We start from the raw sequence: 144,179 nt of genomic DNA on the forward strand, positions 1-144,179 counted from the left end.
TTTTGCAAGAGGTCTTTGTGTTTGGTTAAAGCCTCCATCGCTGCCTCCTACTCAGTATATAAGTGTTTTCATTTTCTCTGGAAAACTATGATCAAATGCAATCATTTTGACATAACTGACTACAACTGCTGTTCTTTCTTTTTGTTGTTGTTCTTTCTTTTAAAAAGAACATCACACCAATCAACTCTATTGAAAGCAATACATCAATTAAACAATTAAACAATTAGAACTTGTACGTAGGGCAGAGCCTCAGTCCCAGCAAAGAAGTTTTACGTATGAATGTTTTTCTTTACTTTGTTCATAAGAAACTTCAAACTTAGGGTACCAATTTCAAGGTTTTATATGAAGTTTCCAAAAATAGGAGGTTCTGGGACTCAAAAAGCTAAGGCAACTCAAATAACTTGAGAAGTGATCTGAATGGCATGTGTCTCCCAACGTTCTCCAGATGTCAGTTTTTCAATGCAGAGTCGCAGAAATGCCGCCGTCCCAGCCCTGCAGTGCCAGGCACTAAGTACAGGCGACGAGTCGATGTCAGTCAGCCCCTTGTCTTAGTTTGCTCATCTTTGTACATGTATAAACTAAAAATGGTTGGTTAAAAATAAACGTTTCAGAGAATGTTTAAATTTTTTTGAATGTCGCTTAAATGTGGCTTTCAGAGATGTCTGTGTAGTAGAGTTAAATGCTAGAACATTTTTTTCTTATGACAAGAATATATTCTCACACTTGAAGTTTATTCACAGAAATCACCAGAAAACAAATCGCTGAGACTATCTCTGCCTAGTGTTTTAAAAGATCTCAAAAAACCAAAGCCCATCATACCCCAAGGGTTTTCCTTATTTCAGGCAGAAATTACACCTGCCACCTTTTTGAGGCTTTATATAATCGGCATACCGGTATGTAGGCTCCTCATCAATATAGCAAGGAATCTCATTAAGCCCAATTTGTAGCTGTCACTTTGGAAAGAAAATCCACGGGTCTGTGCTGCATTAGGTAACCACACCAACTTAATATAACAAACCCATCCTGCCCCTTAACAGAAATGTATTAACAAATGAGTTGAGTTTTGTTGTGGGGATTGTCAGCTTTCAATTGGATGACCATGCTCAAGAATTCCAGACATTTGTCAACATAAGAAATGTTACTCTATGTGGTCTTCTGAGTTCATTGACAGAAATGTGTCACTTTAATTTTTAGTTTTCTTGAAAGCCACATCAAGAATATGGAGTTTGCTTCCCCACCACCTGTCATAATAACCTTGCTTCCTGTGTTCTGCCAAGCAGTTTTTTCTTTTCACTATGTATTTCCATTTTCATCATTGACCTATGTCTTGCACATTAAGACAAGAGGAAGGACAAAAACCACCATACACTGCCCCAGCCCTAACAGCGAGAACCTGGAACAGCAATGGTCACCTGCAGAACTACAATTGTCTAGCTGACAAGACTACGGCGCTCAGGGACTACACATGGTCACCATGCTACAGAGGAAGCTGGGCACCACCTGAGATGCTCAGAGAGGCACAACAGGAAGAGACGTCCTGGAACCCTAGTTACTGAGTGCGGGGCAATAGATTCTAACACCAAGGCTGAGGCCAAGGCTCTCAGCAACATACATGAATTAAGTGTATTATCATTTTCCTCCCACATCTACCTTCTGATATAGAGTGAAAAGGTCAGAAGGTGGACAATAAAGAAAGGAGAGCCCCTCCTCTACCTAGATCATTCATGAGTTGGCTATAAATGGAATTTCATTATTTAAATTATATTTTAAATGTAATTTAAATATAGTGGGGATGTTAACACTTTAAAGTCTATCATACATTCTTTGGGTCACATGTCCTTTGGAGAAAAATCAGAATCGGGGGCGCCGGGGTGGCTCAGTCGGTTAAGTGTCTGCCTTCATCTCAGGTCACGATCTCGGAGTCCTGGGATCGAGCCCCGCATCGTGCTCCCTGCTCAGCGGGAAGCCTGCTTCCTCTGCCTCTGCCTCTCCCCCTGGCTTGTGCTCTCTCTAATAAATAAAATCATAAAAAAAAAAGAAAAATCAGAATTGCTTTATTTTGAATTCACTTAAAGCAGGTAGTGTGCAGTAGCAAAGACAAGAAGCTTGTTTTGGAGTCAGTCCACTAATGATTGCATAGTACAAGGTACAGTCTTTGGGTCCAAATCATGGTTACTTAAGCAAGCAAAAGGCATCAAGGGAAACAAATCATTTCTTTTCTGGAGATGACCTGACCTGACTATATGGCCTCAAACCTGAATGGCATGAGACAGAACAAATGTCTGCTCTCGGTACTATTCATGGACACTTCGTAAATTCCCTAACTCAGGAAAGAGTGGCAGCTAAAACTTATACCTACCTTACCTCCCCACCCCCGGCTGTCAGTTTCCCAAAGCTAAATCTAATTTTCTGAAGTCTGCCTCCTATCCAAAATTCTCAATGAAGAGAGGCCACGTACAACTCAGAAAACATCAAAAAAGATCATTTATGTTCAGGACCTTGATTTCTGGCACATCTTCCTCGATAGCATAATCGGGTAAGCTGAGAGGAGAAAACTGCTTTGTTCCAATTCTAGGAGCTACTTGCAGTGCAACTGCATTTCCGTTTTTTGGTTGAGTGAATTAGTCCCTTTAGGTTTTCAAATGGATTTCCCTCAAAAATCCAAAGTGAGGTTATTATACCAAAATTTTCACTGAAGAGGAAAAACTATCTACATTGTCAGCATTTAAACACACATATGAGTGAAGACTGGCATTTCAAAGTAAAGGCCACAAACAGATACTTGCTGTATAAAGAGGAATGTGAAAAAGGCTAATATTTATAAAGAACTGGAGAGTGTGAAATATTTGGGAGAAAAATTCCACATGCAAGACAGACATCCAAAATGGCTCAACATAATTTATTTTTTTATGTTAAAATGTACAGAGTTCTTTTGAAAGTACTTGCTAGAAAGGGGAAAAAAAAGTGATATTACATACAAGGAGAGGAAGGGAGACCAACTGGCCCAGGAGCGCATGACATGGAGAAATACAAAGGCATCTAGGCACCCCTTCCCCGTAGCTTACAAGTCACCATGAACAAAGTACAAAGAGGTTACAAAACAGGAAAAGCAAATATAAACAGACAGGAATAGACTTAGCTTCATTTGTACATGCGGCTTTTAGAGGCATCTGGAGCTCTATTCACACACTCTAGAGATCTCTTTAAAGAGAATTTTTATCTTTCTTAAAATAGTTTTTAATATTCTACAACAAAGATAAAAAATTTTAAAGATGGAATGAAATGAAAAAGCTCTTATTTTAAAAGGCATCAAAGTCACTAACAGTGAGTTTTTAAATTTCTTTTTTAGAAGATTACCCAAGTTATCTTGCTAAAAATACATTTTTTTTTAAACAGAAGTGAAAAAATGACAGGTACCAATATTACTGTGTTGGATAATTTCTTTTATAATATAGAAAAGAACATTTTCTCTACAATAGTTCTACAGTCACAAAAAGGCTTGTGGAAAAGGGAGCTGCCCGATTGAATTTTTTTTTTTTTTAAAGAAACAAATGAAACCAAACACAACCGCAAACCAACAGAAACTGAATTCACGGCCCTCATTTCAACAGCTTCTCCTTCTGCCTTGACCCACCCTCCACCCAAGATACCTCCCTCCCGACCCACCCCATCCCCACCCCAACCAGGAAGCAATGACATAGCTGAAGATGTAGGGAGAGGGCAGCACAGTGCACTTTCTACATAGATGATTGGGAACTGGAAGAGTATATACAGAGAAACTGGGTCCTACACAGCCTTGCACATGCTCAGAATTGATAGCGGTTAAGATGTGGAATTCTGCCGTTTTTCTACCTAACACATTTAATTGAGAAAGTCAATTAAAGTGTATTAAAAAAACAACAAACCTGTGCATTTGAAAAAATTTAATGCCTAATTAGTACTTCAAAAATTTATCTATATAAAATGTACAAATAAAGGAGAGAATTTAATGCTTACAGGTATTTCTTTAAGCAGTACTTCCCCCTTTTGGATATTTGACTGCACATACCAAGTGGTATAATAGTTTCCATCTTCTAATGATGGAACATATATATAGATATATATAGATATATATATATTCTTTTTTTTTTTACCTATCCCTGGAGCAAGTAATAGGAAGAGAATGGGCGAACTGGCTGCACGAGAGAAAAGACAATGGGAGTTGGGAGCAACATAGGAACCTGCTTAAAACCCTGCTGTCCAGATTTGCCCTACTATGCTGGTGGTTGGTTTATCCCTCTTCTCTTTTAACCACTCACAGGAGAGGGGCTGGTGCACTCTGATTCACAGGGAATGAACTCAGGATCTCAAGACAAATGAAAACTAGAGGTATGTATCATTTAAGTAGCTATAAAACTCAGACCATGATCTCCCTTACGTCATCTCTTCCAACATAAAATAAACAGTGTCAAATGTTTGTCAGGTATTTTTCAAATCACTGAAATGTACAGTCATCCATCAACACTTTATGTAAGAATGTAAGAGGCTAATCACTGGGGACTGCTGTTTGAGTTTAGTCAGAGTCGAAGGCTCGAGAATCAAGACCCTTAGCATCTCAAAGTACATACTAAAAACAAGAGGCTGTGTGGAGTATGTGCATTATGGCTGATTCACCAGGTGGTAAAAAAACAAGAGGCAAAATTCCTCTTTTCTGATTGTTAATTGACCATCTCTATTCCTCCAAAGCTGGATTAGGATTGCAAACAGCTTTCCTCTGAGATTCTGCTGTTAATTGAGACTTACAGTATTTTTGTGTCTCTGAGTGCTGAGTGGGAATAGTAAACAAAAAACAAAAACAAAAAAAAAACAGAAAAAAAGAAAAAATTATATTACACTTGATTTAAAGAAAAATAAACATTTCAATGAAGTCCATCTTAAAGAAACATTCTTGGGGAAAGGTTTCAAAAGGGGTGTGTGTGTGTGTGTGTGTGTGTGTGTGTGTGTGTGTGTGTGTGTGTGTGTGTGTGTGTGTAGGGAGTGGAGGGGATTTTAAAAGGAGAAGCATTTTCCTGCCTCACTTTATTAATAATAATAATAATAATATTAACAATAATAATAAGTTTAAGGAGCTTGGGTTGTTCTCCATGTCCCCGTCCGAGTCTCCCGTAAGTGCCTCCTGCTGGAATGAAGTAGGAAATGAAAGGTTGGGTTTGGAGGAAAGGGTCTGGTTAACCCCCGAGATGTATATATAACATTTAAAAAATGACAACACTGGGAGCTGCAAACAGTGAGGGGAAACACACATCTTAAAATAAAATAAAGATAATTCACTTTTACACAAATTCTGTCCATGTGGTGTGTAAAGAAAGTAAGGCTCTTTTTAATTATGAAAAGATTTTTGTGCATGTTTCCCCTATCCCCAAATCCATTTTTAGATGAGTTCTATTGTAAAATGTTCAAGATCGTGAAGAAAACCAAAACCCAGAACAAAATGAACCCAAAAAAAGAGAAGACCAGGTTTTCTAAAAAATAAAATAAAACCAAAGAAAAATTCCTCTAAATCTACAGCAATATTTTAACTGGAAAAAGGTCCATTTTTCTCTGGTTTGTCAGTATAAAAGGTTCCTTTATTTATATATATTTAAGTTTTTAATTGCAAGTTCATCTTGCTCATCTTCTCATGTAAGGTCCATTGAGTGACTGCTTGGGCACGCCAGCAGCATTCATGTAGCTGTGATGGGAGGGGCCAGTGTACATCATGTTTCCATGAGGGTTTGGCTGCATAGGCTGCTGGGTATAGGCCTGGCTCCCCATCATCCCCATCTGCATCTGCATAGGATACTGTGCTGTCTGGTTCATGTAGGCAGGGTTACTATGGTAACTGCTGTTCATCATGGGCTGTGTCATTCGATAGCTGTTCATGGCATTCAAGGTGTTCATATTCATGGAATTGACATTATAGGCAGGGGTCGGCATCAAGTTGACCCCCATGTTCATGCCACGCTGAACAGCCAATGCGCGAGGGCCGGCCTGCATGGCAACCGCTGGTGGGCTGCGGCCGTACAGCTGCTGCTGGTGAGCAGCCGCAGAGGGCAGCGGCGCCGACTTGGAGCGGATGGAAATGTGCCCCTTGACTGGCATCTGCCCTTGCAACCTCTGCGTGTGAGGAATGCCAATGTTGGCGGCAGACATGTTGCACTGCAGCAGAGGCGACGTGAGGTTCATGGTGGTGGATGCCAGGTTCGGGGGCGGCGTCATGGTGGCTTGTGCTTGAGGGGTCCCAGCTAATGGATGAGATGGAGCTAGCTGAGCCAGTCCTGTGTTAGACAAAGAAACACTGGTTGCATAGGAAGTCACAGCAGGAGAATGGCTATAAGGCATGGCATGAGGGTCCATAATGGTGTTAGTCAGCTGCTGCAACTTGGCTAAGCTGAAGGTGGCCGACGGCTGCGAGTAGCTGCCGGCACCGAAGTCCCCTGGAATCCTCTCATAAATACTTATGTTCCCAGTGCCGCCCGATTCCGGGATCTCCATGATCATGGGCGCTGGAGTGAAACTGTTGTTCATGCTGCACTGCGACAGCGGGGGCTGCTGCTGCGGCGGCGGCGGGGGCGGGGGCGGGGGCTGCTGCGGCTGTGGCGGTGGCGGCGCGGGCGGCGGCGGCTGCTGCTGCGGCGGCGGCTGCGGCTGCTGGGGCGGCGGCGGCGGCGGCTGCGGGGCCGCTTGCGGCGGCGGCGGCGGCGGCTGTGGCTGCGGCGGCGGCGGCTGCGGGGGCGGCGGCGGTGGCTGCTGCGGCGGCGGCGGCGGCGGCGGCTGCTGTGGCTGCTGCTGTTGCTGGTTACTCGGAGGCCTCTCCACCACACAACTCTGAGGTGACTTGATGCTGCAGTTGGCCGCGGCGGCAGGCTGCACGCCGTTCTGCGGCATCATGCTGCAGCTGTTGCCCATGCTGGCCATTTGCTGAGTGACAACACAGCTGTTCTGGGTGAGGCTGCTGGAGGATGACAGGCCGCCGTAGGAGCAGCTGCTCTGCGAAGAGCTATTCCCACAGATGCTGCCGCCCATTGTAGAATCGTAACTGCTGGGGTTCTCGTAGTTCTCTGTGGTGCTCTCAATGCTGCCCAGGTCACTGAAGCCACTGTCCACCACCTGCTGAGAGTGGTCTGATACGGAAGGCACATCCATCATGGGGCTGGTCTCCATGTTCTGCATAGAGGGTGCGGACAGGGATCCTTGCTCCGGGCTGATCTGGGTGTAACCACTTTCGAGGGCAGGCACGGTGGGACTACTGACTGAACGGACCGACTGGCTGGGATGAGACTGAACAGAAGATATTGGACTATTATGTTCCGAGGCATGGCAGTCTTCAACCATTGACATCTGAGGGTCTTCATCAGCCTGGGTGTAACTCTGCAGGGTCTGACACGCTGCCAGAGTTTCTTCACAGTCCTGGTAGGCTCCCTCGTGCTCGTTACTTTCCTCTTGAGTCAAAGACTGCACTGCTTGCACGGTTTCCAGATCCAGTTCGCTATGAGGAATCTCTTCTTCCTCTTTCAGCTCAATTAATTCTTCCTTAGAGTTTGAATCTTCTTCATGATCATCCTCAGACCCTGGCATATGCTCTGATACCATGGACGTTTCATGGGAAGTCTGTTCCTCTTCAGAATCTGGTTCCGTTTCATCTTTATCCTTTATAGTCTCCCTACTGCCCTGCATATTAGTATCTAAAAAAGACTCCTGACCACCGGGCTCCTCTTTGACATCTTCTCGAACGAGCTGCTCCTCTAGCTCTTTTCTCTTGGTAGATTCCAGATGACCATCATCTTCATCATCTGCATCATGGTCTTCATTCTGGTTTGTCTCTGTAGCCACTTCCTCCTCTTCCTCTTGCTCCTGTTCTTCTAGTTCTTGTTGCTCCTCTTCTGACTGCCTCTGCTCTTCTAAGACACGGGGCTTCTCCTCCTCCTCTTCTATCTCAGGTTCTTTCGTTTCTGTCTCGGGACTGTTGCTATCCACTGGAGATGCTGCTCTAACTTCACTGCCGGTGGTGTCTTCTTCTTCTCCCTCTTCAACCTCTTCTGCTTCCACGTGCGTCTCCTCCTCTTCCTTCCTTTCTTCAGTTAAAGGCGAGTCTTCTTTTGGTTCGACAGTTTCTTCGTTCTCCTGAAGTCTGGCTTTACGGCCCACTTTAGGAATGGGGACAATGGGCTCAACAATGCATTCTTGAGTAGAAACGGGTATGATTTCCCGATTCAACTTAAATCCTGGTTTGCGACCAGGCCTCTTCTTCCAGTGGATTGGTTTGCGGCTTTTGCCTTTGGGCCATCCCTTCTTCTTTTTCATAGGTGTGGATGTATCTGGCTCAAGTTGAGAATCCTTCACATCACATTTTCTCAAGAGAGATACTGGCTTTAGGACAGGAGTGTCTATACAGGAGGGATAAAAACAAAACAAAACAACACATTAAAAAAGTTACAAGATATTCTATTTGTACCAGTGCCGTTTTCTGAGACCATATGTGCAACAGAAATAGTTTTATTAATCATCACAAACTCTTCTGATTACCTTCCCTTTCAAGTTAAGAATCTAAAGGAGAGACCTAACAATGACCTCTTCTAAAGTCACGCAGTGAGCTGGCAGAACAAGGAAAGAATCCTGGCCAACACTCTGCTGCCCCCCACTACTTAAAACCTGTTCAGGTTTATCATCACCAACCACACGGCTTTAGAAAGTTAGTCTACAGGTCAGTTTTCTCCTCTAGGAAATGGAGCTAAGCTGTGTAATGATGCAAATGCTCAGCAGTGATTACAAGTACTTCAGACAAGCGGTCTTTACCGTGTAAGTCACAAATCAGCTCATTTCTTCTTTTTTCTTTTTTTTTCCTGTTTGCAATTTATATTCTCTCTCTGGTTTTCTTGGTTTCCATAAAAATCATTACTTCAGGTAACATCATGAGTTAATTACCCCAGGCCATGACTGAGCAATCCTACATGAATAACTGCTCAATCGATGCTGTGTTTGTACGGGAAAAGCCGCAAGGCATTTAGTCCTAGACAAATACTGACCTGAAGAAAAAGTGAAAGCACCAATGACAATGATTTATTAGAAATAAATTTGACATTGGCATTATTTTCTCCCCATTACTTTTTTCTATTTTTAAAGATTGTAGTAAACTATGCATAGCAGAAAATGTACCATTTCAACCATGTTTAGGTGTCCAGTGTGGTGCAGCATTAAGTACACATTCATATTTCCCATTAATTTTTTTTTCATTTAATCCCATTAATTTTTAAAGGGAAGAACGCCAAGGCAAGAACAGGATTTTGAGGGGGAAGCTAAAAAGGTACAACTGGCAATAATAACGTGAAAATAAATAAAGAAAGGAAATGGCCACATCAGAGAAAATCTGTCCTAGTCAACAAGAATTTAAACAAGGGATATTATTTTAATCTACAAGGATCCCAGAGAGAATTCTACCGAAGGGCCAAATTTACACAATAAATCTTTGGTTTCCTAGTTATATACCTCAAAGCGTAACACAATAAAACTGCAGAAAATCATTCACAGCAAAGCACTCAAGTCATCTAGTCACTAAAGTATTTCTTATATAAAAATATCAGAATGGAGGAAATGCAAGTTTCTACTACATATGAAATTGAGCAAATTTATTTTTTAAATAAAAAGCTCAATTAATAAATAAATGCTATAATTCCACCAAGAGTGGACAACTGCATTCCCCCAATTTCACCCAGCAAAGTAAAAAAAAAAAAAAAGCTCAGTTTGACCACCGCCCCCCCCGCCCCCCTTTTAGGCAAATACTGCAGACGCAGGCAGCATAATGCACCGGCAGAAACTTTAGGGTAGGATGTAAATGACCTGGTCTGTGACCCAGCACATATAGGAGCCCCCGTTTCTTTATTTCTAAACGATAAGGCTATTTTAAAAGTAAATCACTGGATTTTGCACTATGCCATAAAATTTAACCTACCCTGAGGCACTGTTACCATTTTTATTAGAAATTTACTACTCACAGAGAAAGGCGTATTAGAGATATGATTCAGAAGGATTCCTGAACAGATGTGAAGCAAGTCCAATTTACATGCATCTGATCTTATTTAAGAACCATCCTCCTAGCATGTATCCATTTAGCAATATTTACCAAGTGCCTATTTTAGGCACTGAGCATACAACAATTAGCAAAACGGGTAGGTCCACAGAGTGTACTTTCTAGTAAAGGGTTATTACTTCAATGTCTTCCTGATGCTAAGTCCAATTCACCCATTAACTAAAGATTCCGATTATGGCTGAGAAAGGATTAGGCAAAAAAGAACAATATCCCAATAGCAAGATATTTTCTGCAGAGGCAAAAATAGGTCCCTTGAAGGGGAAACTAGAAAAAAAAAAAAACAACTTTTTAAAAGGACAGACGGTTCAATGAGAAAATAGGGACGAATATACTTGACACAAATTTTGAGAGGTTACCAAGTTGGCCGTCCTTTACTGGCTTAGTGGGGAGCGTCGCTTTTTCAGCCTCTTGATGGAAGGGTTTGCAGCTATCAATTGCAGCCTGTTTCTTTAAAAACAATAAAACTACCATAAGCAACAGTTTTCTGAAACATACCATCAGCATCATCTGACTCTTCATCATCCTCTTCATCTTTAGATTTCCTCTTGGAAGAGGATCGACACCTGAGCACATCCTGTGAGGAGAGGCGGTGGAAGTACCCTCTAGAGAATAGTTCACTTTCATCCTCTTCCTCTTCCTCTTCCTCAATCTCAAACGTAGGTTCTAATCTTGGCATTGGCCTCTCAGAGTCAGAGTCTTCAAAAGGTTCATCTAACACCTCCGTGGTCTCAGAAATAGTTTCTGTGACCACACTGCTATTGTGGTGTTTGCGCTTTCGGACTCTCCTCCTTCGGTGAAGAATCGGTTTCTATTTAAAAGAGGAAGGAAGTATTTTATTTACAGTAATGAATGCTATCACTTCTATTAATAACCTAATGAACAGTGTCTGAACCTAAAAGAATTAGCACATATAAAATGGGTACACTGTTTGCCAAGAGACATTTTGAGTATTATTTCAAAATACTACAGTAAGATACTACACATAAAGTTATCACAGAAAGATGTTGGATGATTGAATACACTTTATAAAAGGCATGCCCAAAGAGCAGATATTATAATTCCTTTATTAATACTTCAGTTACATTTAACACTCTAGGGAAATGCCTATTTCAATACTGAAATGACACAGAAGCTACTCCTTTAACATCTCTTTACCTCAAGAGAAAAAAAAACAAAACACTTTCTGTTTGTCTCATAGCTCATGATAGAGACAACAAAATGATAAAGACGATGCACCAGAAATGATCTAGTCCAATCCCCTCATTCTATAGAGGCGAGAAAGGTTACAGGGCTTGCTTAAGGTCACATACCCAGTCAGCACAGAAACGGTTGTAAAATATAGTCTCTGACTCCCAGTCAAGAAATTCTCTTAAGAACGTCAAGTATTTTGTGCATGATCTCACTGCCTATTACAATATTCTCTTGTTTACACAGGGAAATAGCATAATTTTATCTTACAAATAGGCAATATAAGCCTGGAATGGCAAAGATACATTCTTCATGATCACATAATGAATGGCAGAGTTAGCTAGTGTTGAGTTTTTCTCCACTTCAAATTTAAATTTACTAGTCCTTTCAGTTGAGAGTACAATTTTCAAACCAGGTTCAACATGTTTGGCTCTGCTCTTTGGAAAAATGGCTGACTCTACGATTGGGACATGAAATATACAAGATGAACCTAGACTATCCTGTAGTACTAGAAAGGAAGGAAGTGCTCAAAACAAAACAAAAAACCCTACACTGATGACGGTACATATTACATTAAAGGGACGTGGAGCGAAACTTAAAAACTCCTAATGGCCAAAGCTGGAACAATTTGAGCAACAAATTAAATCAAGTGGTACTGCTGGGTTGTAACTCAAAGTGTAAAGTAAATATCTGAGTCTACGCCGGTATTAATAAATGCTTGAATAAGTAAACAGATGGGCGGGAATGAATAAACCCCCAAGCAGAATTCCAAATAATTAACACAGATATTCTGCTCCTAAGGAACAGAGTATAACTCTCCATATCACTGCCGGCAGTGACTACCTTCCAAAGAGTACAGCATGGGAAAGGGGAAAAAAGGAGTGACTAATTTACAGTGGAGAAATGTGACAAACACAACCTCAAACCAGGTGATCTAGGCTGATATCAATAGTGAAAAGTCATACCGACAGTAATACTCTTGTGTTTGGTGTGTATGTGTGTGTATACATACATATTTATCAGACACCCTTTATATGATAAGAATGACACTTTACCTCTGTGGTCTTCTTCCCAAAAACATATTACCCCATCCTAATATCATGAGGGACATTTTAAAATACCTAGCCAGTACTCGTCAAACTGTCAAGGTCATCAAAAACAAGGAGTCTGAGAAACTGTCACAATCAAGAGGGGCCAAAGAGGCATGACTACTAAGTGTAATGTGGTGTGCTGGATGAGGTCCTGGAAGAGAAAAAGGACATACAGGAAAACTAAGGAGATCTAAATAAAGTATGGACTCTAGTTAATAAAATACTAGTTCACTATTTGTGACCAATGTACTATACCAACATAAGAGGTAACAAAAGGGGAAACTGCCTATAAGGAATACAGGAACTCTCTGTACTTTCTCTGCAATAATTGCATAATCTAAAACTGTTCTAAAATTAAAAACTTGGGGCGCCTGGGTGGCTCAGTCATTAAGCGTCTGCCTTCGGCTCAGGTCATGATCCCAGGGCTCTGGGACTGAGCCCCGCATCGGGCTCCCCGCTCAGTGGGAAGCCTGCTTCTCCCTCTCCCACTCCCCTTGCTTGTGTTCCTGCTCTCGCTAGCTCGCTCTCTGTCAAATAAATCTTTTAAAAATTAATTAATTAAATTAAAACCTTATTTTTTTTATATATTGCCCTGATCCCCCTCCCCCCATAAGCTTCTTTTAAGGAAAGGAACAATTTCACTGCTTTGGATGAAAGCTGTCACCCCACCACTACAGGGTGGCTCATCCAGGGGGCCGAGCTCAGTCTGGCTGGCTTGTGGCAATGCTTAAAAGTTCACTGCACAGACTGGGACAGTTCTGGTATACAGTTTGCCAGAATTCATTATCAGCATCACAACACATTTATAAACTGGCTATCATTCAAACTTTGCAAGATGACGAGACAAAGTTGAGAAAATACTTTTAAAACCAGGTTTAAGTCAAACCACTGAAAGAAAGAAGGGAGAGATGGAGATGGGAGAGCACAGGGGAAAAGGCCCACCCCCCCTCAAGACGAATGGCCTCTCTGAGCACCCCAACAAAGGGCACCGCTGTCCATCAAGCTGTCAGATACTTTTCTCCTTTTCTAACGTAAATATTTCTCATCTATACATACTTTTAAAATACTTGACAAATCCCTAAAAGTCATGATTACAACATCAAACCAGCAAGCTGAAAAAGAGTTTGTCAGCCCTTAAATAAGCTTATGACATCTATGTTCATTCCCACAAACCACAGAAGCCATATCCACATTTCAGATGTTTACTGGGAAGATCATAAGCTACAGTACACTGAGGCATAAAGTCTAAAAAAATAACACACTAACAATTTCTATATTTACTTTTTCAGAACTCTAGAACAGACAGATGTATATAATAAGCTGTAATTCGGAAAAGAACAGGCAAGTCAAAAGAAACAAGTCAAAAGAAAAGCCTTACTTTTCTCTTCAATGTGGGCTTTGTAAGAACTGGTGGGGAGCTGGACCGAGGACTTTCTGGCTCTTCTTCCTCCTCACTACTCTCACTGAAGCCTCTGAGGAGAGCCCTGTCACCATCACTATAGCGACGGGGCAGTCTATCAGTGCCTTCTGGTAATCTACACTTCAGTGCCTCGGGGCTCTTCTTCAGCTGTCCTCGCCAGAGCTCAACCCCCTCACTTAGTCTTCTTTTGGGAATGTCTGGCTTCCCATCCTGGCTTGGCTGCTCCTGAGAGGCTGCCAGCTGCTCCTCACTTTCAGTATATTGTTCTTGGGAGGTTTCTGATTTTTCCTCACATTCTCCATATTGTTCCTGAGGAGCTGATGTCTCTTCCAAGAGCAGTTTAGAATCTTTATCACCAAAACGTTCCTGGGTTTTTCGGTTCTTCCTCCCCCAGCGGCCTCTCCGGGATGGCTGGTTATTTGCAGGAAGACTATCACGGGAAAGGACTTGTTTGTGCAGACGCGTAGAACTGGCTGGTGCCCTAACTTCCGGTTTCTTTTCACTTTCTACTGAGGAGTAAGAATCTTGTTCTTTGTTCTCCCGAGATGCAGACTTTCCCACCTGATTTTGGAAAATAAAACCATGTCGATTAATTTTTCAGGCTTATTTTTATACCTATCTGACCTCTTAAACAGAGATAAGACAACAGAGCTTTAAAAAGAAAAGTATAATTTAATAGCTATCAGGAATATTTCTCATGTGTTAGGCACTGCTTTAAATGCTTAATAAGATTCATTTAATCCTTACAACAATTGTATGAAGTGTTATTATTATATCCTCATTTTAAAAAACGAGGTAACTGAGGCACAAAAAATACAAGTAACTCGCCCTAGGACACGCAAGAGCAAATGTGGAAGCTGGGATCTAAACCCAGGCAGTCTGACCCAAGAGCTAGTGCTCTTAGCCACTATGCAATCCCACCTTCAATAAACAAAGTAAACAGCATTGTTCTTATGTTAAATGATATAATTTACCAAATTTCTCAGCAATAGAATTTATAAACAGAGAGGAGATGGGCTCTGGAGCATGGGCAAGAGAAAGGGGGTGTTTGAAAAAAATGAAAGAAAATGTCTATTTAGATTTATTTTTATTCTGAGTATTTAATTTCATTTTGAAAATTAAATTACATTAAACGGGCGTGAAACTGCTTACGTTTATCAAAGGAGGACACAGATTTTTAAAGGATGAAAGCACAGTTTAAAAAAAAAGAACAGAGAAGGACAGGCATCACAACTATACAATGTTGTACAGTCCCTCATTAACCCTTTAACGGCTTAAAGACATTTGTGTACCCACTGAATTATTTAGTGCTCTATTAGAAAACATACACATTTACATTATTTCCTTAATGTTTTTATTTTAAGGAAAAGGGATCTTCATTTCATTTTTAACAATGGTCAGAAGTAAGTTAAATTCAGATTCCTCAATTACTACTACACAGCTTAAACTTTAGCTGTGTATCAGGACCCTGATAAGGAATTCTTAGTTCTAAGTAACACACTGTAACAAATTTGAAGGTCTCCTAATGATCCAAGGCTTAAAAATATACAAATAAGTAAACAAAACCCAGTCTTCCTAAAATCTCTATCACTGAAATCAACTCTGAAATTCTAATGTGAACTGTGTTGGCTTAAGATATTGTAACACGTATCACAATACTCATTAACCAAAAACAGAGCCTTCTGTCATCAAAAATAGAGACTAGTCATGCCCTTACACTCGTCTCTAATTCTCTTTCCTGGCACTGCAGATCTTCGTTTTCGCCTTCCTCAGCTTCCTCTTCTTCCTCCTCTGAGACAACAGAATTGGAGACTATGACAGGAGTCCAGCGCAAACATTCTGGATCTACATCTACAGGTCGCAAATTCAGCTGAAGCTTTGCCATGTGATCCTGGATAAGTTTTTCCCGGCGGATTATCACAAATCTGGAACCAGAGCAAAGTTTATAGCGATCAACAATGTACAAGGAGTACCTAACAATGAATATGGAGCTATAACCCCCAGAAAACCATGGAGGTGATGACTAATGCTTCAAAAACTGCCAGCTCGGAAGCATGAAATACAGAAATACGCCACCATATAAGATAGCTAAGAAATAAGAAGTTGGACAGCTACTTCACACTCAACGAGAACAATGGATGAAGGGATTTTAACCATTCACACTGTCTCACACTTCCCACCTCTGGAATTGCTGTGAGACTCTCCAGTACCCTATCTCCTATCCTCCATATTTCTAGCCCAATTCCTCCTTCTCTGTGATCTTTTCCCAACCCCTTTAGATAAGGGTGAGCTGACCTTCCTTTGACCTACATTTTACTTTGTACCACTTTATATGGAAATAAATCATGGGTATATTTTATTAGACATTATTTCTAGAGTTGTTACCTCTTGTATTAAAGGCGCTGCCAACATTAGAAAAGAAAAGCTTCAATAGCTTAGGTCCAAAAGTTAGAAGGAAAACCAGAAAAAACAGTTTAAAAAAAAAAATGTGGTCAATGGTATCAAATTATCACAGAAACGAAAATGGTGTCTCAGGATCACCAATGTACCCCTTGTATTAGTTTATGCCCTTTCATTGATAATCTGGCTGCCTCATCCAAACACTTCCACCTAACTGTCTTTGGAAAGTATACGAAGGGATGTGATACTCACTGGTCACTACGGAAGTCCAGCATTCGTAGGTGGTGGAGTGTGGAAGTAATGTCTTGAGGGCAGATTCCAGTCAACTTGCTTAACTTCTTAATGCTGATTTGCTTGTCATTTTGGTGATAAAGGCACTCCAATATTACACTTTTCCAGTAAGCCATGTAGGAAAGACGACCTAGATCGGATAATGGTTTCTCTGGAGACCCTGCTTGGCCTTCACGCTTTGATAACAAATAACCTAAAGAAACCCCCGAATCACAAATATGTCAGACAGCCTAAAATAGGCTAATTCACCAAAGTAACAATTCCCTCTTCCACAATCAATTTAAGTAATACAGGCATGAATAATGTCAAAGGTAAATTCTTTCAAGAAAAAGAACAAAACTGAAAAATTACTTCAACACAAATTTGCACAAGATTATGTAGTTTGTATATATTGAACCTTAGGTTAGTATTACTTTGTCTGTACTTACTATAAATCAACTGTTAAAATAAATCAGAGGACTTCATATTAATAGGATGCTTTAATAAGATTAAGGCAATAATGCTTTTTATTTTATGGGGGAAAACCTCCCTTGCATTTTTATTTGGACTACTAGATAGCAACAGTTATATCTGAATTGCTGAACAATACAAAAGAATGCCTTCGTTTTTACATAATCCTATCTGTTAAGATCGTGGTTCTTCTGTGAGTGAATCAGATGACAATTTCTCACTGAGCCAAAGCTCTCCTCACAATGACCTCTTACCCTTAAACTCTTAGTGAGCAAGGATGTCAGTGTGAGGGTGTCCCTGTGAGTGTATGGTGGTATCTGTCCTCCTGTCTAGAGCAGGACTCTCAAGAACAGAAAGAGAAAAGGCATAAATTCTGAGAGCATCAACAACAGAGATGGCAGAAGAAATGCAGTTTTTTGTCATCAAAGGAAACTACTAAAAAGCAGTCTGTGAATGATAATGTGGGAAAATAGATTACATTAGGAAAAGCAAATAAAAACAAATACTGTAATCATAGATTGCTGTTTGCGTATCTCAAAAGTATAACTAATTAGTATAATAAAATATTTTCCCCTAACTTTGCTACTTAATGGCATAACACATCCAAACATGAGTCCTATTTCAAAACAATATATTGATATTAAAGGAAATAATCTGAGTTGCACTCTCTACTACCAATCTAAGAAGGCCAAGAAAACGTACGAAATAATCCACTGAATCCAATGAAATATGGTCAGGAGTACAGTCTAAGGCCAACTGAAATAAGCTGAACTGGTCCATCTGAGAATTAACTTCTTAACACTGGTGACATAATCATCTGATATTTAGAAGAACTGCCTGTATCAAATAGTCCCTCAAAAATATCACTTTGTTATAATCAATACAGAATTTATTGTAAACATATATTTACTTTCTAAGCAAGACTATCAACACGTAAAACAAAATTCAAATTCTACAATGACTTTTTAGAGCTGTTTGGCTTTCAATGTTTAAATCAGATTAAATTATTTCCTATGCCATATATTTTAAGATTTTTTTAAGGTGTACTGCATATTTTAACCACTAGGTAGAGCCCGTAACTAAAAAATGATGAACGCATTTTCTGATAATTAGGTAACAAAAATAAGGTGAGTGCTGTACTTCTTTACTGTACTAACTTGCACAATGTATTGAGTATTGCTGTGAGTTAGAATTATCATGAAACTAAGTTCCACCTGTAAATTAAGAGTTGAAAATTCAAAGCATTTTCAACAGATCATACAAAGATGGTGTTCGGTATAAGCTATTTAAAAATATTTCATGTCTGATCAGAAGAAAAAAATTCACGACTTTAGGTTTTAAAGTCCCATACTGTGACGAAAGATACTAGCAACCAATAAATCATCTGCAAATCTCTAAAAAATATATGTATCAGAAGGCCCACAAGAAGAGATAATGAAAAATTATTATAATCCTTACTGAAATCGATGAGAAACCTGCCATAGCCCTTACGCTGGTATTGGGGAAGAATCATTATACAGGAAACGTTGTACTTCTGTTGGCAGTGCTTTTCCTGGTAAAGAAAGTTTTAAAACAACATGCGAGTAAGACTGAATAGTAATGCTAATTATTAAGAAACAAAGACTTAACAGTCAAAACCATAGCCCTGGTCCTTTGAGAATAGCATGCACATCAAGAAAGAAAATACCCCACTGGGAGGAGACAGGACAATGTTAACTCATTGCCATTACCCACAAAGCAACCACACCAGGAGAATATAAATGTAAAATAAAATTATGCCATCTACTACCATTTGCAACTCAAAGATAGTATGCCACTGCCTAAGATGAGCAGAGGAATCTGAGTCCCAATCAATCTGCAAAGCTATAAATGATGAGTTAGTGTGGCACTCCAGAAATGGGAAAATTCATCTACCACTTCAAAGACCTCTTATTTCCTGGTCTGGTGCTACACAGGGCAGTCCCATCTCCCCATCAGTTGTATCTAACTTCACAAAAAAAAATCTCAAAATGTTGGGGATAGACACTTTTAAAAAATCAGGCAATATATATAAAATTATACTTAACTTCTGAAATAGACAACTGACAGAAAGCTGGTACTCCCACTTAACTATTTCATACGCTTAGATTTTATCATAGGATAGCTTAAATAAAAGTACATCTTTTATGTTGTTTGACTACAAAAACACCTTCTGTTCTCCCCAAGAGAATGGAAGATTATAGGAAGAAGAGAAAATATCCGTGAATAAAAATGGCTTATTCTTATTTCTATTCTTCAAATTTAAACTAGGACAAGATTTAAAATGAGAAAGAGCTCACAGAGGTATTGACTGTGTTTATTTCACAAGTTCTAGCTATTATTACCATGGGACTAGAAGGCATTTAAAAACTTTTCCTCTTGAGTATAAACGGCAGCTCATGTTCCTAGGAGAGTACAGTCTGTTGAATGTTACTAAGCACCTTCGAGCACTTGGTACATTTCTGAATGTTCCTTCATTTTCCTTTCCAAAAAGCTAGATGGTACCCAGAAGGTGCTGCATTGTGTAGTGTCTCCCAGTGAGAACTGACAAAAATTGTTTCAGATTTCCATGTGAATTCAAACAAATTTTAAGCTGATATACTTACTTTAGAAAAGTAGCCAACAAGGTGGCAGCCCTTGACATCATTCTGTGTTAGTACATAAAAAAGAAATGGCTCCACGTCATAATAGAGTGTTTTGTGGTCAAGAAACAACTTTGCCAAGAGACACAGGTTCTGACAATAAATGGTACTCACATTCCCATCAACCTAGAGGAAAATAATAGAACAAAATGATGAGGAAAGTGGCTCTTTAGTTCTAGAATAATAATACACATCACTTACAAATACCTGTGAGTATCCACAGTCCAGCCTAAGAGAAGCTGTCAGTGATCAGAACCTGGAAGCTATCCTTCCAACAGCAGAATTAGGGTACCTGCTGTTTTAAGACAACTAAATATATAAAATACTCTACTTCAACAAAGTATGACAAGGAAATGATGACCCTTTTAAAAATTGCATTTTCTGCTTTTATAACAAGACTGGCTGCAGTAATACCTCAGATGGCAAGCTGATCTGATTCATTTTTTAAAGTAATTCAACAAAAGATCTAAAAGCAACCTCTTCTAAAATACATTTGTTAAGTAAAACAAGGTCTAACTAAAGTCTCTATGCCAGCAGCCAGAAGCAATGCAGTCTGACTGCCACAATCAGATTTACCCCCAAACAAAGCTATTTTCAGGAGTATGAACTATTGCCAGAGGCACCAAGCAGGTTCCCTAGGTGGGAACTTGGCAAATGAGATATTTCTTGGAACCGGGTTGGCCAAGACCAGGAGCACTACAGTGTATTTCTCCTGACACACCTGTGTTGTTGGAGTTGCCAGAGCTTGCTCTTTTACGCAAATGCCAATGGATGCCCACATTAAACCCTACAACATTGCTATTTAAGGACAGAAACCTCCTCAACAATTTCAGTAATTTAGTATTACTTCTTTTAAAATACACACCAATATATGCTTAAGGTGAGAAGCAGTCTGTCTGCTCTTGGGTATTCTGAAACAGTATTGTAAACCACACCCTTCCTCCTCCCCCCAAAGTGAAGAGCTCCGCTAGTGCTCCCCTAAAATGAAGGTGTAGGGAAAATCAAGAAAGTTAGAGACTGAGCAGATCCCAACAATCTGAAATTCTATCATCACAGTCATTAACAGAACTGAATACATGGCAGGTACTCAAATTAATACCTGGCGATGACACCACAAAACTGAGGCTCAAGAAGCTAGGAACCCATGACTGACAACAGAATCACAGACATAGCCTAAGTGATATCATCATGATGAAGTGAAAAAAAAAAAAAATACTTTTGTATCTTTACAAAGATTTACTACAGCTATTAAATATACCTCTACAAAATATTCCTTTAAGTAGAGCAAGAGAACATTTTTCATTTAGATACCACTTCATAGATTCTAAGATGCAATTTTATCACATCTAAACATAAACAATCAGTTGGCATTTTATAATCAGATGGAATCCTGAGTTATAGAATAATTTATTCTGATATCAAGCTGGTGTGACCCTGGTACCATTTGGGTTGGCCTAATTCTGCTTCTCATAACAGCTGAATCATCGGACTCAATCGTTGAGTACAACAGTAAAATAACATTTCAAAAAAATCCAAGTACAATTAGACACAGTATAGGCGGCACTACGTTCGAAATGATAGGAAGACAACTATAAAAATATCTACTTTACCTCAAAGACAGAAATATTATTTTTTCTGTAAATCTCATTGGCAGGAGGATGGAACCAACCACATTTCTTCATGTGCTGCTGGAGAATAGTTCTACTTTTCATATATTTTAGACAGAATTCACAAAGATACAATTTAGGCAGCCTGTAAATAATAATTAAACAAAAAAAGACAGGGCTTTATAAGACTGTAAACTTTCACAACTATCCTTTTTTGACTCTCATTACTACTCAAGTAAAAAGGTGGAGAATGTATTGTCATCCCCATTAATCATATGAAAGAGAGAAAACAAACTAAAGATAAAACTAATTTGGTTAACAGCATCCAACTAATTAACAAGGAGGGCAAGGGTGAGAAGTAAAGAGATCCAATTCAGTGATCTTCCTATTAGACTAACACTTCCCAGGCTTTTTTAAAATTTACCCACTTGGCAGACAGCGAAAATCTCATATTCTCCCCTCCTTTGATAATCTCTACTAAGTAGAAAATAAAACCTACCTTCAGAACACCCCAATAAGTGAAGAAGATTTTTGTCAAGGTATATACTGTCTTCCTTTACTTGATCATTTATCCATTTTTTCAGAACAACATGGGTTTGGACATCCACTCATATGTGGATTTTTCTTGATAAATACAGTACAGTAATATAAATGTATCTTCTTTATGATTTTCTTACTTTATCTTCTCTCTACCTTACTTTATTGTAAGAATATAATATATAGTACATGTAACACAAAATATGTTGACTGTTTATGCTATTGGTAAGGCTTTTGGTCAATAGTAGACCATAAGTTAAGTTTTGGGGGAGTCAAAAGTTATACATGGATTTCTGACTGTGTGGGGAGTTGGTGCCCCTAACTGCAGTGTAGTTCAAGGGTCAACGGTACTACTGAGTGTCAGACCTTGGGTTAGGTGCACTAGGTATAGAGTGCTGAATAAAATGGATATAAAGTGGGTATTATAAAAGCAGACTTTATATATCTTTTTAAGTATAAAACTATAATAATACATCTTTTCAAGTTAGGACATACAATATACTACCTCCTTCCTTCGACCCCTGAAATTCTGGCTTTCCCTCTGGTTAAATATCCCATTAAATTCTGCAACTTAGAAGTCTACTATTCAACAAGTGAAATAAAAGTTCAAATTATTCTTTCAGATGTTCTGTTATTAATTTATATTTATACAATAGTCAAGCTATTTTAGCAGTAATTTAATAGGACTTCTTTACAATGTCCCGTTTATGAGAAGCTAGGCAATAGTGACTGGATCAGTTCATAAAGTAACAGAAATAATATAACCTAAATTAAAAGTCAGTGGCTTTTATACCTATTTTAGTGTAATCCAGAAGACCATGTGGCTCTTCTATTATAAAATACACACCTCATTTATCCTCAGCACAGACCTCCCTGCATCCTGAACTGTGTCCAGAACTGGTCATGCCTTGGTAATCTGAGATCTGATACTATCATTAAAAGCTACATATACAAAAATACTAGATATGATGACAAAAACTATAATCCAAATTACCGCATTTTCTCTCAAATACAGAAGTATTGAAGCTGAAGGAAATTTTAATAAACCTCATTAGTTTAGTTGCTATCAGTGTGGATAGCTTTAAGATTACACTGGAATTAAAGAAAAAAGTAGATTAACACACAAAAACGTCTAATTTGTTAAAGTGTGAAGACTACACTATTTTTTCAAGTACTACTTTGGAAGCCACTTTTAAAACATAATTATATTTTATCTGAAAACATTTAACACTCAACTGAGGCCTTTGCCAAGGTGTATTCATGGAGCTCTAGTCCTGTATGCAGTAAGTGTTTCATGCTCAAGTAAGGGTGGAAAAAGGCATGTTTGTGACTTTTTTCCTTCTCCCTTGGAGATTTACAATGCGTATTCATTCTTCCTACACAACTTCACAGCTTACTTTTAAAACTGTCATTCACAGCACACTAAAAGCTTCCAGGGAACTATTCAGGTATAATATTTCTAAGTGTCTATAATATCTAATCCTGGTTTCCAAAATCTCTCATATTAGACAAACCAATACAACCTGAAATTATGGCATTAGTACAGAAGTCATTTCAAAACAAAGTACTGAGTAAAACAAATAATAACTGGCATTACAAATCGAACTCAAGAAACAGGAGCCAAGAGCACTGCAAAGAAAGGTTTCCTAGGTGACTCTTACTTCCTTTGCATGCTGCCTCAAAATTCTACTACTCAGAGAAAGAATGGCAGTAAGATAGATAGTTTTTACCACCAAAATTAAAAAATCTCAAAACGAAGTGGCCCCAATTATAAACTTCATCATCTAATGTGGGCACTAGATATACTAACAGAGTCTCAGAGCTGACCCACAACTGCCAGACTATTTTTCTGAATATGTGGATTTTGAATAATTTCTTCTGAAAAGAAAGGTAGAACCCTGGGTAATTAATGGCATCCTCCTTCTTCCAACTACCCTTACCTTTATTTACTGGTGCTAAATTCTCAATGAGCAATTTTACCTTGTTGCAACATAAAGATATAGAAGAATCTGTGAATACAGTTTTGTTTTGAGAGCTAAATATCACAACTAAATATTCCCTACAATGTGAATCTGAGCAACATAAACAAAAACCTGGGAAAAAAGGAAGGAAGAGTGACAGACCACTAAACTTTCCAGATTATGCTAAAGATAAATGCCAACATTAAAAGCATCCAATTCAACTTTTAGGTCTTGGTATAGAGACATGAAAATAAAGTACAACTTATTTTGTAAGGTCTATGAAAGAAGGTCTAATTTTTAAAGCTCTCGCAGTAAGCAAGTTGTTCAAGGAAACCTAAGAAGGAATGAAATCTATAAAAAAATTACTGCCAAGTCTTATCTGGTAAATTATAAGCTCATGCTATTTCCTTGAAAAGCAAGATGTGTGATAGTTTCTTGAGTAAAAAAAAACTTCAGCAAATCTTAGTATTTGAAAAATAACAAAGTAAAAGCAAGCATCATAATCTACTTGATTCCAATTCAGTTCTTGCTGAAAACATTTTAAAGCCTCTTACTTTATTATAACCAAGCCCACTGGGATGACACTGTTAGTCTAAAGGGAATCATCTGATAAATGATTTATGTTTTAGTACAGTTCATATGGCTGAAGTTCTTTCACTGAAAAAACACATCCTATAGAAAGAATATCAGATCATATGCAGTGAAGTATAGTTATAGAGAATATGAATATTCTTCGCCCTAAAGAATCCTGCTGGGTGCTGCTGCTTTTTGTCATTGCCTTCCTGACAGAGCAACGAGGCCTTGACTAACAAATAGATGTATGGTCGCTTTGATCAACTGCATCATGGGGTGTAGCTTCCAAACCTGAAATTGATTCTAGAGTCAGCCACTCTGCTGATACCCTAGCATGTGAAGCATGCCTAGCATGTGAAGGCAGGACTGGGCCACAACTGTATGCACTTTAGAAGCATTGCTTCCCTTACTTCTAGGATGATGCAAATATTCTTCCCAGGAACTCCTATGGTATCTTCTTGGCTTCTGAACATTGCCCAAGATAGTAGCAATTTGTGTAGTCTTTATAATAGGTCTACTTGTAGTAAAATTTTAATACAACAAAAACTCTATCAAATATTACTTAAATCAAAGATCATGGTAAAAGCCATGTGAGATCAATGTAGATAAAGATGCTATATGGAGTAGTGCAAGCTTGATGGTAAAAGGTTATGCCTATGTGGTTAAGAGAAAAGTGAGACTAAATCCTGGTCCTGCCACTTATAAATATGGTCTTGAATATGTTTGCAGGGCCCTGGTCTGGAAAATGAAGATAGATATATCTACCTCTCACAGAATTATTCCAGAGATGTTTAGTCCAGTACCAAGCTCAATGATGGTTACTAAAGCTACTATTAATTTATGATTAATACTATGAATAGTTTTATTCTTTCATTCATTTTATTTCATAAATGAAATAATGCTCAGCTTTAGTAACTGGGGCTGTAAGTAATCTATGCATCAAATCAAGTCAGGAACAGGATCAAAAGGGAGAGGAAACTTCCCAAGCTACTTAATTACAATCCTTTAGGACTTCAGTATGATCTCCTTGCAAAAAGGTTATTATGAAATAAGTTCTAAACAGCTCAGGAGTAGGATACCCCATGATCACAGTTACTCTTGCCTTCAGCCCATCTATGTCATGTTTTAGGGGATTCTCTATGAAACCTGTTTGCCATATATGAGCATCACATGGCCCTGTTGGAGAAACTTAGGTTAAAACTCTGGTTTATACTATTCAATGTCTAAGACTTAACCATAGTGCTCCACACGAAGCGTTATTGGCTTCAATGTTGTTGTTTCATTTTGTTTTGTTTTTTAGGTCAAAGATGCAAGATTACTTAATATACAATGCACACACAAATATCTGGATATTATGGGAAATAATGCACAATCCCACTTCCCAAAAGATTTTCCTTTTGGGATCTTTTTTATTTGCTCCAACTGTTCTGTTCTTGCATGCTTTGGGATTTTGAATTTTTTAAAAAGTGTTCAAAACCTTGAATATCAAGAAAATAACTTAGAAGTAATTTAGCACAGAATAATAAATAGTCATTAACAAAGTAAGGACATAGGTTTTTTTATTTGGAAAACGTAAGGTCTCTAAGCATTTTAGCCAACTCAAGTTTAATAGAACAAGCCTAATAAACTTAATTTAAAATTAGACATATGTATTTTTAAAATGTAACTAGGAGAATTATGAATAAAGAAAAAGTCATAATTACTTAAGAATCTATTAAACTATAGAGTATTTTTTGATGGAAAACTCAGGGAACACTCCACAATGGATAAAGAAATGTACTAAATGTCTAAAATTTATTTAAGAAAATATCTAAAATTTTATTCAAGAAAGTTAATAAATTTTACAGTTCCTATCCCACTGCTGCTTTCTAATGATTCTTATTTATTGGTTATTTATTTTTCTGTAGGCAATGTTTATTAAGAATAAACTGATAACCAATTCCCTCAAACCTGATAAAGAGATCAGGTTCTAGTGACAATCTTATCAGAATAAAAAACATTTTTAATGAAGCCTTTTCATATCTTAAAAGACAACAGCCTCATGGTTCCATTCTCATTCTCTTGAAAAGCAAGTGCTGAGGCTGGCTCTCTAGTACCATCTCTGAGTAAATTTCCTCTCCTCTCCTTGAGTACAAGAGTCAAGGTGCCTATGGTTTCAATCTCTCTGTACCACAATCCCTGCACCAGCTGATACGCATGCACACTGAACAAACTTTGTTGTCTAAGTCGAGCATGCTTTTTTGATTTGGACAGCTTGCAAAGAGTTCACTAAATAATAATAATTATTTCTTTAAACCTAACGAAGAAATTAATTCCTCAGCATATTTCTTCTTGATCCTATAATTCTCTGAATATCCAGAACTCTTGAGGAATTGCCTTGAGTACCTGAGTTCTGTAGTTGAGGAATTTCCTGCCCTCTTTTTTAACATATATAAATACATAATCACATATCATGTAATCTTCTTTTAACAAACTCATGTTAATTTTTGTTTTCCCATGATATAAACAGAGTGCTGCCTTACAGCTCTAACACAGTGTTTAGGGCTAACTAACCCTACAATAATTGGCTCTCAATTGCTGTTTCATGAGCTCGTGTGTTAGCTTCCTGAAATTTTGCTTTCTCTTCTTTTTTTTTCCCCCCAGTCACTGAGGTCTGTGTCCATAACATTCTCACTCCTGTTTTTTCTACTTCTGCTTATATCTGGAAACCAGTTATCAAATTATGTGGAAAGAAAAAGTAAAAACAACACTGAGTTTTAGTTTTGTTTTTTTTTTTTTTAACAAATATACTAGCTTATTCCCAGCTTCTGGAAATAAACCATGTTAAAGCACTCTGTATACTGTAAAGCACTAAATAAATGTTGTAATTACCTGTGCTAATATTTTGGACTAGCAATGTCACTAGATAGGTAAAAAGCCACATAATGAGAGTACTCTGAACATGTATTTAACTCACAGAGCACTTATTATTCCTTACAACACTCTGCTAAATGGGAAACCTGAGGCATAAGTAGTTTACAAATTAAAGAGAACATTAATGTGACTGTTATACTTTAAAGTTTAATTTTTTGACCAAAACTTATTTTTCAAGTCTTTTAAAAATTCCAACCCTAAAGGAAAAAAATACTATCTGACATTACTGAGCACTTATCTCCTAAGTGATTTACATGTTTTAAATCAATTTAATGTTCACAATAACCCCTATGAGGTGAATACTATTTTTACCCCCATTTTGCAGATGATGATACTGAGGTACAGGCTAGTTGGGTAACTTCTAAGGTTATACAGCTTACAAATGTCAGAATTGAGTCCTGAAACCAATTTGGCTTTACTAAAAATGCTGCCTCATCCCAAAAAGCTGGTGACTGATTACTTTTTATGTCTTGAAAGCCAAGCTATTTACATGTAATATTATCGCATACCATTCGTCCAATTATTCCTGGGAAAACAAACCATTCACTAAGTTTGTTAAATTATAAAAATTTAGGTAAAAGGCTACTCAGTGGAACTTTATTTATACTTCAGTAGTGTGAAGTATGAAGGCAAATTTCTCTTAAAGAAAAAATGTTTCCCTGTTGTTCTGACCATGTGTCAGGTTTCCAATTTTAAGTAACAGCTTTTGGACAGGTTACAGAAAAGAAAATCTAAAGCCAACTGGTATTAAGTGGCTGCCAAAATATGCTGCTACTATGGACATTTAAAAGCCACCAGTTTCCTCAAATGTATAAAGATGAGCGGACTAAAATGTCCCCAAGATCTAGTGTTGGGAGTTCTATGAATCTAAAATTAGAAGGTAAAGGGTTTCTCAAAACATACCTTGAGTATTCTTGAGGATATGGGGAGGAGTACCAGGTGTGAATTTCATACTTCCCAAACTCAATGACAGAGGGACAGCGGACTTGTGGATCAGGGGGACCAGTCACTCCAACTTTCTGTGCAGTCAAAAAATACATCACAAAAGTTAGCTAAATTAAATCTACTGGGATAGATATTTTAAAAAGCTGAAATTAAATGTTGTCCTCTCAGGATTCCAAAGAACAAAAAAAAGCCAGGAACAAACTAACAAGTTTTGAAATAAGCTGTATTATTTTTTGTAAACAGGGTACTCAAATGGAGAACAAAAATGCTAATAAATCTTTTAGAACCAAATGCAACTGGTGTCATTCCATTTTCCATATTTAATAAGATTGCGAATATTTTCCGCAATTAAACTCACTCCCTTAATGACTTAGTTGTTAAAGAGAAGCTGCTGGCATTTGGGGATAGAAGACAAAGAATAATTTTTAACGAGGGAGAAGGAGCTCTGAACACTTGCCATTGTCATACAGACAGTGCCTTACCAGACAACAGAAAACGACCCACTGAACATGTGAGCACATAGAAAAGAGTGACTATTTGGTTTGGGAAGGTAGGTAATATTAAAAGAATATGACAAAACAAGTACCAAAAGAGTCTTTAATTCATTTTACACTGCCCCTAAAATTCCCTTCATTAGTAGCTCTTCACAGATTTAACAACAAAAATACTTTTATACACATACTGTTATCCCTTTTATCTACTTTCTGTTCATAATGAAAACAATCTCTATGCCCCTATCTCTGCAATAACCTGAACCACATTATCTAAAAGAATAATTTGTAAAGCCTTTATGACTTCCACACCAGCAATTTAAATATAAGCCACTGCTGATGACTACAAAGATCAGGTTTTAAAACCTTAAATTCAAGAGCAATCTGATTTGTTCTATAACCAATAGAGGAATAGATTCATACATATATACATGTATATGGGTGAGTATATTATGTATATTATATATTGTATATTTATCATAGATACCCCATAAACATTCATTTAAGATTAAGCATTGGGGTGCCCAGGTGGCTCAGCTGGTTAAGTGTCCACTCTTGGTTTCGGCTCAGGTCATGATCTCGGGTTGTAGAATTGAGCCCCACCTAGGGCTCCGCGTTCAGTTCACAGTCTGCTTGTCCCACTCCCTCCCCCTCTGTATCCTCCCCCACTCTCTCTGTCTCTCTCTAAAATAAGTAAATAAATAAAATCCTAAAAAAAAAAAAGACAACAGTAACACTGACTTAAGAAAAAGAGTTAGAATTTAGCCCAAACACAGTATTAAAAACCCTTCATCAAAAGAATAACAAACATTATCCTTCAACTTTATGCTTTAAAACCAGAGAAATTTATTAGAAGTCTCTTGTTGGAGCCCACAGACAGACACACCTCCACACACCCCTACACACTTTCTAACAAAACAGAAAAGATCAGATACTTTTATTCACTGTTTTATGTAAACTCATTTAAGGAAGAGGCTCTTCACTACAACTAATAGGAGAACTCTCCCTGGCCTTTCTAACCATTTTCTTTTACAAAAAGGCCAAGGGATTTATCTCAGGTTTCATACTGGAATACAGCCAGGTGAAACCTCAACCTCTTCCTTAGACATCTCAAAACAAAAGACAAACATCTATTAGTTGGATCAATTGTGTTATGACACCAAGGAGTACTGCGGCTCTTCCAAATGCAAAAATCATTAAAAACAAACACACAGGAGGGGAAGAATGAAGGGGGGGAAATCAGAGGGGAAGACCAACCATGAGAGACTATGGACTCTGAGAAACAAACTGAGGGTTCTAGAGGAGAGGGGGTGGGGGGATGGGTAGGCCCGGTGATGGGTATTAAAGAGGGCACGTTCTGCATGGAGCACTGGGTGTTATAGGCAAACAATGAATCATGGATCACTACATTAAAAACTAATGATGTAATGTATGGTGATTAACATAACATAATAATAAAAAAAATCCACACACACAAGACAGGATTAAAATAAGATTTTTTCATTTCTCAAAACCAAAATAAAACTTGTAAAAAGGCTTTTAAAAACACTGTTCTTTAAACTACATTCCAGAATCAAGTACTCTAATTCATAAAGTAGCATCTTTTTACCTATCTTCACAGCTCAAAAAAAAAGAACAGTATAGAAAGTATCAGAATAACAAATATCAGAAAACAACTTCCTGAGCCAAGGATCAAATACAAAGCACAGAGGTTGAAAAGATGCACCTGCTGAGGCACTGCCTGTCCTTTGAGAGCTTTCCCATCAGCTGCCCGTGGCTCTTCCAGGAGGATGCCCGATGTAAAAGTGGATAGCCAGTTCCAGTATAACTGTTTGCACATCACCGCCACTCAAGAGAGTCTGTGTAAAACTAGATTCACGGCAGACCTCCCCACCGCCTTTACCTATCCTCACCTTTCTGCACTGTGAAATGGCTGGCACATGCGCTCATCCACCTCTGTCCTCCACCACCATCTCCAACTCCCTTATGAAAGCCTCAAGAGCCTGTGTACTTCCGTTTACTATGGTTTACAAGTTAACAAAGGCTCTCTGCAGTGAGGAAGCAACAGCTGCATCCAAACCACTCATTAACTCAGTCCTTGCCAAAACCAAACTGTCAAATCTGAAATGAAAGGCACCAGGGTGGCTCAGTCAGTTAAGCATCTGCTCAGGTGGCGATCTCAAGGTCCTGGGATACAGCCGCCCCCTCCCCCACTGGCAAGCTCCTTGCTCCACAGGGAGTCTGCTTCTCCCTCTCCCTCTGCAGTCCCCTCAGCCCCCTGCTTGTGCACTCAACAAGTGCGCTCTCGCTCACTCTCTGTCTCAAATAAATAAATGAAATTTTCTTCAAAAATCTGAATGACAAGGTTAGTTTTGCTAGGTTTTATTTTTAAATTTCAGCCAAAATACTCTCTCATTAAACACGCAGCTTTCTAAAGCAGCAGCTATCTAGTATAATCAAGAACACAGGGCCACCTGGGTGGCTCAGTTGTTAAGCGGCTGCCTTCAGCTTAGGTCATGATCCCAGGGTCCCCCATGTTGGGCTCCCAGCTCAGCGGGAAGCCTGCTTCTCCCTCTCCCTCTGCCCCTCTCCTTCCCCCTCCCCCTGCTTGTTTTCTCTCTCTCAAATAAATAAAATCTTGGAAAAAATGCACCAAAAAAATTTTTTAATTAGAATTCTGCCACTTTGTGCCTCCTTTTCATTTGAATATGCCAACATCTTGAAATGATGACATATATTCCAAATCAGAATGGACCTTTCAATCTAAGAAAGTAAGGGTGGGGGGCACTAAACCAAAAGGTAACTTTAAATATGCCTATTCTAGATAATAAAACTTTTATTACTAGTTTATGAGAAAAGATTATTACTCTTCTGCAAATACTCCATCTCCACCAAATGACTCGAATTCTAATTTCCAATATACAGAAGCAACTCTTGCAGTACCCTCCAAATCCAGATCTGGTACAAACATGAAAATTACAGTTGATCTACAACTGATATACAGTTCCGCTCCCTTCCTCTTGCCTTCCATCAGATAGCTCCCCCTCAACTTTCCCTTTCCATTCCCCACAGAAGAATGGCATTTTGAAGTGGGAGTGGAGGGCGGGAGTGTACCCTTATTATTAGTATGAGAGTGAAGTGTAGGGAAAGAGAGGTCTTTCTGGTATTTGAATATTTTCCTATAGAAACACTCTAATAAAAAAGGATTTGGGGCAACACGCCATAATCAGATACACTAATATTTCTTTAGCAGAGCATATGAATATTCATATTAAATGGGATAAGTAAAGAATATGTACAGTCTCATGTGAATTCATACCATGTTTTGCCAACAGTTCTGTTTAGTGAGATCTTACTGTAAAATGAGTTATATATATTTTTTTTTCATTCTCCACAGAAGATATACAGATGGCCAATAAGCACATGAAAAAAAATCACTAATCATTAGGGAAATGCAAATGCAGACCACAATGAGCTATATCACTTCACACCTATCAGGATGGATACTATCAAAAAAAAAAACAGAATAACAAGCATTGGAGAGGATGTGCAAAAACTGGAATCCTTGAGCAGTGCTGGTGAAAATATAAAACGGCGCAGGCACTGTGGAAAACAGTTTGGCAGTTCCTCAAAAAAACAGAATTTTCATATGAACCAGTAATATATAAAAGAATTGAAAGCAGAGACTCAAAACAGGTATTTGCCCACCCATTTTCATAGCAGCATTATTCACAATAGCCAGAAGGTAAAAGCAACTTAAGTGTCCATCCGATGAATGGATAAAACATTCATGGTATAGATACCAAGTGATAAATATACATATAAATTCCGGTAAGGGAATTCTGAATGAACATGGATGAACCTTAAAGAAGTTATGCTAAGTAAAGTAAGCCAGACACAAAAGGGCAAATATTTTATGATTCCACTGAGGCCTACCTATAGGAGTTAAATTCAAAGACAAAAGGTAGAATAGTGATTGCCATGGGCTAGGGGAAGGAGAAAAGGGAAATTACGGTATAATGGGTACAGAGTTTCAGTCTGGGAAGACAAATAAATTCTGGAGATGGATGGTGGTGATGGCTGCACAACAGTGTATACACATACTTCATGCCACCAGACTGTATTCTTAAAAATAGTTAAGATGGTAAACTTTATGTTATTTCTATTTTAACCACAGTAATTTTTTGTTAAGTTTTCAGTAATCTGGATCTCAGAATTGTCGATATGATTACAGACTACTTCCTGTCTCTTTCTTCCCCAATGCCTTTTTTGTTTCTCTACCCTCAGATATTTCCCTTGTTTTACCATTATATACTGATAAAGTCTAGGGTTTTATCTTCAGCCCTATTATCCTTTCTCTCCCTAAGACCTCTCTAATCAGTGACCCTACCAGTTTTTCACTCTGCGTATGCCCTCTTTTCTCCTCATCCAGCTTAGATTCCAAGGTCTTTTACTGAACCTCATCTTTGCATATATCCTTATCTTTCCTGCTTTTCTCCCGATGTAACAACAAAATCCCAACTCTGGTTAAATTCACATCTCCACATAATCCAACATCTGAATATGGTGAGAGAAAAACACAGAATCACACTGTTCTCAATTTATATTTCTTAACTAACCTCAAATGGGCCCTTTGATGCTTCTCTAACTCTATTCACTCTCCCATTTTCCTTAAAAATTACTTCATACTTTTTCCTATCTCCTCAAGCCTCCAACACCTCTTAGCACATCTTCATTTTCAATCAATGCCTTCACTTCCTACTACACTAGAAAACTAAGAAGCAGTCAAAAGAGAACTTCCACGCTTTCCAAAGCCACATCTGCATGTCTACCCTTTGCGCCCACAAAGCCCATCGTTCCTTAATACTACAGCTCAACTGTCTGTGCGTCAGTGCCTCCACTCGCATATTGGACAATTTTCCCTTCCCTCTTTTGCATCATCAGGTTTTTCTCCTCTAGATCATTTCTATCAGTATATAAACAACTGTCATTTCTTCCATATTTAAAAAAAATGGGTACATTCTTTTGCCTTCACATCTTCAACCAACCATTCTCTTTCTCTGTTCCCCTTCATTGCAAACTATATCAAAAGAGTAGCCCCATATTACTTCTATAACCAATTTCTCTTCTTCCATTCCTTTTTGAACAAGCTCCAACCGCCTTCCCCTTCCCTCATGGAAATTGCTTCTCAAGTTCACTCCCATGTTACTAAATCTGATGGTCAATTTTCAGTCCTCAATTTACTTGATGAATCCACAGAATTTTCCATTCCTTCCTTCTTGAAGTAGTTTTTTCTCACTTCGTTTGTAAGGAACCAGTATCTCCAAGATTTTCCTCTTCCACTGGCCATTCCTTCTTTCTCCAATTTCTAAAAGTTGGAGTACCTCAGGACTCTGAGCTCAGAGCTCTGCCCTTTCCTTTGGTGACCTCATCTAGTCTCCTTCCTTTTAGTACCACCAACTTACTGACAAGTTCTACATTTAAATTTTTGGCCCAGACCTACACTTTGAACTCCAGACACATATATCCCACTGTCTACTTGATATCTTCTCTCCTGAATGCCTTATAGGAATCTTAAGTTCAACGTGTTCAAAATCAAACTCCTGACTTTTTTTCCTCAAACCTGCTCCTCCATAATTTCTTATGATCCCATAACCATCAGCATATCCTAATGGTCTACCACCTTCAAAACATAATCAGAATTCCAATTCTACCTCTAACACTATGTTCCAAACCACTGTATCTCCTACTTGGATAATTCTAATAGCCTCCTAAGTTTCCTTATTTTTGTATTTCTGCCTCAATCTACATAGAAACCAGAGTAATCCTGTTCAAACTTAAAAGTCACTCTTCTACTCAAAATCCTCCAAGAGTTGGTATCTCACTCAGAGTAAAAACCATAGTCCTTATAATGACCTAGAAAACCCTATCATATCTGACCTCCCAATACCTTTCTGTTCTCTCATCACCTAATTTCTATTCTACCTTGTACTTACTCGGTTCCAACCACACTGGCCTTTTTTGTGTTTCCTTGACCATGCCAAATACAAATCCCAGTTCAGGGCCTTTGCATTTCTGCTCCCCTGTCTGGAATGTTATTCCCCCTATACTCACATGGTTCATTCTCTTACCTCCTTCAGGTTTCTGTTAAATGTCAGACAGTCCCTAACCCAACAATTTAAAACTGCACAAAGCCAACCTTTGCCTCTGAATTCTCTCTCCCTCCCTCGTTTTTTCTCCATAACACTACCACATGGTATACTATTTACTTTAACCTAGCCCCAACCCAACTGTAAGCTCCTCATGAGGATTTAAAAAAAATCTGTTTTGTTCACTGCTGTATCTCCAGCACCTGGCAGATGGTAACCTGTACTCAGTAATATTTACTGTTAAATGTTATCTATGATAACAACCTCAGCTACTACCTACATAGTTTCATCTATCACTTGTGTGCTGATAATCTGGCATATCTCCTACCTAAAATCCTCCTGATCTGCATATCCACAGAACAGTCTACAGAAGTCCCCCATTTTAGATTTCATACAAGCCCCCAATTTATGTAAGCAGTGTGTCTTCTTCTATCAAAAAAGCTCCTCTTTCCACATTTAGTATCACCCACTCAGAACAGAAGAACACGGGGAGATTTATCTGGTTCTGCCCTCTCCTCAACCCCAACTCCCAACATCCCATCTTTCCCATTCTACCCTAAATCTTTCTCAAAATCTCTGCCTACTGGATCTCCTCCACCTTCATTTGGGTCCTAGTCACTTTTCATTCTGATTACTGTAATCACTCGATTGGTAGATATCCTTGTTCATGTCTTATTCAATCCACTGCTCACTGTATCACCAAAGCTGAGCTTCTAAACACAAATACAATTATGTCACTTTTTTTAAAGTCTTCAATAGCTCCTCAAGAACTATTTAACTACTTGAAAGAACTCCTGTAACTAAAAAATAAAGTACAAACTCTTAACAGGAACCATGGGACCTGTGTGATCTGGTCCATACTTACCATTTCAATCTCATCTCTCACTTGAACTCCAGCCAAACAAATTGCACACAACTCCAAGGGTTCAATAAGCTTTCTCAAATCCAAACTGTTCTTTTTGAAATGACTTCCTCCTCTTGCCCAATAGTAAATTCTTACTCACTCCCTCAACAGCCTGCTCAAATATCACCTCTTCTATGAAGACTCCCCTAACATCCCTAGACAGATACCTTCCTGTTCATTCTCGTTTCATCTTATGTATATCTCTATGGCGGCATGATACCATGAACTAGATTAAGAGTTAAGGATCTAGAGTCGGACTGTATGGGTTCAAATATTGATTCTGATACTAACAACTATATGACTCTAGGTAAGACAATCTTTCTAAGACTTAATTTCTTCATCTGTAAAACAGGAACAAGTAACAAGGTTGTACTAAATGAAAAAAACTCATATATAATGCTATATGTAGTATCTGGCACACAGTAAAAGGATATATATTACTAACCATATAGCTTTGTTTATAAATGTCTCTTCAACTAGAGAACAGGGACACATTTTCTATTTACCTAAGAATTTCTAGCACCTAGCACCAAGATAACTAGCAGAAACTCACATTTATCTAGTGCTCATTATATGAATGATACACTAAGCACTTTGCAAATATCAACTCATTCAATCCTTTCAACAAATCTATTAAGTAAGGTCACTCAGCAGAGGTAGGATTTGGACCTGTGCAGACCTTGCTTACATAAATTGGGGGCTTGTATGAAATCCAAAATGGGGGACTTCTGTAGACTGTTCTATATATGGATATGCAGATCAGGAGGGTTTTGGGTAGGAGATATGCCGGGTTATCAGCACACAAGTGATAGATGAAACTACATAGGTAGTAGCTGAGGTTGTTATCATAGATAACATTTAACAATAAGTATTACTGAGTACAGGTTACCATCTGTTTCTAATACGTAGGCTCTTAACCACTATCTTAATAAATAATAAAATTGTGCTAAACTGTCAAAGGAATGAATTCAAAATATATTTAACTAGCCTTTAATATACTACTTGTAATTAATGGGTAAACGCTTAAGACACTAAAGCAACCTCCCACTCCCCATCTCTAATTTCACCAGTACCAAAGAGAAATCATTCCAACAACAAAAAAGCAGTCATGGGTATACCTTTAAATCCTGGCATGCCAAGACTAATGTCCTCTTGCTAGCTTTTTTTTAAAGAGAGAGAAGGCCATGTGGTATGGAAAGGGAGAGACATCTTAAACAGGCTCCACACCCAGCTCAGAGCCTGACATGGGGCTCAATCTCACAACCCTGAGATCATGACCTGAGCTAAAATCAAGAGGCAGATGCTTAACCAACTGAGCCACCCAGGTGACCCCCCCCCCCACTACGAGCCCTCCAAAATTCAGCCCTATACTAGTCAATATATTTCTTACCATTGCCCAACAAAAATTCACTCTGTTTTATCTATCAAACTAAATACAAGCAGTTCTCGCTTTATAGGGTGCCATGTTAACTCAAACTTATGAATATCTAAACTGAGATCAAATCTCAGTCACCACAGAAATGTATAAAGAATGGACACGATTCTACTAGGCACATGTTTCCATTAACACAGTACCATGCAAAGCAAGGACTATCTGTACCATGACACCTTTATGAGCAACTACTGTGTTTTCTACATCATCTCCACAATGTGACTTGCATATATTAAGCCCTCAAGTATTTGTTGATCTCATGGACCAATAATCACAATGTCTCTATTTATAGTTGTCATTTATTCCTCAAAGCTCAACTTAATATTGTTTATCCTACCTGGTAAGCCCTCATTCTCTCCATTATACCTAAATCTGAATCATCCTTGAAGTCTGCTTCTTCTGTAATCATCTCCGATCATACCAACTCTTACTAATCTTAGTATACTCTGACCATATGGAACAATCTGTATCATTTAATATAGCAATGACTTACATTAATTCCTATTCTTATGTCACTATTTGCTGTTTATCTTCTATGTACCTTTCCCTACTTGGATTTAGTACCTGCCTTATGATTTTGATGCCTATATAACTTTTTTTTTTTTAACAGTGTAATGCAGGATGTTATTGTGATTAAGGGTAGAAGATGTGAAACCACACAGGCCTGAGTTCAAACTCCACTTCTGCCATTACTAGTTATATAACTTCAGGAAAGTCACTCAACTAAAAGTCTTGGTTTCCTCATATGTAAAATGGTAATAACAATCCTTACCTCACAGGATTAGGAGAGTTGCTGAATCTAATTTATTCCATTTCTAATAACTGTCTGATTCTTTATGCAAAGAAAACGATTATTTTAACAGTCCACACAGATTTCAAAAAATGCTCTGTTAACTTTCTACAGCCATACAAAAAAAAGCAATAAAATTCTTCAAAATTAGAAAGCACTAAAATTAGTATGGAAATATAATGTGCTATTTTGATATCTTATGTAAAAATCATTGTATATATTCCAAAAAGGCTATTATGTTCCAATGGGATGAGCTGAATACAAATGCTTCTTCCTGGTGATGGAACTTGCAAGAAAAATCATTTCCTCCAGGCCCATAAGATTACTGTTGAAAAAAAAAATTCCAGAACAAAAGCCTATACTACTAATTTCTCATACTTTTTTCTTTTCAGAGGTGGCTCTTTTTTAGTGAATGTATTCACTGTATAGCTAATGAAGAAACATAGTACCAGATAAATGATGTTCTTACTTCTCCTGAAATTAAAAAAAAAAATCAAAACCAATTAATAGATGGTCCTTTTTTATAAACATTTCAATAATTCTTAATTCATTTAGATAATGCACCATACAAAACTTCATTACTCAATAAAATCACTATGAGCAAATGTTGGATTTGCTTTTCTGGGCATATTTCTTACTACATGGTAAGCTCTATGAGAATTAAAACTGTACCTTACACCCATAGCCTCTACACCTAGCACAGTTCCTAGAACCAAGATGGCATGCAATAAATGACAGGTTGTTGGTTGGATGAATTAAAAAATTAACTCCAGTATCACTTATCTTTTACTGGTGCAGCTGTGAGATCACCAAAAACCCTGTAATCTTCCTGCAAGGTTTTTGAAACAAACTTTGAACGAGCTTCTACTAAGCCAGATCTAGTCTCTCAAAAATTACTTCATGTATTATCTTTGTAAATGTTTTCAAAACATCATATAATCTAACCAATGGTAACTTTTTCCCAATTGGCTTCAACCCACTGTCTCTATTTCATGAAGTCAGAGAACCTGGGAGTGAACCCTGGTGTCCTCTTGCTCCTTCAAACAACATATCAAATCTATCACCAAGTTCTGCTGATTCCATCTCCAGAATATATTCTAAATCCATCCACTTCTCTCCCATTTCCACAGCACCTCTCTAAGCTGCTGTCTTCTTGATCATTGAAAAAGCCTCTAAATAGGGTTTCTGTATTCCACTCTTGCCTAATTCTAATCTATTCGTCATATAGTGGCCAGAAAAAAAAAATTTTAATGCAAATCTGATCCTGCTATTTCCTTGCTAAAAATCATTCAATGGTTTCCTACTACAATTACAATAAAAACCCAAATCCTAACTAATGTCCTCAGCCTATCTCTCCAGCTTCATCTTGTGTGACTCTTTTATTCATTGTACTCAAGTTATACTGGTCTTCTTACAGCTCCTCAAATTTACGAAGTTCTTATATGCCTCAAAACATTTACACGGGCTGGAAAATTCTTCTCTTTAGCTCTTTGACTTGCTGACCTTCTACTCATCTTTTAGGTAAATTATTACTTCCTTAAAAGAGGAATCCCAACCTCCAGCAATCTAGATCAGGAAGCCCCTGTTATAATCTCTTGCTGCATTCCTATTTTCTTCCTATTACCTATCAGTTTGTAATTAAAGATTTATTTATATGACAGTTTATGTATACGACTGTTTATTGTTTTACTGTCTCGCTCATGAAACTGAAAGCTTCATGAAAGTAGAGTTTATGTCCAAAAAAAAAAAAAAGTAGAGTATGTCTTTTTGTTCATCCTACAGCTCTCATACTATGCCAGGCACATGAATACTAAATCAAAGAACCTCATGGAGAAATAACACCATCGTAAGAATTTTAGTTCACTGTCAATGAAAATAAGCTCAAATCAGAACTCAAAAATCTAGCTGTTTATTTCCTTGGTGCCAGATACACACATGGACAATCACAAGTTTAATAAAATGCTGGAAGAAACACACAGTTAGCTAGATTACTGTTGATACAAATTTATACTGTCTCCACTGGGCCTCAGCAAGGCTCAGCATCCCTTTCAACTCTTTCTAGTCAATCTTTCTCCTCACACCACTACTATTCCAACTCCTGCCAACCAGACATTTAGACTAAAGGAAGAGTAATCCAGACAGAGAGAGCAGTAAGTACAAAGGCTCCAAGGCAGGAGGGTGCTTGGTTGTCTGAGAAAGAGGAGTCCTGTGGCTGGAGTCAAGTGAACAAGGGCCAGAACAAGGGGAGTAGCCAAAGAAAAAAGCAGCCATGAGATGCTACTGGGTCTTAAAGATAAGGATAAAAACTTTGTTAAAAATTCTAAGCAAGTGCTCGCTTCAGCAGCACATATACTAAAAATTCTAAACAAGACTGGAAAACATTAAAGATTTTCTGTGCAGAGGAGTGGTATGATCTAACTTAAGTTTGAAAATGTTTACTCTGGCCCCTGTATAAAGAAGACTGGAGACTGGGGTGAGGGACAAAAGTAGAAGCAAGGAGATTAGTCTAGGGATATTACAACAGCCTAATCAAGAAATAATGGTGGCTTAGAATAAGGTAGTAAAGGAAGAAATAGACAGAAGCAGTCATATTCTGGATATATTTTGAAAGTGGAACCATTAGAATTTGCTGATGGATTAAATAGAGTATGACAGAGAGAGAGAGAGAGAAAATCAAGATACCTCTTTGGACCTGAGCAAGTAAAAAGACAAAACTGCCATTTACTCCCACTTTCCACTAAAAGAAACCAAGGATTCTTAGAGAAATGGCTGAATCTATAGCTAGAACAGTAAGAGCCGAGAACATATCGCTGTGGTCAAAAGTAATGATGATATATACAAATATTGAATCATATGTTGTACACCTGAAACTAAAAGAATGTTATATGTCAATTACACCTCAATTTTTAGAAAGAGTTGAATAAACTGGAGTTTAAAAAAAAAAAAAAAAGACAGGGAGACATGTCAAAAGGACACAGCAGCTGGCTTGAAGAGGCTCCCCTGCCCAAATCTGGAACAATGTAAGCATCAAAATAAATATCGATAGCAACAAATTATAATTCATAAAATAAGAATCAAGTCTAAATGGAATGAACAGATAAACAGGAAGAAAAAAAGCCTCTTCCTTACAGTGGAATGCCAGTTAATAAACTTCATAAAGAAATAATGGAATTAAAAAATCATCTGTTTAGCAACCAACAAAGTAATAGTTTCAGGCAAGAATCACCACTGGATGCTAAATCCAGTGGGTAAAAGTTTAATGAGAAACAGGATATTTACATGGTTTCAAAGTGTACTGCCAGAAGATACTTAGAGAAGGAAAATAATTTACAGAGAAGAAATTCTACCTTAACGAAGTATTCAGAGTTAACATCACTTGTAACAGGACACATACCTCCTGATATCACGCACAGAGGACATATCACCTCTATAGTATTTCTGCCCAAAGTGGATCACCTGAATCTCATCATGAGGAAACATAAAACAAGCTCAAAGTGGTGGACAGTCTATGAAATAAATGACCTATGCACTTCAAAAATGTCAAAATCATGGAAGATAAAGACTGAGGAATTGTTCGAGATTAAAGGAAACTAAGGAGACATGACAATTAAATGAAACACATGATCCTAAACTGGATAACAACCCAGGGCAAGTTGTTTTTTCCTTTTGCTGTAAAAGAACATTAGTGGTACAACTGATAAAATCTGAATAAAATCTTCAGATTGGATAATATACTTTATCTGTATTAAATTCCCAATTTGATGATCGTGCTATGATCATGTGCAAGAACATCCTTATTTTTAGGAAATATACACAGATGAGTAGGAATAAAAGGACATTACCATTATGTCTGCAACTTAGAAAAAAAAAGTTCCTCAAAAAAGGAACCACCACCTCCTCCTTTGACTATCCACTGAACTCCATGTAAATTTCTACTACAGCATCTATAACAATTTGTTTTTCTTATTCCTAGGAAAAGAAATGTGTCTTCAGTGGTTAAACAACCTGCCCAAAGTAGAAGTCAGTAAATGACAAACCACAAATTGAACCAAGATCCAGCTGACTCAAAGCCAATACTTTGTTAAATCATAAGATGGTAGAATGCTCAGCAAATATTTGCCATTATATTGTTTTTATTTTTCAAAAATACTCATATAATGACCTACACAATCTATTCACCAAAGGGTTTCTTAATCCAAAGAGTGTCAACCTATACAACAGGAATCCCCAGCATCAGCCTTATAAACTCTTACTTTCAAGACAAGAGACAGAACTCAACTTGGCCAACATAGTGAATTGGTGGCGAAGAAAGAAAAGACACAGGATAAATGAACATAATCCAAAAGAGCCTTTATGATCTAGCCCTTGCGCTTTTCCAATCTCATCTCTTATCATTATCTATACCTAATATTCTTTATCCTATGTGAAAATTTATTTATTCCCACAATTAAGCATGTTTTCCCCCATTTTCAAGTCTTTGCGCTTCTTTTCCGTCTGATTATATGGGAACCCATCGCTTGTCATCCTGACAAACTCGTACATAATTCTTTAAGACCGGCTCATATAGTATATTCCCTAAATGAATCTTCCTCTGACCTCCCCAGGCACAGGTAGATGCTATCCTCCCAAAACATTATTTACCCTACAATTAAGCCTTCCACATGAATGAAATTATTTATTTACAAGTCTCTCCTAGACTATACTTGAGAGAAGGAATCCTGTCATTCACTTTGGCATCTTTAGCATCTGAAGCATAAGTAGGTTCTCTGTCTATACATTTATATCTTGCTACATGTTGCAAAGGATTAAGGCAAAAGCATTTAAAAAATATTTCTAGCAGTAATGAATATGGGTGTTTTATCACTTGAAAAAAGCTTGGTTTTTGTTTTTTGGTTGGTCAAATCCCAAACTCTTCTTCATTCATAAGACAGAAAATAAATAAACCAAGCTCATTTAATACTGGTAGTCAAGGGGTACCTGCGTGACTCAGTCAGTTAAGCGTCTACCTTCGGCTCAGTTCATGATCCCAGGGTCCTGGGACCAAGCCCCACATCAGGCTCCCTGCTGGGGGGGGGGGTCTGCTTCTCCCTCTCTCTCTGCCCCTCCCTCAGCTCGTGCTCACACGCACGTGCGCTTTCTCTCTCTCTCTCTCAAAGAAAGAAATAAAATCTTTATTAAAAAAAAATACTGGTAGCCAAAAGAAACTTGTTTATCTGCAAAACCAAAGCAGTCATAATGGATTTAAAAGGAGTATGTTAACAAGCAGAACTATGTCTATACACAAACCACATCTATTTGCAGATCAGACGGATAAATGAATTGCTGTTACTGCTTTACCCCAGGATAATTAATCCTCTGTTTCTTGTCCATGACCAAATTATTTGTCCAATCTGAATATCCAACTTTACCTGCAGTGCTTGTTCTTGGATATCACGAAATAATTCCATATCTTTCTCAGTCATGATTTCCTGGCTCCCAAAAAGCCGTTCCTCACTTTCTTGTTTGCCATCCCAGCCATCCTGATTGTCTGCACATAAAAAAAGGGCTCATATGTTATTAATATTATCCTTAGTTTAATATATGAACTAGGAAAAATTTCAAAAGCCTTTATTTCAGTTTGAAGACCATAATATTATTTTTATAAGAGAAGAGGATAGCAATAAACTGACACCTATAAAGATGGGTCAGTAAATAATAAGTAAATATTGTATCTGCTTATAATGAAAACCTGACCTGTCCTAAAACTTCTTAAAATTATTACATAACTACATTTCCACTTCATTAGTACATATTTTAGTATACTATAATATATACATATATAATATATACACATATTATATATGAATATATAATACATACAATTATGTATTATAATATATACAAAAGTTTGATGAGCACCATGTGATGTACAGAAGTGCTGGAACACTATACTGTACACTCGACTAATATTACATAATATTATACTGTGTATGTTAACTAACTGTAATTTAGATAAAAACATAAAAGAATAATACATACAAAAGCAGAACAGAAAAAAGGTCTAAGGAATATGAAACTGAAATAATATGAATAAAAAATTTTTAGTATGGATTTAATATATCAAAATTCAAATATTGCTTTTTCATTCTTTGGTAGTATGGAAGAAGTTTATGTTAACAGCAGGACATGATTTTCATCACATGGGACCAAAACACAGAAAATTTGTTCCTTTTATAAACCTTAATGATCCTGTGATCTTCATAAGGCCAGTACATTCTTATCTCAGCAAGAAGATAACCTTCGAAATAACTATCATACTCCCCTCACATTCTGGGTGCCCTTTTAAATAAAGCAAAACTCCACAAATCTGAGGATCACAGATGATAATCCTCTGGGTAAGAAATTATATTATTAATCATTCAGTAAATGATGTATCTTCCTCACATGGGCAAGGGAAATTCATGAAAGGAGTACTGGGGGATTATGGAGATCCTTATCTTCCACACTTGAAGATGACACCACTGATGGACTAATTTCCTATTTGTATAAGTATGGCAGAAAAGACCAATTTGTGACAGTTCTTTTCAAATTAAACAGAATATAGGCTGTCTGTTATTCACTTAGTGTAAGAAGAATAAGGACAAGGACTCACTGCTGAAAATATTCCCAAAATGAACAATATGTATCTGAAGATACTACGTGACTTTAATGCCCCCTAGTGCATGACACAGACGGATGCAGGCACAGATTTAGTACAGCATTCAGTAGCATTCAATCAGATGGTGCAGACTGTTCCTTAAACTCTACAATTCATAAAAAAAACTTACAAAGCCAATTACAGCAAAAACACCAATGCAAAAAGTCAATACCAATTCTCCATATACTTTACACATTTTCTCTAATGATTTCTATTTCTAAAACTTTCCAGGAGATTCTTGTAATAATCCATCTCCAGTGAAACAGTTAATTCAAAAATGCCTTTCACTAGGATCTGCTTTAGATTCCTTCCTCCTAAATCCAACCTAAATGGCGCATATTTTCTTAGGTAAACGTACTCAGACCGGAGCTACAGTGTACATGGCTGATAAAGACATGAAAAGTACTTAAGCACTTACAGAGTAATTAGTTGATTGCCACTCTGGTGAAAAGCCAATCAATACAGCATAAAAAGGGGGATCTGACAATGATGAGGATTTCCTCTCCTGTGCTGGACCGATCAACCATTTATATAAGCAGGAATGAAGAAGCAGTGAATATAATCACCAATGAGACTGAATTCAGGGGAGGGAAATCAACATTAAGAAATTGTCTGGCAGTATAAGAGATACTACATCTTTGGCCCTTGTGATCCAAAGGAGTCCATTCTCATTCTTCTACATTCCTCAGACGCTTTTCTACTTCCTTCACAGGGTTAAGTCTGTAAACTCACGGCACTAAATAGCAATGAGACTAGTTTAAACTTTAATTATCAAGACAGCTAATGACTTGAATTACCTGTTACACTATTAAGTCTTCTCTACAGATCTTTTCTACTTTGAAAACTAGGGAACTCAACCTGATACACAAGTATGAAATGAATAAAAAGAGGGCATGCTACAACTGATATCACAGAAATACAAAAATCATAGAAGACTACTACAAACAATTACAGCTCCAAAAACTGGACTATCTAGAAGAAATGGATAAATTCCTAGAAACATACAACCTACCAAGACTGAATCATGATGAAATAGAAAATATGAACTGACCAATTACTATTAAGGAGATTGAATCAATAATCAAAAACTTCCCAACAAACAAAAGCTTCACCGGTGAATTCCACCAAATAGTCAAAAAACACTTAATACCATCCTTCTCAAACTCTTCCAAAAAACAAAAGAGGGAACTCTTTCAAGCTCATTTTATGAGGCCAGCATTACCTAAGCCAGTCAAAGAAAGAAAATTACAGGTCAATATCACCAATGAACATAGATGCAAAAATCCTCAACAAAATATTAGCAAACTGATTTCAACAATACAATAAAAGGGTCATCATACACCATGATCAAATAGGATTTAATCCAGAGATTTAAGGATGGTTTAATAACCGCAAATCAGTCAATACACCACAATAACAAAATGAAAGATAAAAATCAGATGATCACTTCAAGATATGCAGAAAAAGCATTTGACAAAATTCAACATCCATTTATGATAAAAACTCTCAACAAAGCAGGTATAGAGAGAACGTACCTCAACATAATAAAGGTCGTATATGACAAGCCCACAGCTAACCTACTCAATGGTGAAAAGCTGAGAGTTTTTTCTCTCTTTAAGATCTCTCTAAGATCAGGAATAAGACAAGGCTACCTACTCTCGCTACTTTTATTCAACATAGGATTGAAAGTCCTAGCTAGAGCAACTAGGCAAGGAAAAAAATAAAAGGTATCCAAGTTGGAAAAGATTTGTAGATGACATAAGAGAGAAAACCCTAAAGACTCCATCAAAAAACTGTTAGAACTAATAAATGAATTCAGTAAACTTGAAGGATACAAAATCAATACACAAAAATCTGAATTGTTTCTATACACTAACAATGAACTACCAGAAAAAAGAAATTAAGAAAACAATCCCATTTACAACTGCACCAAAAAGAGTAAAATACCTAAGAATAAATTTAACCAAGCAGGTGAAAGACCTGTACATTGAAGACAAAACACTGTGTGTGTGTGTGTGTACACACATATATATGACATTAATGAAAGAAATTAAAGACACAAATAAATGGACAGATATTCCATGCTCATGGATTGGAAGAATATTGTTAAAATGTCCACAGTACCTAAAGCCATCTATAGACTCAATGCAATCCCCATCAAATTTCTAATGACATTTTTCACAGAAATGGAAAAAAAAATCCTAAAATTTGTATGCAACCACAAAAGAATCCAAATAGCCAGAGCAATCTTGAGAAAAAAGGACAAAGTACTAAAGCTCCCTGATTTCAAACTATGTTACAAACCTACAGTTATTAAAACAGTATGGTATTAGCATGAAAACAGACCCAGAGATCAATGCAACAGAACAGAGCACCTATAAATAAACCCATGTATATATGGTCAATTAATTACAACAAAGGAGCCAAGAATGTACAATGGGGGAAAAGACTGACTTTTCAATAAATAGTGTTGGGAAAACTGGACAGCCACATGTGAAAGAATGAAACTATGTAACTCTCTTACACCACATACAAAAAGTAACTCAAAATAGATTAAAGACTTGAATTTAAGACCTGAAACCGTAAAACTCCTAGAAGAAAACAAAGGTGGTAATCTCCTTAACATAGTTTTTGACAATCATTTTTTAAATCTCATGCCGAAAACCAAAAGCAAAACCAAACAAGCTGGACTACATCAAACTAAAAAGCTTCTGCACAGCAAAGGAAACCATCAACAAACTAAAAAGGCAACCTACTGAATGTAAAAAGATATTCGAAAATCATATATCCAATAAGGGGTCAACATCCAAAATATACGAAGAACTCATTCAACCCAATAGCAAAAAACAAACAACCCACAGGGCACCTGGGTGGCTCAATCGGTTAAGCGTCCGACTCTTAATTTCAGCTCAGGTCAAGATCTCAGGGTCGTTGAGATCGAGCCCTGTGTTGGGCTCTGTGCTGAGCATGGAGCCTGCTTAAGATTCTCTCTCTCCCTCTGCCTCCCCCCTCTTCCATGCTCTCTCTCTCAAAAAACAAACAAAAAACCCACAAAAACAAACAATCCACTTAAAAAAGGGCAGAAGATCTGAACAGATATTTTCCCAACAAAGACATAAAAATGGGCCACAGGTACATGAAAAGATGGTCTACATCATTAATCAACAGTGAAATGGAAATCAAAAACCAAGGAGATACCACCTCACACCTGTCAGGATGGCTATTACCAAAAAGACTAGAAATTATAAATGTTGGGGAGAATGTGGAGAAAAGGGAACCTCTGTGCACTGTTGGTGAGAATGTATATTGGTGCAGTCACTATGGAAAACAGTACAGAGGTTCCTCAAAAGATTAAAAATAGAACTGCCATACAATCCAGCAATTCCACTTCTAGGTATGTAATCCCAAGAAAACAAAAACATTCATTTGAAAAGATATATACACCCCCATGTTCGCTGTAGAATTATCTACAATAGTCAAGATATGTAAATAACCTAATGCATCAATGGCTTAAGGAAACTGTGGTGTATGTGTATAACATTATTCAGCATAAACATACATACATACATACATACCAAACTCACAGACTGGTTGTTTGCCAGAAGAAAGGTGGGAGGTAGAGGGTAAGAGAAATGAGTGAATTATTTTTTTGTTTTTTAGTTTCAATAAACAGAATTTTAAATAAGTAAATGAAAACTAGGAAAGTTAGCCTAATATATAAGTAAATGGTCTGAAGTTGTAGTTCTCTCCCTTTCTCTCTTTTAAAGTATAATTCATGAAATACTACAACTATATTTGCCAAGATTTGAAGTAGAAAAATCAGTGACCTTATCATACTCTCATGTATTTTGGTCTTTTCTCTATGCTTAGATCAACAGCATTTTATCCACCCATACTCTTTCCAATTTCCTTCTGGAAATAATCATCATGATGCTCATCACATAATTTGTTTTGTAATTTATGAAATGTAAAGATATCCTTGATTTAAGGTCAGACCTTAAATTTCTATAGGAAGATTCTTTGTGGTTCTACAAAAAAAAAGCACCATCTTTTGCCTAAGAGCTCCTATTTGCCCACTCTTACAATTTCATCTCTCCAGCCTCTCAATCCCTGCCACAGTCACCACCTTACTTTAATCTAAATATGTACCTTTAATCTGTTCTTCTAGTCCATAACCATAGATAATAATCAACTGTAAATCTATTTTAGATAACTAGTGTTATTCCAAGTAATACACTTTGGGAATACATTTTGCTTCTAAGTAAACTTTTACCTGTGGGCCAATCTGAAGTGCTCGATTTTCTGTTGCCCTTTTTCCTGATTCTATATTGCTCAGAGTAGTCTACCACTTCCCCTCGAGGTTTCCTCCCATCGGGGGAAGGGGTGAAGAATTTGGTAAGGCCATCAATGAGCCCTTTGGTTTTCTTGTTGAATTTCAAGGGGACACTGCTATCTCTGCAGAAGTCCAAGCCATCTATTCGCTCTAAATATCCTTCTTCTGATGACGATGCTGATTGGCTGGAAAGGGTGATTTTACGTTTCCGGCCCCTTCCTGGACCAGTTCGAACTTTGCTGAAGGGACCTTTTGATCTAAAAAAATCAAACAGGGAAAAGGGTAACTATTAAAAAAGAAATCCTTGTAAGGTTTCTATTTAATATATAACATGTAATTAGTAAATAACCTCTAGCTTTATTTAAAAAACTATATTGTTAAGACTATTCCATAAACCGTAAGTATTATAGGAATGAGAAGTAATATTGTTATTAGAAATAATATTTTTGGAGAATCTAGTATTTTATAGCAAAAAGAATCCTGAGGTTGGGAGTCAGAAGGAATGTTTAAGTCATAATTCTGCCACTTTCTAGCTATACGTCTTATTAAAGAAATCACATTCTGTCTAAACACCATTGTCTTCATCTATAAAATGAGAGCTGGACCAGAGAACAATTAAGACCCTTCCAGGTATAAAGTCCTATGATCTCTGTACCAACTCAGCGTTACACTTTTACCTCTAAACACAAGGATGCATTACTCTCTCAAAGTCAGGAATCAAAAGATCATCTTATAGGAAAATTAAAGCCTGATTTAAGATTTAAAATATGAACTACAATACTGGTGCTGTATATTTCAAGCTGCTTGTGCCCATTCCTTTCAGTTATTACCTTCAAGACAGTCTAGAGTGTAGGAAAGGTGGGTAAAATTTTTAAGAATACAGGTTTACAGACTTAAAGATATCTTACATATCATCAAAGGGGAATTACTATAGACACTCACACACACACACAAAAAAAGAATCAGCTACTGAATCTTGCCCCACGTCCTCCAGATATAGCCCAGTTTCCTAGTCCACAAGGGATAATTATATCCCTGACTTCTGCTAACAGATGAAAAACACATTATTTTATTTTACATCAGGACACAGAAATGGGACTTGGCTATGACCTCAACAGCACAAGTTATCCAGTGCTTATTTGCACATATAATATAAATAAACTACTGAGACCACATCAGGAGAGGAATCTGTGAAATGCTATAACAACATAATTTTTCCTTTCTTGTTTACATAAGAGCAATATAAGGCAGTGTTTAAGAGTCAGACTTTGGTGCCAAACTACTTGTGGGTTTTAATCCCAGTTCAACACTAAACTATAAACTGTGCAAGTTAATCTACTGTGTTGTAGTTTCCGCCTTTGAAAAACAGGAGTAACAACAATACTACTTCATTTGGTTGTTGGGAAAGTTCAGTGATGAACACAATGTAAGGCACTTGGGGCTTTATTATAACTTGGCACTTTTACTCCGAGTTCAGGTGCACGGCAGTGCCAGCTGCGACCAGTGGGGTTGCCCACAAGGTGGACAGGACTCCTACCCCGAGGGAACACCCTATCCTCTTCTCCCCTCACCTTGCCGCAAGTACAACTTACACCGTGTTTTGTTTCTTTAACCTGTTTTTTGGACGTCCAATTGGGTTAGCATAGCGCCGTTTTATCTGTGCTGCCTTCTTCTGTAGAAGTTTCCGTCCTTTTTTCCTAGGTCGACATATCTGACATATCCACATGCCTATAAAAAAATAAAATTCCACATAAAGCACGACAGACATAGATACACAGAAAGAGTGCAGATACTCTAGGAGTTCTTAACCTCTCTTAGATCAAGGACTCCCATTTAAAAAATCTGATGGAAGCCCCTGAGAAAAATAAACATGAAAACATATACACACAAAATTCTACAAACAACTGGAAAAGACTCACAAATATCCTAAAGCCCACATATAGTTGAAGTCCACTGACCCTTGGTTAAAAAGCCCTGCTCTACCCCGGCACCAGATTATTCGTTTCCAATTACCAGTCTATAAGAAAAGAAGCCAGGTTTCCATAGAGTAATAACTGATTCCAGGACTGGAGCAAGGGAAATACTTGACAACCTGGAGCATCTTATGGTGCCAGAAAATGGAGAAGTGCTCAAAAGATGAGGAAGGCATGTCAAAAGGACCTAGAAGCCAACTTGAAAGAGCTCCCAAGAGCCAAATCTGGGTAATTCTGAGCAAAAAAAGGGATAATCACATCAATGGATTATAACCCACTGAATAAAATATCCATGAGTCCATTAGGAATAATTGAACAAATAAATGGGAAAAGGGATAGCTCTTCCTTACAGTAGAATTCCAATTAATAAATGAAGAAGGGATGATGGAAGCAAAAAAACCATCATCATGTAAACACCAAAGTAAAATTAGTGCAAACAAGAATCGCTGATGGATGCTAAAGTTAGTACAAGGAGGAAAAAGAGTAACTTTAAGGTCAGGTTCTACTGTAAATCATTAAGTGGTCAGTTAACATTACCAGTAATAAGGCATATTCGTATTATACACCCACACTACAATGCACTAAGAAGGGTACAATATCACTTCTGTGGTGTTCTTATCAAACTTCATAATCTTAATTTAATCAAGGAGACAAGCCTAAATTTAAGGACTTTCTACAAAACAGCTAGCCAGTTTCTTCAAAAGCATCAAGGTCAGGAAAGACAGTCTAAAGAATTAACAAAGACTGGAAGACACTAAGGAAATATGACAATTAAATGCAATGTGAAATCCAGGACTGGATTCTGGAGCACAAATTCCAATACGGTCTACAGATTAGTTAATTGTATCATAACAACGTTAGCGTCCTGGTTTCAGTAATTGTACTATGGTTTTATAAGATGTTAACATCAGAAGCTGGTGGTGGCTGAAATAAGAAGTCTCTGTACTATTTTTGCCACTTCTCTGTAAATCTGCAATTACTTCAAAATAAAATGATTCCTGCTTTAAGCTGCAATGAAACTTCTTTTGTAGGCACTATACACAGGAATGAAGTCCTAAGAAAATCTTTCTTATCTTGAAGGATTCTCAGGCCTTTTGCCCAGACTTCAAATAAATGGAAGAGGTAGGAAAGGGGGTATTTATTCTTCCAATACATATAAATCCAAGACTTTTCAAAAGGTAACAACCAAAAGAATGACATAAGAGGGACTCAAGTAGGATCCTAAGCGGAATAACTTGACTATACCTAAGGTTCAGTCCTTCCCAACTACAGGAAAATTTTTCCCAAGAAGAAATTATCAAATATCCTATAAGCATTTTACTTAAGAAACCTATTTAGTCACAAAATCAGAGTTAAAAATTGTGATAAGGAAACAGCAGGAGAGACTAACTGGACTTTTTTTTTTTTAAGAAACTATAAACATATAATAAGATGGATGTTCAACCAACAGGCAGCTATCTTCCAACCAAATACCTTTCAAGGAACAGAAGTCAAAAGAATAGAATAACGTTAAGCTGTACTCTTATGAGTTAGGGCACAAAAATTACTCGTTTGCAAATCATTTTATTAAAACATTAAGTTTTGAATAAACCAGAGACGCTCTAGGCCTTCCAAAAGTGATGAACAGTGAAATAATCAATACTGATATAATCAACATGATCTAATAGAATTTCATTTCTTCCTTTACAGAAAGAGATATTTCAAAATATTATGCAAGGTCAAGTATTTTGTCCTCTAGCTACAGGACTGGCAAATATTCATTCATAAATGAACTACTTTGCTCTCCACGGATACTTAAACATCAAAAATAGAGGAAAATAATAAATCCATACACCTAAGAATGTTAAGATGCCTCAACAGACTGTCCCCACCTTTAAGGTGACAGCTCTCTTCCTACTTATACAATCCCAAATAGAAAGATGCAAATTATTCTTTCATTTAACAAAGTAGATAAAAGGTGCTTTCACTAACATGCCCTTTATACTGCCAATCTGATTTCAGAAAGTATTTCTCACCTTTTGGCATCCGGGTGAGTGGCGGATCACAACACTCCATGTGAAAACCTCGGTCACAGGAATCACAAAAGAGCATGTTATCCTAAAAAAGAGAAAGGACAGTTTTGCTTAACCTTATGAAACAAAAGCAGATGAGGATCACAACTTCATAAAATCTAGGAAGCTTCAATGATCTCATAAAGGAGATGAACTACCATAATAGTAAAAGTTTCCTTAATTTGTATTTTTTTTTAAAGATTTTATTTATTTATTTGACAGAGAGATAGAGCCAGAGAGCACAAGCAGAGGAAATGGCAGAGGGAGAGGGAGAAGCGGGCTCTGCACCGAGCAGGGAGCCCGATGCGGGACTCGATCCCAGGACCCCGGGACCATGACCCGAGCCGAAGGCAGACGCTCAACCATCTGAGCCACCCAGGCGCCCTCCTTAATTTGTATTAACTGAGTAAATGGACAGTCTGAGTTAGCCCAAGTTTTGCTTCAACCAACCTTTAATAAAGAACTACAGTTTCATAACTTTCAAGTTTATCCAGTAACCAGATATAAGCTAACTTTAGTTTTCTAATGGAAAAGAGAAAAGAACGATTTGTAGTTAATATACTAACTGACCATTCCTACTAAGTGAATGCCTCCATACTACTCAAACAAATTTCAGGAGTATTTCTTTAGGGGAGGCTGGGTAGCTTAGTTGTTAAGTGTCTGCCTTCAGCTCAGGTCATAATCCCAGGGTCCTGGGATCGAGCCCGACATCACACTGGGCTCCCTGCTCAGCAGGAAGCCTGCTTCTCCCTCTCCCACTTCCCCTGCTTGTGTTCCCTGTCAAGTAAGTAAATAAAATCTTAAAAAAAAAAAAAAAGGTTTATTTAAAGTAGCTTAGTCTCTCTGTAAACATATAATTAAGGTGCTTTAGAAACCACCTAGAAAGAATCGAAGTCTCAAAGAGTAAGTTTTTCTAAACTAATGATGTGTAATTTAAAGGGACTCCTGTTTCAAATTCTGCTGGATCAAGTGACAAAAAATTAGCCAACAATACTTAAAGGAAATTACCAGTTGTACATTCTACTTCTAAGTGAAATATTCACACTGTAAGGCAGATACTCACTGCATTTTTGCCTTGATCTCGACAGGAGCTGCATGTTTTACACTCAATGCATTGCCACCGTAAGGCCTTCACTCTAACCGTTAGTTCAGGGGAAAACTTTAAACAGGATGGATGACCTAGTAAGAGAAGAAAATTCTCAAATGAAACAATCAAGGATCATTTTGTAACTGTATTAAAGGAATAATGTAGAAAAAGTCAATTACCTTAAATCAAAATACGTATTTAAAAAAAGATGCTCTTGGAAGCTTGCCAGACATGTCTCATCAGGACTTGGCATTCCTATTCAGTTTTACTGATGCTAAACAGTACTTAGTATACCACCTCCCCCCACAATGTGATTATAAAAAACCTGACAAACTCCCAACTTTTATTAAGCCTGCATTAAAGCATTATGTGAGTACACATGCTTATATGTACACCAACACATAGCATGCCTAGGCCATTTCTGGAAGGATACACAGAAACTGTTTGCAACTGTAATGTCCTAGGATATGAAGCTATAACTGTTTTGAAGGAGAAGGATTTTACCTTTCACTTCACACTTCTGTGCTCTCTATTTTTAAAACAGTAACATATTACTTTTATAACCAAAAATACATTTTTATTAAATCCCATCATTTAAAGTGAGTTATTTTAGCTAAAAACTAAAATCTAAGCAATATTTCTATTGTGATCAGAATTAACAGTAACAGGAAAAAAAAGTTTCCTCTTCCAAGAGTTAGTATCCATTTGATTATCAAATTTTTAAGAAGCAAATCTGCTCTCACTGAAAAGATCTGTCCCTTTCCTCTAAAAGTTGGTTACGTTTATTTTTCTTTGGTGAGAGAACCAGCTAGTTAAATTATTTTCTCTCCTCTCCTTTCTATTCCTAAATAAATTTCTCTTTTATGAGATGCTATGAAGTTTACTAACAAAACATCACTGACATTAAAGGAAAATGATAAAGTGTCAAAATCTCATTCATAATCTTTTCTTCCTAGATTAGCCATTCCCTGTTCTACTTTTCCTTTTTAGATTTGCTAAAAGCCCTTGCACAGTTTTAATTATAGGGTATGTACAGTTTTATTTTGCTTTTCTTCATCCTTTTAGTCAAGTAAACGTGGTATTTATATTCCTTAAACTGAATGATTCCACTGAGTTGATACCCTATAACCTACCTAGCCATTTCCCTATTGTTATTTAAACTATTACCCAAAACAGAACACTACAATGAATTATTTTATGTTTACAGATTCTTTCCTTCTTTTAGATTAATTCTTTAAAGTCCTGAAAGTGGGGTTGGTAAGTGAAATGAAAGAAACATTTCTGTAGCTTGAGAAGTAGATATGCACTGCCAAACCATGTTTCCAAATCCTCTGATATAATATCTAGTGCTACCAGCAAAGTGCAAATGTTTTACCACGATTTCATCAGCTCTAGGTTTGGGTTCTCTTATTGTTCAAATTTTATTATTATAAAAGATATAAAATGACACTTCACTGCTGCACTGGTACGCATGCTTATTATTACTTGGGTAAAATGTTTTCTTAGTATGTTCAACAATTAACCTTCTCAAACTACCTGTTCATAGGCTCTGACCTTTGGACTTCATGCTAGAAATGTAAACATGCTCTTCACACTTTATAGCTTTTGGCCCTTTACCATATTTAATGCAATTATTTTCCCCAAACAATTCTTTACAAAAATTTTTTTTTATTTTGGGTATTTTAGTTCTCAGTTTGGAAAGTATCAACTGTCATATATTTGACTATATCCATAGTTTTTTCCTTTGCTACTGTAATAGCCAGGTTCCAAGCTGCCTTCCAAACATTCTTGCCTTTTGGCAAGAATACCAATTGACACCTGTATAGTTCCCTCCCACACTAAATAGGGCTGATCTGTGTGCTGAAATGACAGGCTAAGGCTAGGTAATAAAAGATATTGCACCTTGTTCTCTCCCTCAGATACCTGGTTGGGGGAATCCAGCTCCCATGCTATGGGCATGCGTGCAGCTCTCTGAAGAAGTCCACATGGCAAAGAACTGAGGCTCCCTGGCAACAGGCAGCATTAACGTGCCAGCCAGGTAAGTCAGCCATCATGGAACGGAAGCCTTCAGATAACTGAGTACCAGTTAAAATCTTGATTGCAACCTCATGAAAGATCCCAAGTCAAAATCACTCAGGTAAGCCACTCCCAAATTCCTGACTAACAGGAACATGAATTAAAAAATACTGCTTTTAGCTGCTACATTTTGGAGTAGTTTATTTCTACAGCAATAGATAACCAATAGTTATTTATTCTAATAGTTCTTTAAAAGTTCTATTGTTTTCAAATTGCAAGAACTCAGAGACCACCTCAAATATAATGCGTCTTACAAGGCAGGGCTATCACACAACTCCCCCCCCTCCATTTTATTCCCATCTCACCTGAGCAGATCTATTTTTATCTGTTTTATAATACTTAGGGTCCCATATGATTTTTTAAGGGTTCTACTATGAAAATAGTTTGGAGATCACTGCTAGGTAGGATATGTCACTATATTTTTGTCTAATATTTTATGATTTTATGGTTTATATTTTACTGTAAAATCCATCTAGACTTCATTTTGGTTTGTGATATTATGCTAGATATGATCACCTACTACTCGAGATCTCTTGCCACCACCTTCAAAAGCCTTCTGTAAATAAAATCCAAAAAGCTAAAAGCTATACTTCCTAGACTCCTTTGCAGCTAGGCTCTAGATATGAATTAAATTCTACCAACTGGATGTGTTTGAGTGATTTTTTGAAAGGGAGAAATGAAACAAAGACCACTTTTCTCCTGGTACTGACTGTTTTCTAATGATAAAGTCATGAAAATGCCAGTACGCATCCACTCTTCACCTTCATGGCTATCCAGAGGCAATTGTGGTGATGGCCAAATTCAGTCTTTCAATAATCCAAATTCAGCTACAATCCTGCAGCAGCCTCCTGCTTCCACCTCTTCCAAATGGAGGCAGACATTAAGTGACTCCCCTGGTGGATCAGTTCTGTGATATTCCAGAATCAGTCCTTAAAGCCCTGCTTAGAGCTTTCCTCTTCAGCCCTTCTAATAATTTCACAAACACCTGGTCCTGGTATTAAATTTCTTTCCTCTTGAAGTATCTAGAGTGGTTTCTGGTTTCTCAACTAAATAATGATGGTTACAGATATAAAACACTGAAAATTAAGCCAATGATCAAAGATAATATATAATGTTGGTTTACTAATATGGCCTTCCTACAAAAACTTGTAAGATCTGAAAATGTAGACCAAGAATATCTCTGGAATTGACAAACTAGGAGAGTCTTTGCAAAATCATTTTTAGAGCCCAGGATTTCACACAGCTCACTAAATTGCAGTGTCAACATTCCATTTCCCAGTGTGAATATGTAAGTTTCTATCAAGAAAAACAAATCTGTTATCATCCTGGTTCTATTCATAAAGCCTGAGGCATAAATCAAGAAAGATAAGTAGTGATTATTAAAGAAACTAGCAATAATTTCAAACTGATTGCTGTGATCTGAACAGATGTTTGATAGTCAAATATAAAGATCAACAGGAAAAAATAAGTCTATGGAAAGATTAAAAAAAAAAAACCTAAGACCTGATTTAAATTAACTGAATAAAACATTTCAACTATACATTTAAATCCTTCCCTTGTCTAGAAGCTTGTCCCAGTTACCTTAAACCAGAATCAAATTAAAGTATTAGTTTTATAAGGATCAAGGATACCATCTCAGTTAAATGCACCTCCCCCTTGGCTGACAGCACATGTCTGAAGGAATCCAGGGGATTACATACCACTATTACCACAGTCGGCACAGGAGATGAGTTCCTCTGGCTTCTTTTCTCGGTTTTGTTCTTTCGTACCAAGACAGAAACTACAGATGGGGATTGGTTCAGCAACGGGCTATAAAGAAAAAAAACAATTCACTCAGGTACGAGTTTTTTTTAGTATTAATACAAAAACATTAAAATTACAGTTTTAAATTCCTGTGAAAGTTATATGTAACTTTAAGACAACTGTATCACTCTCCTAAATCTCCGACTAAGTAAGGGAATTTTTACAAAGCCTGCTTTGGCTGGACCTTTACAACCAGTCCTTGTAGTGACAACTTTGGTCCAAAAAATCATATCTCAATTGGTCACTTAAAAACTAAATGACACAGTATGGATTAAACAAAGCAAATCCTTCACTGAAGATTGAAGAGATTCAACTGAATTAAGTGTAAGAAATCACAGTCTCAGTCCTTAAAAAGTTATGTCATCTGGGAGAAGTGACAAATGTACAGAAATCAGCACCACATAAGGCGGCAGACATTAAGTGCTAGAAGAGACAAACAGTAAGTGCTCTGTACAAATGAGAAAGAAATTTCAGTTGCGGTTTAGAGGAGAAGGGTTGAAAGAAGAAGATAATATGTATTAAGTAGTAGTACTACGCTATGGGATCTTAAGAAGTTTGTACAAGGACAATAGATAATAATTGTTAAAACTGGGTTTAAACCTAGGTTTCTAGGTTCCTCTACAGCACTGCCCCTGCCCCTGCCCCTCTAGTCCACAGTATGGAGAGAAAGGCAGTACAAGTGGTATGAACAAGATGAACTTAGGTGTGCAGTCTGCTAAAGCCAGTACTTAAAAGGATCCAGTTTCTGTGTTACATGTGGGGGTGCAGGTACATCAGTTTGTGAAGACTGTCACTGAATGTCTTATACAGAAGTTGGACTTTATCCCGCAGGAAGAGAAGAACAATAGATGGCTACTGAATCAAGAGATAATCACCTGTATTTGAGGGGAAAAAAAATCCAGTAGCAATATCAAAGACAAATGGGGGAAAAACCTAAAGATAAGTAGAACATTTAAACAATGACTACAATAGTCTGGTGAAGACAAGATAAGAACCTGAATCAAAAAAAAAAAAAAAAAAAGGAACAGAAAACAATAGCTATGGACTTAGAAATCAACTAGTTATGGAAGTTAACAGAAAAGGAAACGAGTTAAGTATGACTGACTTAATGAAAAGATGGTGTGAATGGTTAGGCCATTTTCAAGAAGAAAATCAGGAGAAAAAGAGATGCTGAGTTTGACGTTAGATGTGTTTAGCTGGAGGCACTCTCAGTCAAATCTCAACCATTTATATGGGACAGAGATATAAAGCCCTCAAGATTCTTTGAGTCTACTAGAGAGAACAGATTAAATGTCTGTCAGTACTGTGACAGAAGTGTTACAATAAGAAACAATGGAGGAAGGGAATCAAGTAGGAGAAAGGGCTGTCAGAGGAAGGTTTCCCAGACTTAAGTTCTTCTGGAGGTATTTGACAGGGAGACCACCTGATGGGGGCGTTCAAACAAAAAATAAGAATCAGTTTTAGGAGGAGGGGGATGAGCTTAGTTTGGGACTTATTGAGCATAATATGCCTATGGAGCATCCATGTAGCAATGCCCATGGACTTTATGATACAGGGATGTGAAGTTCAAGAGAAAGGTTAGTCAGGAAATAAAAATCTAGAAATCACAAACCTACAAAATGGCATTAAGACCTTCAAAGTTGATGAGTTCTCCCATGGCGAACAGGGAGAAAGAAGAAACCTAAGGTCAGAATACCAATATTGAAGTGGCTGTTAGAGGAAACAGCCTGGGAAGGAAATTGGATTAGTAAGACAGTTGGATGGTACATCAGAAATGTCCAACACAAGCAAATCAATAGTATTCCTTAGCCAAGAGATTAAATGAGAGATGAACAGCTGGAAGTTGTCTTAATAATTGTGACTCTGGTAAAGATGGCCACATCCTCGCCTTTTACTAACTAGAATTTAAATAAAAATTTGGGGAAAAAAAGGAATATGAAAAAGAACAGATGAGTAAAGTCAGGAAAGACTTCACTGAGGAGTAGAAACTACAAGTAAGTAAGCTCTCAGTGAACAGGCAAGCCACTGAATGGAAGCTATTAACAGCATATCTAACTAACAAATAATGGCTTATATCCAGAATATACAAAGAACTCTCACAGTCAGTATGGAGAAGACAGACAATTCAATAGAAAGCTAGGCAAAAAACTTCAACAGGCACTTCAAAACAGCAAATATGTGAATAATATATAAATGGCCAATGAACATAAGATACTCAACCTCATTAGCCATCAAGGAAGCAGATCTCCCAAGAATGGGTAGAATTCAAAGACTGGCAATAGTAAGTGTTGATAAGAAAGTAGAACAATAGAACTCTTACACTGCTGACAAGACTATAAACTGATAAAACTACTCTGAAAACTATTTGACATTATCTACTAAATTTAAACACAGATATATCAAATGACCCAGCACTTCTACTCCTTGCTATATATCCACCAAATGAAGTACACACACACATGTACAATAAAACACACACAAACATGATCAGAACAGTAGTCATAAAATTTACTGAAACAAAAATTACCCAAATAACCAGCAATGGGTGCACAGATAAATTGTGCTATATCCATACAGTAGAGTATTAAACAGTAATGAAAATAAACAAATTACAGTCAACAACTTGTATTACTGTCACAATACTGAATGAGAGAACAGACATGGAAGAATACATACTGCATCATTTTATTTATATAAAGTTCAAAAACAGTTCTACACCATTGTTAAGTCAAGACAGCAGTTAACCTTTAGAGAGAAAAGAAGAGGTAGTGAATTGGAAAGGGACTTCTGAGGTGCTGGTAATGTCTTTTTCTTGACCTGGATGGTGGTTTCATGGAAGTTAATATTTAAGGTACATATTTACAATCTGTGTACTTTTCCGTATGTTTCTTTTAATTAGAGAGTTATCAAACTTAAACTAATGAACATCTATAGAGTAGGACAATGTTGCCTTTGGAATATTCGGAAAGAAATACCAATGGTGATTTGGACACTGGAGTTTGGAACTTAGAAGAATAGGCTAGAGAGATTTAAAAGACAGCAATATGCTAACTGACAGCACCCAGTGAGAAGGAGGAGTGAAGTTGTAGTAAAGGACAGAGACCAAGGGGAAGAGAGTGGAGAAGTGAGATAAAGTCTAAGACAGAAAAATATCGACATTTAGAAGCATGAGTGGGTGGGTGGGGAGAGACAAGAAAGGACCAGTCTGAGGGAAAACAGAACCAAGAGGAAGTGATGGCACAAGAATTACAAGAAGTAGAGAGCAACCAACAATCAATGTTGTATATCTACTGGATTGTACAACCAAGAAATAGTTGGAAATGTCACTAATAGTGAGTCTTTTTCAGTGACAGGGTAAGAACTAAACTCACAGGAACCAACAAACTGCCATAAAGGGACAGAGAGCAGACAGGAGATAGCTTTAAAAAAATGGCAACGGGTTTTGATGTGTTCTAGGTATTTAAGATGAGAAAGACTAAACCTATTTAAATGTGGAAGAGAAGACACACATGGTCAAAGAGATTCAAGAAACAAGAAATAACAGGAACATATTATATAATAAGGCTTAAAGCTGCACTATTCAATATGGTGAACACTAAAACATGTGGCTATTTAAGTCTGAAATAAAACAAATGTAATTCCTCAGTCGTGCTAGCTACATTTCAAGTACTCAACATTCACATGTGGCCGGTGATTATGATATTGGACAGCACAAATATAGAACAATTCCATCATTACAGAAAGTTCTACTGGATAACACTGATTTTGGAAAAAAGGATGAATTTTAAAGTAAGGATAAAGGGACTTTATAGTATAGGATGGTGTAGATGCATATTGTTTGTAGGTGAGATGGTGGGAAAAGGGAAATGTTGAGGGTGCTCATGTCGGACAGCCTCATTATTTCTGGAAAATAGGAAATTAAAAATCGCCTGCCAGAAGTGGGGCAGGAATTGGACAGATATAGCATGAGACAGTGAAAGCTGACTGAGAAAACTGAGAGGTGAGATTGGCTGGGTCCAAGAACAAAGATAATGAAAACACCCTCCTATCAAAATGGAAGGTGGACACACATTTTTCAGGCAAGGAAGAATCAGAAAAATATGTATTAACAGAGAATAAATTCAAAAAGAAGAGAGAAAAGGCGATGGAGTCCCTGCAAAAAGGCCTCCATCTCTTCACTAAAATAGAAGACAATCTCACTTGCTTAAACAGAATTAGACAGGTATGGGTTTGGGCATTTACAGAGAGCAAAAAAAGTCTGGAAGTCTCTGTGTGGAAGATGAAAGAGAATCAATTAGTGATGGAAAATAAAACTGTCAATCAGCCCTAACCACACAGCTAAGATCAGAAAGTTCAACTTGTAGTATTTCCAACCAAAATGATTACACAACTTTCCTTAACACCTCGAAGCCTTGGACTGACAAAATCAGAGAGCTGTAGATTCAGGAGACAAGCCAAAGGGTAAAGTCTACTAGAATGCAAATACAAACATGGCTGACCTTTGAACAACACAGGTTTGAACTACCCAGGTCCATTTATAAGCAGATTTTTTTTTACAGTATACTACTACAAGTGTATTTTATCTTCCCTATGATTTTCATAATAAGATTTGTTTCTCTAGCTTATTTTAAGAATACAGTATATAATACATATAACATACAAAATATGTATTAATTGACTGTTTATGTTATTGGTAAGGTTTCAGGTCAACAACAGTAAGCTATTTAGTTAAGTTCTGTGGAGCCTACTACACAGAGATCAGAGTGCTGCGTTGTTCAAGAAGGGTCAACTAAAATGGTAGGCCACAAAGTTGAGGCTGGACGTCATAAGCAGAAGGGGGCTTACAAAAAGCATTTGAAGTTATGGTACCAAGGGAATCCTGATGAACTGAAAATAAAGGTCCAGCAGGAAGTAAAAGGACTGAAGACTGGGGTCTACAGGGAAACTTTAGAATTTGTGATTTCCTAAGTAAAAAGTCCTAGCTAATAAAGGAAACTTCAAATCGCAAATGTGCATGAATTTTTTAATATTTAGTAAGCACTATTCTAGACATTTGAGGGAAGAGTGGTGAAAAGGCAGCTAAAGCCCCAATTTTCATAGAGTTTACACTCTAGCTGACTATAGAAACAAGTAAAATTAAAGATAATAAAATTAGGAAGTCAAGAAGCTGGGGAAGCATGACTTTAGAAGAATCATATAAATGTGTTCAAGTCAGTAAAAATGATGATTGAGCCCCAAAATAGGAAAGTTTTACAAAAACTTTTCTGAAGTTTTAGAGAAAACACTGGTAAATGACAGATAGCTACCCCCCAAGCACATACCTTAAAAAAAAGTAGAGATCATGGTATTAGTAGATGGGAAGAACTTGATGTCAGAAAAATTTGTTCAGTAAAGGAACAAAAATCATCTTAGAGGCAGTGAAGACCAAGGAATGTGTTAATTCTTCTTGAGTCTCTCCCCACCCCACCCTCTTTTTAAAATAGGGTATGAAAATGGAAAAGTAGCTCTACTAGTAGGATATGGACATAATTCAACGTAATGACCTACCAGTACTAAACTAGTGGTACCACTTTCACAAATAAGTACATTATATTATTTCAGCATTCTGGCTAAAAAAGGAACAAGTTGGGGGGTGCCTTGATGGCTCAGTCAGTTAAGCATCTGGTCATGATCTCAGGGTCATGGGACAGAACCCCACACTGGGCTCCACACTCAGCTGGGAGTCCGCTTAAGATTCTCTCTCTCCTTCTCCCTCTGCCCCTACCCACCCCCCGCTCTCTCTCTCAAATAAATAAATCTTTAAAAAAAAAAAGGAACAAGTTGTGTTCAGATAAAGAATCCCATGTACGGTCTTATATGCAAACAATGAATCATGGAACACTACATCAAAAACTAATGATGTAATGTATGGTGATTAACATAACATAAAAAAAAGAATCCCGTGTAACCTGCAGCTGTGGTGGAGATGGAGAAGCCTACATTATAATAAAAAGCTAAATGGCAGGGGTGCCTGGGTGGCTCAGTCGGTTAAGCATTTGCCCTCCGCTCAGGTCATTATCCCAGGATCATGGATGAGCCCCACATCGGGCTCCCTGCTGGGTGGGAGCCTGCTTCTCCCTATCCCTCTGCCCTTGGCTCCCCTTGCTTGTGCTCTGTCATATAAATAAATAAAATCTTTAAAAAACAAACAAAAAAACTAGTATCTTTAAAAAAAAAAAAGAAGCTAAAGGGCAGAGCAGGTACAGTAGTATACTTCAAACTCAGTTACCATAAATAACATATATTAGTAATAGCAAAGTACTTGCTTAATCTGCTAGATTAGATCACACTTAAGGGGGGGATGCCTGGGTGGCTCAATCGTTAAGCGTCTGCCTTACGCTCAAGGTCATGATCCCAGTGTCCTGGGACTGAGCCCTGCATCAGGCTCCCTGCTCCACGGGAAGCCTGATTCTCCTTCTCCCACTCCCCTTGCGTGTGTTCCCTCTCTCACTGTGTCTCTCTCTGTTAAATAAATAAATCTTAAAAAAGGAGAGAGAGAGAGAGAGAGATCACACTTAAGGGAGCAAACATACAGGATGAAGAGAAAGTCTGAAAAACTGTTGTTATTCCCCAGCATAGGAAATGCAGTCTTCAAAAATTAAAACTATGTAGCAATCTGTCTTCAAATATGTGTCTTTATCACCTAGAACTAAAATAAAGTTCCCAATGGCAGAAAATGTTATTTAAAATCATACCTAAGAAATCCTTAGCAAAACTGTCCCTATATGTTCCTATATATTCCCTGTAACATTACTGCTGTTAATATTTTTACATATGATCAGTGCTTCATATTACTAGATTTTTTTCTATCCCAAAACAAAATAACTAAGGTCATTTAAATCTGTTCATTAAAGCTGGTGAGGGTAGCAATTTAGACAAACTGGCTGCCTCCTTACTTAGAGCTGAGCTGTGCAGAGAGCCTAACTCAATTACTCTAATACTTATCAAATGACCACAGTCTTAGACCTTGCCTACTTACTATACAAAACAATTTGCTGGCTGTTCTCAGTAATGACAACCTTACCCTAGTTTAAACAGTATTGGTATTTCTTTAAAGTTTTTATTTAAATTTCAGGTAGTTAACATACAGTGTAATATTAGTTTCGGGTGTACAATTTAGTGATTCAGTACTGATAGCTACAGTGTGAAAATCAGACAGGCTGAAAAGATATTTGTTAAGTCAAATACAGACTTTGGTCCAAACAGACTCAAATTACAAGGAATAAGTTTTTAGTAACACAGGGCCCTGCGGGTATAATTTCCTTAGCCTAAACATTTCACACTGAAGATATTTACTCTTTGGCATCATAGAACCAAGCACAAAAATGATAAAATTTTCAGCTACCAAAACAAAAATGAATCCACAGAGAAATACTACTACTGGCAATGATTATATCTTGATAATTTCAGGGTATTTTTTAAAATGTAATTTGGGAAAGAATAGTAATACTTTGAGGATTAGTCATTTTAGCGGGTAAGATTACAAGCCCAAAAAAGTGACTTAAATAAATCATCCAGCTTACAATATAAATCTACGAGTTTTTCTTTGATCAAACAGCACTGCTAACCAATAATTCTGTGATCTGTTTTAGAATATGCCTAAATATTGTTAAGTGCATAAAAAATTACAACTCCAGATCATTCTCATTCCCAAAATACTAATGAGCAGGAAAGTCAGTCAGAAAGAGCTAAAACTACATTGGGTTCACTGTAAGGTTTGAACCTGAAGTGTACTGGGGTGATTTTAGGACAGTGAAGAGACATTCGTAACATTTTCCAAGTGAAACTCTACAAGCTGGTTTCAATTTTTCTGTATCACAAAGATATAATAACAACTGATAACTTATCAATACAGTTTCTAAAAACCTGTGTAGAGATATGCAACATGCCATACAATCACTGTTCCCAGACCTGTCCAAGCATAGTCTTATAGCTTACTGTTTTCCTATCTATATAAAGTGAACCTGTTCCTACAGCTAGTAAAAGTTTTAAAGTTTGTAGCAAATGACTTTACACACCATTAAACACAGCAGCCAGAGTGAACCTGTTAAAAGGTAAATCAGAGCACATCACTCAGCTGCCCCAAACCCTCCATCCAGACCAGTGGTTTTCACCCTATAGATTAAATGCCAAATGAACTACAAGGCCCCATGTGATCTGCACCCCCACATATAAATACGCAATTACTCTCTGACCCATCTTCTGTTGCTCTCTCCCTCTTACATTCTACTCTAGCTTCCTTCCTTGCTTCTTCTTTAAAAGTCAGACATTCCAATCACAGGGCCTTTGCATTTGCTTTCCCTCTCTCTGCAATGCTCTTCCCTAGACCCTTCTAATCTTTAATCAAAAGTCCCCTTCTCAGTAAGGCTTCCCTTGACCACTGCATCAAACATTTCAAAACAACTCACCAATGACAATAATTTATATCCCCCTTCCTTGCTTTATTTCTTCCCCTTAACCCTTTTCACTAATTAACATATTGTGCGTGTGTATATATATATTTTATTTGTCCCCCACTAAATATAAACTCTATGAAGATTCTGCTTTTCATCTGTTTGTTCAGGATTGTATTCCTAGTACTGTGAACAGTATTAGGACCTAGTAAGAATAGTGCCTAAGATATGGTATGCATCCAGTAAGTGTTCAATACCTTAATTAAATTACCTTGTAGAATAGAAAAATACTATCTTAGAACAATGAGTTCACAGAAGCCTGATAAAGATGTGTGTGCATCTTAATAATATATAAATGCTCTACTGTTTACAAAGCAATCTCACACAGTAATTTCATGGACTCAATAACTAAATTAAGATTCCTGCCATAGCAACCCACTTCCATTCAATTTCTCCAAAGTAGAGGGGAGACTTGTGGTAGCAGGCACTTAAGACTGTACCTTGTGTCATCTGTTGCCTTTAGGGTGCCTTAAGCACCATGCTGAGATCTCCATAATAATCACCAGATGGCAGCATTGAGGCAAATACATAGTAAATGCTGTGATAAGTAAACAGTTGACTAGCATTTGACTTGGGCTTTTGGAAATAACTTTTAAAACCAAAAACAGCAAAACTTTTGCCAATGATCTCTGCTATAAGATTTATACTATGAAAGGAAAAAATTTTTAGACACAATCATTTAGAGTATCTTAAATATTTCTGTAGAATCTGAGACATTCCAATCTGAAAGTCCAAATCTCCCCCCAAAGACTTGTCTTTAATTTTTTTGAAACCATTATCCACTTGTCATTGTCTCCATTTCCTACTATCTTCTGAGGAACTCAAATCCATCTTCTTGTCTCTGTTCTTAAACACTGACATAAAGAATAGTCGAGAATGTTTTGTAAAAAAAAAAAAAAGTTTTGTTCTACGTAATTATTTCTAGTTTTCTCAAGACTGAACTGAGTAAGTTCTAGAATTTATGACCACCAGAATTTTCAATGGAAAAAACTGCACATTTAAACTTAGACTTGTGACTTCAGGAAACTCTAAGAAATCATTTCATAAACTATCAGGCAATAAAGATGTGTGAGACAAATTAACATAGTTAATATTAAGAGTATGAAAGTACATAACTCATATAAGACTCTCTTATACCCAAAGATGCACTAAGCAATAATGGTCACATCATTCTTCCTTAGACTTAAATACAAAGTATCCATAAAGAATTATAAAAACATGTTAAAAGCTTATGTTCATCTATAATTACTGCAACTCATTTTTTAAAAAATCAAGGAGTATAACACAAAAGACAAATATATATAATTCCACTTATATGAGGAACCCAGAGTACTTAAATGCATACAGGCTGAATGCAGAATAGAGGTTACCAGAAACTGGAAGAAAGGGAAGAATGGGGAAGTTATTCCTTAATGAGTACAGACTTTGAGATGATGAAAAAGTTCTGGAAATGGACAGTGGTAATGGTTTCAAAGCACTGTGAATATACTCAATGCCACTGAATTACACACTAAAAAAAAAATGTTTAGCATGGTAAATTCTGTTAATGTTACAATAAAAAATTGAACTAAAAAATTAAGTGGTATAAAAAATTAAGTGGTATGTTTCAGTCTCACAGATCACATGATTTAAGTAATAGGTCAAAACTCACACAGTGAGAAGCTACTTCTAAAGGGGAGAGGGAGAAGCAGGCTCCCTGCCAAGCAGGGAGCCCCAATGCGGGGCTCAATCCTAGGACCCGGGGATCATGACCTAAGCCAAACGCAGCCACTTAACCAACTGAGCCACCCAGGCACCCCTAATTTGTCTTCATCTTAAAAACCTGTATCTTTTAACTGTTCCTGTGGAACCCTTTATTATGTTAATCTTGACTGTAGTAATTCATTAGATTTAGAATACAGTTTCAATCCCCCTCAAATAAGTTTTAATTACTAATCACAAATTCTGGCTACTGAATTTAAATGTTAGCCATTTTATTCTCACTGTACCCACATCAAAGTTGGTTTCATCTTTTAATCTCATTACATAAAAATAGCTCACCCTTATACCTTAATATATTTTTTTTAAGACAAGTCTAACAATTAAAATCTATATCTATCAAGCACTGCTCACTCACAAACTAAAACCTTTCTGACTGCTAAGTATCTGATCCAGCCAGGTTACCCTGCATGAAACACCATAAGCTCCTATCAAATCTACCCACCTAACTCACTTCCTTACTTTTCTTCAAGCTACCGCCTTGCCTACCTTTGAATTCTTCTAGTGGTTCCAAAGTATTTGTTTATCCTCCCCCTTTCTTCTCACACCATTACAATCAAGTAAAGTAAATTTAACTGCAAGTTCAGTTTCCTCAATGGATATTTATTTCATAGAACCTGTAACCTAAATAATTTTCAGCTGAGATATCATTTACTAGTTGATAATACCTACTGCTGAAATACTCTATTATGTATAATAGAGCTAAAATAATGGCTCTATTGCACATAATAAATACCCAAAGGATAAAGAGGAGGTAAGTCTCAGCTTGGGAAGGAAAAAATTATTCTTAGGCATGGTATACTGAAAGAAATCAAAATGATGCTCAATGGCTGAGCACAAGGAAAACAAACATTAGGAGGTTATCAAAATACCGTCCAAAGCATAAGAAGTCTGGTAGATATTACCAGTTTGTTACGCATTTTAACAGAACATAAAAATGTGATAAGATAAAAAAGCAGCAGTACTGACATTTTCAAAGCACTTATAAATGTCAGTAAATACAAAACAAAATCCACACAAAATAATTAGAAAACAATTAAATACTATTCACATTATCCACTTACACACCAAAAACTTCAAAAGTTTTGAAACATATGGGTGCACAGAACTCACTTTAGGAAACTAATGGTTTGTTGGAAGGTACTTGTACTTTGCTGAGAAAGCTTAACATTCTAATACAGTGTTCTCTTCTCGTCAGGCAAGCCCTCCTCTCGGTTTTACCCAGTTCTTCATGCCTTCACTACTAACGGCCTTGGATGAACTCCTGCTCCTCCCAAATCCTTTCTGACAGTTTAGAATTTAGTTTTTCTTGATCTTTTCCAAAAGACGGAGCTAGGTAAGCAGAAATCACCCTCAACCTCTTACTTCTTAAGTGCACCTTGCACACTGTATGTACTAAATAAGCATTTATTGAAATTAAAATACAACAAAACCATGCTTAGCTCTAAAAAGGTTTATCAATTCTTACTCAAAGCTTCTCCTCCAAGATTCAATAATCTTCAGAAGCACTGTCCTTGGGTAGGATTTAATCTCTTTAAATTTGTCAGCACCCCATGCACTATCAAGCACTCCACGGTTGCTTATTAAACATTTTTTAGATCATCTTTTCCTCAAAAGTATATAGTAAGGGCGCCTGGGTGGCTCAGTTGGTTAAACCACTGCCTTCGGCTCAGGTCATGATCCTGGAGTCCCGGGATCGAGTCCCACATCGGGCTCCCTGCTCAGCAGGGAGTCTGCTTCTCCCTCTGACCCTCTTCCCTCTCGTGCTCTCTATCTCTCTCAGTCTCTCTCTCTCAAATAAATAAATAAAATCTTTAAAAAAAAAAGTATATAGTAAAAAATACATATAATAATAAAACAATATGAATGGCCTGGAAAAGAGTCTATTTTGTTATTAATAGTCTACAATAAGGTAACCTTGTATAATTTTAATCAGTTCCAACATAACCCAGTAGCCATTACAAAGTTTTAATAGGTACTAAAGTGAATTTTTATTCTGATGAGTTCATTCAATGACTTGTACTATTAGACACAAGATTTTTGGTGAAATAAGTTAATGATATAATCAGATCAGTAATGATCAATTTCAGCTTACTTTTACCATGTATGCAGACTACTGTAAATTTAAATGAGAAAGCAATCATGTGTCAAGATACTATAACAATTTCCTCTTTCCTAATCAGAGGTAACATGAAAAATAACAATGTATATCTGCTGAGCTTAAATTCTATCCTAAGAAACTGTAGAGTTATCTTTCTTTCACATATTCATCAGTTCTTTGAAAGCTCCACTTTCTGTTTGTCAGTGATATATCATTCTCTTCATTCATCCAAATAAGATAACTGCCAAGTTATTACTGCTTCTCCTTTCCTCTGTGGTCCTTTACTTTCTATTTTAGTTTGTTTTATATCCTTATGGCTCTTCCCTAATTCAGAGTCACATCACCATATGCAATCTTCTACAAGGACTGACTCTTGGTAACCTTTTGATTTTTTTCCCTGCACATTGCTTCCATAAAACACTGCTTTTAGGGGCGCCTGGGTGGCTGATGGTTGGGCGTCTGCCTTCGGCTCAGGTCGTGATTCGAGCCCCGCATTAGGCTCCCTGCTCAGTGCAGAGCCTGCTTCTCCCTCTCCCACTGCCATTCCCTCTGCTTATGCTCTTCTAGCTCTCTGTCAAATAAATAAATAAAATCTTTAAAAAAAAACAACAACACTGCTTTTAAAATCTAGTTACCATCCTGGCTCAAAACTTACACAGCATACTCCAAATGCCAACTCCTATAGCTTGGTATTCAATTATTTCCACTACACACACACACACACACACACACACACACACACACACACCACACACACACACAACTACTTTTCTCACACTTTCACTACTCCCAATCTATTCACTTGTCTTCAGAGATCACACTCTATGCTTTTTCTCCAGGTAATTGCACCCTGTCCCTCAAGGTCCTTTGTATCCCTGCCACTAGGAATCAGCTCAGCAGAGCTCAAAAACAGACTGAGTTCTGCCACTTATGGCTTCACTTTGCCCAAGTTAGTTAGCCTCTTTGGTGTAAAATGAGACAACATAACCTACCTTTCGAGTTACCAATAAAGATTAAGTAGGATAGTTATGGGAGTATAACTCAAACATAAGAGGCATCTAATAAATGCTGATTTCTTATATCCCCTTTCAAAATTGTATCTATCCTTCAAAGCTTATCTTCGTTAGGGAACCACTGCCACTTTTTAAGTCAGGACAAGATTTTGTTTTGACATCCCAAAAAAGGCAAGGGGATGAAAATTCTGTGTGGACTAATATATTTTCTATATATGGTATTTATCTACATGACTGCATTAAGACACATTTACACACTGCACATTACCTACTTATAAAATTAGTACTTGAGGAGTATTAGCATGGGGATATTTTTTTATGCTAAAAATACATAAAAGTGATGGTTTAGAAGGAGCAAGATGTTCAGTAAGACTTTCCTGTTCATTGCATTTTTAAGAAACGGCAATTGCAGGCATTTATTTTGGCCAAACTATGGTCTAAAATAAGGAACTGTTTGAACAAATTGGCAAATAGCATTACTTTCTTCAAGACCTACAAAAATAATAACTGATACATATCTGATAGTATGTGCAGTGTTCTGCTACTATCAGAATCATGGTGTTTGGAAATAGAAGGGATCTTCAAAAAACATTATACATTTGACCCTTGAATGCAGGGGTTAGGGGCACCGACCCCCTGCACAGTCAAAAATCTGTGTGTAATTTTCGATCCCCAAAACCTTAATTACTAATAGCCGTCTGTTGACTGGAAGCCTCACCAATAAGATGAACAGTCAATTAACACGTATTTTCTATACAGAAGATATACTGTATTCTTACAATAAAATAAAGAAAAGAAAATCTTTTTAAGAAAACCATGGGGGGGGGGCTGGGTGGCTCAGTCATTAAGTGTCTGCCTTCGGCTCAGGTCATGATCCCAGGGTCCTGGGATCGAGCCCCGCATCGGGCTCCCTCCTCCACGGGAAGCCTGCTTCTCCCTCTCCCCCTGCTTGTGTTCCCTCTTTCGCAGTGTCTCTGTCAGATAAGTAATATCTTTAAAAAGAAAGAAAGGGAAGGAAGGAAGAGGGAAGGGAAGGAAGAGGGAAGGAAGAGGGAAGGAAGAGGGAAGGAAGAGGGAAGGAAGAGGGAAGGAAGAGGGAAGGAAGAGGGAAGGAAGAGGGAAGGAAGAGGGAAGGAAGAGGGAAGGAAGAGGGAAGGAAGAGGGAAGGGAAGGGAAGGGAAGGGAAGGGACGGGAAGGGACGGGAAGGGAAGGGACGGGAAGGGACGGGACGGGACGGGAAGGGACGGGACGGGACGGGACGGGAAGGGACGGGAAGGGACGGGAAGGGACGGGAAGGGACGGGAAGGGAAGGGAAGGGAAGGGAAGGGAAGGGAAGGGACGGGACGGGACGGGACGGGACGGGAAGGGAAGGGAAGGGAAGGGAAACAGTAAACTTCGCTCCTAAGCTTTCTCTTCCTCCCCTATAATATACCTAACATTAATGAACACTTGAAGCAGTTACACATGCTTCACAAATATTAACACTTTTAGACTTAACAATTGCCCTATGGGGTATGTACTATTATCACCATTTTCCAGATGAGAAAACAGATGCCCAGAAAGACTAATTTACCTAAGATCATAAAAAGTGGCAGAGCCCACATACAAACCCTAGGCTGTCTGACTCCAGAGCCTGCCCTCTTCAACTTGGCACTGTGCTCTCTATGTATGTTGTTCTCAGCTTTTCTTTTCTTTTTTTAAGATTTTTATTTATTTACTTATTTAACAGAGAGAGAGAGACCGCGAGAGAGGGAACACAAGCAGGGGGAGTGGCAGGCTGAGGGAGAGGGAGAAGCAGGCTTCCTGCCGATCAGGGAGCCTGATACCAGGACCCTGGGATCATGACCTGAGCCGAAGGCAGACACTTAACTGAGCCCCTCAGGTGCCCTAGTTCTCAGCTTTTCTTATATATAGTTTTTAGAAAAATAAACATGTAAATAGGTCCATACTACATATAGTGTATAATCTGGTTTGTTAAATTTATTTCCACATCAATAAGTCCAAATCAGCATCATCTTTCTAATGGCCAAATAACATCTCACTACATGTTGTTTAGCCAGTCCCATATTGATAAACATTCAATACTTCTAATTTTTTATCACATTCAATACTGTAATCAAGCATCCCTTACATACATCTTTGCTCACTTTTTGGATTATTTCCTTAGGATATAGTTCTTGAACTGTAATTGCTGGGTCAAAAGATTTGCACATTTCTAAGATTTTTGACACATATCGCCAAACTGGATTTTAGAAAAGCTGTACTCCCACCAATAATATCTGTGCCAGATATGAAACTGTTGTCTCTCAATTCCAAGCTTGCCCTTACTCTGTTTTATGGTGTTAGGCTCAGAGTGCATATGTCATTTCTTCTCTGTCAGCCACCTTCCCATTAGGCTACACCCAGTAGGGAACACTAGAAGGATACAAGAAAGTAAAGATGACAAAAGAATGGACTTGCTCCTTCCAGACCCTTGTGCTCTTCCTGCCAGTGCCACCCTGGCATGGGTCCTTTCTCCCAGCAACAGCAGTAGTTGGCAGTCTTCAGCTTCCTACAGAAGACTGATTTCTCTCAGAAGCAGCCTCATCATGCTCCCTCAGAAGTACCAGCAGCAGGGGAGCAACATACCCTCTTGGAGGGTTCCATCCCAACCTTTGTGGGGCCCCTCCCTAAGGTTTTTAAAAGCAACCAAGCAGTGAGACCTCCTCAACGATGTGAATCCAAGTTCCATGGGGCCCCTCCTCTAAACCTCTAGGTTCTTATAACCCCAATCTCCTTTTTTCCTCCAGCTCTAAGGGTGGTAGCTGCTCTGTGTCACTTCAATGTTCCCATTTTGCTTGTCACTTCTAGCAACATCTGCTTTATCAATTCCCTGGACTACACTCTCTCATAGTTTCTGTTGTCCTTACTATAACATGACTGATATGTTATCTGATAGCTCAGTAACTTGGCATCTCTATCTTCAGGCCAGTGTTACGGACTGAACTGTATCCCTCCCCACCCTGAATTCACATGTTGAAGCCCTAACCCTTAATGTGACTGTATTTGGAGATAGGGCTTTTAAGGAATAATTAAGTTTAATGAGGTCACAAGGGTGGGGGCCCTAATCCTACAGGCCTGGTGTATTACAAGAGGAGGAAGAGACGGGGGGGGGGGGGGGGGGGTGCTTGTGTGCCCAGAGAAAAGGTCCTATGAAACACAGCAAGAAGGCAGTCATTTGCAAAACAGGGAGAGATGGCTCAGGAGAAATCAATTGTGCAAGCACCCTGATCTTGGACTTCCAGCCTCCAGAACTGTGAGAAGAAAAAAATTCTTATTTTTTAAGCCATCCAGTCTATGGTATTCTGTTTTGAGAGCCCCAGGTAACTAAGTCAGCTAGTGAAATCACCTCACCCTATTCTCATCCTCAATATTATCTCCACATACCATTATCCCATACTATCTCTTATGTATAAGGACACGGAGTTAGATGCTAGAGAAACAAGATGTAACAAAACTCCCTGCTGGTAGGTCCTACAATCTAATTATAAAAATAAAACATATCATTAAAAATACATTGCTATACAGAGTAGCACATGATAAGGAACAAATGCAATGAGAATACTGTAGTTAAAGGCGCCCAAATGAACCTATTCAAATTTATACTTTGCTAAACTAAGTCTAAAGGATACAGGAAAAAAAGAAACTAGGACCCCATCTTAATTTTTTAAGGGCAATATAAAGCTTTAATTAAGAGCCAAAACCTTTTCGTTAGACCTGAATTTAAGCAGTCTCACCAAATCGAAGAATAAAAAGTAATTTTTTTCTCTGAAATCACTGACACTGTCTAGATACTCAACTTTATCAGCAGTCTTGAAAATAAGAACCCCAAATTTAAAGATTTCATATTATCTTCTTTAATTCAACATATATTAAATAAATGAAATCACTTTTGTTCTAGAAATGTCTATCTGCAATGCTGATCAACAGTTAAAAATCAATACCTCTCTAAGCTGTCTTCAAAGTCCTTTGAGAAAATGTTTCTTCCTGAAGAACAAAGATTTTTTAAAAAGCAATGTAATAATTTCAGGTAGTTACCAGTATGTTATCTTCTCCACACTATCCTAATATTGCCCAGAAACACATGTGAGCACATGTATACACACATACCTTAAGTCGATATTACATCAAATTAAATATATTTCATCTTCAATACTACCACCATAACAGTATAAACAAAACCTTAAGTGTTTAACAAGTTTGAAGCCTGAGGACAGTTGCTTTTCAAAAGAAAAGACAGTATAATGAGGGTGGAGAACATAGTGACGTAACGCTCAACTAGGAAAGCCCTGACAAGTGTAGACTGCACACACACAATAAAAGATCAGGAAAGCGAGGCTGAAGCAGCCAGTTTGGTTTCATGCTGCAAATTTTTGGCAGACATTCAATTCCTTCTGCTGTTTTCCTAGCCAGCACATTTATCTATGTAATGTCACCAGATCTAGGGAGGGAGTGAGGTTGAGAGAAGGGGGAAGAGGAGAAAAAAATGTTTTACAGGCTGCCAGCCCCTCCGCACATGCTGTTACTATACAAAGGATGTCTAGAAAGCCAATGTGCTGCACAGATCCAAATGCTACAAGCAGACACACGCACACACATACACACACGCGCGTGCGTACATGCACTCCACCCAAAGAACAACTGCAGAAAAAGGAAACTGCCTTTCGAAAGAAGAAAGCCTATAATTAAAGTCTTGATTCACAAGCAAAGACTCCCTTCTGAAACTGATTTCAGTTCTTGGGGGAAGGAAGGAAGCAGGAAGGTATTCTAACCCCGTGGGGAAACAACCAGTGTTCTGCAAAAAAGCCTGAGTTGGTCTGGTCCATCCCAAATACAAGCATATGCTACCACAGAAACAAAACCAATAATATTCCTGAGAAGCAAAAGTATCCTGTCAAATAACAATTACCTTATGAATACCTGATGATACTTTACCAATGACTCTAAGGAACGAAAATCAATTTTAAGAAACAGTTCAGGTACCTCAGAAATGTAAATCTTGTCTGTAGTAGGATAGTTTGCTATTCTTAGCACTCCTGTGAGTGTGTACATACACAATAGTAATACTGAAACCGAAACTGTAACTGGAATATAAAAACAGAGATTAAAATTCTTAGCTCATAGAAACAGTCAAGACTAGTAGTTTCTATAAATGGACACTCCAACCCCATGACATATTATATAAGTTACAATTTACAAATGCAATACACGAAAATACAGACCCTGAGCATTTATTTAACCTGAGAAACCACTCAATCTATTCTAGTCTAAAAACCAAAAATGCTTTTTCAAGATCAAAATGCTGCATCTCCAAAAATAGCATACAATCTGCCCCTAAGAATGTGTCATAAGAAACAAACAGGAAATATCATGTGTTGAAATCAGGAGTTATAAATAACTTTGTTCTACACTGACATAGTTTATACACATATAGTCTTCAACCAACAGTAGGGCTTAGGACTTCCTTGAAACTAAATTTAACAGTCAATTAATTAAGGAGGTGGCTTGAAGGAAGGCTATCCAGATTCTCTAGTCCTAGTTCCCCAACAATGGGCAAGTAAGCTATCCTGATTCTTCATTGGTAAAATGAAAATATTTGACATGATTATCTCTAAAGTCTCTTTTTTTCTTAATTTCTACAACTACGGGTATTTTAAATTAAAAAAAAGGGGGTTCCTACTTTCAAGGAGCTCATAATCTATTTAAGGGTAGTCATAAATGAATTAGCAAACAATGTTAACACAGTGACTGGCCCAGAGTAGCTACTTAACAAGTGTGTAGACTGCTCCATGAGGCACTAAACTCAGAGCCCTGGCTTTAAGGGCTTAGGGTCTAAAGAAGGAGAGTTGAAATTGAGATGACTTCAAACAGAGCAGAGTTCTGCTGGGACTAGAGGTTCATTAGGATTCAACTTTTTAACTTCATAAACCCCAATCATTTAACCCAAATTCCATATAGTCATTATCTCATTATCTTCATTCTATTGATAAGGAAAATAATATTAAGCATTAAGGCTTAAAAGATATTAAGCACCAACAACCTAAAACACATATTTGCAAATTTTGTATTCTTAGTCCAAATTATCCCTCAGCCCAGTATGACTGATTTATGCAGAGCCAGAAAGACTAATAAAAGATTAGGCTGAGTTTGAACACCACAAGCTTGATCCACAGAGAGTAAATCACAAAGCTCCTCTCATTAGGATACATAATCTAAAGCTAACATTTTTAACTACAAGAATCCTAAAGCCTAATAAACAAAAATAAAACCTGTCCTCAAGTGGTATTTTCTTTAATACTGTCCTTAAGAACAGTGCTATTTTAACAGAACTTTCTGTGGGGATAAAAATGTTCTGTATCTGTGCTGTCCAATATGGTAACCACTAGCCACATGTGAGGTACCAGGTACTGGAAATATGACTATCAATTTTTCTTAAATTGTAATTTATTTAAATAGCTACATGTGGCTAATGGCAACTGTATTGCTACAATTCTAGAAAATCTATATAAAGGGAAGATATTTTAAAGCTGATTAATATGGTTTTAAAGTTGATGAATAGGGGCGGCTGGGTGGCTCAGTCATTAAGCGTCTGCCTTCGGCTCAGGTCATGATCCCAGGGTCCCGAGATCAAGCCCTGCATCGGGCTCCCTGCTCAGCTGGGAGCTCAGCTGGGAGCTCTCCCACTCCCCCTACTTGTGTTTCCTCTCTAGCTGTCTCTCTCCTCTGTCAAATAAGTAAATTAAAAATCTAAAATAAAAAAAATTTTAAAAATTTAAAAAATAAAGTTGATGAATAAAGCAATATGAAAAATGAATATAGCAATACCTACACAGCAATTTTTTACCTTGAAAAACAACTTTTTACATGAACTCTATAGTGTATGACTCTGCATGCATACTACCCTGTGCATGACTTCTTTTTATACCAAGTGCCTCAAATCATGTATCACCCCTCACCTTTAATATAATGCTCTCAGGGTTTACTTTAATTGGTTTACTGGTTCTTTCCTCCTCCATAAAACAGAGATAACAGTAACTAGATCTGGCTGACTTCATTAAATGAAATAAAATGGAAACCATAATTAAAACATAAAAAAGCATTATTACTTTGCATACGAATAAAATTTTTAAATATGATATTTAAAGCTATTATCTCAGTAAACTTCACAGTAACTGTGATTCTTACCAAACAACTATATATAGCACTATTCTAGGTGTATATAACCTAGCAAAGGAGTTAAAAAAATTTTTTTTAAAATACAGAAAAGGCATAACAAATATGTGTTCATAGAAAAGGTAACATGAGGTGGCCCTAAGATGACTAACATATACGTGTTTTACATTCTTCGTAAAACCTTTAAGTTTTTCTGCTTTTCCTCAAAACATTTGAAATTAGCATCCTTGCCAAAAGCAAGGAAGTCTCATTAAAAAAAAACACACATTTACCTAACAAAAAATTAATAAACCCAATTCTGCAGTGATAAGTTTATCCTTATGGAATTAGTCTTGCTACATACTGTCAAAGCTATTAATCTCAATCACAATGCTCCTATTAACAATCCCAGACTGGAATTTTAAAAACGAGAAGAAAATTCTATGGTGTACACTTAACTATAAAATTCTGCTATCTCCCTAATGTAAGAGTTCAAGTGTGCTTTACATAAATAAGATTTAAAAACTAATCCTAAAGCCCATCTTTCTTTCCAACCTATTCTCAAATATGTACTACAACTATCTGTGGGGCAAAATGGCAAGACAGTTCGAATTTATCTGGGAAAATTTTTCAATACTAGCCCAAAAAAAAACCACTCAACCTTCTACTGACAGTAGGCCAGAAGCTTGCGGATCAGACAACCCATACATTCTTTGAGTGAACATGACAGCTAAACACGACACTAGTTTCCTATGGGAAAGTAAAAGAGAATTAGGTTCTGATTCTAGGATTTCAACCTTATCCATAAGGCAATTACATTTGCTAATTAGGACAGATCTACAGAACCCTTGGCTTTGCTTACATTTTCAGTTCCCAAAAGAATTTAGGAAAAGCACAGAGCTGTACCTGGCTTTCTCCTACACACTTTTAGGCAAGTCTCTTCCCAATTCAAAAGCCCTCAGACTCAGAGCACCCTATCCTGCAACAACTGATTACCACCTCCCCCTCAAAGGGATTCGTGGGGGCAATCCAGGTTTACACCTGTTCCTGGCACACCCTCTCAAAAATGACCTGGTTTGGATGACAAATTATATAATCACCCTAACCTTCACTAATTCAGCAGTCATTCCCATCCAGGTTTATTAAGCTTTTTGTACTCTACTATGTATCCAAACATTCTTAACTCCAGACCCCTCTCTGTCTTGAATTTCCCACAGCTGGTTAAGAGCATAACACAAAAATAATCAACAGGAAAGTGTTAGAAAGGGACAATACAAGAAGCTGAACAGAAGTCCCCAAGGGTAAGCATAATCGAGCAATGTGAAAACTGAATGTCATTACTGATGCTTTAAAACATCTGACTGGCCCATAACATGTCACTCAGTCCACTGCATTAAGTAGCTAGAAAAAGAATGCTAATCAGACTCTACTGGCTATTGTTTTCAATAAAAATCTTAAACTGAGTTTAGACCTATGCCTACAGATAACTCTTAGAAATTATTTCTATTCAAATAAAAATATTAACAAGCATAATGATTAATACCAGAATTAATCATTAGTATTTCCAAAGAGTAAAAAAAGCATTAGGTGTGGCATCTTAATGTAGGTTCACTTGGAGCCTTTAACAGTGGCTATTGTGTTTCTGTCCATCCACCAACCCCCACCCCACAAGGCCACTAAATCTAAATTGGGCCAACTGCAGAAATGCATTCTGATTCACTCATTCAAAAACCTTTACACAGGCCTACCATTTGCCCCATACTGTACTATAACTGTAGATACAAAGGTAAACAAGATAATGTCCCTACATTAAGGCAATTTATATAGTCTAGTGGTAAAAAGACAAAATTCAAGTAAGGAATGACTCTCAGTTATTTTAAGCAGTACTGTGAAGCAAATAAAAAAGAAGCTTGTAAAGAGATGGAAATGAAGGAGCTACCTGTTTTAGAAAAAGAACCTCTGTGAAGTGACACTGAAGTCAAGACCTAATATAAGAGAAGCTTTGCCTCTAGAGGGGAAAATCACTGCATGCAGAAGGAACAGCATGTGCAAAGGTCTCAAGAAGAGAAAAGAACATGGTATATTAAGAAATTAAGAGAAGAGCAGTGTGGTTACAATACAGTAAGCAGGGGTGATGGTCTGGATATGGAAAAGGTCTGGCTATTCCTTAAAGGATATCAAGGAAGAATCAAAAAGGACTCCCTCTTTTCTGGCTTTGATAAGGGGTAGATTTACTGGTATGGAGGAAAAAAGAAGGGGAATCAAGAGTTCGGTTTGTTCACATCAAATTTGAGTTAAGATGTTCAACTAGGTCAGAGTGACTGCTTAGTGATATGCATGTGACTTCAACTGAAAACCCCAGGGGTTTTCTGAACAAAATTTGAAAAGATCCCTTTTGCGGTGCCTGGATGGCTCAGTCGTTTGGGCGTCTGACTTCGGCTGGGGTCGTAATCTCAGGGTCCTGGGATAGAGCCCCATGTCTGGCTCCCTGCTTGGTGGGGAGTCTGCTTCTTCCTTTCCCACTGCCCTTCCCCCATTCATGCTCTCTCTCCCCTCCAAAAGAAAAGATCCCTTTTTTCCTCTAGGGTCAGGAAGTTGGAAGGATCTGAGTCCTAAGGCACCTGCAACCATAAACCCAACCATTTGGAGAAAATCCGTCTGAAATAAGAGACATTGTAACCAATTCAAAGAAAGAAGCAGAAATGAGAAGAGAGAAACCAAGCAATAATCTAACCCTTTGTCCAGCTGTCCCTAAAGCCAACTCCATCCGTGTCCTTCCTTGCAGTTTGGTAACATGCACTATTAATAAATCACTTTTTAGACAGTCTCTTCAACAAATGGTGTTGGGAAAATTGGACAGCCACATGCAGAAGAATGAAACTGGACCATTTCCTTACACCACACACAAAAATAGACTCAAAATGGATGAAAGACCTAAACGTGAGACAGGAATCAATCAAAATCCTTGAGAACACAGGCAGCAACTTCTTCGACCTCAGCCAAAGCAACTTCTTCCTAGAAACATCACCAAAGGCAAGGGAAGCAAGGGCAAAAATGAACTATTGGGACTTCATCAAGAAAAAAGCTTTTGCACAGCCAAAGAAACAGTCAAAAAACCAAAAGACAACCGACAGAATGGGAGAAGATATCTGCAAATGACATATCAGATAAAGCGCTAGTATCCAAAATCTACAAAGAACTTATCAAACTCAACACCCAAAGAACAAATAATCCAATCAAGAAATGGGCAGAAGACATGAACAGACATTTCTGCAAAGAAGACATCCAAATGGCCAACAGACACATGAAAAAGAACTCAACATCACTCGCATTAGGGAAATACAAATCAAAACCTCAATGAGATACCACCTCACACCAGTCAGAATGGCTAAAATTAACAAGTCAGGAAACGACAGATGGTGAGGATGCAGAGAAAGGGGAACCCTCCTACACTGCTGGTGGGAATGCAAGCTGGTGCAGCCACTCTGGAAAACAGTATGGAGGTTCCTCAAAAAGTTGAAAATACAGGTACCATATGACCCAGCAACTGCACTACTGCATACTTACCCCAAAGGTACAAATGTAAGGTTCCAAAGGGGCACATGCACTCCAATGTTCATAGCAGCAATGTCTACAATAGCCAAACTATGGAAAGAGCCTAGATGTCTATCAACAGATGAATGGATAAAGAAGATGTGGTATATATATATACAATGGAATATTATGCAGCCATCAAAAAAATCTTGCCATTAGCAACAATGTGGATGGAACTAAAGGGCATTATGCTAAGCAAAATAAGTCAATCAGAGAAAGACAAGTATCATATGATCTCACTGATATGAGGAATTTGAGAAAGAAGACAGGATCATAGGGGAAGGGAGGGAAAAATGAAACAAGACGAAACCAGAGAGGGAGACAAACCATAAGAGACTCTTAATCTCAGAAAACAAACTGAGGGTTGCTGGAGTGGAGGGGGTGGGAGGGACGGGGTGGCTGGGTGATGGACAATGGGGAGGGTATGCACTATGGTGAGCACTGTGAATTGTGTAAGACTGATGAATCACAGACCTGTACCCCTGAAACAAATAATACATTATATGTTAATAAAAAAATAAACAAATCACTTTTTACTCAAGGGTTTCAGTTGCTTGCAACCCCAGACCTGACTAACAACACACCCACTACATGCTGATTTAAATTCTATTTCCTTTATTGAGGAAATCTATTAGGAGCTAGAAAGGAATTCAAGTCTAATTTATTCAGTTTCTGAGATTCAAAAAGGAAACGAGTCTGCAGCAAGAAAATATAAAAAGCAACAAGATTACAAAAGAACCAACATCTTCCTAATTCCCTAAGGTCCTGGACTAACTCTGAGGAGAACCGAGGTGTTAAAAAAAACAAGCAAACTCAAGAAAGAAAATAACCCAATTTTATTTTTTATTTTTTTTAAAGATTTTTTTTTATTTATTTATTTGAGACAGAGAGAATGAATGAGAGAGAGAGAGAGAGAGAGAGAGAGCACATGAGAGGGGGGAGGGTCAGAGGGAGAAGCAGACTCTCCGCCCAGCAGGGAGCCCGATGTGGGACTCGATCCAGGGACTCCTGGATCATGACCTGAGCCGAAGGCAGTCGCTTAACCAACTGAGCCACCCAGGCGCCCGAAAATAACCCAATTTTAAAAATGAAAAAATAAATGGACAACTCACCAAAGAAGATACAAATAAGCACATTTTAAAAGATGCTTAACATGACTAATCATTAGGGAAATGCAAATTAAATCATAATTAAATACCATTATATACCTGTTAGAATAATTTTTAGAAATGACAATACCAAGTGCTAGTAAGGATGCAGAGCAAATGAAACTTTCATATGTTGCTGGTAAGAGTGCAAAATAGTATAGCCACTATGGAAATAGTCTGGCACTTTCTTATAAAATTAAATATACCCTTACCATATATAACCCAGCAATCCCCCTCCTGGTGTTTACCCAAGTGAAATGAAAACCTACTGTAGTAGGCTGAATAATGACCCTCAAAGATATCAGCTCCTAATCCTTAGAACATGTAAATGTTAATTTGTTTGGAAAAGGGCCTCCGAAGATGTGATTAAATTAAGGATATTGAGATTAGAGATTAGCCTGTATTATCAGGTGGGCCCTAAATGCCATCACAGTATCCTTATAAGACAGACAAAGGAAGGTTTGACACACAGACACAGCGGAGAAGGCATGATGGGAAGATGGAGGCAGAGACTTAAGTGATCCAGCAGCAAGTCAAGGGATGCCAGGAGCCACCAGTAGCTGGAAGAGCCTCTGAAGGATCACGCCCCTGACAATACCTTGATTCCAGCCCAGGAATACTGATTTTGGACTTCTGGCCTCCAGCAGTGGGAGAGGATAAATGTCAGTTATTTTAAGGCACCTAGGTTGACAATTTATTACAGCAGTCACAAGAAATTAACATATTATATTCACACAAAAACCTGTATATGAATGTTTATGGCAGCTTTATTCATAATTGCCAAAAACTGAAATCAACCCAAATATCCCTCAACAAAGGAACAGATAAGCCAAACTCTGGTTTGTTCATACAATGGAATAGTACTCAGCCACAAAAAGGAAAAAAATATTGATACACACGACAAGGATGAATCTCAAATACATTATGCTAAATGAAAGAAACCAGACTCCAAAGGCTATATATATATGATTTCATTTATATATAGTTCGGAAAATGCAAAACTACAGGAACAACACTGGCTCAACAGTTTGCCAGCTTGGGGGGGTGGGGAGGGGAGTTGGATCTGACTTCAAAAGGTTAGCATGAAGGAAGGTTTGGGGAAGAGATAACGGAATTTTTCTGTATCTTAATTGTGGTGGTTATAAAACCCTAGGCACTTGTCAAAACTCCTTATACTATACAGCAAAAAGAATCCATCACTGGGGTGCCTGGCTGGCTCAGTCGGTAGAGCATGCAGCTCTTATCTTGGGCTTGTGAATTTGAGCCCCGAGTTGGGTGTAGAGATTACTTAAATAAATAAATTAAAAAAAAAAAAAAAGAATCCATCACTGTGTGTAAACTTATAAATAAATGTAGCATTATAAAGGGAAATAAACTGCCATTTACTGTTTATTTTTTAATTTTTTTTTAAGACTTTATCCATTCATTTGAGGGGGGGGGAGAGTGAAAGGGAGAAGTAGGCTCCCCCTGGAGCAGAGAGCCAGATGCAGGGCTCCATCCCAGGACCCTGAGATCATGATCCAAGCCAAAGGCAAATGCTTAGCTGACTGAGCCACCTGGGCGCCCCATTTACTGTTTTTTTAAATGCTCATGTACCCACGCATAATCACTCTTTTATTCAATAAGCATTTAAACAACAGATATGTGACCCTTTGTTCCTATTTTAACCAAGGGTGCTAGTCCTTTTGTGACTTTCTTTCAAAATCGTCCTTGATACTAATTTATGAACCCTATTTCATCTAGACAGGTGGGAGGGGAGACAGTTGGACATTAAGATGGCCTTCCCGATCTCCTAACACACTTACCCCTCACAGACCAAGTAAACTTTGAAATAACACTAATCCATGCATAAGTGACATTCTGAACAATTTAATAACCACCCAGAATTTTTGTCAACATGCCCTAGAAACAAGACTGCCTTGGAACACTAGACTGATTTACCAGAGGGGCTCCATTTTCTTCCCTCGGTCTTTCCCTTTCCTCTTCCCCACGATTTCAGTCACTAAAAATGCATAGAACAAAATGACCAAAAATCTCTTCTGCCTAACCTCTTTAGGAAAATAATCTTCAATCTGTGATCCAATTTTGTTCCAAAGTCTGTTTGTAAATCAATTGTTTACAACTTGGAACAAAGTGTCCCATTTTAATGATGTTCTAAAAACTGGTTAAGCCCCCCAAAATTCAGTGAAGTACAATGTTACTGAAATAGATCTCTAACTACTTTTCAAGACACAAAGGACGACCGAATTAAAATTCTAAATGACAGAAACCCATTCCTTCTCTGACCCTAAAATATATGTGTTGGGGGGAAGGAGCAGTGATTCCTAGGTAGCAGAAATCTTTTCACTACACCATGACAAAATAGAACTATGATCTGTGAAGCATTTTTAACTATATACTAGTACATTATAAGCATTTGTTCATTTAATCATTACAAAAAACCCTATACTATCAATTTCTGTTTTACAGATAAAAAAAAAATTAAGGCTTAGAGAAGATAGTTTGCCTACTAAGATATCACAGAAGAAGGGAATACCACTCACCACTGATGTGAAAAAAAGTACATAAAAAATAATGGGCTGGAGATTCAGGATCTATACCTAGAAAGCTGTATGACCCCAAAAAGTTAATTTTCTAGTCTCAATGAAACCTATAAAATAAGTGAGATGGATTACATGTTCCAAATGTAAAGTTCTATTATTTATGAAGACCACCACAAAGAAGTATCTTTCTCCCCTAGAAACAACCAAGAAGGTACCTATAAGTCAGAGGCTGGCAAACTGTTTCTGTAGAAGGTCAAAAGGAAGTGGTTTAGGTTTTGCAGACCACATCAGGTCCATATCAGCTAGAGCATATTATCTGTTTTGGGGTGTTTTTTTTTTTTTAAATATAATCCTTCAAAAATATAAAACTGGCTGAAGGTCCATATAAAAATAGGTCTTGGGCAGGATTTGGCCCCCAGGCTGGGTAAAGTTTGCTGCTCTAAGTCAACTGTTTTGAGAATTTTTTTTTAAGTTTTTATTTATTTATTTGACAGAGAGAGAGCACAAGTAAAGAGAGCGGCAGGAGGAGGGAGAGGGAGAAGCAAGCTCCCCGCTGAGCAGGGAGCCCGACACAGGGCTCAATCGCAGTATGCTGGGATCATGACCCGAGCCAAAAGCAGCCACCACTTAACCCACTAAGCCACCCAGGCACCCCAGTTTTGAGAACATTTTTAATTGGGAAACAGAGAAGAGTGACAGATGAGGGGAGGAACATTTGGGTAGATTCCCTATGGGTCAAAGAAGTTGGATATCCATGTCATTGACTAGATGTATATTTGAGTATAGCCTATGTTTTTCTTCTCTCCCATTCAGTCACTTCCCAACATCACTTTTCTTCCTGGCTATCTTCCTAAATATGGATGGATTAAGTATCCGTTTGGTCTGAGTAGAAACGAAATCATCTTGAAGAGTACTTAGTAATGCTGAACTTCCTCCTTTGCTTCCAAATTTATTGCCCAATAACCTACTTCTTGTTAAGAAGCAATAAATAAATGTGGTGATAAGCATGTTATAAATACACTAGTAAAGATTAAGTCTAGGGATTATCACTTCACCTAGATTGATTCATTTCATAAATACTTACTGAATACTCACTATGTGCCAGCCACTAAGATAAACAAGTCATGCAAATATTTACTTTGGAGACACCGCCCCCCCCCCCCCGCTCTTTGCATACATACAATTTTATCCAAGAGACCCTTCTCAGCACACACTATTTTTTCCATTGCACATATCTCATAAAATACTGTATCTTCTATTTATGTTTGCTTTTTTTTTTTACTGTCTACATATACACACAAAAGAATGTAAACTTCATATATATATATGGGATTTTAGGTTTTGTTCACAGATATATTACAAGAGTTGAGGACCTCACCTGCTACATAAGAGGTACTAAACAGATACTATCTGGGGGAAAAGTGTTCCAAGTAAAAGGAACAGCAAATGCAAAATGCCCTGAGGCAGGGATGTTCCTACAAATCAATCTAGCTGGTGGATAGTAGAGGAGAGACAGAATAGTAGGAAGTAAAACCAGGAAGTACATATACATGGGAAGGAAAGGGTTTGGGGAGGATTTGGTACTATCTAGAGCAGAAGTCAGAAAACTACAACCTAAAGGACAACTCTAACCTACCACCTATTTTTTTTTTAAGATTTATTTATTTGAAAGAGACAGTGAATGTGAGAGAGAGAGAGAGAGAGAGATCACAAGCAGGGAGGGGTAGAGGGAGAAGCGGACTCCCCGCGAGCAGGGAGCCCGATGTGGGGCTCAATCCCAGGACCCTGAGATCATGACCTGAGCTGAAGGCAGACGCTTAACCAACTGAGCCACCCAGGCACCCTACACCTGTTTTTGTAAATAAAGTTTTATTGGAACACAGCCATGTCAATTTGTTTTCATACTGCTTATCTGCTTTCACACAACAGCATAGTTGCATTGTTGCAACAGAAAACTGTATAGAAAAAGTTTTCCAATCCCTGATCTAGAGCTTTGTATGCCATTATAAATAGTATTTTACTTTTCACACTTAACTCTGAACAAGACAGCAAACTGTTAAATGGCCTTGAGCAAAGCAGTGACAAGATGTGGCTTACCTGTTATAAAGACCACTCCTCTGGCTGTGTAGATGTAGGGGGACACAAACAATAGCAAGGAGATAATTAGAAGGTAACAGCAATAGTTTAGTCAAGAAGTTTAAACCAGATTGTAGCAGTAGAGGAAATGAGAAGTGGATAGATTCTGCATTTCCTCTACAGCAGGGTTTGGCCAACTTTTTCTGCAAAGGGTCAGGCAGTAAATATTTCAGGCTTCACAGGCCATAAAGCCTCTGTTGCAACTATTCAACTTTGCTGTAAAGCATGAAAGCTGTGAACAAGTGTGGCTGTGCTCCAGTAAAACTTTACATGAATACTGGAATTTGAGTTACACGTAATTTTCACATATATGGAATATTCTTTTGATTTTTTCAATCATTTAAAAATGTAAAAATACATACTTAGCTCACAGGTGGTACCAAAAAAGGTGGGGACCAGATTTGGCTGGGGGCCATAAATTACCAAGGGAAGAGCCATAAGGATTTGCTACTGGACTGCATGTAATGTGAAAAAGAGAGAGAGAGAGAGAGAGAGATGTCAGATATGCTAATATAGTCTCTTTGCTATAGTTAGTTTTCCTACCGAACTGTTCCATATATAATATTGGACCATTACTGGATAATCAGCTAATACAGACTAGTCACAATCACCTATACCCAGGCTATAGGTATCCAAGGTGGAAACCCCGTAGAAAAATCAGTTGAAGGCAATATACCAGTAAAAAGAACCACATTTTTTGGCTTGAGATTTATGGGCTATGCTCTTTCTTAAAACACACACAGAAAAAGTCTCAAGCTAGCAGTTTTCTAAGAAATACAAAGTTAAATCAACAAATATACCTTAAATCCATAGCATAATCAGTTTCTGGTTTTGTTTGGGTGGGGCAGAAATCACAGCAATAAGACAAGGACAGGTGGGAGGATAAGAGAAGCAAAGAAAGAAAGAAGACAAGGATAAAGTGGGACAGGGAGGACAAAAGATTAGCAAATCAATCAATCTATCTATCTATCTACATTAAAAAAGAAAGAAAGAAAGAAAGAAAGAAAGAAAGAAAAAGAAATCCAGATGTTATTCAATTAGGACTGGCAACCTCACACACAAGGGAGATGGAAACTGAAGCAGAAGCTGGAACAGTGTGTGATCCAACAACGTATTTTGGTATGTGCAGTGATTCACTTTTAGTTACCGGTTCAGGATTAGGTTAGACTACAGGTTTAGGTCTCTTTGATTAGCTGAGGAATCACTGTTCATAATTCTTCCACTACTCCTCATCCTTCAATCTTGAGATTCTATTTCAAACGGTTTAACCACTGCATGAGCGAACACATTATTATATATACATAATATAACAGAGTAGGCTAGAAAATGTAAAGTCAAAGTTAGAGGTGCTCCACCAATGTCATCCACAAAGATATACCAAAACCTTTTGACGTATCACTTACATATCAAAACCTACAAATAATCTGTCCAATGAGGTCAGGGCCATGGCCTTGTATCTCTGCTGTACTAATGAGAATCCTGACTCTCAAGCTGGCAGCCCGTGTACTCCCTAAGCAGGACTGTAATCCACAGCCCCTGTGTGCTGGGGGAAAGCAGAGCTGGGAAGCAAGGACAGATGAATCAGGAGGCAACCACACAAACAACTTTCCAGATACCACAATAGCATTTAATGGCCAATTACAGATGGTTAACAATGTCAGGCACAAAGGAGGCACTCTGTAAGTGAAGATAAAGACCCCCTTGCCTTAAATTCAGACACAGATTACTGTCACTCATAAAACAGTATTTGCCTGTGAGCAATATAAAGACACTTTATCTTCAAGGTGCTTATAAATTAGTAGATCTAGGAAGCTTTGAATGCCAATCCACAACTCCCTACACAGTTTTACAGACACATTTCAATTCCTAGAATATGTATTATCCTACCTTCTCAGCAGAAAAACAGGTAATAAAAGGATGAGCAAAATAATGCTCACGAGCATTTTGCTTCGTTTCTAAGTTTTTCTTTAAAAAAGGGGGGGCATTTTAATTTAATCATACTTTTAAACAACCTGTCCCTTCCAATGCCATGAACAATTGATGTATCTGTTCCTACTCCAATAATCCAAACAGCCAACAAGTCTGATGTTCAAACAGAAATTAAAAAATAGCAAAGGGGTGCCTGGGTGGCTCAGTCGGTTGAGCATCTGACTCTTGATTTCTGGTCATGATCTCAGAATCATGAGATCAAGCCCTGCATCAGGCTTCAAGCTCAGTCTGCTTGTCCCTCTCCCTCTGCTCCTCCCCCGTACTTGTTCACTCTTTCTCTCTCTAAAATAAATAAACGAATGAATGAATAAAATCTTTAAAGAAAATAGCAAAGAAGTTTGCTCATGGATATACACTGTCAGATCCTAAAGACAGGCTTTTCCAACTGAAATAGACTGGCTCCTTTTTTCCTCTTGAAGTTAACTCCCACAGATATTTTACTGCAAATGCAGAAAAGCACAAAGACTCTAATTGCCACTGACAACCAAAAGGCTAAGAGTTCTGAAAGAATATTAGAGTCCCAGAAAAAGCATATCAGTGCTTCCGCAACAGGTCCTAGGATGTTAAGAGGTGTAAGAAGGGGGTGAGGGTTTTCCCTTATACAAATAAATTCAGTTAGCAAAATTTAAAAAGTACAGAGCTGGGGATTCCACGGTTCTTTTAATATGCTTATGTGAACTATGAATATGCACTGTTTCCTTAATTTACTCTGATAGGGATTCCTCTGTTCTTTGAATGCATATTCAGGAACTGGTGTTACCAAGGAAGCAATTTAGGAAACAACTCTCTCCTACTTACTGTTTTAAAATTAGTATTAAAAGTGAGCAATAAAAATTAATATCAAGGATCATTAGTCAAAGATTAAACCTTTTCAACAAATATACACACATGGTATATTTTAACAATCCTTTTTACATATGCATACCCTTGAATTGAAAACACCAGCATGAATACACAAAACACTTTTTAACATTTCTATAAACAGAACACAACAGATTGAGAGATTAATGGTTACAAATACAATTTTAAAGTATAACATCCATAAAATAAGAGTCAAAGAGAACTGCAATACAATAATGTACTATTTTAAAAAAGAGGAGTGTTGGTGAAATACGAGATATACAAATAGACAGCTCTACTAAAAAGGGGGGGGTAATGAGACAAAAAAATTTTCTCCAAGAGTAGCATTAAAAGGTCAAAACTTCAGGGGCGCCTGGGTGGCTCAGTCGTTAAGCGTCTACCTTCGGCTCAGGTCATGATCCCCGGGTCCTAGGATCGAGCCCGGCATTCGGCTCCCTGCTTGGCAGGAAGCCTGCTTCTCCCTCTCCCAATCCCCCTGCTTGTGTTCTCTCTCTCTCTGTCCAATAAATAAAATCTTTAAAAAAAAAAAAGTCAAAACTTTACTCTTAACAGAAGAAAATATTTACAAGTCTTCAAAAAAGTTTTTTGTTAGTGTGAACAGTTTTAAGTTTTTACTTAAATTCCAGTTAGTTAACATGCAATATAATATTAGTTTCAGGTTTACAATACACTGATTTAATACTTCCATACACAAGCCTTCACATTTTTAAGGACAGTAAATACAATGATGTAATGAACAAACACAGTTGTTTAAAATATATTTTGTATGTAACTAAACCATGCAAATGACTTTGTATCTCTGGGATGTGCAAAAAAATATTTGCATTGCTTATACTTTCATTTTTTTTTTAATTAATTTATTTGAGAGAGAGAGAGACCATGTGAGGAGGAGGGAAGAGCAGAAGTAGAGGGAGAAGCAGGCTCCCAACTAAGTAGGGAGCCCAACGCAGATCTCGATCCCAGCACCCTGGGATCATGACCTGAGCCAAAGGCAGACGGACATTTAACCAACTGAGCCACCCAGGCACCCCTATCCTTTCATTTTCCCCCAGTTTTTTCCCCAAACTCTTGTTACTTAAATTTTTAAAGTAAACTTATTGAAAGTGCTCTGGGACATTTTTATCATATATCAATCTTGTGCATACAAAGAAGAAAAATGTAAGCAAAATTAATTAAGTATCCTCAAACCTTCTCTTAATTCAGAGTTCATCTCTTCAGAATCACTTTCTATTCAAAGTTATCAGTGCTTATTTTTGTTTTTTTCCCTTGTTTTTAGAGTTTCATTTTTTGAACCACCTAGGGTATCAGTGATGCAGTAATTCTCAAAGATTATTTCCCTCTGGTCTCCAGAATTTTCTTCCAAGTTACTGACCCTACTCTGCAAGTCTGGGTGCTGACAACTTCTTGATGTACCAGAAGGTGACCACAGCAGGTTTTCTGACAAACCAGGACTCATATTCCTTGCTCATATGATCCTAAAATGGTTTGCAGATCCCCACATTTTTACGTCTGTCTTCAATAGTTTAAAACACTGCTTCATTAAAAAGATAACAGCAGCACTGTTTGGATACTTGATAGAGACTACTTATTTATTAGTAATACGTGTGCACACACTCGTGTGTATGCGTGTGTAATAAAAAGGAGGGTCTGTTGTGAAAATAAGCTGTCAGCCTTACTGTTGATTAATCTGAGAACAGGTTATCTATTTATCTCCATTATCTGGCACAAAGTAAACACTCCACAAATTCAAAGGTTTATTGAATGAACCCCCAACATTCTTCAGTCAGCTTGATAGTGCTGAGATAGAAGTTCAGGCATTTCATTCATTTGTTCAATGAATATTTCAAACTAAGAGCCAGGCCCCTTGACAGACACTGAGAAAGAAATAAAAAGCAGCTCTTGCCTTTAATGCCAGTAGGAGAGGCAGATAAATAGACTATCAGAGTAGAGAGGAATTAAATGTCATAGCGTCAGCATGCCTAACATGCCATGAGAATATGTTTGTTACATTCATAAAGAAAGTCATCTCACTAAGCAAGTAATGGTAGTGGAGGCTTAAAAGATGAGCATCAGCTATTTTTTTTGTTTGTTTGTTTGGAGGAGCATCCAAAAGAATGACATTCCAAGCAGAAATACATACATATAAAAACCGAAAAGCAAGAGTGTGATGCCTATAAGGAACTGCAATGTTTTGGAAGGCAGAGGGTTAAGAAGTGTGGCAACAGATGACAATGCATAACAGCAAGGAGCCTGAACTTCATCCAGAAGGGAACAGAAATCCATGAGACTTGAGGATTCTAAACAAAGGGAGGACATGATATTTTAGAGAGAGTAATCAGATAAAAGTATAAAGGTGAGCTCCTGAAGTCAAGACTGGAGTCTGCTAGATAATCTAAGCTCCACAAGGACAGACACTACTTTCCATTTGATTCCCTGCTAAATCCTTAAACTTACAACAGTACCTACCACATGTCATGTATAATTAAATATTTACTGGATGAAAGAAGGGAAACCAGCCTAAAGACAACTGCAGTAGCCGAAAAAAGTGAACTAAATTAAGGCAACGGGAGACAGACATAGGTGGCATAACTAAAGATGCTAAACAGCAATTACTTTATATATACAAAAATTTTATTTTTTAAGTAATCTCTACACCCAATGTGGTGCTTGAACCCACAACCCTGACATCAAGAGCTGCACACTCTACCAACTGAGCCAGCCAGACGCCCCTACTTTATATATATATATATATATATATTATATATATATATATATATATATATATATATATATAGCTTGTCAGTAGTGAATGTCACCTTTTCCTTCTACTGATGCAGCTCAAGGAGACTAACAATATTTTAAATTCTAAGCTCTGTAAAAAATCCAAGTTAGTTTACTAAAGAGCTACAATAATGTCATAGAAAATTGTTCCTGGCAGCAATCTTAAAGAAATCAAAATTATTTACTTTACAGTCAGGACTATAGTTACTCTCCAGCTCTGTCGGGCTCAGAAAATTACTTGAGTCTACATACCAAGGGCTTACTATGTACCAGTGCTGTACTAGGTGCTATCAGATACAGGTGTTTCTTATCATGTCCTAAAGTGTGTGCAGTATCATGATCCCATGAAGAAATGGAGGGGCAAAGAATTAAATACTTTGCCTAGGACCACACAACTAATTAAGTAGTGAAACCAGAAAGCAAACTCCAGATCCCAAATTCTATTTACTACCCTAAATGATGGTAACTGATTTGAGTGTCCAAGGATGTCGGTCTTCTTCTCGGCCTGTATTATACATTTTTCAATACTGGCCAGAAAAAGCAATTTACAAAAATGCTTCACTGCATAGTTATGTTGAGATCCCCTAACCCCCTCTACTTGTCACAGCTCTTTTCCCCATACAGTAAAAGGAGAAAATAGGCATTTGTGCTGCTCTTTAGGAGTATGAACTAAAATTCTCAAGCAAGGGACACCTGGGTGGCTCAGTCAGTTAAGCACCTGCCTTCAGCTCCGGTCATGATCCCAGGGTCCTGGGACTGAGTCCCACATCGGGCTCCTTGCTTGGCGGGGAGCCTGCTTCTCCCTCTGCCTGCCACTTGCCCTGCTTGTGTGCTCTCTCTCTCTGACAAATAAATAAATAAAATATTTAAAAATAAATAAAATAAAATTCTCAAGCAATAGCTCTTTACCTTTTTTCCCAGTGATACACATGACAAATGACAATCACATGTACAATACAGTCTCCTGGTATACAGGCATAACCCATATTATTGGACTTTTGCTTTGTATGCTTTGCAGATACTGCTTTTTTTACAAATGGAAAATTTGTGACAACCCTGCATTAAGCAAGTCTATTGGTGCCATTTTTCCAACAGTATCTGCTCACTTCATTTCTGTGTATCACATTTTGGTAATTCTCACAATATTTCAAGCTTTTTCCTTATTATTCTATTTATTATGATGATCTGTGATCAGTGATTACAACTCAAGCTCAGATGACAGTATTTTTTACCAACAAACTATTTTTTAATTAAGATAGGTACTTTTTTTAGACAGAATACAATCGTAAACTTAAAAGACCACAGTATAGTGTAAACATATCTTTTATATGCACTGGGAAACCAAAAAATTCATTTGACCCATTTTATTGTAATATTTCCTTTATTGCAATGGTCTGCAACTGAAACTGCAATATCTCCAAGATATGCCTGTATAAACAACTCATGTTCCCAGTTAGCATATTTGAATGCAAATAAATCAGTGATGTTATTATAGAGGTTTTCAATTAAATCATTTCTTACTTGAAATTATTTTCAACATGTCTCACAACTGAACGTAAAACACTACTATTCTAGAGCAGGGGTGGGCAAACCATGGTCTACAGACCAAATCCAGCCCACACCACCTGTTAGGTAAGTAAAGTCTACTGGAACACACACTAGTTTACATATTGCCTATACTTGATCCTCACAGAGCTGAGAAGCGAGATCAGAGACTACATGGCCCGCAGAGCCTAAAATACTTACCCTCTGGCACTTTACAGAAAATGTCTGCCAACATCTTTCTTAAACTAACAATTCAATCAAAGCTCCAATATTTTGGGAACTTAAATGTCAATACATCAGACAAATCAGTTTCCTTAACTTTTAAAAAAAACAATTTTTGTACTTAAATTCTCAGAGCTCCCTGGATTTAGGCATCACCACTTCTTATAATTTATTGCTATTTCCTTGGCTCCCTTACTTAACTGAGGGCAGAGCAAGTATCTAGCATCCCTTTACAAAATCCCAGTACCTAGCATAGTACCTGGGAAATAGAAATTCTGTGGAAATTTGCTGAGTACATGTCCGAAAATAAGCATATGACTTAAGACATCAGTCAAGAGTAAAAGATATTCAATCCTACAGAAACTTGTTACTCAAAGTGTATTCTGTTCAGCAGTGGAATACTCAGGAGCTTGTTAGAAATGCAAAACCCCAGGCCTCACCAAAGACCTAAAACTGTATTTTAACAAGATCCCCAGATGAAAATTTGAGGAACAGTACTATACAAGGGGGTAATTATATATTAATTATAATTTTATTAAATTTGTTATAATTATATTAAAGTTGTTAGTTTGTTTCCCAATATGAGCCAGGCCACTCTGCATGGGGAAAAACAACCGCTTCAAGGCTTCATCCTTACCTTAATTCTGAGCTTCAAGATACAAAATAAAGACCTATTTGACAACTTTGACAAAGGGGGTACTTTCTTTTTTTGTTCTTTTATGGGGTGGGGGAGAAATGTTTTTTACTAAAAAATAGGACCAAATGTGGGGAATGTTAAATATTTTGCCTATTCCAAAGGACTATGACCAGAGGACGATGTCCATCCTAATCTGATTATAAAGTATATGAAAAACACTTTTTAAACTACCTAGATGTCTGTTTTTACATCCTGTTAAAACAGATGTGTTCATGAAAACTTCAAATACTTTTCAAAATATGATGGCAATATTTTGTGGGTTGATAAATTGATTTGTTTTGTTGTTTCACTGGAGAAAAGAGAGGGAAGTCAACACTACTTCTTGCTGTTTAGTTCTGAAAGTAAAGGCTAAAAACCATTGCAGCTATGACCTGCTCAGGCTAAAAATAATCTTCAAAAAGGCTGATGCTTGATGAATTTGGTAATTTCAGTACTATTACTATCCCACTTACAGAAAAGAAAACTGACACCCCTGGAAGATAAAGTAACTTGAATATCAAACAACAACTGATGAGGCTAAGATCTATGGCTCTTAAATATTCTTATATAAGCCCCAAACTAATCAGAATTAGTTTTGTAATAATTCACAAAGAACTTTAAACTACTGCGCCAACTTACCAGAATTTCAGTTTATTTCAACTTTGAATTCATAGTGTTTCTTTCTTTTGACTACCACTAGCCTCTACATTCTAGTGCATATATTTTAGCTCTATAACCTTGGGCAAATCACTTGACCTCTATGAGCCTTTAGTTCATCTATAAAATAGACAACCTTCCTTAAAGGGTTATTGTGACCTACCTAGCACATAATATTTATTCAAAATTATTTAAGTTTTCAAATATAAGTACTATATAACATGCATTTAAAAAGACTGACAAGCAAGAACATACTAAATCATCTACTGAATAGGGTTTCCCCACCATCAGTACAAAAGCAACAAACTTAAGATTTGGGGGAGTGGGTGAAAGGTCATTCTACAGGAGAGAATCTAACAGCATAGAGCGCTATAAGAGAGAGGTCATTATAAGCTTATAAGGGAGACTCAGCAAAAAAGACCTAGATACTTCTCAAGCGACATCATAACAGTTAAAAAGAAACTCAACAAATTTCTGATTACCTCTAAGAATTGTATGTTTTTAAGTAATCAGGTTTAAGAGAGACTAATAGTAGAATACAGATCAGAGGTTGTCTCTGGGCACTAGGATAGAACAAACTCCAGTGAGAATCAAAAAATGGAGTCAAAAATGGATAATGATTTTTCACTTATCAGACTGCCAAAGATCAAAAAGTTTGATAACACTGTGTTGCAAAGGGTGTAGGCAAAAAATACACTGCTGGTAAATCTCTATGGAAAGAAATTTAGAAATACCCAAATTACAAAGGCATATACATTCTCTGACCCAATTATTCCACTTCTTGTAACTTACAAATCTAAAATAATGCACAACGGAGGTTATTGAGTGTGGAGAAAAACAAGTGGGGAGAAAAACAAGGCAAGGTGCAGTATAGTATGTGAAAGTATGCTATCAACTGTGGGTGAAAATGCATATATAAAACCAATTACTTATATACACAGAGAATCTCTCTGGAAGGTAGAAACCAAGCGCACTGGCTGCCTCCTAGGAGGGGAACTAATCAGCTGGGGAACAGGAGATAGAATACTTTCAATGGAACTCTTTCGTACTTTTTGAATTTTACATATCAATGAATATATTATCTATTGGGCAAACACAACTTCTTAGTTTTAAAAATATTTTATGGGTAACAGAGAACAAGTATTACCCTGAAGGAATAGCAAATGGTACTTTTTAGCTGAGGTATCAAACATTTGCTGAAAACATCTGAAACTCTATCTCCCCTTTTAATCTACAGAGGCTATAAATTTTGAGAGGATAAATGGTTTAGCCTCTAAGTTTAAAGAGAGTTAATAGTTTAAAAAAAAAACAACCTGATTTCTATCACTTCCCCTTCCAGTTTAAACCTGACAGTTTCAATTCAACAAACATTTTCTGAGCATCTTGCAAAGTGTCAGGACCTGGATACAAAGATTAATAACATGTATGACCTGATAAATGGTTGAACAGATGTACATAATAAATGGTAAAGGACACCACTTTTTTTAATGCCTGTCATTTTCATGAACAAGAGGCAGCCTGATGTGGCAGAAGGAGTATTGGGCTTGAAAGAGACCAGGACTGTAATTCCATTTATTCCCTTTATTCCCTTAACCAATCATCTAATTCTGCATACATAAAATCTAGCAATTTTAATACCTGCACTGCCTACCTTACTATAAAAGTGTTATAGCAAAAGAAGATATATGTGAAAGCAAAATTCTTTATAATCTGTGAAACACTTCATAAACATAATTATTACCACCCAAATGAAGTTTTAGAGAAAAATATTTTACTTCCCTTTTCTTTCTCTAGCTTTCTTTGCTGAAGTTAAGAGTTCTCTGTTTAACTGAAGTTATCAGACACAAAACTGTGTATTTTTATTATTCTTTCAAAGTTAATAGATGACAAAGCCAACCCACTTGTAAAGCATTCAAAGAAAGTAAAGGTAATTTTTTATTGTAAGTTACATATGTAGGGACACCTGGGTGGCTCAGTCTGTTAAGCAGCTGCCTTCAACTCAGGTCATGATCCCAGCATCCCCCATCAAGCTCCGTGCTCAGGGGGGAGCCTGCTCCTCCCTCTGCCTGCCACTGCCCCCTGCTTGTGCATTCTCTCTCTCTGACAAATAAATAAAATCTTAAAAAAAAAAAAAAGGAAGGAAGGAAGGAAGGAAAAAAGAAGTTACACAAGTAAAATCCAAACAGACAAAAGCAGGTATTCAAGTGCAACTCGAAAGAAAGAAAGAAAGAAAGAAAGAAAGAAAGAAAGAGAAAGAAAGAAAGAAAAAGAAAGAGAAAGAAAGAAAGAAAGAGAGAGAGAAAGAAAGAGAAAGAGAGAAAGAAAGAAAGAAAGAAAGAAAGAAAGAAAGAAAGAAAGAAAAAAAAAAGACGAAAGAAAGAAAAGAAAGTAAGTTACACAAGTAAAATTCAGACAAAAGGAGGTATTCAAGTGCAACTCAAAGTTGGGAGCTTACAGCTCCCAACAGTAGCCTTGGGGATACTCTTAAAACAGTGGGATAATGAGAACAGGAAGCCTAGGACGGCAGCAATAAGGGCAAAAGGGCCGATAGAAAGAGGGACTACAAAAATACCAACAGGGGCACGTGGGTGGCTCAGTTGTTAAGCGTCTGCCTTCAGCTCAGGTCATGACCCCAGGGTCCTGGGATCGAGCCCCACATCAGGCTCCCTGCTCCTCAGGAAGCCTGCCTCTCCCTTTACCATTCCCCCTGCTTGTGTTCCCTCTCTCGCTGTGTTTCTCTCTGTCAAATAAATAAATAAAACCTTAAAAAAAAAAGAAGTACCAACAATTGTGGTTGTAATGCTGGCAGACTGTCAGCTTTCTTAATGATATGCTTTGTCAACACTCTAAGTTTGAAGTTGCTTTTTTAAAAATCTTGGCCTATTCTTAAGCAATAAGAGGAATGCGTTTACCTCTGTACCACCAATGTATACTCGCCCTGCAGAATAATTCAGATAAAACCAATCCTATCTTCTATCATTGAAAGGCAAGCAAATAGATATATTCAAATGTATCCTGCTGGCTTGGAGATTACCCTATCACACCTTACCATCAGTTCAAAGAAAGCATGATATCAAGAATAAAAGCTGCTGGGGCACTAGGGTGGCTCAGTCAGTTAAGCGCCTGCCTTCGGCTCAGGTCATGATCCTGGGGTCCTGGGATAGAGCCCCATATCAGGCTCCCTGCTCAGCGGGGAGCCTGCTTCTCCCTCTCCCTTTGCCGCTCCCCCTGCTCATGTGCTCGCTCTCTCACTCGCCCTCTCTCTCTCCCTCAAATAAATAAAATCTTTAAAAAAAAAAAAATAGGGGCAGCTAGGTGGCTCAGTGGGTTAAGCGTCTGCCTTCGGCTCAAGTCATAATCCCAGAGTCCCAGGATGGAGCCCCACATTGGGCTCCCTGCTCAGCGGGGTGTCTGCTTCTCCCTCTCCTTCTGCCCCTCTCCCTGTTTGTGCACTCTCTCAAATAAATAAAATCTTTTAAAAAAAAAAAAGCTGCTAACAAAATGCAGAAACATAAAATGCTAACTAGTGTTTGCTGGGGAGGGTAGTGACTCTAAAACCAAGATCTAAAAGTTAGACATGTGATTTGGTTCTTTATTCATATTCAATTAAGCATTTATTATGGGCCTACAATGTTTTGCTTCTAGGCCTTTGTACGTGCTGTTCCCTCTGCAGGAACCACTCTCTTTCCCACCCCACCCATTTGCTTCCCCACCTCACTAACCTCTCACATGTGACTTCCTCTGAGAAGACTTCCCTAACTTTCCCCACCCCCTCCTCTGCGAGCACTTATCACTACGTGTGTTAATTACAGAGACTGTATCTCCTTTACTCAGGACTTACACCGTGTTGGCACCTGAAAATGTTCCATAAATACTTGTAAAGCATACCAGACACTGTGCCAGGTAGACAGGGATACAAAGATGAAAAACAAGATCCTAAATTCACTGTCTAGTGGGAAACAGGCTAAAGCAACAATACAATGTAAAATGGGCTATGAAGGAGGCATGTACAGGATATCAGGGGCATGAAGAGAGCTAAGTCAACCTGGAAGCAGGATGAGTAATAATGAGGAAAGAAATAGAAAAGAGGATATGCCTAAACTAAGCCTGCAAGATTCTATAAATAAGAGCTAATTAGTAAAGAAAAGAGAAAGGATAGGGGTGCCTGGGTGGTTCAGTCGTTAAGCGTCTGCCTTCGGCTCAGGTCATGATCCCGGGGTCCTGGGATCGAGCCCCACATCGGGCTCCCTGCTCAGTGGGGAGCCTGCTTCTCCCTCTCCCACTCCCCTGCTTGTGTTCCCTCTCTCGCTGTGTCTCTCCCTGTAAAATAAATAAATAAAATCTTAAAAAAAAAAAAAGAAAAGAGAAAGGATAATCATTCCAGATAGGAGAAAAACAAGAGAAACAAGGTGGATCTGAGGAACTACAAGTAGTTTGGAATGTGCAGTGGGTCTCAAACCTTAGCATGCATCAGAATCACCTTGGAGGGCTTATAAACATACAAGTTGCTGGACCCCACCCCCCAGTTTGTGATTCAGTAGGCCTGGAATATGGCCCAAGAATTTGCATTTCAAACATTTTCAGGTGACACTGCTGCTACTTCTGGTCCCTAGGGCAACACTTTGAAAACCACTAGTATAACAGAACACAGAGGGCATACGAAGAAGGAGCAATAGACAAGTTTGGAGCAACACGATGGGGCAAAGGGGGTTAAAAGTTACATACATTATGCCACAAAATTTGGCACTGAAGGATTTTGAGCAGAGGAGTAAGTTTTAGAAAGATGATAATAATAGCTAACATTTATAGAGCACTGGACTTTATGTATTCTGTACCATCCAGTAATTATTAGCCATATGTGGCTATTTCAATTAAATTACAATTATATTAAATTCAGTTCTTCATCAACCAGCCACATTTCAAGAGCTCAATAGCCACATTACAGCCACTGACTACTATACTGAGCACAGATATAGAATATTCATTCCATCATCACACAAAGCACTGTTAGACAACACTGATGTATATTAACTCATTAAATCTTCGAAACTTCATTTTGAGATAGACACTGTATTATCTCCATTTTATAGAAAGAAATGTGGCTAAGAAACATTAAGCAAATTACCCAAGGTCATAAAGCAAATGGTGCCTACATGGGATGCAAACCCAGATGGTCTGGTTCTTGAGCCTGTATTCGTAATCACTTCATAATGGGATCAGTCTTGGCAATAATATGAACTGGAGGGAGATGATATTGAAGGAAGGAACACCAGTGAGGAAACTACTAAGGCAAATCCGGAGAGAAATGGCAAGGACCTGCACTAAGAGTAGCAGGTGGAATGGAGAAGTTAATTAAAAGAGATGTTAAAGAAGTAGAAAAGACTGGGGATGGACTAGAAGTGAATCCAAAAGAAGTGCAAGTGTAGAAGATAACACCAAAGTTTCCTTTAGGAATCAAAGGCAATGGCAATGTCTCATACCACAGTAAGAAATCAAAAGAGCAAGTTAGAAGGTGATGAATTCCATCTGGGTCATCATGAATTTGAAGTGACCAAGACACTACACTGTGGGATATACAAGCCCAAAGCTCAAAGGAGAGATATGGATTATAAATTTAGTCATTAGTACAGCAGAGGTTAAGTCTAGAGATAACTCAGAAGGTTGAGACAAAAAGAAGCAAGCAAAGAACAGGATCTTGGTGGCAGGGGGCACCTGCATGGCTCAGTCAGTTGAGCATCTGACTCCTGGTTTCAGCTCAGGTCACGAACTGGGGTTGGCGGGATCAAGCCCCACATGGGGCTCCACATTCAGCTCCGAGTCTACTTGAGAGATTCTCTTTCTCCCTCTCCCTCCCCCTCTGCCCCTCCCCCTGCAAGTGCTAGTGATCTCTCATTCCCTCAAATAATTTTTTAAAAAAGATTCTCCCTCTGCCCCTCCCCCCTCCCCACTCTCTCAAAAAATAAAACAAAAAAACAGGACCCTAAGGAATTCAACATACAAGATTCAGGCGAACGATAAAAAGCCAGCAAACTGAAGATGAATTGCCAGAAAGATGGAGAACAGGAAAGACACCTAGCAAAGAATTACCCCAAAGGTCAAGGGAGGAGAGAATGGTCAACAGGCACAAATGGGGCTGAAAAGTCAGGTAACTGAAAGACTGAAAACTGTACACAAGAACTGTTTCAAATGGTGCTCTAGAACCAAAGGGCAGATTGCAAAAGATATGGAATGAATACAGACTTTTTTTCAAGAAGTTTCAAAATGAAGGAAAGGAGACAGGGTGTAGATGTACAGAAGGATCTCGAGCAGTGTTTCTGTTTTTATTCTAACTTGATGGGAGAGACTTCCCCATGTTAAGGGGGCTAAGAGTGGAAAGACAAGGAATATTATTAATGGGACAAGGCCCCTGAGACAGGAGAGAACATAGAGAGATGAGTTCTAGACAAGACACTTCTTCTCTCATATCCTCTGAAAAGGTAGCAAAGAGGGTAAAAATAAGTACAGACATATTTAGGTTAGTGTAGGAGGGGTATAAACTTAATGAGCTCATATGGCCACAGAGAATCCATTCTGTGAAGGAGAATATGGGAGTGTCTGCAGACAATGAGAAAAGCAAAAGGGCTAGAGGAAATACTGAACTGCTGCAGAGAGAACAGACGCAAGACACAGACATACATCCCAAAGCAGAACTGATTAAAGGCCACAAATTTGTAAGTGGCATCCCACCACATGGTTTGTGCAACTTTCTTCAAAATGATAAACAGTCCCATATAGGAGCAGAGAGAGAAAAATGGTTGGCTTAATGTCAAAGTTGGGGTTTGCCAATTAGAGGAGTAAAGCAAGTAACTGAGGTGATAAACCATAAGGCCAAGCAATTAGAAGAAAAACAGCATAGTGGTGGGAGGGGCTCACCCATCAAACTCACACATGGAACTTTCTCCAAAATATATACCATGAGACCCTGATGAGATTAAAAAAAAAAAAAAACCAGGTATAGTAGGAGAGAAAGGTGGAAGATTAGGGAAGTTATGGTCAGGAAGTAAGATAAAACAAAATTTAGGTTTCCATGGGTACACTGTCCTGGGTTCATTCAAAGTATGTTCATGGGAGTGGATGTGAAGTATGTTGTTTCACGTACTTGTCTGAATTGCAATGATTAGACAAAAAGTAGCTGCTTCTGTCCTCTGATTCCCTCAGCCAGTTCTGTCAGAGCAGTGGTTCTCATCCCTGGCTCTACATTTGATGCACATGGAGGCTTCAAAACAAAACAACTTGAAATCTGGGCCCCCTAGATCTGCTAGAGTCTAATTTAACTGGTTTATTTTTTGAGGCTCCTTGGGTTGTTCTAAAGTGGATATAGTGTCAAGAACCACTGCTTTAGAAAGAACAGGGCTTTAGATTTATGTTATGAATTTAAAGAAAAACTGGCATAAGAAGAAATGAAATAACTAAAGCAGGAAAATGATAAAAGAGGATCTAAATCCTAAATCAGATTAAAGATGTCCCCAATAGAAAAGTTGAAAAGCCATCTTAAAGCACAGCATCAGGCTTAACACACAAAAAAATGTAATAATGTTTCTAAGGATTCTGTTACAGGTTCTAGAAAACTCAGGAGTTAAATGCTTCACTGTAGCCAATGAAGAAAAAAGAAAAACCTGCACTCTACTAAGCAGAAAGAATTGAAAACCAACACTTAACAGCAGCTCTCCAGGTCAACTACAGTTCACAACTCCCTGGAGGAAAAAGCAGCCTATAATATAAGCATGATAACCCCCCTCCCCCCCCCCCACAGACACACAAGGAATCTACCTCTTCTGCACAAAAGGTAAATGGCAAAGGAATCAGCTCTCTTCTTTCACACAAAGATTTTAAGTTTTTTAGCTACCAGATTTTCTTTCTACATCATTTACCAATAATCTTAAAACCACCTAATTATTTTATAAATAACTGTCCCCAATCTTAACCTTTATTTGCCATTATTCTAATGTATTTGCTAAATTTTACATTAGTAAATGTAGAAATGAACTGACACAATGGCCAAAAAAAGACAGACAAAATCTGTTGTCTGCTGCCTTCTCTTAAGGTTTACTATTACAAATCACCCAGAACCAAGACTATGTATACATAACAATGAGGGTAGACTCTACATTCCTAATCTCCCCATACCCGATGCCTTTGGTAAGAATTACTTCATTATTTAATAGAAAGGCTGGTACCTTTCTATCTCAGTCCTAAATTTTTTAAATTCTAACCAATTATCCAAGTCCCTCAGAGGTCTATGTTATAGACTTTCTGAAAATCAGACTTAACTATAAGCAGACTTTTTTTTTCCCCCAAAATTCAGAGTACTTTCCCTTCCAGCGTTAAGGTAGCTCAACATGTTCTTCTAATATTTAGCTAAAAAAATAAGACAACTTTCTAACTCCTCTAATTTGAGCCATAAAAAGTCTTTTCCAAAAAAATTAAAAACTGTTTCAACTTTCAAGAATGTATAGCTATCTTCAAACACTGAAACAAGCTGATTTACATATCTGTGGTTATAAAAACGAGCAAAATTCTCTAAACCAGGGTTTATTCTATGGTTTCCATTAAGCAATACATTATTTTATACTCATTACCCTGTAATACTTTAAAGCAGTACTACAGCTTAATGAAAAAAAAGCAAAGAATTGAGAAGTTTCTCCCAGATTAACTTGCTGTGCAGCACTGAAGACACTTAAATCTCTTGGGCCCTCAATTTCTCTATTTGAAATAAGATTAGAAACACTGTTATCCAAGATTGCTACTTGCTCAAAATTCTATAAAAGATTTTTTTTCAAATAATTTATCTATACTTTGTAAGCATAATATAATCCAAGTATAAAATATACCTTACTCAACACCACAGCCAAATTTATTTTTCCTTAGCAGGTCTTTTTTTTTTTTATTGCTGGCAGTTAAAAACCATTTTGACCCAGAATGGCATTCTGCAAATCTAAATGCTACACTACTATAATCCCCATGCTTAATTTCAACCCTTAACCAAATAGTGCCATACTACAAACTGTTCCTTCACCTGTTCCCTAATGAAGTTGAAAGTAATTCTTTGGGCTTGAATTTACAGAGTTATGTACAGTGCTGACGAAAGCCATCTGTTGGGAACTATTGGAAAACACCAGAAGAAATAGCCTAGATTTTCCTGGGAACCAGCTGCAGCTCAATGAGTCCTAATCCTGCTCCAGCTGGGAAAAGCAGAAGGGTGAGGTCGCTACAGGTCTAATTCATCTGCTGCAGATCCTTTGTGAACTGACTCCACCCATGAGCAGCCAATTGGTAAACAACTTTATCAGAGGAGGCTCTTAATAATTCCTACACATAACATTCATTTGTTTCTTTAAAAATGTTTAAATCAGAACACCAAAAGTATTCATTATTGTAATTTTAACACTTCTCAGTTCACTAAAAACAGAACAAAAAACTTAATTCTATTTTAACCAACCAACCTGGCAACCAGATTCAGTCCTCTTATATAGCTAAGATCCAAGTCAGTGCAGAAAATATACTTTCTCCAATGTTCTACATAAGAGGAGAAAAAGTCCTATTATCTGCTTTCATAGTATTAAAGGTAAATGTAGTGTAAAAAAATACTGGCCCTTGTATCAGGATGAACTAAAAAAACAGGCAGCATGGATAAGATAATGCATTTTGCATACATTCATTTTCTATTTGGTGTTTTATGAGAAGCCATAATGAAAACCTATATTATTAAATGTTATTAAATAGCTATTATATAAATATACTACACCTATAAAATTTAACCATGTAAAATTCTCTGAGACTTCAATAAGAAAACATGTTAAAGCACTCAGAACAGTACTCAACACATTGTTAGCCCTTAACAAATGTTAGCTATTAATAGGTTTCTATAAGCAACTGCTTACATTCCCTTGGCCTACTGATACAGGGCAAAGAAAGGTCAAGATAGTTAGATCCTCTAGATCCCTATTCCCGAAGCAATTTATAGTATCTGACGTCTTCTTTAATGTCTTCCCTTTATTTCATCAATTTATTAGAAGTTAGTCCAGGAAAGAGTAAAGTTCTACTGTCAAAAGTATAGGAAAAATATCTAGGTTGTGTGCATTGGCTGGGTATAGAAGTTTTGATTAGCAATGGAAAACCAAAGGCTGCTTTAGTAGATCAAATTTTCTTTCAGGGTATGTCATGGGCTGAAAATTAACCAAAACACACACAGCTCATAGGCTAACTAGAAGATCAAAAATTGCCTGTACAGCTGATTGTACCGCATTACAAATATATCTCTGAGTTATTTTTAAAATTCTGGGTTTTTAATAAGACTAAGTCTGCTGAGACAAAGTCAATTCCTTAACCACATTTATATTTAACCTACCTCAATAACTTGTTAGTAACAAATTTTTATTTCTAGCCAGCTTTGCCTCAGGGCCCACAACATTTAGAGTCACCAAAAAATGACGTAGCATCAATTTTACTATAAAGGCCATTTCCAAATAGCTAAATCAAAGCTTTATTATTCTTAACTCAGTAACTTGAAAACATATTCCCAAATTCACATCTCTACATCAAAGCCCCACTTATTCTGTGAATTTAAAATGTCAAATTCCAGTAACAAAAATAATTTGGATTCTACAAAGGGTCTACTGTATTGAGATAGAACTTATTTTAAAAAGGCTATAAATTTATCACTTGATCTTTCTCCTCCAGGTTACCTAGCTGGGTAATTACCTAAACAATAACACTGGTTGACAATACTTTCTCTACCCTTTCCAACTATAATGCTTCAGCAAATGTTCCACAACACTATTCAACAGAATAACACTTTAATGATGTAGCTGATTATCACAAGAGTACAGTTTTCTGGACTAGTAATATGGAACATAAGCAATATATATTCAAGTACATTTTTCTGTGTTAAAATGAACCCAAAAGTTTGAAATCAAGGTGAAAAAGGTTCCTTCCAAGACTCAGTATCTAAAGATACAAACCAGCACAATCTCAAATAATACAGCCTCCCCCAAGAAACATCTCATTATTTCTCAGGGATTCACAACACTTAATTATTATGAACACAATCACTGTAAAAAACTAAAAGTTATATTTTATAAACTAAAAAAGAACCCCAAAAACATTTATTTTGCCTCTTAGCCTTAATCCTCAATAAGACCTGAATCCTAAATTCACTGTTATAGTAGACATCTAAATGTTTGCTGAATATGAATAAATGAAACAAATGAACAAATAATTTACAGTAAAATCTGTTTTCAAAAGGAAAGAAATTTGCAAGGGGCCAATTGTTATTTAAGCCAGTTTCACACTATCACTCTCATCTATATGCCACAATTCAAGGAAAAGCAACATTTTGAATTCCCAAATGAAAGCATGCTATTGCAGCCATGCAACAAATCCCAGATTGCAAATCAGAAAACTTCAGTAACAGATAAACTGAAAATTAATAAGCACAGACTTTATCTTCAAGAAAAAAAAAAGTCATGTAGACAAAACCATTTTTTATGGACCTCAGGTATACAAAACTAGATTTTTCATAATCTCTGGTTTCTGATACATTCTTACCACTGGTTCAAAGCCAGTTTTAAAATCCAGTCTATCATAGAGAAAAAGACACAAACCGTGAAGAGATGGAGTTAGGGGGAAATGTGTCCTTTTACAATTAGAGAATGTACTATGAAGTTAACACCAAGAACATTCACAATTGTGTACTTGACTGCAGTGACAGGCATTATATGTAACAAACCCCCAAGAGGCAGTAGGTATAGCTGTTATAAAGACTGGAGCCAGACTGCCCAAGTTCAAATCCTAGCTTTGCCGCTTAGTATCTCTGTGACTCCGAGAAATTACTAAACCTCTTTTATGCCTCAGTTTCTTCACCTGTAAGATAACAGGACCTACTTCATTGAGTTGTATGAGAATTAAATAAGTTAATACATGTATAGCTTTAAAGTAATGCCTGGCACATGGTAAACATATCAAGTTAAACAAAGTCACCATAAACTACCACAACCCTAAAGGTAGCTCAGAAATTTCCCTTACAATGTGGATAAAACTTTTAAATCATAGTATCCCACAGATTTTCCTCACTATTTATCAATGTGAAAACACACTTAAGTTCAAGTGTGTTCACAAAAACTCTTAAAAATACAGTATTTCTACACAGCTGATCCCACCAAAAGTAGCAAAAACCACTCAGTTGCTGAAAATCTAACATACAGTTCTACAGTTCCTTCCAAAGGTTGATATCCCAAAGAAATAAAAGTTAAAACTGATATAGAAAAAAATAAAGAGGAACTTGAAATAATGCCATTTCAGTTCTAAGGAGAGTGCCTGGCCCACAACAGGTGCTCAATAACCTTTTGCTGAATTAAGGCCTAAAAGTGAAACTACTTCTGGCCTACACTTTCCTTTCTCCATCACTGTCAAATCCACTCCAGATAATTTTTTTGAGAATATCTAGGTTCATAACCTATGAAACCTACCAAACCAATCAATTTTTAAAAAAGGAAAGTAAATAAAATACAATATAAAGAGCAAACTATATAATCTGTTCAGAGAACAAATAATTCTTCACTGTATTATGATTTCGAATGTGAGCTTTTCCTATCTTTGGAGGAAACACTCAGGAAAATCACTACTGAAAGAAAGACTATTTAAAAATATATAACAGATCTCATCAACTCTAATTTCATAGATATCATAAAATTAGTTTTCAATTCAGACCAGTACACATATATAGAAGTCTCAATTCAATGAAACTCAATTTTTCCTAAGTGTCTACTCCAAATTTAGTTACTTCAGTTAATAACACTATATATTACAGTTATGTAATATAACTGTAACCAAAAAGATAATATAACCAAAAAGATAATTTCTAACCAAAGTAAACCAGCAAATCTCTACTGGATTAAACTTTTTTTTTTAATATAGAGGTCTCAGCTCAGCTGCAAAGTAGGAATTGTTGGATTAGATGGTTCTCAAGATCCCTTTCAAAAGTAAAATCCTAGGGTGACAGGACTCAGATATGTCCCATAGTGTACTATATTGGCTACCTTTTAAAAATATGCACAGTTGACGTTTTATGTATGGCCAATATTTTTAAAAATTAAAATATCTAATTCAAGCAAGGGATACTATAATAAAAGCAAGCACCCAGGTGTTCTAACAAGAATTTATAATACTCAATTCACAGAACACTGAATTCACTGTAAACTATAAATTATTTCCTGTTTCCATGTAGTTAACCTATAGATCATTTGGTAACAATTTCAGGAATCAATCATACTTTTAACTTCAGCCATATGTGATCAAGAAACAGTTCTTACAGTAAGAGTTCTACAACAGCACTGAACTACAGAATAAAGCATTTTAGTTACCTGTCCACCTTGAATTTTTAATACCACTTTTAATAAATGCTCAAATGACAAAGAACCATTCTATCAGAATCATTTCAAGGTTAATAACAGTAAGATAATGTTTCTATTTCAAAGTTCACAGGGAAAATTGAACCCTAAAATAGATCTCTAAAAACTTCATCAAAGAAAAATACTGTTAATTTTCAATTGTTATTTAAACAAAAATCTATAGGTGGGTTACTAACTGCAATAAATTTAGACTGAATCTCAAATATTTTAAAATACATTCAATGTTAACTTTACAATCTTCTCAACCTAGAAGTAGCTTCCATGATCTTAGGCAAGATAAAGATTATTTTACTATTGTATACTAAAGTGTGCATCTGTACTACCACTCTCCCCAGAACTACAATTCAGAACACTTGAAATAAATTTACAGCTAAGACACTAGGTCAATGTAAAAAACTGCTACTAACAAAATTCTCCTCATCCCCCAATATCTATTTAAGGGCCATATTTTGCTGTTTCTTAGTGTACTTTCAACTGCATAAAATAACAGCATGAAACACAGAGTACAGTAAGGTATACCACTGTGTATCAAAACTCACAACTCCACAGAACTTTAGAAATACAGGATACTTTATTCCTGACCCATGTAGCTACCCCGTCATAAACAGTAACACTTAGGACTTCATCCTATGCAAAGAATACATGACAGAAAGTTAGAATACAACAGAAATAAGAACTGATAAATTTGCTTAGCTATTACTATGGGTCAGGAGAATCAGTCTCACTCCTGCCTAATGATAACGTAAAACAAAAAGAAAAAAAGGAAAAAGAGAGGTTCTTAGAGTCACCTGCTTATTTCAAATCCAAGCCTCCAACATTTAGCAGTGCTCATCAACTTCCAGCAGTAAGATATTATAAGAACTCAGAACAGCCTTCAAGTTGAATGCTACTTTTAAATTCTAATCTAAATATGTTCTTTTAGGTGCATCAATACACTCTGAAACTCAAGACATCAAATATTTCAAAGTATAAGGACAACTGGTATCTACTGAATTCTAACAACTCATCAATAAAAAACCAGAGGTGATCATTCCATAAGTCCCCAAACACAAAACCTAAATGTAACTTCTACATAACTTCTTAGAAATGTGACTTTGTAGCATGCTCTATCATCAGCTCTATGAACACTGATGCATATGCCACTCTTACCTTATCCTTTTCATGTGGAAGGAGTGACACTGGAGGTAAAGAGGAAAGAGACTCACAACTCTCTTTCCCATCCACACTGGTTGCTTTAGTGTTGAGCCGATAAAGAGGTCCATCTTTAAGGAGTCTGCCGTGGCCAACGGCTCGTTTAATAGCCAATCGTAACTGCTGGTGAAAGCCAGAGGCAGCACTGCCTCCAAATAATGCAGACACATCCTTCTGACCTTTCAAAAAACGTTCAATGCTTTTCAAAGTCGAGCCACTGGACTCTGCCAAGCCCTCAACTGCCCGCTTGATCAGTTTATTCCAATCTACATTTTGTTTATTATCCAATTTTCCATGGTTTCGGGGTTTAGGAAGTGCTATTCGCCCAGGATTATCAGGATCTTTATAGGAATTGAGTCCTTTATTGGAGACTTTTAAAATTGTTCCATCTTTAACACTCAACTCCAATTGTTCTAAAACAGTTTTACGATCCAAGCCATGGGATGAAGACACTGCATTGCATATCCTTTCTTCTGAAGGACGCTGTTTTTGCTTCTTCACTTTTTTGATGGCCTCCAAAATCCACTCCGTATACAGCGGGTTAGCGAGTTTTACCATGGTGAAGGATTCTGTATATCCATAGAGTCGTTATCCCTTATCCTGATGCTGAGTAAGTTTTACACCATGGAAAACAACATTCTCGGAGGCTGGGAACCAGTTAACCATAGCATACAAGTTTTCTGGCCTGAGTCCTTTCCCCCTTCACAGAGTGCCTCCTCACTTTTACTTTAGAAACCAAAACAACCTGTTATTTGAAATGTCTTTAAATTTCGCAATAAACTTCTCAATAGCACCACACATGGGTCTCTTCATAAAGTTGTAAGAACTCAAGAACATCTCCTTCCCAGCAGAAAAATGTGCATCTTATGCCTGAAAAACAAACACGGTCAGTTTTCTATCAAGTCGCATTTTGTAAATAAGCTAATAACTGAGACATCCTAGTCGTTAAAGATAATCAAATATCAAGTGTTTACTGAGCACCTGTAGAGTTTTAACAAGTTTCTACCAACATTCCAAAAACAGTTATGTATGTAAACCATTGGGGTAAAAAGGGAAAAAAAAAAGATGTATAATTAGGATACAATGAGGAAACAAGATGAGATATACTATGAATGACCTTAAACTACAACTAAGCAGAGGGGTGCTGACTATTCTGTACTCCACAATCTCTGCTCACCAGTCTATGAACTGAAACTCTTCCTTCACATCTTTCCCCAAGAACCTATTCAGCACTTCAACAAGTATCTGGATTAGTAGAAAGAATCCTGCAATGAAAGTAAGAGTGAATCTTTCATCTTTCAAAATTCCAGACATTCAAACTGCATAAAAACAGTCAAAAAAGAAAAAAACAGTCAACAAGGCAAAAAACCATTGAGAAAATTTTAACTATTTCATATATTAAAAGAAACAAAGAATACAATTTACACAGATCAAGTTCATATTTTAAGTACATTACTGTAAACATTCTAAATGGAAACAAAAATAATATTGAAAATCAAGTGAGAAGTCCTTAAAGAATTTTAAAATCCAAATTCAAATTTTAAGAATTACATGCTGATAGCTTCTCCTAAACCAAACTAAAATACTAATATTCGATATACTAGAGGGAGAAACAACTGTCAAAATGTTCATAACCAAGCTACACATAAACCAGAAGAAAGGTCCAGAATCACTGGGTTCAAAAATGCACACACTACATATCAAATGTACTATATTGCCTGTTGGAGGTTTAAAAAGATCTCACAGATTCAAGATTGCTGACCTGAAATGTACATTAATGAGTAAAACACAAGCACATATATATATATTCCCTCTTCAGGATCAAAGTCAATAGTCTTCTTTGAAACAAAAGAATCTGGCAGATACACATCTTTTTGAAAATCACCAAAATAATGAATTCTGAATCAAATTAACTTCTTTGCTTCCAAAAAATAAATATAACTTGATTTATTTTTTTTTAGAACGTCTGTTCTTGTTCTGAGGAGCATTTACATTACAACATAAACAATGATAGAAAAATGGCTCCCGCAGCAAGTATTAGGACTGACGTTAAAATCAAAAGGAAAACTAACAGACATTAGGAAAGCTACAGTCCTATTAACTCTAATAGGAAAGAAAAGGCTGAAGTAAACACTCAAACCTGAGCCAAGATTTATTTTTAAATTAGCTGACTAAAAAGAAGCCCCCCTGAGAGAGCTATGCTTCATTTTGGTGAGAGTCTCGAGAGGACAGAAATCATAGTCTTATTACTCCAAGAACGTTCATTATATAGACATTAACGCTAAACTACATGAGAGGCTACAAATCTGAGTTTAAGAAGCTGGGAACGTCCTAATTGATTATGCTCGCAGGTAAACTAATGAATGACAGCTACTCATTGTCTCTCTGGCCAGGGTTTTCACCAGTCTCCAGGTCTTCCGAAAGTAAAGCGCCTGCAGACCTGAACTTTAACTCTCTGAAAGTACACCAGCGGCTAGAGAGAAAGTACAACTTGCTTCCGACAGTCCTTCCCTGGTCTCCATTCCCCACCCCCAAACACATCTTCGCGCTCTCTTTTTAAAGAGCGAGAAACTTTAAAAACTTGGAACTGCACAACCCTGCCGCTTGCCAACGGGTAGCTTCGCCGTTCCCATCAGATGGAAACAGAACCCGAGGACTAAGTTAACAATGAAATCACGTGAAAGAGTTAAGAGCAATGTATCTCCCATTCCCGGCTCCTCCAAATCCTAAGCTCCACAGAGGCCGGTTCAAAGGAGGCGTTTGGGGCACGCAGGCTGCCCAAGGAGCCTGACAGGTCCCGCAGCTCCCGTCCAAACCGGCCGAAGGTTGACAGGCAGCCCGCCGCCTCCCCTCCCAACACAGGGGCTGACAGCCCGACAGACACAACACCACACGTGCTGCCTCCTCCGCACCACAACACCCGCCAGCCTGTCACCCCCACTTGCCGCCTCAGCCCCGCTCGGATCTCCGCGAACCCGGCCGGAGCCGGAGAACAAGCGCCCGGGAGCGCGGGCAGAAGGGGCCGCGCCCGGCCTGGGGCGGCGAGCGGCCGGGCGCAGGTGGGGCCGGGGCTGTGGGCGCGCCCCCGAGGGAGAGCGGGCTTGCCGACACAGCCCAGCCCGAGGCTCCGCGGCCTGGGCCGCTCGCCGCCCGCCCACCCGCCGGCTCCCCGGGGCTGGGCCCGGCGGGCGGGCGGGCGGGCGGACGGCGGGGGCGTTGGGCCCGCGAGAGCCGGGCCGGCGGGCGGCGCGCGGGCCGCGGGGCGGGGGGAGCCGGGCGCCGGCCGGGCGCGAGGGGGCGGCCTCGGCGCCCCAGCCCGAGGCCTGGCGCAGAGCAGCGGGAGGCGGCGCAGGCCGCGGCGGGGCCTGCAGCGGCCCGCCGACCCCGCGAGGCGGCGGAACGGGCCCCGGAGCGGCTCAGCCTCGGGCTCGACGGCCAGGGGCGGTCGCCGGTGGCTCCTCGGCTACTTACCGGGGGGGAAGAGAGCCGGGATCCCGGGGCCCCGGGCCGGACCGCGGAGATGCCCCAAACTGACACGGCCGCCATCTTGGAGACAGTGAGCTCCGGCCGGGGGGAGGGGAGGCGAGGCGGCGGAACAGCCGCGGGGGGAGGGGAAGCGTCGCGAGGGAACGGCTGCCTGGGGGAGGGAGCGGGAACAGCCTGGGAGGGAGGCGAGGGGGAGGGAGAAGGGGAGGCTCGAAGGGGGGCCGGCGAGGAGCGGGAAGAGCTGTGCCGAGAGCCGGGAAAGGCCGGAGGGCGGGGCGGGACAGGAGAGAAGAGCCGGCCGGGCAGGTCACGTGGGGCCGGTACAAAAGGCCAAAGCCAAAGTGGGAGGAGGACCTGATGGGCCTGGAGGCCAACAACTGGGGGTTCCTTCTCTTTCTCACGCTGTTAGGTCAGGCGGATAGCGGGAGGAGGAGATGGTGTATCCCCATTACACAGCTGGGGAAGCTGAGGACAGGCGCATGGGTGGGGTGGCTTCAGTATGGCACGGAAATCCGGTGGCCAGACGATCTGAACTCCTGATGATGCCTGTTTACAGTTAGCAGATCCTCCCTCCCGACTTCTGTGCCCTCACCCCACTTCCACAGTGACTCTCCCGAACCCGAGGTTGAGAGCTGGGGGAGTGGGGAGAGGACAAAGGGCGGGAGGAAGTTGCCTCCCTTTATTACCTTTTTGCTCTCACTAGCACCCCACATATCTCATTCTATTGTAGGAAAAAGAGTAGGTGCAGTGAGGAGGGGAGAAAGGGTGGAAACTTAGACACCCATAGCAAGCTCTTTCACCACAATGACTTCATCCTCCCCACAACGGAGAGTCTTGTTGGACCTTACCAAGCCATTTGTATAGGAAACAGAAAAGATTTGGGTCCTGTGACTTGCACAAGGTCACACAGCTCTTGTGTGGCACACACCTGAGTTTGAAGCCTTGATCTCTTTTGTTCCACTGCCTTCTACCCATGCCCTATGCAGAATTGCTTTTTTCCGAATTGATTGCTGAACCATGAACTGGCACCTCTCATGGCCTGTTTTCTACTGGCGACATGTATGTCTCTTTGTCTTGTCTCTCGTCTAGTTTAATCTCCTTGAGGCAGAGATTGAGTCATACTTTCTTTTTTCCTGCAGTAAGTGACAAACGAATAGATATATTAAATGCTTAATAATTTTTAGTGAAAGTGTTTTCCTGCTACTGGACCTTTAACTGCTTTGTGCCCTGCCCCCATGTAGACTGTCCTCCCTAGCACCTCCTAATTTTATCTCAGCTTTACCTTTTAAAGACCACCCCTTCACTCACTGCCTTAGCTTTGATTTGTATTTTCTTCCTGAACTTTTGTAGTATTGACCATTTGCCCTATTCCTTTGGCACTTGATATGTTGCTCTTGTATACATTTTATGAATATATTCCCAGACATATGCTCTTTCGGAATGTGTCTGTATCTCCAGTGGCATAGTATTGTACAAGCCGTACAGACTCAAAAAAAAAAAGTTCCTAGTGAGTGAACATTTCTTCAGTCACTAGGAAAAAGATGGAATTTTTATCCCCAACACCAGCCCTGCCTCATTTATCTCTTTAGCTTTTATCCGTTCTAATCCTTAGCCTTATTGTTCTATACCAGAGGCCGTCTAGATCATTCAGTAATAACATAGGAATTTATATCTTCAGATGATAGTCCAGCCAACTCTATAATCTAGTACTGACGCTGATAACATAAGCGTGGTGTGGTGATATTTACTGAATCACTCTTCACCACTTACTTCCAAGCCACATCCCCACATGAGAGAAATTTGGGAATACAAAATAGTCTGTTAGAAAGGGTATTTTCCATCCTAGATGAATCAGACAGATGAAGTCTCAGGTAAAATGGGAGCTCTTTGTAATGGAAATCATCCAGAAGAAAAAAAAATGTAGTGGGAGCGTGGGGATTCTCTTAGAAGAATAAAATAAGGTTTTATTTCCCAAAAAGGACAGATGAAGTCATATTAATAGAAAATGAGTTCTTCGTGTGAGACTAGTATGTGGTCTTCACAAGAAAAATAATACAGAGATGAGTTGTGTTTGCTTTTTGATAATTTGGAAGAAAACTAACCATAGCCATTCCCGTGAAAAGAACAAGCTAGAGTTTAAGCACATAGTAGCAAGAATTTAAAACAATTTACAACTGGTGCGCCTGGGTGGCTCAGTTGTTAAGCCTCTGCCTTCAGCTCAGGTCATGATCCCAGGGTCCTGGGATCGAACCCCATATCGGGCTCCCTGCTTGGCGGGAAGCCTGCTTCTCCCTCTCCCACTCCCCCTGCTTGTGTTCTCTCTCTTGCTGTGTCTCTCTCTCTGTCAAATAAATAAAATCTTTAAAAATAAATAAGTAAATAAATAAAACAATTTACAACAACAAAGCACAGTTTAACTTTTCAAACAACTTCCATAGAGAGTCTTTGCTTTACATTTGCATAATTTAATGGCACATTCAAGAGGTCTTCTCAGAATAAAAGGTTTGCCACAAAGATCAAAGCCCTCATCTTTTGCATGTTAAAAGACAATCCCTAGCACTGAAAGGACAGCTTTTCTTGGTTCAAATTTTAGTCAGAATTCAGCTCTGGAGGACTTATCCCTTCCACATTTTGCTCTAGGAAGCCCTGCCTTTTCAGTTGTATTTGTTAACTACACTTTATACAGAGTTCAGCTAAGCCGAAAATAGGAAGGCTATTGTATCCTCGTTTCAACAGGAAAAGTTTTAGTCCATTTATATTTAGTATAATTACTGCTGTATTTGGATTTATACATGCCATCTTACTATTTATTTCTTTTTGCCCACTTATTCATATCCCTTATTCTGTTCTTTGTTGTCTTCTTTTGAATTAAAATATTTTCATTATGCCATTAACCTCCTCTATTAGCTTATTAATTACACATTCTTTTAGAAGTCAGAGATTACAACATGACTCTTTGACTTATTACACTCTAATATAAATGATTACTTTTACCACTTCCCCAAGAATGCCAAAACCTTAAAATACAATGCTCGCACTTACCCCTTCCCCTTTTGTGTTTATTTTTGTCATGGATTTTAATTGTGCATATATTTTAAGCCATACAAGATTTATAATCATTTTTCTGTACAGTCAATACTCATTATATTTACCTACATATTTATCCTTTAAGGTACACCTTGTTCCAATAATGCATTTATGTGCTTCTGACTGGAATTTTTTCCTTCTGTTTGAATAATTCCTCTATCAAGAGCAGGTCAACTGGTGACAAATTCTCTCCATTTCTGTTTGCCTAAAAACTTCATTTTTGTCCTTAATATTTTTGCTGGGTATAGAAATTCTAGTTTAGTAACTTTTTTTCCCTCAGCATTTTAAAGATGTCGCATGGGGCTCCCTGCTCAGTGGAAAGTCTGCTTTTCCCTCTCCCTCTGTCCCTCCCCCTGCTTGTGCTTGCTCTCTCTTTCTCTCGAATAAATAAATAAATAAAATCTTAAAAAAAAAAAAGATGACCCCTAGTTTCCATCATTCCTTTGTCACTCTTGAAAAATGATGTATTTTTTCCCCTAGCTCCTCTTAGTATTTTTTTTTCTTTAGTTTTCAACAGTTTTCCTGTGATATGTCTAGATGTGGTTTTCTTTGTACTTATTCCACTTGGGTTCTGAGGTGGGATGAGTGCCTCTCAAGGAGTTCCTTGAATCTGTAGCTTGATAACTTTTATCTGTTTTAGAAAACTCTTGGTCACTATCTCTTCTTATCTCTATCTCTCTTTTCCTTTTAGGACTTCAGTTATACATATGTCAGAATTTTTCACTCTTTACCATCTGCATTTCCTGTCATCTATTTTGCTTCTTTGTGCATGAGTCTGTATATTTTGCACCTATCTATCTAAATCTTCTCTTCAATCTGTTTGTTGAGTTCTTTTTTTAAAAAAATTTTATTTATTTATTTGACAGAGAGACAGAGTGAGAGAGGGAACACGAGCAGAGGGAGTGGGAGAGGGAGAAGCAGGACCCCCGCCGAGCAGGGAGCCCGATGCGGGGCTCAATCCCAAGACCCTGGGATCATGACCTGAGCCGAAGACAGATGCTTAACCAACTGAGCCACCCAGGCACCCCTGTTTGTTCAGCTCTTAATATTGGTCATTTTATTTTTAAGTTCTAGAATTTTCCTATGGTTTTTTAAAAAAATAAAATCCAAAGCATTTGGAGAAATTCTCTTTTTATTTTCTCTACCTTTGCCTATACTTTCTTGATATATCAATCCTAGCAATTTTAAATCTTTCTGATCATTATAATAGCTAGATCTTCTGTGGGTCTATTTCTATTGTATATTCTTTCCATTGTTTTTTGGTCATTTTGTTTTTACTGGCTCTTGGCCTGCCTGGTAACTTTTAACAGAATGTCACATTAAGTATGAAAAATTACAGAAACTCTGGATAAAATTATCTTCATTTAGAGGATCTGTCCTCTATAAAGTAGTTAAAATGAGAACTGAATACCTTAATCAGAAACTGAACTAACTTGAGGTTGGGTTTTGGCAAGGTTTAATCCACCTCTTTTTTGCTGCTGTTCCTATAGCTCAGCTCTCCAGGTGTTCCAACTGAGAATCTTGTGTGTTCCCTGGGGCCCTTGACCCGCATGGATACTGAAGTCTAATCTTCATTTCCTCAGAACCATGAGACTGCAAAAAAACTCCACTCTGCTTTTCAGAGGTTTTCTTCTTTGTACCTTAGCTTTCTTTCCCATTCATCTTCGGAATTTGGCAAGTGACCTGTGGGAAACTAGCAGAGTACTGGGCTCATTCACCTCTCCCTTCTCACTGAGAATCTGGCCCTTCTGGTCTTTATGTTTTTTCTCTCCAACCTTGGTTAACTGCCAAAATCCCTGCTGGCATTTTTGCCTCTTAGGACCACTTTCTTGCTTCTGTTCCAAAACTCAGACTGGTCTTATGCCCAGAGTTTTCCTGAGGGACAAAGGTGCTGGAGAATATCACGTCACCTCTGGGTATAGTTTCCCATTCTTTAATATTGTGTCCTCTTAAGTCCTGGTTGCCTCAGCTGTTCGCTGATGTCTCCAAATAGATGTCTTATATTGTAGCTACTCACTTAATTGTTTTAAATTGGATCATTGATTGGCTGTAACTACCCCATCATATTCAGAACCAGGAAAAGTTTTAAAAATGAAAAGGTCTGGCCTTCCTTCTAATTAGAAGAATGTCTGAACAAGCCTTTGCCTAAGGTATCAAGATATATTTTCCAACACTGTGTGTATATCAAAATCACCTGAGTACTTTTTAATAAGTAAAGATTCCAGGATTCCACACTAAACCTACTAAGTCTGAGTTTCTGAGAGAGAGATGAATTTGGCTCTAGATTTTGAAAAACTCTCCAGGTAAAACTTCTGTTCTAGCCATGATTGAGTAATAGGGACTGGATTTGTCCTCCTCTTATAAAAAACTAGAAAACCTGGCAAAAAGTATGAAACAATGGTTTTCAGACATTGGACAATAGACATTATAAGATAGTAATCACTGGGGTGCCTGGGTGGCTCAGTTGGTTAAGCATCCAACTCTTGATTTTGGCTCAGGTCATGATTTCAGGGTTGTGGGACTGTTGGGCTCCATGTTCAGCATGAGTCTGCTTGAGATTCACTCTCTCCCTCTCGCTTTGCTCCTCTCCCTGCTTGTGCATGGGTACAAACACACTCTCTCTCAAATAAGTAAATAAATAAAATCTTGGGGGGAAAAAGAAGACAGGGGTACCTGGGTGGATTAGTCAGTTAAGTGTCTGACTTTGACTCAGATATGATCTCAGGATCCTGAGATCAAGCCCTGCTTCTGGCTCTGCTTCTCCCTCTCCCTCTACCTCTCTCCACCCTTCCCCCACTCATGCTCTCTCTCTCTCTCAAATAAATAAAATCTTAAAAAAAGAAAAAAAGTGATCACTAAAACAAGAGAAGTGAATAAGTTGAGCCATATAATTGCTCCAGCCTACTGCTTTGAGAAGGCTTCTAGACCATAGGACCGAGAATGGGTACCCAGACCTCAGCAATATTGCTGAGTTGAGGAGGCTAATGTCAGAACTAAGGGAGACAAAGACAGCTAACATTTGCAAGACAGAGAACCAGAAAGGAAAAAGATGCATATGTACAGAACTCAATATCTACCGAGGAGTCCTTTTGATTTGTGAATGAGTATTGATTTGCACATTTTTGAGAAGAAACAAATTGGGGAAAAGAATCATTCAAAAAGGGTAGGTAAAACGATTCCCAGGATATCCATATGGTTGGAAATAGTGCCTGTTTCCAGAAGCCAGGATAGAAAAACTTCTATTTTTTTTTAAGATTTTATTTATTTTATTTGAGAGAGAGGGAGAGAGAGCATGAGGAGGGAGGGGCAGAGGGAGAGGGAGAGAATCTTAAGCAGACCCCAAAGCTGGGCTCGATCTCACGACCCTAAGACCACAACCCAAGCCGAAACCAAGAGTCGGACATTCAACAGACTGAGCCACCCAGGCAGCCCTAGAAAAACTTTTAAACATTTAAGTCCTTAGATAGAGTCCTCAGGAGGACTTAATATTATTCTTCAGGATGAATTTATCCTATATTAGGGATTAGGGGAGAGATTTGAAGAAATAATGGCCACAATATTGCCAAATTGAATAAAAACTATAAATCCACAAGTTCAAGGAGTTCAATGAAAACCGAGCAGAATAAACAGTCATAGCCACACCAAGCCATATTTTAGTAAAATTGCTGAAAACCAATGATAAAGAGAAAAATCTTAACAGTTACCAAGAAAAGAAAGACACATGATCTGTGAAGCAATAAAGAATTATACCAGATTTCTCCTTAGAAACTATACAACAAGAAGAAAATGAAAAAAAAACTTCAGATTTCTGAAAGACAAAAAAAATCAATCTATAATTCTTTATTCAGCAAAAATATCTTTCAGAATGGAGGAAAAATAGAGACCTTTTCAGACAAAAAGAAAAAAAAAAGCTAAGACAAATTTATCCCTAGCTGACCTAAACTGCCAGAAATGTTGAAATTTTCTTCAGAAAGTAGAGGAAAAGATATATCCTTTATTAGATGGAAATTTGGATTTATGGAAAAGCATTAAGTGTACTGGAAATGAGCAATGTGTGGATAAGTATATATATTCATCTAAATCTCTTTATATGATTGATTTTTTTAAAGATTTTATTTATTTATTTATTTGACAGAGAGAGAAACAGCGAGAGAGGGAACACAAGCAGGGGGAGTGGGAGAGGGAGAAGCAGGCTTCCCACAGAGCAGGGAACCCGATGTGGGGCTTGATCCCAGAACCCTGGGATCATGACCTGACCTGAAGGCAGATGCTTAACAACTGAGCCACCCAGGCGCCCCTATATGATTGATTTTTAAGAGAAATTAATAACAATGTATGTAGAGTTTAAAACTTATGTAGAAGTAAAATGGATGGTACAGTTGTCTGGGGAAATAGGAGTTAACTGTTGCAAGGTTTTACAATGTACATGCAGTGGCATACTATTTGAAAGTAGACTGAGATAAGCTAAAGATGTATATTGCAAACTGCAGAGCAACTCCTAAAAGTAATAATAACAATTAAAAACTAAGATACACCCAATAGGCCAATCAAAGTAAAATCACAAAATTATGCAATCTAGAAGATAGGAAAATAAGAAAAAAGGAGGAAAGAACAGATGAGATAACTGGAAAGCTATAGTAAATGATAGATGTTAAGCTCAACTCTATTAGGTATATTTGATATAAATGGTATAAATAACCAATTAAAAGATACAGATATTTGGGGCACCTGGCTGGCTCAGTAAAGTATCCAACCCTTGATCTCAGGGTCATGAGTTTGAGCCCCATGTTGGGTGTAGAGATTACTTTAAAAAAAAAAAAGAAATTTAAAAAGTACAGATTATCAGATTGGATAAAAGTGTGAACCAAATATATAATGTCTATAAGGAATAAATTTTAAATAAAAAGATATAAGTAAGTTAGAATTAAAAGAATGGGGAAAGATACACCATGCAAACACTAATGAAAAGAATTCTGGAATTGTTATATTAATATTTTAAAAGTTATATTTTAGAATAGGGAATATTACCAGAAATAAAAAAGGATATTTTAAAATGATAAAAGAGTTGACTCATCAAGAGGACATAACAATCATAAATGTACAGTTGACTCCTGAGCAACATTAGGGTTAGAGATGCCAACCCAACACAGTCAAAAATCCATGTATAACTTTTGACTCTCCAAAAACTTAACTACTAATAGCCTTCTGTTGACTGGAAGCCTTACTGATAACGTACAGTCAATTAACACATATTTTGTATGTTATATGTGTTATATACTGTATTCTTATAATAAGGTAAGCTAGAAAATCATAAAGAAAAAATACATTTATAATACCATACTGTATTTATTGGTGCTGTAAATTTATATCATCTGATTGTGTCTATCAGTATCAACGTCAATATTGTCTTATATGATACAAAACACTGTAGATGTTATACATATTACAAGGACATCAACAATAAAAAGATAATGTGAAAACAATTTCATATTTATTTACAGGGATAATGGTTCATGCATTGATAATAAAGAAGCGGCAATATGATTGCTTTATGGTACCCTACTGTAATCAATCCAATTGCTTCACAGTACTCTAGCTTATACATTAATGAATGAATCATTATAGAATATTTATGGCATATAGTATTATCATCATATTTATAACACAATATTGGGAACATTTTATAGTTTTTAAAAACCACTTACCTGTGATGATAAGCTGATAGTTTCTTCAATTAAAATAGAGAAGGGTATACTGTATACTGATGTAATTCTTTGAAAGTAAAATTATAAAACAGAAAACTAACACATTAATTTTATACTAAATATCACTCACCTTATGCCTACATAAGGATAGGCTATCCACTTCCATATAAGTCTTGCACATAATTTTTTTTTAATTAAGTAGACTCCACACCCAACTTGAGGTTTGACCTCATGACCTTGAGATCAAGAGTCATGTGCTCTGCTGACTGAACCAGCCAGGCCTCCCACACCTGATGTTTTGCACAATGAATACTTAGGCGATAATAGTGATGATGACACAAAAAGGTCTCATATAGTTCTTGCTGTACAGTTATTAGATTTTCACACACAGACACATACACAAGAGATAAGTTTATTAACTGTATGGCATGATGATTATGTACTACCTATTTACTTACTATTTATTAAGTGAAAGTTGATCATCATAAAGGCCTTCATCTTCATCATCTTTTGTTGAGTAGGCTGAGGAGGAGGAGGAGGGTTTGGTTTTGCTGTCTCAGGGGTGGCAGAGGTGGAGGATGCGGAAGGAGCAGGAGAGACAGGCATGCTTATGTAACTTCCAGAAACCCATCATAATTTCTGTTTTGCTCTTTTATTTCTCTAAAACGTTTCTATAAGATACCAGCCCTTCTTCCACTGTTTGCTTTAGTTTCAGTGTCAATGTCATAGAAGGGTCCATGCCATAAAAGAAGTGAAGAGCAGGCTTGAATAATCAGAACACTTCTGCCAAATTGTCTCATGTCAATTTGTTTTCTGGCGGTGTTTCTTCTACATCCCATCCTTCATTGTCTGGCACTGGTTCCGAAGCACTCATCTCCATCAAGTCATCCTCTGTTCATTCTTCTGCTGTGCTGTCTATTAGCTCGTGAATTTCTCCAAGATCCATGTCTTGAAACACTCCACCATCCCCACCCCCCACATTTTTGGCCATATCCACAATCTCTTTCATGATTTCCTTGATTGGCTCTGTTGTAAATGCTGTGAAGTCATGCACAACATCTGGACTCCGTTTTCTCCAGCAGGAACCTATTGTTTCAGGCTTAATGGCTTTCACAGCTTTTTCTATAACAACAATGGCATCTTCAGTGGTGTAATCCTTCCATATTTTCATGATAGTCTCTCTCTCAAGGTTCTCTTCCATAGCATTGACAATCCTTTTCATAGAGTACTGTGTATAATAAGCCTTAATGGTCTTTATGCCCCTGATCTAGAGACTGAATTAGAGATGTTGTGTTTTGGAGCAAGGAGACCACTTCTATGCCTTTGGTGTTGAATTCATTGGGATTTGGAGTGGGCAGGGGCGTTGTCCAATAGCAAAAAAAACTTTAAAAGGCAGCCCTCTACTGGCAAGGTACTTTCTAACTTCAGGGACAAAGCATCAACGGGACCAACCAAGAAAAGGGGTTCTCATTGTCCAGCCCTTCCTGTACAACCACCAGACTGGCAGCTGGTATTTATCTTTGCCCTTCAAGGCTTAGGGATTTGACATTTTTAGCCAGACCTCTTTCTGTAATATCAAACCATCCTTTGCTTGGCATTAATTTCTCCAGCTTTAGATCTTTCACCTTCCTTTTGCTTTGAGTTGTCATATAATAATTTCACTTTTCCCCAAATCATATTAGAGTCTATATGTTTGCCTTTCTTAGAGCAATTCTGCGCCCACGTAAAAGCCGCATTTTCAATATAAGAGGAAAAGGCATTTCATGCCTCCTGGAATAGCTGCAGCAATGGCTTCATGAATTTCCTTTTCTTTTTTTACAGGGGTCTTTACATTGGATTCATTTATCTTGAAATGGTGAGCAATTGCAGCTGCAGACCTCAATCTACCATACATATCAAGCAATTCAACATTTTCTTGTAGTGTCATGACTTATCTCTGCTTCTTGGGAGCACTTCCAGCATCACTAAGTGGCACTTTGTGTGGGTCCCATGGTGTTATTCAAAGCTTACCGTATTGCACTAAGCACAGTGAAAAATACAGAAGAACCACGAAATCACTTTTCACTGTGATACAGAATTTACTGGAGAGACAAACTGTTCACGTGGAGATGATTAGCATCACATGGTGTTTTAAACGGATACTTGCAACACTTGAGCTCACAATAGCAACAGGAGGTGACTACAAAATTATTACAGTAGTACAGTATGTACTACAGTTAATTTTATACAGTTATGATTTGATATGGCATCTTCATGTTTGTTTACATTTCTCTCAACTGAATGGAACCATGTTTGGTCTGTAAGTGTTGGTGTGCATAAGTTTTGATGAATTTTAACTTTTATCATTTGTATATATTTTATGATAGTAAATTATAAAATATACTAGCATCAACATATGATTTATGTACTCATGACATGATTTTTCCTTAATTTTTCTGATATTTCTAAGCTACATAAACCTCAAATCTCCAAAAAGTTGTCCAACATTTATTAAAAAACAAAACAAAACTCATGTAAGTGGACCCATGCAGTTCAAACTGTGTTGTTTGAGAGTCAACAGTATATGAAACTAATAGACCTTCAAAATACTGAAGTAAACTATTTCTAGCAGATAGAAATGAAAAGATAGACAAATCTACAACTATATTTAAAATTTTCAACACTCCTATACCAGTAATTGATAAAAATCAGTAGACAGCAAATGAGTAATGATATGTAATCCTTGGAAAACATTGTTACCTAATTGAGATTTGTAGAACTTCATACCCAACATCAGAAGAATCCACATTCTCTGCTAGTGCACACAAAATATTCACCAAAACTGACTATATTCTGGGTCATAAAACAAGTTTCAGTAAATCTAAGAGGATTTACAAAGGATCATACAAAGTATGATCTCTGATAAAATAAAATCTCTGATAAAAATAAATTAAACTGTATATTAATACAGAAATGTATCTTGAAAATCAGTAAATATTTGCCAATTAACCAACATATGGATCCAAGAAGAAATTGCAAGAGAAATTAGAAAATGTTTTGTTGAATGAAGATGAAAAGAAACATATGAAAATGTGTAGAGTCCAGCTAAGAAGGAAATTTGGAGCATTAAATGGTTCTATTAGAAGAGAAGAAAGGGGGACGCCTGGGTGGCTCAGTTGGTTAAGCATCTGCCTTTGGCTCAGGTCATGATCCCAGGGTCCTGGGATTGAGTCCTGCATTGGGCTCCTTGCAGAGTGGGGAGTCTGCTTCTCCCTCTGCATGCCACTCCCCCTGCTTGTGCTCTCTCTCTCTCTGACAAATAAATAAATAAAATCTTGGAAAAAAAAAAGAGATGTCTCAAATCAATTAACAAGGCATCTACATTAAGAAATTAGAAAAAAATGAGCAAATAACCCCCATTGTAAGCAGAAGGGAGGACATATTAAAGAGCTACAATTGATGAAATAGAAAGCAGAAGAACAATAGAAAAAAATAAAAATAAAAGCTTGTTGAAAAGATTTTTAAAAACCATTAAATTATAAGACTGGCTAGCAAAACAAAAAGAGAGGACTTGAATTAACAATATAAAGAATGAAATGGGAGACATAACCACACATCCTCCGCACATTAGAAGAACAAAGGATTTTATGAACAGCTGTAGGCCAATACAGCTTGGATTGAAAGACATAATCTATTAAAGGTCACATAAGAAGAAACAGATCATTTGAATAACACTACCTCTATTTAAGGGATGGAATTTATAGTTTAAAAACCTTCCACAAAGATATTTCAGGCATATCTGGTCTCACAGGTAAATTCTACCAAACATTTAATAAATAAATAAAACCAATTTCACATATATTCTTCCAGAAAATCGAAGGGAAGAGAATATTTCCAAACTCATTTTCTGAGGTCAAATTACTCTAATTCCAACGCCAGACTAGAAAAGGAATGCCCTTCATGAACATAGATGCAGAGATCCAAAAACTCTCTTAAAATTTTTAGTGAATTGAATCTGACGACTGTACATAAAACAGATAAAAATACATGACCAATTGGATTTATCCCAAGAATGCAAGGCCAGTTTAACATTGGAAAATCAGTGTAATTCACCTCATTAGCAGACTAAAAAGAAAAATCATATGATCATCTCAATAGATACAGAAAAAGCATTTGATAAAATCCCACATCTAGGGGCACCTGGGTGGCTTAACGACTGTTAAGCATCTGCCTTCAGCTCGGGTCATGATCCCAGGGTCCTGGGATCCAGCCCTGCATCGGGCTGCCTGCTTGGCGGGAGGCCTGTTTCTCCCTCTCCCACTCCACCTGCTTGTGTTCCCTCTCTCGCTGTCTCTCTCTCTGTCAAATAAATAAATAAAATCATAAAAAAAAAAATGGCACATCTATTCCTGGGAAAAATCTCTCAGCAAATTAAGAATAGGAAGGAACTTTCTCACACCAATAAAGGGCATTTATGAAAAATCTGTAACTAACATGGTAATGAATAAAGACCAATACTTTTTCTTTGAGACATTGTCAAAGCAAAGTTGTCTGTTATCACTTCTGTTCAACATTGTGCTCTAGATCCTAGTTAGGTCAATAAGGCTAGAAAATAAAAAGACATCCAGATTGTAAAGAAAGAAATAAAACTGTCTGTATACATAGATAACAAGTTATCCACCTAGAAAATCCTACAGAATCCACAACTACTAGAATTAGTGTTTGTCAAGGTTTCAGGCTATAAAATCAATATACAAAAATCAAGTATAAGAACAATCTGATTAAAAAATGGACAAAGGATTTGAATTGACATTTCTCCAAAGAAGATACATAACGGCCCAATAAGCACATAAAAAAGATGTTCAACATCACTAATTATAAGGGAAATGCAAAATCAAAACCATGAAATATCACTTCACACACATTAGGATGTCTCTAACATGTGTTGATGACGATGTGGAGAAACTGGAATCCTTGTGCATTGTTGGCGGGACTGTAAAATATCACTACCACTGTAAAAAATAGTATAGTGGTTCCTCAAAAAATTGAAAATAAAAATATTATATGATCCAGCAATCCCACTTCTGAGGATATATCCAAAAGAATTGAAAGCAGAGTCTTGAAGAGATAGTTGCACATCTATATTCAGAGCCACAATATTTACAATAGCCAAGAGGTGGAAGCAACCTAAATATCCAGAATAAACCAACGTAGTATAAACATATAATAGAATATTATTTACCGTTAAAAGGGAAGGAAATGCTGACACATGCTACAACATGGATAAATCTTGAAACATTATCCTAAGTGAAATAAGCCAGCCGCAAAGACAAAAACCATATGATACCACTTAGATGAGGTACCTACAGTAGTCAGATTCATAGAGACAGAAAGTAGAATGGTGGTTGCCGGAGGCTGGCGGGGAAGAAGAAATAGGGTGTTGTTGTTCAATGAATATAGAATTTCAGTCTTGCAAGATGAAGAGTCTGTGGATAAATGCTGGTGATAGTTGTGCGACAATGTGAATGTAACAGCACGAAACTTATACATTTAAAAATGGCTGAGATGATAAGCTTTATGTTATGTGTATTTACCACAATTAAAAACAAACTGGGGGGGCGGAGCAAGATGGTGGAGGAGTAGGAGACTTGGATTTCGTCTGGTCTCAGGAATTCAGCTGGATAGGGATCAAACCATTCTGAACACCTACGAACTCAACAGGAGATCGAAGAGAAGAATAGCAACAACTCTCTGAACAGAAAAGCAACCACTTACTGGAAGGTAGGACATGTGGAGAAGTGAATCCGAGGCGCTATTGGAGAGGATAGACGGCAGTAGAGGGGGCCTCCATCAGCCGCTTCTGGCAAGTGATAGAGCCGCGGAGCACAAAATCGGAACTTTTAGAAGTCAGCTCCCCTGAGGGATGTCACTCCAGTGGCTAAGCTGGGGGTGGAACCCTCGTGGGACAGTGTAGTCTCAGGACCCTCGGGGTCACAGAAAGACTGGGGGTGCCTGAGTGTGGCAGAACTCCCAGGTATCAGAGCGGGGAAGCCGGCTGCAGAGACGGAGACGAGGCACGGGCTCTCAGCTCAGGATTGCCATAAACCATGATCCGCGGCACGGTCAGGCTACTGCTTCTCCAGCAGGGACCCAACAAGGGGCAGATCCGGGGAGACTCCCCTCCCTCCCCGGGGAGGAGCCGCGCGGGAGCACACTGCAGGGATCTGCTGCGTTTGGAGACTCCACACCGAGTCCGGTGCCAGAGATAGAAACGCTCGGTCACAGGCGGGGGGGGGGGGGGGCACGGAGTGCGGTCGGGGACTGGGGAGACAGGAGTGATTGACTGCTTTTCTCTGGGGGTGCACTGAGAAGTGGGGCCCCGAGTTCTCGGCTCCTCCGGGGCAAAGATTGGAGGCCACCATTTTCACTCTCGTCCTCCAAAGCTGTACTGAGAGCTTGCAGGGAAAAAACCTCCCCAGAGCAAACCTGAGCAGATTACTTAGCCCGGACCCCGCAAGAGCAGGGCAATTCTGCCTCCAGCAAAGACATTTGGGAACCACGGCAACAGGCCCCTCCCCCAGAAGATCAACACGAACAACCAGCCAAGACCAATTTTACCGATCAAGGAGGACGGGAGAACTCCAGCGCTAGGGGAATACAGCACATAGAATTCATGGCTTTTTTACCATGATTCATTAGTCTTTCAAAGTTAATTTTTCAACTTTTTTTTTTTATTTTTCTTTTTCCCTTTTTCAACCAACATCTTATCAATCCCTTTAAAAAAAACATTTTTATTTTTCATTTTTAGAGTCATATTCTATCCCTTCATAGTAGTTACCCTTATTTTTGGCATATATATATAAGTTGTTCTCTCTTTAAAATTTGAGATACAGTTTCTTCTAACAAATCAAAATATACCCTAAATCACTAGTGTATGGCTTTGTTCTAGTCTCCTGCCTGATCACATTCTGTCCTTTTTTATCCTTTTTTTTAAATCTACTTCTTTCTTTTCTCAAACAACTTATCAATTCCTTTTATAAAATCTTTTATACTTTTCATCTTTACAATCATATTCCTTCCCTTCATTGTATTAACCCTTATTTTGTACATATACGTCTTTCTTTCTTTAAAATTTTAGGAGGCACCTTCTTCTAACAGACCAAAATACACCCAAAATCTAGTGTGTGGCACTGATCTATGCACTAGCCTGATCAGATTTGATCATATTCTGGTTTTTTTTTTTTGTTTTGTTCTGTTTTTGTTTGTTTTTAACTTTTTCTTTTTTTTCTCTTTCTTTTTTCTTTCTTTCCCTTTCTTCTCGCCTGGTTTCAGGTCTTTTCTGATTTGTTTAGAGTATATTTTCTGGGGACGTTGTTAACCTGTTAGCATTTTGTTCTCTCATTCATCTATTCTCCTCTGGACAAAATGACAAGATGAAAACAATCACCTCAACAAAAAGAAAAAGAGGTAGTACGGTCTGCCAGGGACCTACTCAATACTGACATTAGTACGATGTCGGACCTAGAGTTCAGAATCATGACTTTAAAGATACTAGCTGGGCTTGAAAAAAGCATGGAAGTTATTAGAGAAACCCTTTCTGGAGAAATAAAAGAACTAAAATCTAACCGAATCGAAATCAAAAAGGCTATTAATGAGGTACAATAAAAAATGGAGGCTCTAACTGATAGGATAAAAGAGGCAGAAGAGAGAATCAATGATATAGAAGACCAAATGATGGAAAATAAAGAAACTGAGAAAAAGAGAGATAAACAACTACTGGATCACGAGGGCAGAATTCGAGAGATAAGCAATACGATACGATGAAACAACATTAGAATAATTGGGATCCCAGAAGAAGAAGAAAGAGAGAGAGGGGCAGAAGGTATATTGGAGCAAATTATAGCAGAGAACTTCCTTAATGTGGGGAAGGAAACAGGCATCAAAATCCAGGAGGCACAGAGAACCCCTCTCAAAATCAATAAAAATAGGTCAACACCCCGACATCTAATAGTAAAACTTACGAGTCTCAGAGACAAAGAGAAAATCTTGAAAGCAGCTCGGGAGAAGAGATATGTAACCTATAATGGTAGAAACATTAGATTGGCAACAGACCTATCCACAGAGCCCTGGCAGGCCAGAAAGGACTGGCATGATATCTTCAGAGCACTAAACGAGAAAAATATGCAGCCAAGAATACTATATCCAGCTAGGCTGTCATTGAAAATAGGAGAGATAAAAATCTTCCAGGACAAACAAAAACTAAAGGAATTTGCAAACACGAAACCAGCCCTACAACAAATATTGAAAGAGGTCCTCTAAGCAAAGAGAGAGCCTAAAAGCAGCATAGATCAGAAAGGAACACAGACAATATACAGTAACAGTCACCTTACAGGCAATACAATGGCACTAAATTCATATCTTTCAATAGTTACCCTGAATGCAAATGGGCTCAATGCCCCAATCAAAAGACACAGGCTATCAGATTGGATTAAAAAATAAGACCCATCAATATGCTGTCTGCAAGAGACTCATTTTACACCCAAAGACACCCCCAGATTGAAAGTGAGGGGGTGGAAAACCATTTACCATGCTAATGGACACCAAAAGAAAGCTGGGATGGCAATCCTTATATCAGACAAATTAGATTTTAAAACAAAGACTGTAATCAGAGATGAGGAAGGACACTATATCCTACTTAAAGGGTCTCTCCAACAAGAAGATCTAACAATTGTAAATATCTATGCCCCTAACAAGGGAGCAGCCAATTATATAAGGCAATCACATTGACAACAATACAATAATAGTGGGGGACTTTAACACCCCCCTGACTGAAATGGACAGATCATCTAAGCAAAAGATCAACAAGGAAATAAAGTCTTTAAATGACACACTGGACCAAATGGACTTCACAGACATATTCAGAACATTCCATCCCAAAGCAACGGAATACACATTCTTCTCTAGTGCCCATGGAACATTCTCCAGAATAGATCACATCTTAGGTCACAAATCAGGTCTCAACCGGTACCAAAAGATTGGGATTATTCCCTGCATATTTTCAGACCACAGTTCCTTGAAACTAGAACTCAATCACAAGAGGAAAGTCGGAAAGAACTCAAATACATGGAGGCTAAAGAGCATCCTACTAAAGAATGAATAAGTGAACCAGGAAATTAAAGAAGCATTTAAAAAATTCATGGAAACCAATGAAAATGAAAACACAACTGTTCAAAATTCTTGGGATACAGCAAAGGAAGTCCTAAGAGGAAAGTATATAGCAATACAAGCCTTTCTCAAGAAACAAGAAAGGTCTCAAATACACAGCCTAACCCTACACCTAAAGGAGCTGGAGAAAAAACAGCAAATAAAGCCTAAACCCAGCAGGAGAAGAGAAATAATAAAGATCAGGGCAGAAATCAATGAAATAGAAACCAAAAGATCAGTAGAACAGATCAACAAAACTAGGAGCTGGTTCTTTGAAAGAATTAACAAGATTGATAAACCCCTGGCCAGACTTATCAAAAAGAAAAGAGAAATGACCCAAATCAACAAAATCATGAATGAAAGAGGAGAGATCGCAACCAACACCAAAGAAATACAATTATAAGGAAATATTATGAGCAACTCTATGCCAGCAAATTAGATAACCTGGAAGAAATGGATGCATTCCTAGAGATGTATCAACTACCAAAATTGAACCAGGAAGAAATAGAAAACCTAAACAGACCTATAACCACTAAGGAAATTGAAGAAGTCATCAAAAATCTCCCAACAAACAAAAGCCCAGGGCCAGATGGCTTCCCAGGGGAATTCTACCAAACATTTCAAGAAGAATTAATACCTATTCTCCTGAAACTGTTCCAAAAAATAGAAATGGAAGGAAAACTTCCAAACTCATTTTTTGAGGCCACCATTACCTTGATCCCAAAACCAGACAAAGACCCTATCAAAAAGGAGGATTACAGATGAATATCCTTGATGAACATGGATGCAAAAATTCTCACCAAAATGCTATCCAATAGGATCCAACAGTAGATTAAAAGGATTATTCACCATGACCAAGTGGAATTTATCCCTGGGCTGCAAGGTTGGTTCAACATCGGCAAATCAATCAACATGATACAATATATTAACAAAAGAAAGAACAAGAATCATATGATCCTCTCAATAGATGCAGAAAAAGCATTTGACAAAGTACAGCATCCTTTCTTGATCAAAACTCTTCAGAGTATAGGGATAGAGGGTACATACCTCAATATCATAAAAGCCATCTATAAAAAATTTATAGCGAATATCATTCTCAATGGTGAAAAGCTGAGAGCTTTCCCCCTAAGGTCAGGAGTGCGGCAGAGATGTCCATTATCACCACTGCTATTCAACATAGTATTAGAAGTCCTAGCCACAGCAATCAGAAAACAGAAAGAAATCAAAGGCATCCAAATTGGCAAAGAGGAAGTCAAACTCTCACTCTTTGCAGATGATATGATACTTTATGTGGAAAACCCAAAAGACTCCACCCCAAAAATGCTAGAACTCATACAGGAATTCAGTAAAGTGGCAGGATATAAAATCAATGCACAGAAATCAGTGACATTCCTATACAGCAACAACAAGACAGAAGAGAGACAAATTAAGGAGTCGATCCCATTTACAATTGCACCCAAAACCATAAGATGCCTAGGAATAAATCTAACCAAAGAGGCAAAGGATCTGTACTCAGAAAACTATAAAATGCTCATGAAAGAAATACAGGAAAACACAAAGAAATGGAAAAACGTTCCATGCTCATGGATTGGAAAAACAAACATTGTGAAGATGTCAGTGCTACCTAGAGCAATCTACACATTCAATGCAATCGCCATCAAAATACCATCCACTTTTTTCAAAGAAATAGAACAAAGAATCCTAAAATTTGTATGGAACCAGAAGAGACCCCAAATAGCCAGAGGAATGTTGAAAAAGAAAAGCAAAGCCGGCGGCATCACAATTCCGGACTTCCAGCTCTATTACAAAGCGGTCATCATCAAGACAGTATGGTACTGGCACAAAAACAGACACATAGATCAATGGAACAGAATAGAGAGCCCAGAAATGGACCCTCAACTCTACGGTTAACTCATCTTTGACAAAGCAGGAAAGAATGTCCAACGGAAAAAAGACAAGTCTCTTCAACAAATGGTGTTGCGAAAATTGGACAGCCACATGCAGAAGAATGAAACCTGACCATTTCCTTACACCACACACAAAAATAGACTCCAAATGGTTGAAAGACCTAAACGTGAGACAGGAGTCCATCCAAATCCTAAAGGAGAACACAGGCAGCAACCTCTTCCACCTCAGCCACAGCACCTTCTTCCTAGAAACATCACCAAAGGCAAGGGAAGCAAGGGCAAAAATGAACGACTGGGATTTCATCAAGATAAAAAGCTTTTTGCACAGCAAAAGAAACAGTCCAGAGAACCAAAAGACAACCGACAGAATGGGAGAAAATATTTGCAAATGACATATCAGATAAAGGGCTAGTATCCAAAATCTGTAAAGAACTTACCAAACTCAACACCCAAAGAACAAATGATCCAATCAAGAAATGGGCAGAAGACATGAACAGACATTTTTCCAAAGAAGACATCCAAATGGCCAACAGACACATGAAAAAGTGCTCAACATCGCGTGGCATCAGGGAAATCCAAATCAAAACCTCAGTGAGATACCACCTCATACCAGTCAGAATGGCTAAAATTAACAAGTCAGGAAACGACAGATGTTGGCGGGGATGTGGAGAAAGGGGAACGCTCCTACACTGTTGGTGGGAATGCAAGCTGGTGCAACCACTCTGGAGGACGGTATGGAGGTTCCTCAAACAGTTGAAAATAGAGCTACCATACAATCCAGCAATTGCACTACTGGGTATTTACCACAAAGATGCAAATGTAGGCATCCAAAGAGGTACGTGCACCACAAGGTTTATAGCAGCAATGTCCACAATAGCCAAACTGTGGAAAGAACCAAGATGTCCATCGACAGATGAATGGATAAAGAAGATGTGATATATATACATATATATATATATATATATATATATATATATATATATATACAATGGAATATTATGCAGCCATCAAAAGGAATGAGATCTTGCCATTTGCAATGATGTGGATGGAACTGGAGGGTGTTATGCTGAGTGAAATAAGTCCAGAAAGACATGTATCATATGACCTCACTGATATGAGGAATTCTTAATCTCAGGAAACAAACTGAGGGTTGCTGGAGTGGGGGGTGGTGAGAGGGACGGGGTGGCTGAGTGATAGACATTGGGGAGGGTATGTGCTATGGTGAGTGCTGTGAATTGTGCAGACCTGTTGAATCACAGATCTGTATCTCTGAAACAAATAATGCAATATATGTTAAGAAAAATAAAAAAGAAGAAGATAGCAGGAGGGGAAGAATGAAGTGGAGTAAATTGGAGGGGGATACGAACCATGAGAGACGATGGACTCTGAAAAACAAACTGAGGGTTCTAGAGGGAAGGGGGGTGGGGGGATGGGTTAGCCTGGTTTTGGGTATTAAAAGAACACCTTCTGCGTGGAGCACTGGGTGTTATGCACAAACAATGAATCATGGAACACTACATCAAAAACTATTGATGTAATGTACGATGATTAACATAACAATAAAAAATATATTTCAAAGTAAAAACAAAACAAAACAAAAAAACAAACTGTATTTCTGTATACCAGCAACAAACAATTGGAGATGAAAATCTGGAGAACAATATACTTTACAATAGCATCAAAAATATGAAATATTTAGGCGTGCCTTGTTGGCTCAGTCAGAAGAGTGTGTGACTTTTGATCTTGGGGTTGTGAATTCTAGCCCCACATTGGGTGTAGAGATGACTTAAATTGAAAAACTTAAAAAATATGAAATATTTAGGGGTAAACCTAACAAAAGATGTGCAGGGTATGTTCATTGGATACTAAAAAATATTACTGAGGAAATTTTTGTAAAGATTTTATTTATTTATTTGAGAGAGAGAGAGAGAACTAGTGGGGGGAAGGACACAGGAGAAACAGACTCCCTGCTGAGCAGGGAGCCCGACATGGGGCTCGATCCCAGGACCCTGGGATCATGGCTTCAGCTGAAGGCAGACGCTTTAACAGACTGAGCCACCCAGGCACCCTGAAAGAAATGTTTTAAAAATATTTATTTATTTATTTATTTTAGAGAGAGAGCATGAGCATGAGGGGACAGAGGGAGGGGAGAGAGAATCTCAAGCAGACTCAGAGTTGAACCCTGACGCAGGGTTCGATCTCATGACCCTGAACTCATTACCCTGAGATTGTGACCTGAGCTGAAACCAAGAGTCGGATGCTTAACCCCCAGGCGCCCCAACTGAGAGAAATTTTAAAAGACCTAAGAAAATGGGAAGATATACCCTGTTCTTGGGTTGGAAAACTGAGTATTGTTAGGATGTCAATTATTCCCAAATTGATTTATAGATTCAGTGCATTCATAATCATAATCCCAACAGGATTCATTTGTAGAAACTGACAAGCAGATTCTAAAATTCTTTTTTTTTTAATATTTATTTGAGAGAGAGAGAAAGAGCATGGGGGGAGGGGCAGAGGGAAACTCAAGCAGACTCGGCAACGAGCAGGGCTCGATCTCACCACCCTGAGATCACGCACCAGCTAAACCGAGTCAGGCACTCAACTGAATGCACCACCCAAGATAGTGACCCCAGATTCTAAAAAAAGAGGTAGAATTGTCATACAACTTTGTAAAAGAACAAAGTTGCAGGAGTTATATTGTCTGACTTTAAAACTTCCTGAGTTTTCTCATGCAGGGCATATCAACCAATAGCACTAATTCCTAAAATACTATTACATAGGATTGTTGAGAGAATTGAAGTATTTACAATTGTTACACTAAAATGGTCTGTGTTACATAGTAAGCACACTATGGCATTAACTTTTATTAGTATTATTATCATAATATTCTAGTTTGCATTTCCCTGATTACTAGTGAGACAGACTTTTAAAAAAAATGGTTATTTTCCGCTTGAATTTTCTTTTCTATCAAATTCTTGTTGTAGTCTTTTGCCTATTTCTCTATTGCATTGCTTGTATTTTTCTTTGTTCTTTATATATACAGGAGAACAAAAGCTCCTATTTTTAAATTTACATAAATGTATCAATCCTTTCTTTTATCATTTATGTGGTGATAATTGGTATCCTTGTGTTGCTTCTGATCTTACAAAAGGAATTCTTTCAAATTGAGGATGATATTTACTGTAATTTTTGAGAATGCTCTTTATGAGTATGAAGAACTTCTATTTCCACATTGCTAAGAATTTTTAACATTACCAAATGTTGGATTTTGTCAAATTCTCTTCCTGTAACTAATGACATGATTGTTGATTTTCTCCTTTAATCTCTGAAGGTAATGGGTAGCAATGATTGTTTTTCTATTGTTAAAGCAAGTTGGCATTCCTGGGACAAACCCAACTTGGTCGTGATATATGTTTTATAAATAGCAGGATTATATGTATTGATAATTCATTTAGGATTTGGGTGATTATGTCCATGAGTGAATCTGATCTATAATTTTTCTGTCTTGAATTACTCTTGTTTGTTTTGGTATCAGAGTTACACTGGCCTCATAAAATGAGAAAGGAGGGTTCCTTCTTTTTCTATTCTCTAGATAGTTTTCTAAATTAGAATTATTTGTTTTTTAAACATTAGGAAAAATTCACCTATAAAACCATTCAAACCTAATGTTTCCTCTGTGGGAAAATGTTTGCATATTGATTCAATTTCTTAATGGTTGTCAAATTATTATGGTTTTCTATCTTTAATCAGTTTTGATATATTTTTCTAAGAACTTGTCCATTTCCTTTTCATTTTCAAGATGTTGTTTACAATATTCTTTTATAATCCATGTAATTTCTGTAGTATCTGTAATTGTTTTCTTTATTATTCTTAATATTATTTATGTTTGCCTTCTCACCTTTGTTTCTTTAAATACTATTGGCAGAAGTTTATCAATGCTTATAAATCTTTATAAATTAAAGTTTATAAATCTTTTCAAAGAACTTCTGGATTGTTGATCTTTTCTTTATCATAAATATTTTCTATTTTCTTTAGAGTTATTCTTTTGTTCTTTAACTTCTTTAACTTCTTGAGTGGGTCCTTGGCACATTTACTTTCACCTTTTCTTCTCTTGTATATAAGAATTTAACACATCTAGGGACACCTGGGTCAGTTTTGGCTCAGGTTCTGATCTTGGGATTGTGAGATCAAACCCCACATTGGGATCCTCACTCAGCAAGGAGTCTGCTTGAGATTCTCTTTCTCTCCCTCTCCCTCTGCCCCTCCCCGATGCATGTGTGTGCACACTCTCTCTCTCTCTAAAATAAATGGATAAATCTTACCAAAAAAAAGAAAATTTAACACTTCTCTAAGTTTTGATATGTGGTATTTTCATCATTTAAATTCAAAGTAATTTCTACACCCAACGTGGGGCTCTAACCCACAATCCTGAGATCAAGTGTTCTATGCTCAGGGCACCTGGGTGGCTCAGTTGGTTAAGCATCTGACTCCAGCTCAGGTCAAGATCTCAGGGTCCTGGGATCCAGCCCTGCATTGGGCTCCCTGCTCAGTGGGGACTCTGCTTGTCCCTCTTCCTCTGCCCCTCCCCCTACTCGTGCATGTGCGTGTGTGCTCTCTCTCTCCCTCTCAAATAAATAAATAAAATCTTTTAAAAAAAAGTTGCATGCTCTTCCAACTGAGCTAGCCCGGTGCACCATGCTATTAATCCTTTAAAAAATTTTTTTTCAAAGATTTTACTTATTTATGAGAGACAGATCACAAGCAAGGGGGAGGGGTAGAGGAAGAAGCAGACTCCTCATTGAGCAGGGAGCCCAGTGCAGGGCTCTATCCCAGGACCCTGGGTTATGACCTGAGCCAAAGGCAGACGCTTAACCGACTGAGCCACTCCTTTTAAAATTTGTTGAGAATTGCTTTATCGCCTAGTGAATGTGATCACTTTCACAAATATTTCACTGTGCTTGAAAAAAAGTGATTTTGGAAACCAATACTATACATATGACTATTGGATCAAGCTTCCTAGTTTTGTTGTTTAAATCTGTTTCTTTATGATGTTTTCCTCTTCTTTGATTTATCCATCATTGAGAATAATGTTATAAAATCTTCTACTATGATGATGATGATTTGTCTATTTTCCCCTAAATTTCTCTCCAAGTTTAAAAGCTTGTTATTTTTATTGTTATTTTGAGCCTATGGTATTAGGTGCATACACATTTAGAATTGTGACATCATTCTAGGGAATTAAACCCGATACATACTGTGATATGTAAGGTCCAGTAGCACTTTTTGCCTTAAAGCTTAATTGGTCTGATACTAGCTTTCTTTTGATTACTAGTTGCCTTCTATATCTTTACCTACTCTTTTCCTTCAACTTTCTGTATCCTTATGTCAGAAATGTCTCTTGTAAGCCACCATATATCTTAACTTTTAAAAATCTTTTTAAACCTTTTTTCTTTAACTAGAGCATTTAGTCTGTTTATTTTTATTTGTATTTACTCTTACTATTTTATTTTGTAGTTTCTATGTATCTTATCTTTTCTATATTTATTTGTAGTTACTTTCTTGCCTTATTTTGGATTTTTTTTTAGATTTTTACAAAACTCTACTGATTTGGATGTGAAATATCCTTCTTTTAGTGGTAGCGCCAGAAATTTTAATATGTATACTTGTCAACATCCAGGTTAATATCCTGATCATCTTCTTGAATGGCACAAGCATCCTAGAACATTTAAACTGTTATAACCCCCCTTTTGATATACTTGGTATTGTTTTCATATATATTGTCTCCATTTTTTTTAAAGATTTTATTTATTTATTTGACAGAGAGACACAGCGAGAGAGGGAACACAAGCAGGGGCAGAGGGAGGGGGAGAAGCAGGCTCCCCACAGAGCAGAGAGCCTGACGCAGGACTTGATCCCAGGGCCCTGAGATCCTGACCTGAGCCAAAGGCAGATGCTTAACGACTGAGCCACCCAGACGCCCTATATTGTCTCCATTTTTTAAACCCTTGAAACATTATTAATTATTTATATTGTGGCTATTTGTTTGGAATTACCCAAATACTTACAATTTCTTTGCTTATCATTCCTCCTTGAATCTCAGACCTTCCATGTATGATCATTTCACTCTGCTTGAAATATATCCTTTAAAATTTTCTTTAGTGAGAATCTTTTGGAAGCAAAGGCATTATCCCTTTTTTATTTTTTACTTCTTACTTTGAAATAACTTTAAAAATTTTTTATTTTGAAGTAATTTTTGATTTATTTTATTTTATTTTTTAAAAATTTTATTTATTTATTTGAGAGAAAGAATGAGAGCTAGAGAGCACAAGAGGGAAGAGGGTCAGAGGGAGAAGCAGACTCCCTGCTGAGCAGGGAGCCCGATGCGGGACTTGATCCCTGGACTCCAGGGTCATGACCTGAGCCAAAGGCAGTCGCTTAACCAACTGAGCCACCCAGGTGCCCAGTAATTTTTGATTTATGTAAGAATTGCAAAGATCCTACAGAAAGCTCCTCCATGCCTTTCATCCAGCTTTTGGGAAAAACACAGAGAGGATGTGCCCCTCTTATTGCTTCATATCGGAGGCTACATGACATTAATATGATATATTTCTGGTGATGTTAACCTCAATGGCTTAGTTAAGGGGACTTCTCTACTGTAAAGTTACTATTGTTCCATTCTATACTGTACTGTTAGAAGCGAGTCACCCCCTCCAACCTGCACTCAAGGGGAAGGTGAATCTCTACCTCCCAGAGGGAAGAGTATTCAAGAAATTACAAACATGCTGAAACCACCAGCACTCATGCAATGAATTATCCTCCAAAGGAGGAGGGGATAGTGGCAAGGTTTGTGGAGTGGAAGAGGTTATGAGAGTTTCCCTGCAAACCGTAAATTGTACTGGAATTTGAGCTAGTACTTGTCACTTTCATATGGCAACCTTCCTTGGCTCCCTATCACCCATGGAAAAGAGCCCATGCTTCTCAGCGAGTTATGACGTTTACCTGATGAACCCTTTTTCTTGCCCTCCTTGTTCTCTGCCTTCCTGAATTACCTGCAACGCCTCAGATATGCTGTATTTTCTCATATCTACATGCATCTGCGTATACAGTTCCATTCCAACTACAAAGCTCTTTTCTTACTTTGTCTCTCTGAGGCCATCGGCAATTACAATTTCATTCCTACCTGTCAATAATAGGCCATTCCACCATTCTATATGGGCAGCTAGACAGCTGTTGTTATGTGATAGCACACGTGGTAAGATCAGTGAATCCTGAGAAGATAAACCCATTACCTTCCTTCTTTTGGTGTAGACTGATCTTCTTGGTTAGAAGTAATATTTGGGAGTACCATGACGGTGTAGTGTTCCATAAGTCCATGGATGGGGTGCTAGAAAGATAGCAAACAGAGAAAAAAAATCCAAATTCAGAATAAGTATCCTTGTGAGGATGCATTCTTGCCCCTTTCATAACTGAAGAGATCCAATGGTATACAATCAACCTCCCAAATGCGACAACTGATTCCCCTGAGAAGCCCCACACAGGGGCTGATGATTGTTGCTGCTGGTAAGTTGGGCACTCAGAAATAGCAATTAGCCCATGCTACACAAGTCTGGCTTTGGTGAAGGGAAGTCCATGTTGATGAGGCTTTGCACAGCTTCTGTCTTGACACAACTACCACTTTATTCATGAGCACGCACTGAATGATTGGAGGTTGACTGGTATCCACAAAGTGAGTCATCTTGCCAAACTAATTATTACAAAACTTCTCCATAGTGGAGGGCTTTTTTGAATGTTTACTTGGGCCCAAATGCTTGCATACTCTTGGCCCATTCTGAGAGGTCTGTCCTTGAACCTCTTCCCTAAAGCTTTTTGTCAACAGTCAGCAATCTCTGCATCATGGTCATTCCAAGTCACTGATCATCCATTTAAGACACAAGCCTTTGTCCAGGAATTGATGTAGGTTCTTAATTCAGGCTAATCTCTCCTAGGTACTGTGGACAAGGAGATGTATTACCTAATGTTCTACACACTGGGAAGATTTTTCTGCTTTGCTGTCCTTTAGGACAACCAAGAGGGGCTATACCACAAGTGCCATCAATAAACCAGACTCAAAATAGTTCATCCTCAGTCAGCTGGATTTAGGGAATTCCCATGATGACACAGTAGTGTCCACAGTCAAGGAGAAGCCAGAATGTAGCATAAGTACACATACAGCAAATATGATCCATCTACTCTTGAAACAATTAGCTTTCAGGACCTGTTCGGGCATAGTCCTTCTTATACATACTAATTCCCTTTTTTGAGGTAGTACCTCTGGGCAGCACAGTATAATAGTTAACTGGACCAGCTAACACCTGCTCCATGTAACGCAGCTTAGGTTACACGGTATCTCGGTGTTCAATGACCAGGTGTTCAAACTCAACACAAGCCCACTGGCAAGCCAAAAGCTCTTTCTCAAAAAAATACTTACCTGCTCAAAGAACCTGGCACATTCCTTATGTGTTTGCTCATTACACGTTGCTGGGGCACCATAGTACCTCCTGATCTGTTCCAGACACATTGATGAAGAAAGGCTGGGGGGATAGGGATGTCACTAGCCTCACATATGTTAACCTTATCTAAGTTTAGCTAGAGACCTCCCTGCAGGCCAGGATTATTTTAGCATACAAGGCCCTTCATGATTTGGCATTGCCTGCCTCTAGAAATTCATCTCCTGCACTCTGTTACATTCATCTTTCCTCCAACCATATGGAACTACTTGAGGATTTAAAAATGGATTTTAGAAGGACTATTAAAATTCCTTGCAGAAAAAAAATGTTTTAAATTATCTGCCAGTATCTATAAATTCTTGATTAAGTAAAAAGAACTTTTGAGCAAAGTGCCAGTAATTTTGCTTACTCTCTTTTAAAAGAAATTTTTGTTGCGAATATAGCAAACGTGCAGATATACTATACATATAAACAATATAAAATCTGTATAATTTGCAGAATAATAATACAATGAACACTACATCTCTTTCCCTCTCTCTCTCTCACACACACATCCCTAAAACATGTTCAGGTTAATAAATAGAATATTACTGGTCCTTTTAATGTTTTTCCTTGATTTCCCCCTCCCCAACTTCCAAGTAACTGCTATCCTGTGTTTATAATTTCCTTACTTTATGGTTTTCCATCTATGTATTTCTAAACTAAACAATACATTGTTTTGGAAAATAGTAACAGGTAGAAACCTAGTTGTGTAAAGAAAGGCCACTGTTGAGATGCATGGCAGAAATATGTCAGAGGGAGTGTGTTGCTCTGTATTTTCAGATTCTATGCTTATGAACCACCCCTAGTGCTCATGAATAGATCAAAGCAGGCCACTTATGTGGAATGAAGTAAGTGTCTTCATCTGACTCAGGCAGCTGGGCAGAGACAAGAACAGAAATTTATTAGCAGATGGTTAAGTCAAGGTTACGTTGGAATCAGGGCCAGACTCATTCTGTCCTCAAGTTAAAGAAGTGGAACAATGGCCACAGGGACATTGGAAATTATAACCTTCAATATGTTTATCTTTTGG

The 144,179-nt window shown here is 37.9% G+C and overlaps 1 protein-coding gene across 2 annotated transcripts; it reads right to left on the minus strand.

Annotated features, from left to right (window-relative positions):
- Positions 1-5,584: 5,584 nt before the first annotated feature.
- Positions 5,585-114,804, minus strand: KAT6A (lysine acetyltransferase 6A). 2 transcript variants are annotated; one of them, XM_088020971.1, is made up of 17 exons: positions 114,725-114,804; positions 111,212-112,123; positions 57,804-57,912; positions 54,004-54,119; positions 52,905-52,986; positions 50,530-50,644; positions 48,857-49,173; positions 43,316-43,434; positions 28,100-28,215; positions 21,216-21,357; positions 19,570-19,731; positions 18,404-18,497; positions 16,457-16,688; positions 15,522-15,729; positions 13,763-14,365; positions 10,601-10,913; positions 5,585-8,405 (listed from the first exon to the last, which is right to left on the minus strand). In XM_088020971.1, the coding sequence occupies exons 2-17, from the start codon at positions 111,809-111,811 to the stop codon at positions 5,650-5,652; spliced, it is 6,084 nt and encodes a 2,027-aa protein (XP_087877097.1). In that variant the 5' UTR covers positions 111,812-112,123; positions 114,725-114,804; the 3' UTR covers positions 5,585-5,649. The 2 variants fall into 2 exon arrangements, with proteins under 2 accessions (XP_087877097.1, XP_087877096.1); XM_088020970.1 differs by having other exon boundaries at positions 50,509-50,644.
- Between the last annotated feature and the right edge of the window lie 29,375 nt (positions 114,805-144,179).

The sequence above is a fragment of the Eumetopias jubatus genome, unplaced genomic scaffold (genome assembly GCF_037043125.1).
Source record: "Eumetopias jubatus isolate StellerSeaLion01/CBP00866 unplaced genomic scaffold, mEumJub1_p1.0 scaffold_2, whole genome shotgun sequence".
Lineage (NCBI taxonomy): Eukaryota > Metazoa > Chordata > Mammalia > Carnivora > Otariidae > Eumetopias > Eumetopias jubatus.

Coding starts and splice junctions, on each gene's coding strand:
- KAT6A (XM_088020970.1), bottom strand. CDS start 111,811: ATGGTAAAACTCGCTAACCCGCTGTATACGGAGTGGATTTTGGAGGCC. Junction 43,435..48,856: donor CACTTCAGATTGGCCCACAG/GTAAAAGTTTAC, acceptor TTTTATGTGCAG/ACAATCAGGATGGCTGGGAT. Junction 21,358..28,099: donor TATCCTCAAGAATACTCAAG/GTATGTTTTGAG, acceptor TATTATTTACAG/GCTGCCTAAATTGTATCTTT.